This window comes from Sorex fumeus, unplaced genomic scaffold (genome assembly GCF_029834395.1).
Source record: "Sorex fumeus unplaced genomic scaffold, SorFum_2.1 ptg000063l, whole genome shotgun sequence".
NCBI lineage: Eukaryota > Metazoa > Chordata > Mammalia > Eulipotyphla > Soricidae > Sorex > Sorex fumeus.
In genome coordinates, this window is record NW_026606120.1 from 83,309,016 (window position 1) to 83,453,194 (window position 144,179).

The window sequence follows — 144,179 nt, forward strand, 5'->3', positions numbered from 1 at the left end:
GAGGGAGAGGGAGAAGGAGAGACATAGAATGATTGCACTCATTTGTGGGATATAAAAACATATATATAGCTGAAGACCTCCAGGACCAGCCACCACCATGCTGAGACCACTCTCCGCACACATGAAGGTACTGGCAGAGGGACAAAGCCACGCGGGTTCCGGGGCCGAGACCTCCAAGCCTACTCGATTTGGAGTCGAGCATCTTCCACCCAGATCCTCCAAATTCCAGTAGGCGGGGGTCACACCCACCACCTGGCCCCCTGGAGCCGTGTAATCCCATCAGCGGCCAAGACTCAGAGACTATAAAATCCAGATCCCGGACGAGAACAGTGCAGTCTCTGCCCCCGCGCCTGGGTGTTCCTTCCCGGAGTCCCTTGGAGGGGAGCGGGTTGAGCTTTCCTCCCCGCCCCGACCAGGGCTACGGCAGCCGAAGACCTCCAGGACCAGCCACCACCATGCTGAGACCACTCTCCGCACACATGAAGGTACTGGCAGAGGGACAAAGCCACGCGGGTTCCGGGGCCGAGATCTCCAAGCCTACTCGGATTGGAGTCGAGCATCTTCCACCCAGATCCTCCAAATAGTAGGCGGGGGTCACACCCACCACCTGGCCCCCTGGCACCGTGTAATCCCATCAACGGCCAAGACTCAGAGACTATAAAATCCAGCTCCCAGAACCGCGCGGCCGCATTCGCATCTTATCAGGACATCTTTTTTATGACATCTTATTATCTCATTCCTATTTTGGACAAACTTGCAGGCTATCGAATGTAGCCTGCCCACAGGGCAGAGTCTGGCAAACTCCCGGTGGTGTACCAAATATGCCAAATACCAGTAACAATGATGGGTCTCATTCTCCTAAAGAGCCTTGAATATAATCTCTGGGCTAGGATGAAAGAGACGTTACTGGGGCCTGCTCGAGGCAATCGACGAATAACAGGATGATGAAATGAAAATGAAAAAAGATATATGAGACTAATACCCAAGGATAGTAGATATGAGGACCAGGGACTGGTCCACAGTTGAAAGCTTGCCACAGTTGGATGGGGATGGGACAGAGGCAGTTAGGATGGAGAAGGGATTACTGTAACAGTGATAGCTGGAAATGGTCACTCTGGGCAAGAACTGAGTGCTGAAAGGAAGTAAAGGGACAAACACGGTAACCTTTCAGTACCTGCATTATAAGCCATAATGCCCAAAAGTGGGGAGAGAGAGAGAGAGAGAGAGAGAGAGAGAGAGAGAGAGAGAGAGAGAGAAGAAAAGTGTGTACATAGAAGCAGGCTTGGGGGTGGTGGGAGAGAAACTGGGGACATTGGTGATGGGGAATGCACACTGGTGAAGGCACAGGTATTGGAGCGTTATATGACTGAAACCCAATCATGAACAACTTTGGAACTGCATATCTCACAGTGATTCAATAAAAGGGGGGCAAGAGTAGAAGGTGACCCCCTGACCCCGGAGCACCCTCCCAGAGAAGCTGCAGCCCGATCAGAGAAAAATGAATTGCCTTTGCTTATCTTGACTCCACAGGAGCCTATAAAGGTCTCCCCCACCTCAACTTCACTACAGAAGAGGTGGCCTCTGTTTCCAGCTCACGAGGTATGTGTGTGTGTGTGTGTGTGGGGGGGGGGTGCCCCAGCAAGACCAGGAAATTCCCCGGAGCAAGAGAGGACAATGGCCGTGGTGCTGTCGAGGAGTGTCCCAAACTGGAGACCCGAGCCCAGGAGAGCAGGTGAGCCACCGTTCCCCCAAACTGTTTCCAGTGTCTTCTGATCATCCTCTGGGCAGGAGCGCCCCTGCCCTGGGGTTCAGGCAAGTTCAGAGCCGATGTCCACATCCACAGCGTGGGCAGAAGGACGTGGCAAGCCACAGAGGGCCACAAGCAAAGACGCGTGGCACTGAGAATTACTCCTAAGGCTGAGGGCAGCGGCAGATTTTACAGCAGCCAGAGAGGGGGCTGGGGGTGGTGCTGGCTTGTGGCTTGGATTGAATAACTCCAAGAAGGGCTCACCTGGACCTTTGTGAAAGGGTGCATGCTGGACTTGGGATTCTCGTTACGGCTGGAAGCAGGGTGGGCAGGGAGCCCCAGAGAGGCCATTCAGCGCTCACCCTGTCTCCCAGACGTCTAGGCCGGTGCACAGAGGGGCCTGGCGAGGGCTGCCTGCTCTGGCCTCTTTGCTGCCAAGGCTTCCTTGTCCCCAGAGAGAGGATTCTAGGTCATGTCTGTTGCCACATCTGGGGCGACTCTGGGGAAACTCGTCAATGGCCCTGGAATTCAGTGTTGGCTCTGGTCGCACTCGAACATCTTGACATGCCAAGAGGGTTTTGTGATGATGGGGAGTGTGGTAACTGCCCGCAAGGGCCCATCGCCACCACTGAAATCTGTCCATGGATTCGAAGTCTTCCTGCCCCCCTCTCATCTTCCCCTCCCTCCCTCCCTCCCTCTCTTTTTCTCCCTCTCCCTCTCTCTCCCTCCCTTCTCTCTCCTCTTTCTTTTCTCTCCCTCTCTCTGTCCCTCTCTCCCTCCCTGTCTCTCCCTCTCTCCCTCCCTCTCCTCCCTCCCTCTCTCTCCCTCCCTCTCTCCCTCTCTCTCCTCTCTCCCTCTCTCTTTCCTTCTCTCTCCCTCTCTCCCTCCCTCTCCCTCCCTCTCTCTCCCTCCCTCTCTCCCTCTCTCTCCTCTCTCCCTCTCTTTCCTTCTCTCTCCCTCTCTCCCTTCCTCTGTCTCCCTCTTTCCCTCCCTCTCCCACTCTCCCTCCCTCTCTGTCTCCCTCTTTCTTCCTTTCTTTTTCTCCCTCTCTCTCTCTCCTCCACAACTCTCTCTCTCTGTACAGTTGGCCCAGCTGGGTCACATGGCACAGAGGGGGCTTGCATGTCCCGCAGGGTGGTCAGACTCTGACCTTGGAGTGCACAGGTGTCTAAGTCACCCAGACTTGAGGTCTTTATTTTCTGTTCTGCCAGAGCTCAGGACCCTTCAGGGTTATGAGCTGGTGCTGAGGGAGAGGCTAAGGTCTCTCACTGGAGGCCACTTCTGGGTTGGTGACAACCCCGGTGGGGATGAAAGCATTCCTCAAGTCCCAAGTCCCAGAACTAGTCCTTAAGGGGGTCAAAAATCCCAACATTCCAGGTACAAGCCTCTAAAGGCAGAACAGGAGCAAGGTCAGGCGAGAGACAGCTTAGATCCCTCTGCTTCATCCTCGCCCCCCCCCCCCCCCCCCCCGCCCGTCTAAAATGGGACGAGGTCTTTGATCTTCCTTACGATTTAGTTTAGAGCCAAATAAATCCTTGGGAACCAGTCAGGCCCGCATGGGGCCCTGCTCGCAGAAAGGTGCAGTGTCTTCTGTGAAATCTTGCTGGAGGGATGCCGGGCTGTAATCCAGCCACCACTGAACAACAAAACATCAGCAACTGGTTGTTTCAGATGCTGCATTTTTGGGTGAGGCGGGTCCCACCGGGAGCCCCTGACAGCGCTCCGGGTGATGTCGCCTGGTGTCCCTGTGCAGGAGGTCATGAGCTGCTCGTGGGAAGGCACATGCACGAGAGGAACAGACAGTTCCCCAAAGAGGACATGTGGGAGGCCAGGAAGCCTCTAAAACAGTGCTCCTATCAGGGAAGTGCAGATCAGAACAGCAATGAGATATTATCTCACACCGAGGAGAAGATAGCAAAAGATAACCACAACCTTGACCCCTGCCCCCGTGGCTTCTCATCTACTCCCCTTCACCTTCACTCTAGTTCTTTTTATTTTAAAATTGTTTTATTTTATAAAGCCGTTCACAATATTCCATTTTATTTAATATTCAAGCACCAATCCCACCACCATGACACCTTTCCACCACCGTATTTTGGATGTTTCCATCCTGAACCCCAATCCCTGCCCCAAAGCAGAACCGAGATAATGTATTTTGTATTGTTTGTTATGGAAAAACCACTGAAAATGCTACCAAAAAAATATCCTTAGAGGAAAGAGTGTGGAGATTGTTGTATTTCGCCCAGGGGCCATTAAGCCCTTCTATAAGAGATCAACTAACATGTTGTTAAAGATTGAGCCTTGTGTGCTTTATAAACATATATATCTGTAGAAACAAATGCATATTTCCTTCTAAGATTGGTTGCTTCCAACTTTGAACCCTATCGAATATGGTGTGGTAATCTTGAAGTGTGGGTGGGGTGTGTGGTTTGAAGTATTCAAGGCCATGCGATCCAGGAATAGATTCACTCATAGGTGAGGCTCGGCCTGAGTGTGTGGAGAGTGGCCGTGAGCATGGCGGTGGCTGTGTTCTGGAGTTTTTGAGTCCTTTGGGGTGGGGAGGGGTCTCACCTGCACCCCTCCTGGGCACCCCATTCACTCCAGTTCTTTCTTTCTCCTCCCTTTACTCTGGGGCTAAGGGGGCCAAGGGGACTCAGATTCACGAGTGGTGTTAAGGAATGACAGAGCTAAATATCCAAGTCACAGGGTCAACAATACTGAAATCATGAGACCTGAACTTTAGTAACCAAACTTGAAAGATGCCAGTCAAGGTGGCAGACTGGGGCTAGGAGTGGGATTTCAGGGGTCTAAGAGCACAACTGGGAACACTGGTGGAGGAAAATTGTCACTGGTGGTGGGATTGGTGATGAGCATTGTATATCAGTGATTAAAAAATTTGCAACTCAAGGTGCTTTCATAGAATAACACTTAAACAAATAACTCAATAACAACCAGTTATGGAGGGTGTGAGGTGGAAAGGAACCCTGTTTTACTGCTGATGGGAAGGTCATATGGTTCAGTCTCTCTGGCAACAGTATTGGAACTTCAAGAGCTTCTGTATGACCCAGTGATTCACTTCTTGGCATCTAACCCAAGAAGGCAAGAGCATTAATTTGAAAAGATATATGTACACCTATGTTCATTGCAATATTTTGAGTGATAGTCAGGATATGGAAACAATCCAAATGTCTAACCACAGATGGATGGAGAAAGAAGATGAGGTTTATTTACACAATGGAATACTATGCAACTCTAAGAGATTATATCACACAGTGGATGAAACTGAAGAGTATCATATTTTAAGTGAAATAAGTTAGAGGGAATAGGACAAAGATGTTATCACTCCTCTGCGATATATGGAGAAAGAAAACAGGGGAGTAGGCTGTATTGAAAGATGACAAACCCTTGATCTTGGATTACAAAACTGATATTACCAAGCCCGAAGGTTGGGACCAGAAGTAACATACAGACAGTTGCAGAGAGTTTGGGAACTTTGGAGATGGTGAAGGTGCAGTAATTTGGTACACCAAAACCATGAAATGTAACACTATTGTGACCCTGTTATCCAAACTACAATTTTTAAATAGCAGAAGCTCCATGATTGATGAAATGGTCACAGAACCTACAAACACCATTTTTTTTTATCCTGAAAATACTTTATTTAAGAGAAGGGAAAGGAAGGCATAAAGCTTCCAGATTATGGGGGAAGATCTTCTGAAGAAGAATTCCTGCCACACCCCCCCCCCCCAAAAAAATCTTGGTCAGGATTTTGGCATATTTCATAGAGGCAATTTATATTTAGAGGTAAATGGAAAGTTTTTATGCATAAAGTAGAATACTAATAATCATCTTGTTCATTTGATAGTCAAAATTCAACCTGGGAAATTTTCTCTCTGGGATTGATTTATTGTACACAGGGACATCATATTTTGGAAAACTGTACCATTGGTTGTGATTTTTATAATATTTATGCTCGTTAATGCATTAAAAGGCATTAATGCTTTGAAAAGCTTTATTCTGCCTGATTTTCATGCTACATGTACATTTATTTTTGGATACTAAAACAATGAAAAAGAGAGCACGTTCATGTGGTTGGCCTGCTGGAGCATGGAGATCAGTGATTCAGCCAGAGTAGAGAATGAGGGCCTCAGTTTACCTTTCTCTGGGCCTCACCATGGGGTACGCATTTCATAACCTGGAGGCTGAGCTCTGTTGACAAACATTCGAAGAGCTGGAGTCCTGTGAGTATTTTATTACCTTGTATGACCTCCCATCAGAAACAACCAGGGCACAAGTACCATATTCCAACAGTTGAGGTGGGTTATCCAGGCTCAGCTCGTTTTTAGGGGAGGAAATGCTGTACCTCTCAATGGCATGGCTAGATTTTGAAAGTAAAGAAAAAGCGAACTTGCATTAGTCACATCTAAAAATGCACGGATGTGTGAAAGGACAGTGTGAAAGTGAAGCAAGTGACCTTTTCCTCTGGCCTCTTGCTCCACTTCTCTCAGACAGGCATTGTGTTCTGTTGCTCTTGGTCAATGAGCGTTCTCGATTATTCGGCCCCCAGACAGCTCCTGACAACTCCTACAAGTAGGAATGTTTTCTAGTGTCCCATTTCCTGAAGTAGCCACCTGCCCAATTTCTTTCCCAAGAGAGAGGAGTCTAGCTGGTCCAGGTCAGGTGAGGTGTTTATTTATGGACCAACCAATATGGCCAGTATCATCATCCTGCAACAGAAAGGAGGAGTCTGTTAAGAGTCTCTCCAGGAACATCTGCCACTGGTTTCTGTAGTGATGGCTTGTGAGCGGAACAGGGCAGCTGTCTCTTTGGGCCTTAATGCCCTTGAGTTTGCTAGGATGACAAGTGACTAATTGGCTTGATGTGGTAGAAGCCAAAATGTCAGAGTTGTTGGGTTGTTACAAGACTATATGGTTGTTTTCTGCTCTTGGAAGGTCCAGTCAGAAGAAGCAGGCTGTGGAGCAGGAGAGATAAAACAGTGGGTAAGGCGTTTGCTTTGCGCATGGCCAACCCTGGCATCCAATATGGTCTTCTGAGCACTGCCAGGAGTGATTCATGAGTGCAGAGTCAGAAGTAACCCCTGAGTATCATCTGGTTTGCCCCAAAAACACAAAGCAAAATTTTAAAAAGTGGGCTGAAATACAATAGTAGAACATCTGACTAGAACTCAGTAGATTTGAACAAGACTATCTGGTCTACCCTCTCTGCCAAAGTTGAGGGAAACACAAAAGGAGAGAGAGAACAAAAGGGAATGTCCTGCCACAGAGGCAGGGTGGGATGGGGTGGGGTGGGGGGGAGGGATACTGGGATCCATGGTGGTGGGAAATGGGCACTGGTGGAGGGATGGGTATTTGATCATTGTATGATTGAAACCCAAGCACAAAAATTTGTAAGTCTACAACTGTACCTCATGGTGTCTCACTAATAAAAATTAAAAAAAAAAAAAGAAAAATACAAAGTTGAGGGAAACAGTTCCATTCCCATCTATGCAGAAAGAACTGTTCTTAGCTAGTATATATGAGAAGGGGGATAGAAAATGATCTCTCTGGCTTTCTGATATAATTTTCTTGATATAACTTCCCCTTTCTGTAGACAAATCTCAGATGTCTTGAATGAACAATGTCATTCAAGAACGCTGACAGCTAAAAGACTGGACGTTTGCCGTGGGCAGGCTCTCTGAGGCAGTGATCATCAACTTTGCAGATGAGAGTTTAAACAAGCTGTCCAAGGTCACAGTTAATGAACATAGTCTGGCTCCTAGCCTGTGCCTTTCAACTGACACCACACACACTTTTCCAGGAGGCATGTAGAATGATTGCAGACGGCTGCAGTCTCTGCTCAGGGAGCTCACCTGTCCTTGTTCTGACACAGCTCCACTTCTTCCCATTTAACTGGATCAGAGGAGAGCTTGGCTGACCCAAGCTGGCACATGGCTTGCCAAGAGGAGAGGTCTGGAACATTCTAGGGGGCTAATGAGGACTAAATTAGGTCCCTTGGGTTCTTATTCCTTGGAATCTGGAGTGAAGACGCAGATCATGAGGAACAAATAGAATGGGCATGTTGTCACAAGCCTTGCAGAAGACATAAGAGGACTTGGTTGCCGGGGTCACCTTGGGTCCTGGCTCTCTCTCTCTCTCTCTCTCTCTCTCTCTCTCTCATTATTTCCAACCTCCAGAAAGTGTTCTTTGGTGGTAGTGTGTGTAGGGGGGGAGAGGGATGTGGTTTGTTCTACAGTTCTTGCGGGAATTCTCTTTCTCAATTCCTTCAAGCCTCTTAAAGTAAATCTGTCTTTTTTGGGGCAGTGTAAGACAGCCTAAGATACCTGACAATTTATTTTTTTGGTTGAGGGGTTTGGGGATGTGGTGGTGGTGCAAAGGGAAGAAAATGAATGTCAAAGGAAAATGAAGATGATTGAGGAAGAGAAAAGTGTGTGTCTGTATGTGAGAGAAAGAGAAAGACAGAGAGAGAGAGAAGGAGGAGGAGGAGGGGGAAAGTGGGAGAGGAAGGGAGATGAAAGAGGAGGAAAAGGAGGCTGGAAAGAGAGGAAAAGAAAGAAAGGGAAGGAAGTGGGAGAGAGGAGAAGAGGGGAAAGGAGAGGAGGCAGGGGAGGGGAGGGGAGGGGAGGGAAACAAGGGAAACAGTAGCTCACTACTGGACTTGAGGGTCCTAGTTAGATGTCAGCCCTCCTAGATCTGATATTTTGTGATTCACAGATGAGGATTTGTCTTACATTTACATTTATTTATTTTGGTTCTGGGGCCACATTTGGTGGTGCTCAGGGCTTACTCCTGGCTCTGTGCTCTGGGAGCATTCCTGGAAGATCATATGGGGTTCCAGAGATTAAACCCAGGTGAGCCATGTGTAAGGAAAATATCCTACTCACTGTATTATTTGTAGGCGTTAAACCCACCAACTGCCCCTGGTGCCGTGTAATCCCATCAACGGCCAAGACCCAGCTATAAAACCCAGCTCCCGGAAGAGAACAGTGCAGAGTCTCCTGCCTCCGGGCCTGGCTGTCCTCACCGGGGCCCCTTGGAGGAGAGTGGGTTGAGTTTCCCTCCCCACTCCAGCAGAGCCCCGGAAGCTGAAGACCTCTGATTCCTGCCACAGTCATGCCCAAGACCACTCTCCACATGTTAGGATGAGCCCCACGCATGAAGGAACCGGCAGAGGAACCCAGGTGTCCGGGACCTGGGGGGTAGATCTCCAAGCCTGCTCGGATTGGGACTGGGCCTCCTCCACTCAGATCCCCCATCTTCCAGTATGTAGGCATTACACCCACCAACTAACTGCCCCCGGCGCCGTGTAATCCCATCAACGGCCAAGACCCAGAGACTATAAAACCCAGCTCTGGGAAGTGTGCAGCCACATTTGTGGCTGTGTGACATCTTATTATCTAGTTCTTACTCTGGAGAACCTGGCAGGCTACCAAAAGTATCCTGCCCACATGACAGAGTCTGGCAAGCTCCCCATGGCGTATTCAATATGCCAAAAACCAGTAACAAAGATGGGTCTCATTCTCCTGACCCTGAAAGAGCCTCGAATGTGGCACTTTCTAAAATATCAGGGTTAGGACGAAGAAGACGTTACTGGTGCCTGCTCGAGGAAATCGACGAACAACAGTATGGCAGTGATACAGTGATACTGTATTATTGTTTTTATTTTCTTTTTGGGTCACACCTGGCGATGCCTGGGGCTTACTCCTGGCTCTGCATTCAGGAATCACTCCTGGCAGTGTTCAGGGGACCCTATGGGATGCTGGGAATCGAACCCAGGTCCACTGCATGCAAGACAAATGCCCTGCCTGCTGTGCTATCACTCCAGCCCCTGTATTATTATTATTAAAACACAGTAACAACAAGTCTCACAATGGTGATGTTACTCGGCCAGCTCGAGCAAATCGATGAACAATGGGAGGACAAGTGACAGTGATCATTATTATTATTATTATTATTATTTAAAAAAGGATTCTCAGAGGCTGGAGTGATCATACAGCAGGTACAATGCTTGCCTTGCATGTGGCAGGTCTGGGTTCGATTTCCAGCACCCATAGGTTCCCCTAAGCATTACCAGGAGTGATCTCTAAGCACAGAGCCAGGAGTAATCCCTCAGCACTGCTGGGTAGAACCCCACCCCCCCACACACACAAAAATAGAAAGTTGGATAAATATTCTCATGTGGATAAACTTGAATGCCTATGAGTGCTTGATGAATGAGAAGTCATCCTACCCGATATTGGTTGAGACCATTAAGGTCCTAAAGGACAATCAGCTCCAACAAATTTTGTCTTTTTTTCTTTTTGGGTCACACCCGGTGATGCTCCTGGGTCTGCACTCAGGAATTACTCCTGGTGGTGCTCAGGGAACCATATGGGATGCTGGGGACTGAACCCGTGTCGGCCACATGCAAGGCAAACACCCTACCTGCTGTGCTATCGCTCCAGCCCCCCCAGCTCCCACAAATTTAAGTCCCCTTTGCCCTCTCCCACAAACAAAAATAAAAGCAGAAAAAAATCTTTGGGGTGCTGGTGCTCTCATGACAGGAACCGACTATTTATTTGTACACTGGGCCTTTCCCTGACCCCAGGCAGTTCCATCCTGTGCCATGCCTGCAGATGCCGCTGGCCACAAGACCAAGTGGACACCTGAAATGTGGCAAGTGTAGCAGAGGAACCAGGCTTAGAGCTGATCTGCTTCCTGTGGACAGAGTCCTCATGGCATGGGACCACTGACCGGCTGGCGGGACTGCCCTGACACTCGGACCTCAGTACTCAGTATCTCCATGGCGATGGGGGTACTGGCCGGGTCTCCTTACCTGGTCCACTCCCCGCACTGTGCTCTGGCCCAAGCCACATGTAGACAGAGGATTTCTGCCTAGAGGAAGGGGACGGGGTTGTCAGCCACTGTGTCACCCCCCCCCAACCCCTGCCCCTCTGCCTACCCCCAGCTTCCTTGCAGAAGGACCGGGAACAAGGGCACACATGGGTAAGGGGAGACCGTGGCAGAGGTCTGGCGGGGGCGTCGGAGTGGATGTCAGGAGCATGTTCCAGAAAGAAGGGCTGCTTGCACCCCAGAGACCCAGCACCTCCTAGGGGACACGATTCTGTGATACCACACAACAGCGGGAACAGGAAAAGGAGTCCCCCGGCAGAGATGGAGGAATATGTGGTGAGCGGGACAAGAAACTTAATCTTCATTTAGAATGAACTCAGAGACCTGAAGGTTGCTACAGGCTGAGAAGAGGCATTTACTTTTCTCCCTGCCAAAGGGCGCATGAAGACCTTGCTTCCATTCTCTCTCTCCCTCTCTCCCTTCCTCCCTCCTTCCCTCTCTCTCCTTTTCTCTTGCCCTCCCTCTTGCCCTCCCTCTCTCTCCCATCCTCTCTCTTACTCTCTCTTCCTCCCTCTCCCTCTCTCCCTCTCTCTCCCTCTTTCTCCCTCCCACCCTCTCTCTCTTATCTTGGTCTTTCTCTCAGTCTCTCTATATCTATCTTGGTCTCTTGCGCGCTCTCTCTCTCTCTCTGGCGCTCTCTCTCTCTCTCTTAAAAGGTGGTTTAAAAAAATCAGAAGGCAAAGTCCAGTGCTGGAGAGAGGCCAGGATTTGGCCCGTGGCTAGGCTGGAGTCAACTAAAAATAGAGTGAGACTGATTAATGAAGGGCTTTAAAACAGAGATCAAACCCCGGGCTGTAATGAGACAGCCGCCCGGCTCCTTCGGGACACCTCGCTCCTCTGGAGAATTGCTCAAAAGCAAGTTGCCCAAGAGCTTGGCCCAGCTCACGGGGCCAGAGGGGAGGTATTGCTGGGGCAACCGGGCAGGGGTGCGGGCAGAGCTGGACCTGACCTCCAGTACCCCTTGGCGCTGCCCCCTTCTGGTTCTGTCTCGTGCCTGCCCGCCTCCTCCCCCTGACCATCTATGGGGGTCCCTTTCTGGGCATGTTGGTCTGTCAGCAGCATCTGTCTGCTCTGAGACTGGGGAGTGGGAAGCTTGTGGAGAGCCAGCTGCCTCGGGAGGGCTGACCCCTGGTTCTGTGACTGAGGGTGCATTTTCCTCTCTGCACCCACTGGATCTTCCCAGCAAGCCCCTGAGGTAGGTCTTTCTTCAACCCCATCCCCTCACCCCAGCCTTCCCCCCTATTTTTTTTCTTTTGGGGCCACACCTGGTGATGCTCAGGGGTTATTCCTGGCTCTGCACTCAGGAATTACTCCTGGTGGTGCTTGAGACTATATGGGATGTCAGGGATCGAACCGAAGTTGGCCATGTGCAAGATAAATGCCCTCCCCGCTGTACTATTGCTCCAGCCCCTTCCTCCTAGTTTTGGGGGTCACACCCAGCAACGCTTAGGGCTTACTCCTAACTCTGCACTCAGGGATCACTCCTGGCTGACTTGGGGGCTCATATGGGATGCTGGGGATTGAACTTGTGTTGGCCACGTGCAAGGCAACTGTCCTACCCCTATACTATCACTCAAGCCCCTGACATAAGCCATTCTTTAAGTTTTTGATTTTGGGGCCACACCGAGAGATGCTCAGGGTTACTCCTGGCTCTACACTCAGGAATCACTCCTGGTGGTGCTCAAGGGACCATATAGAATTACGGAGATTGAAATTGGGTCCACCACGTGCAAGGTCAGTGCCCTACCCCCTATACTATCTCTCTGGTCCTAGATCGATCATTCTTTTTTTTTTCTTTGCTTTTTGGGTCACACCTGGCACAGGGGTTACTCCTGGCTCTGCACTCAGGAATTACTCCTGGCGGTGCTCAGGGGACCATATGGGATGCTGGGAATCGAACCCAGATAGATCATTCTTAACTCTAGTATAAAGCCCACGGAACACATTAAAGTGTTAAATGTGGGGGGGCTGGAGTGATAGTACAGCTGGTAGGGCGTTTGCCTTGCATGTGACCAACCAGGGTTCGATTCTCGTCATTCCATATGGTCCCCGAGGACCCTCAGGAGTAATTCCTGAGTGCATGAGCCAGGAGTAACCCCTGTGCACCACTGGGTGTTACCCAAAAAGCAATAAATAAATAAAGCAATAAATAAATAAGTAAATAAATAATAGAAATAAAGTGTTGGGTGTGGCTGCTTCCTGCCACACCCTGGGCTGGGCTGGCTTCTTGCTCCAGTCGGGGTTAGGGACGGGAAGCAAAGGCCTGGTCCTGCCAGCTGAGACCTTGGGAAAACGCTCAGCTGAGGGCTCAGGGGGACGGGGCTGGGCCTGGTTGTGAACGAGTAACAATGACGCTCATGGCGGTTGGTACTCAAACCACTGAACAAGCAAGTGGACCCCAGGTCCAGCGGGCTGCTCAGGCCGGGGGTGGGGGTGGGGGTGGTAGGTAGCAGCCCCAGTCCAGCCCGCCCTCCTCCCCTTTCAGTGTCCCCAGAAACAAAGTGACCCTTTCTTCCTGGAGACAGCAATTCCCTGGGGGCCTCCCGAGGGCGGTAGGTCCCCCAGGCCTCTCCCCAGAAATGCCCCCTGGGAGACCGGGCCTCACTGTGACCTTTCACCTCTTGACCTCCGGGTGAAGGACCATTAACCAAACTGCCCACTCCCCAGTCTTTTGTGGACGAGGAGCCTTTGTCCAGCTGTCACCCAAGAAAAGAAACAGAGGGCCGGGCAACTTCCCTCCCCAGCGCCCTCTCTGTTCCTGGGGCCTCTCATTCATCGGAGTCTGTCGTGTGTGTGTGTGTGTGTGTGTGTGTGTGTGTGTGTGTGTGTGTGTGTGTGTGCGTGCCGTTTCATAAGGTCTCCAGCGGGGGTTGTGTCTGGCCAAGGTCACCCAGTCAGCAAGCGGCTAAGGCAGGATGGCAGGAAGGGCCCGCAGGGCCGCTGTTCCGGCTCGCAGTCATGCACCCCTCTCTGCCCTCACATTCCTTCCCTGGCGGGGTTTCTAGATAAGACCCAAGGGAGGACAGTTGCTATTTCTAGGTCCTGGCGCTATCTTGCCACACACCTTCCCTAAATTGTCATGTTGGTCCCATCCTGCCCTCCTGGGCAGCCCGAGAGGGCTGTGATCTGGCTGTTTATTGAGGAAGAAAGGAGACGGGGGGGGGGGGGGGGGGGGAGGGGCAAGGCATGGCTGAATGGGGGAGCAAGGCTTCACCTCTCTAGATTGAGGCCACAGGACAGAAGCCCACCCCCTCTAAATGAGGTTCAGGCCCAAGGAAAAAGACTCCAGGTTAGACAGACACTGAACACAAGCTTCTTTTATTTATTTATTAATTATTATTATTAATTAATTATTATTATTATATTGAATCACCATGAGACACAGTTACAAGCTTTCATGTTTGAGTTTCAGTCATACAGTGATCAAACACCCATCCCTTCACCAGTGCACGTTCTCTACCACCAATGTCCCCAGTATTCCACCCCCAATCCCAATCCCAACCCTCGCCCTGCCTCTATGGCAGGCAATTTCCCCCATACTCTCCCTCTACTTTGGGGCATTATGATTTGCAATACAGATACTGAGAGGTTATCGCGTTTGATCCTTTATCTACTTTCTGCACATGTCTCCCATCCCGAGCAATCCTACCAACCATCATTGACTTAGTGGTTCCCTTCTCTATCCCGGCTGCCTTCTCCCCCAGCTCATAGGCTTCCAAATACGAGGCAATATTCCTGGGTTAGTGAACACAAGCTTCTCTCTGCAGGCCCTGAGGGGGCCAGTGGCAACAGGGGGTGTCTCTAATGTCTCTCGGGATCTTGCTGAGCCCCCAAGCATCTGTCTTTCCCCAAGGTGGACCCCTGGGCTGCCAGGCAGGCTCAGAGGATGCCCAGACTCTTTCTCTTGCAGAAGATTCGAGAAGCTGCTGCCATCCAGATGCCCAGATGTGGTGGAACAGTGGTCATCTTCATTCTAACTCAGAATCGAGGTTCCCCTGTTTTGCCGTCTCTGTCTCAGAAACTCCTGTCAGTGTCTCTTTTGGGAAGGGCCACACACAGTGGTGCTCAGGGCTTGCTCCGGGCTCTGTGCTCAGGGGACCATCTGGGGTGCCAGGGACTGAATCTAGGCTGGCCACACACAGCAAGTGCCCTCCCCATCATCCAAGCACTCTGGGCTCTCCTGCTGGGTTCTCTTCGCCCCTTTTACAGACACAAGGAAATGGTTCAGCTCAGGGAGGTCGTGTCGGGTTCTGGGTCACCGAGAAGAAAATGGGGATGTGGAACTTACAGAAAGTTCCATCTTGCTCTTCAGACTCTACAGAAGGTCTGTGCTAAGGGTGGGCACTCTCAGATGAGATACCGCCCTCCCTCGCCCCATTGCCAGAGCAATAACACCTTGGCACTCTGGTGGTCTTTCTTCATGCAAGGAAGGGGTTGCTGGAGCTGGGAGGCCTGGTTCTGACTTGTGTGTATGCATGTGCGTGTGTGTGTGCATCTGTATGTGTGTATCTGTGTGTGTATGTGTGTATGTGCATGTGTGTGTATCTGTGCATGTGTGTGCGTGTATGCATGTATCTGTGCGTGTGTGTGCTTGTGCATGTGTCTCTGTGTTTGCATGTGTGTATATCTGTGCATGTGTGTAGTGTGTGCTGTGTGCATGTGTACATGTGTGTGCATACGTGCATATCTGTGTGTGTATCTGTGCATGTGTGTATGTGTGTGTGCATGTATGCATGTGTATGTGTGTATGTGTGTGTGCATGCGTGCGCATCTGTTTGTGTGTGCATGTTAGTGTGTGTGTGCGTGTGTGAGTGTGTTGGAACCTGGGCCTCATCCATACAAGGCCGCCGAGCACCACTGCCACACAACTTTGATCAACTCAAATGTCTCAGTCCCGGCTAGAGGCATGACCCGTTGGAACTAGATGAGAATGAGAAGAAATTAGGCAGCTAGCAGCAACAAATGAACGCTCGGCGGGCACTGGGCCTCTCTATTTTAAGCTCCACATTCTTCGCTGCTGGCTCCCTCTGCACCACGGCCTTGGGGGGAGCAGGGCAGATCCCGGCCGCATGGTTCTCTGCCAAATGAGGCCAGCGAGCCAGGGTGGAGCTGGTGTGAAGACCCCCTCCCCCTCCTGCAGGCGAGCCGAGCTGAAGGCTCATGAGTGCCTTCATCTGTGGCCACTTGCCCCCTGGTCAGAGCACGCTGCTGGCAGGAAATCTGTGTCCCAACATGCTCCGGGTTGGCTGGGCCTCCGTGCCCGACCCAGCACATGGATTTCCAGGCAGATTTGTGCATGGCTGTGACATTCGCTTTGTGCTTCAGAAATCTCTTCCGTCAACCTGATTCTGTCTCATGGCCTGGAGTGAGTATGTGTGAGAGGGAGTGTATATGAAAATATGCGTGTGTGTGTGTGTGTGTGTGTGTGTGCAGGAGAGAGAGAGAGAGAGAGAGAGAGAGAGAGAGAGAGAGAGAGAGAGACAAGGAGAGAAGGAGGAGGAGGAGGAAGGGAAGCAAAGACAGCAAAGTACTCCTCCTTTCTTCCGTTACGACACTGACCATTGCATAGATCAATGATTTACTAGTCTTGGGGCTGGAGAGATAGTACAGCTGGTAGGGCGCTTGCCTGTCTTGCAATTGGCATGGGTTCAATCCCTGGTACTCTATATAGGCCCCTGAGCTCTGCCAGGAGTGATAGTGCAGAGCCAGGAGGAAGTCCTGAGCACTGCTGGGTGTGGCACCCCCCCAAAAAGCAAAATAAAATGATATCTAGAAAAAGAACAATGATTTACTAGCCTTGGGGCTGGAGAGATAATACAGCTGGTGGGGCGCTTGCTTTGCTTGCAGTTGGCCAGGGTTCAATCCCTGGTACCCTATATAGCCCCCTGAGCCCTGCCAGGAGTGATTGATCCCTGAGAGCAGAGCCAGGAGGAAATCCTGAGCACTGCTGGGTGTGGCGTCTCCAAAAAACAAAATAAAATAATAGCTAAAAAAATAACAATGATTTACTAGTCTTGACTAGAGAGATAGTACAGCTGGTAGGGTACTTGCCCTGTTTGCGGCTGACCTGGGTTCAATTCCTGGTATCCCATATAATCCCCTGAACTCTGCCAAGAGTCATTGATCCCTAAGCCAAGAGCCAAGAATAAGTCCTGAGCATTTTCAGGTGTGGCCCCCAAACCAAATGAAATAATAAAAGAGAACAATGATTTACTAGCCCTACAGGAGGAGGAGGAGAATCCTAGAAGGATAGGGAGGGTAGAATGGGTGTGTGGGAATTAGTAACAGAGGCTGAAGTACAGGTGGCCATGGGAAGGCTGGTGCGGGGAAGGGCTTTAATAGGTTAGGATCAGAGCAGGTGGTTGTCCTGTGGGGCATGCCACGGTCACCTCTAGGGCCAGCCCTTTAGCCAGACAGGAAATCCCAGCATTGCGGCAACAAACATCACAGGCCAATTATCGATTTCCACTAAGTTAACATCCAGAGTCTGGGTCATTTGTTTTGTTTTATTTCGTGGCCACAGCTGGCAGTGCTCAGGGCTTACTCCTGGCTCTTCAGTCAGGAATAATTCCTGGAGGTGCTCAGGGGACCATATGGGATGCCAGGAATCGAACCCAGGTTGGCCAAGTGCAAGGCAAGTCCTCTATTTGCTGTACTATTGCTCCAGCCCTGAGTGTGGGTCTTTTGTAATTAGTCAATAAGGCAAGTGTTCTCTCACTGAGTGCTCCTCTAGGACCCCCTAGAGGTGTCATCAGGGTCCAGCATGACCACCTTCCCCCAACACCCAGCCCCAAAGCTCACAGCTCTGGCCCTCTGTGAGAGTTACCTGCGATGGAAAGAAGAAGGACCCTTCTGTCCCAACCCAGCGAAATCTCACAGTAGGGCCCAAGGCTGCTCCTCTCTCCTCTCGCCTCCCATTGGGGCAACATGGAAGGAACCCCAACCCCACACAGCTGAGAGATTCCTGCGGGGCTGAGGCGACCCCACAGCCAGTTTGCTTCTTCTCGCAGGATTCTTCCTTCCTCTGACCCTACAGAGGCCCCCGAGAGCAGCCTCAGTTCCCCGCGCAAGCACACTCAACCCAGCTCTCTGCTCTGGGAGGCAGGTCCAACCACCGTCTGCCGGGCGCCCTTCCAAGTCCCTGGAGCCTTTCATGGTGGAGGGCAGGGGGGTTGACATCCCAGGCAGTGTTTAGCCCTCTGGCGCCTGTGACTTTCAGCCAATCAGGTCTTTATTTGAAAAAGTCTATTTATTAAAAAAAAAATTAAAAAAAATTGAATCACAGTGAGATACACTGTTACAAAATTGTTCATGAATGGGTTTCACGGTTTCAATCATGTAATATTCTAACACCCGTCTCTTCACCAGTGTCCATTTCCCACCACCAGTGGTCCGCGATTCCCTCCTGCCCCCCCACTGCCTCTAAGGCAGGCACTTTTCTCTTCTCTCTCTCTCTCTCTCTCTCTCTCTCTCTCTCTCTCTCTCTCTCTCCCTCCCTCCTTCTCTCCCTTTCTCTCCTCCCCTTTCCTTTTGGACCTTATCAACAAGACACTTTTTATATAATTTTTAAAAATTTTATAAAGTCGGGGCTGGAGAGATAGCACAGCGGGTAGGGCGTTTGCCTTGCACGCGGCCGACCCGGGTTCGATTCCCAGCTTCTCATATGGTCCCCTGAGCCAGGTGTAACTCCTGAGTGTATAGCCAGGAGTAACCCCTGTGCATCGCTGGGTGTGACCCAAAAAGCAAAAAAAAAAAATTATAAAGTAGTTCACAATATTTCATTCCATTTAATATTTAAACATCAATTCCACCACTATTTTACGTTCCCACCACCATATTTCAGATGTTTCCATCCAGAACCACAATCCCTGCCCCAAAGGAGAACCTAAATAATAGATTTTGTTTTGTTTGAAATGAAAAACCACTGAGGATGTTACAAAAAAGTATCCTTAGAGGAAAGAGTGTGGAGATTGTTGTATTTCACCTAAGGGCCATTAAGCCCTTCTATAAGAGATCACTTACATGTTGTTAAAGGTTGAGCCTTGTGTGCTTATTTGATATATATACATAGATATGTAAAAGTAAATGTATATTTCCCTCTAAGATTGGTTGCCTCCTGCTTTGAGCCCTATCAAATGAGGCGTGGTAATCTTGGTAGAGTAGGATGTATGGTTTGAAGTATTATCTTGCGGCTGCAAATGTGGCCACACAAAAACATGTTGCTTTTTATTTTTTTGGGTTACACCCAGTGATGCTCAGGGGTTGCTCCTGACTCTGCACTCGGGAATTAATCGTGGCGGTGCTCAGGGGACCATATAAGATGCTGGGGATCGAACTCAGGTTAGCTGCATGCAAGGCAGACGCCCTCCTCGCTCTGTCCTCTCAACCAGGCCTTTTGATGGGTTGCCAGGACCCGAGGATTTGGTGCCATCTGAACTCTATGTTGCTGGGGACCACCAGGGACCCCCTAGCTGAACCCCCACTGATCCTTCATGTGTGGGGGAGGCACGTGCCGGGATCAAGCCGGGTCTGGGAGCATGCAGTGTCCCTTATTCCTGGTACCTCCATCTGGCATTCAGATTAGGAGTGTCTACAGCAGGCAGGGTGCAGAGATGGGGGAACAAAGACCCCCGGGGAAGCCTCCCCACACCTGCAACAACAACCAGGGCACGTGGATCACTGGGTTGAAGCAGCTGACCAAGGGTCAGCAGCGGCGGGGGGGGGGGGGGGGGGGAGAGGGGGTCGGGGGCCCAGGCCCTGCATTCTGCAAGGTGCTGGGAGTTGGGAGGTGTGAAATCTGCACCACAGCAGATGAGGGAAGAGTGGGAAGGTGTCTGTGGGGGAGGGGTGCTGGTGTTTGAAGCTGCTTGTGCCCCTCTGTGGGAGCCCTACACCCCAGGGTCAGACACCACTGGCTCCTCACTCCCTTGCTTCCTTCCAGAGACAAAAGTCAGGGTGTGGGAAGTGGGACTTAAGACAGACGTTTTATGAAAGATTCATTCCAGAGCCAGAAAGTTCAGAAGCATGAAATCTGCACTCGGCTCCCATCTGGCTTCCACGCCAAGTATTCTGCCGTGATTATTTTAAACATCCCGCCCCGCCCCCTTTGGCACATTGCAATTATGGGAGAGCAAGAGAGATGAGGAAGGATGGGGCCCTAGGATTTTTTAGCAGGAGCAGGGGGCAGTGGGGAATGGTTGATGGGGCAGTGGGTGGAGGGGAGACAGTTATAAGGTTTAGGGCCTGATCTAAGGAGTTTTGGAGAATTACATGAGTATTTAATGGCTTTAGTTCTTAAAACAATGCCTGGAGCCGTTTGCAGAAAATGCTTGATAAAGCAAAGTTTCCAAAGGATCCATAAATGAACTCCTGGAGAAGCCCAGGGAGCCTTTAGGGGTCCCCTGTGGGAAAGGACAGGAATGTGCTGTGCTGCGGACAGGTCTGCTGGGTGGTGGCTGGGACTGGGGATGAATCTGCGTCTGAAAACTGGTTCCAGGACAACTTTTCTAAGCAGGGTCTCAGAGGGAGCAAACAAGTTTTCTCTAAGGGAGTGGGGGGAAGGGGAAGGAGTGAGTGAGTAGTGAGGGAGGGAGGATAGAGAGGGAGGGAGAGAGAGGGATGGAGAGAGAAAGAGAGGGGGAGGGAGGGAGAGATAGAGAGGGAGAGAGAAAGAGAGAGGGAGGGAGAGATAAAAAGGGAGGGAGAGAGGAAGAGAGAGGAAGAGAGGGAGAAAGAGAGGGAGAGAGGGAAAGATAGAGAGGGAAGGAGAGAAAGAGAGAGGGAGGGAGAGAGAGGGTGAGAGAGAGGAAGGAAGGGAGGGAGAGAGGGAGGGAGGGAGAGAAGGAGGGAGGGAGAGAGGGAGGGAGAGGGAGGGAGGGGGGAGAGAGAGAGAGAGAGAGAGAGAGAGATTAGGGTGCTTTCTTTGCAATGCAGCTGATCCTGGCTTAATTCTCAGCACCACATATGGTCCCCCAAGCATCCAAGGATCACTCCTGAACACAGAGTCAGAAATAGTCCCCTGGGTGTGGCCCCCAAATGCAAAACCAATAAGATTTGCTGTGTGTCCAGTCTACATTCACCAGCAAACAGATACAAGAGGACAAAAGCAGGGCTTCCTGGGCAGCCCGGCCCTCTGCCATACCGCCCTTTGGCCCTGAGTTTCCTTCCGGGTCATTTTCAGCATGTTGGCCAGCCAGGATAGGCCAAAGACGGGGTCCTACTCTCTCCCTCTCCTCAGGGTGGCCTGGTGCAGCATCTTCCAGCAGTATCTGGTCAACTTCTAGACTCAGCACTGTCTCCGCAGAAAAGCCTGGCCCTCATTTCCCACAGCCTAGGGTATGACGTGGGGACACCCCATCTGTCTTCCTGGCTTGGGTCCTGGGCTCCACTTCAGACCCTTTGATCTGCATCTTCTGCTGAACTCACCAGGCTGGGCTGAAAGGTTTGACCTGCAGACGAAAGAACCACCGAGCCCAGAAAGCCAATAAGCGGACCTCGGAGTGCCAAAGGAGGTCAGCTCAGGGGAAGCATTCTGAGTGTGACGGTGACCTGTCTACCCTCCTGGTGATGAGATGACAGCAAATAATGGGGAGTCCACCTCTGGGTGCGGGAGTCTTCAGAATTCCAGCTGGGCTTCCTAAAGGCCCTTGGCCACAGAGCCTTCTGCATGTAGAGGTTTCAATGACCAAAAAAGTCCATCAGCCATAACACATGTTTTCAAGTCAAAGGCAATTTCCCACTTGAAAGAAAGAAAGAAAGGATGCTTAGAGTTGAAAATTCTAGTATGGGGAGCTGGAGCAATAGAACAGCAGGGAGGGCATCTGCCTTGCATGCAGTCGACCTGGGTTTGATCCATGGCATCCCATATGGTCTCCAGCATCCAACCAGGGGTAATTCCTGAGTGCAGAGGCAGGAGTAACCCTTGAGTATCACCAGGTGTGACCTAAAAAAGCAAAACCAAACAAAACCAACCGAACAAGACCCCACTACTTCCCTGGGGAAGGCCAGGGGACATCACACCTACACATTCTTGGGACCCTCCTTGTCTCCTATGGGGGGTTAGTGGGAGGTGATGACTGTGTTCTTGCCAAGGTCCCCCCAAACCTAAAACAGATCTGTGGTGAGCAATGGAGATGGGGGATGCTTACCTCGGGCCAGGGTGTGTTTGTTGGGGGAGTGGGGTGGTGTCCATCTTCTCAGCTTTGAAATGGTCATTTCTGTGCGGGTAGTGAGGGGGTGTGGCAAAGACCCCTGAAAAGACCATGTCCTCTGAGAAGATTTTCTCCTTGGGGATGATTCTTTATTTTTTTCCAATTTTTTATTTTAATGAATCAATTGCACAGCAGTAGGGCATTTGCCTTGCACGTGGCTGACTTGACCGACCCGGGTTCAATTCCTCCGCCCCTCTCAGAGAGCCTGGCAAACTTTTGAGAGTATCTCGCCCACATGGCAAAGCCTGGCAAACTTCCCGTGACGTATTCTATATGCCAAACACAGAAACAACAAATCTCACAATGGAGACATTACTGGGGGGCCGCTCAAGCAAATCAATGAACTACAGGAGGACAGTGACAGTGACAGTGATTTTAATGAATCATTGTGAAATACATTTACAGACTCACAGACTTTTATGATTGCATTTCAGTCAAGCAATGTTCAAGTACCCACCCCTCCAGCAGTGCCCATTCCCCACCCCCAGTGTTCCCAGTATCCCTCCCGCCACCCCCATTCCTTCCCACCTCCTGCCTTTGTGGCAGGCACAATCCCTTTTACTGTCTCTGTCCTTTTGGGTGTTATGGCTTGCAATACAGGTAACAAGTAGCCATCATGTTTGGTCTATAGTCTACTTTCAACGTACATCTACTATCCCTAGTGATCCCGCCAACCATCATTTATTTAGTGTTCCTCTCTCCATCCCAGCTACCTTTTTGGGGGGATGATTCTTATGGGCGGGTCCCTCTAATCTGACATGGTACCAAAGGCTTTCCCTGGTCTTCTCGGGTGGCTCCCAATACCCTGGTCATTGTTCTCATTATTTCCCTCCCTACTGTATAGATGAGGAGGAGACCCAGGGAGGTGTCCTCGCCCCCACCCCCACTGGCTTGGGCCAGAGTCAGGGGAGAAGCCCAGAGTCTAACCCTCGGTTGGCTCGTCTCTCTGCTCTCCCCCTTCCCATCCCACCTGCACTCCCAGCTGTCCACATTTCGGCCCCTCACAGCCCAGCACCATGCCCACTCCTTTGACACACAAGGATGGAGAGGAAGCACCCCCAGGGTTCCCTTGGTGACAGGAATGTTCAAAGGAAGGGCATTGGTTCCATCCCCAGTGGTTGCATACCTTCGAGTCGTCAGGGGAGAATGAAGCTATGGGGCATAAACGTGAGGAAGGGACGCAGTCTTGCCGGAAGGAAGTTGAGCAACGATTTCCTGTGCCCCCCGTGCCTGCCCAGGGTCCAAAGTGAATGTCAGCGAATGACCCTTACGTACAACAAAGATGTCTGGGTACCAAATAGTCGTGCTGTTGTTTCCTGTCCTGTCCCCAAGGAATGCAATGGTGAATGGGAGGACAGAGCTGGACGAGGGACAGTGGGGACATTCATTCCCTTGAGATCCAATATCCCTCACCTTTGAATGAGAGGACCTCGATTCCCAGGGAGCCTCATCTCCTACTCGTTCTTTCTGGGCAAGAACACAGCCATCACCCCCCACCAATCCCCCATGGAAGGCAAGGACGGTCCCAACAGTGTGTAGGTGTGACGGCCTTCCCCACATGTAGTGGGGTTTTATTTGTTTTTGTTTTTTTTTTTTGGTTTTGCTTTTTTGGGTCACACCTGGCAATCAATGTTCAGGGGTTATTCCTGCCTCTGCACTCAGGAATCACTCCTGGGGGGGTGCTGGAGACCATATAGGATGCTGGGGATCTAACCCAGGTTGGCTGCATGCAAGGCAAATGCCCTGTCTGGGTTCGATGTTGTGGCCTGCTCAAAATATGGGCTTGTGATCCAGGCCTGACCAGTCAGGGAATCGTCTTTCTCTGTCCCTCAGAGAAGATGCAGAAAAGCAGTGGGTCTTGATTCATCTTTTACTGCAACATTTTGGGAGAGAGGTTTCTGGGACAATAGTTTATTGGAGCCAAAGCTCAGGTGGGTATAGGTTGGAGAGGTGCCATCATGCCTTCACACGAAACTTGAGAATAAAGTGTAAATATGCAGGGGATCAGAGAGGTTGAGTGCTGGTCACACTTTTTGAACATACCATACCTGAGGTAAATGCTTTCTTAACTTTCGATTGCCTGAGTCAATGCAGTTCCTCTTCAGTTCACCATGATTTAAAAGAAGGTGTGATGCTAAGAAACTGTCAAGGCACACTTAACTCTGATATTCCAGAATTCTACAAGATGGTAATTTTATACCTCCCATAATGCTAAAAAAAAAAAAAACCCAAACCTCCTCTGGTTTTGGGTCAACTGCCAGCAAAACCTTAAAACACCTCTTCTTTGGTGTCAAATTGTAATTCTCTGCTTTCATCTTCCCCTGCAGTTCCTTCTGTTTTTCATTTCTCCCGATTTCTTTCTTGGGGCTTTTGATCTGTTTTCTATTGTTATCATTCAGGCATTTCATGCCCGAACTTTCCGAGTTGGCGTAATCCAACCATAACAACATCTGGGCTCTGTGGTCGTGTCCTCATGTCAGCTGCTCTTGATGCATCGGGACTGGGTGCTTTGCTGGATTATTCCGTACCTTTGTTCCCTGGAGCTGATTTCCCTCCCAGCCTTAGCCCCAGGATTTTCCCAGCAGCTTTGCAAGGTGGGCAGGATGTCAGGAGAGCTCTCGGGGAATTTGCTCTGCTATCTCGTCAGACTTCTTTGCACACCCGGTGGTCTTCCTGCCTCAATGCTTCTGTTAGGATCTTGGGGATCGTGCTTGCAGAGACCTGGGCAGATCTGTTCAAAGCAGGGGGACTTTGGAGTGGGGAGGGGAACCTTAGGGGCCTCAATGAATTGTGAGCAAGTCACATGACCTCTGAACCCCTGTTTTTCTGGAACAAAATGGGGCTGGATGATTTTAAAGTATAGAATTATCCTGGGGCTCTTATTCCATGCCATAATTTATATAAAACACCAGTACAATACAGTTTAATTGTTACCCTCTGTCGGGTGAGGACACTTCATTAGAAGGTTGCTTGTGTCCTGCCGGTTGCCCCCAGGATGACCCTGCTGAGGACCCAGAAGTCCCATTTGACAAAAGAGAAAACTGAGGCCCAGAGAAGTCAGTACCTACGTTGACCTCTTTTTTCTGCACATGCAGCTGACTTCTAGCACCTCCTGCAGCAGTCCTGTCATTACCAGGTCCCTCCTTCCCCTCTGCCACCATCTACATGGCCCTTTGAATGACACTGTCACCACCTGCTACCACAAAGTGCAGGCTGGTCACTAAGTTCCAAGACCCATGGCCTCCCCTGGAGGTTTTAAAGTTCCACCAGGGGTGGAAAAAAGCAAATTCAAATGAGGGTCAGTAGGAGACCCAGAGATGGACATGCCTTGGAGGGAAGGACCATGTTGGCTAGAACTGTCCTGATCCAGGACAGGGGCCAGGTCAGTGGCCAGTCTGTGGGTGTCAGAAGGTCCAACACTGGCCTAGACCACATCACGGCTCTCGTCAAAGTCCATTCTCTCTTCTGCCAGACCACTGACACCCCCTTTCCTTGGTTACTCCTCTCCTTCTTCCTTCTGATAACCACCACTTGGGCTGTAGAGTCTAGAAGTGTGTGCGTGTCTCCCTGAGAGCTCATGCATGTGTTGTTTCTTTATGGACCACCTTTGGGTAAGCTCATACCACCTTTAGCTTCCCTTGTCGGGTGGATGTCCTTGAGAACGCACCCTCTCTCCACCGAGGTCGAGTTGCATTTTCTTCTCCGTTCTCTTTTTGAATAGCCGAACAGTATTCTGTTGTGTCTCTATCCTCATCCTCACCCTGTCAACCTTGGAAGGGTGTAGGCTGTGCTTCTCTTCTCTTCTCTTCTCTTCTCTTCTCTTCTCTTCTCTTCTCTTCTCTTCTCTTCTCTTCTCTTCTCTTCTCTTCTCTTCTCTTCCCTTTTCTTATTGAATCACCGTGAGATGGAGCATTATAAAACTGTTCATGATTGTGTTTCAGTCACACAGTGCTCCAACACCTATCTCTCCACCAGTGTCATTTCCCAGCATCAGTGTTCCCAGTTTTCCTCCTACCCCTTCAAGCGACCCCCCACCCCAACCTGCCTCTATGGCAGGCACTTCTCTTATCTCGCTTTCTCTTTCTCTCTCTCATTTTAGGAATTATGGTTTGCGATACAGATACTGAGTGGTTGTTATATCTATTCCTTTACCTACTTTCAACATGCAGTTCTTGTCCCTGGTGATCATTTCCAACCAGTCTTGTCATAATGGATCCTCCTCTATCTTAACTACTCTCCATCCCCCATCCGTTTGTGGTAATTCCCAACCATTGACCAGTCCTCCTGACCCATTTTTCCTGGCCTTGGATATTAGTTTCATTTTGGGACTGGAGTGATAGGACAGCAGGTAAAGTTTGCCTTACACACTGCCGAATGGGCTGACCTAGGTTTGATTCCTCCGCCCCTCTTGGAGAGCCCGGCAAGCTACTGAGAGTCTCTCGCCCGCATGGCAAAGCCTGGCAAGCTACCTGTGAAGTATTCGATATGCCCAAAACAGCAACAACAAGTCTCACAATGGAGACGTTACTGGGCCTGCTCAAGCAAATGGATGAACAACGGGAGGACAGTGCTACAGTGCTACTATTTTTTAAAATATACTGCAAATAAATGGAGTCATTCTATATCTGTCCCTCTCCTTCTGACTCATGCCTCTGTGCATGACAAAGCTACAACAAAGCCATGGCAAGGCTGGGACCCGGATGTATGTGTGACCTCTGTGAGCTATGGGCAATCTTCCTCCTTTCCAGGGTATATCTTCCAGAGCTGTGTTCTCCCTTGAAGCAGCCCAATTCCCTCCACAACCACTTTGCTTTAGCACGGTCACCAAGGCAGGATCTGAGCAGAGTCTGAGAATGAACAAACTTCCCTGTCCGAAATCCATGATTCTCTAAGTGGGTAACTTGGCTTCCTAGGGGGAATTTGATAATGTCTGAAGACACTTTTTTTTAAAAAAATGTTTTTAATTGAATCACCGTGAGATACAGTTATAAAGATTTCATGATTGAGTTTCAGTCATACAATGATCGAACATCCATCCCTCCACCAGTGCGCATTTTGCAGCACCAATGTCCCCAGTATCCCTCCCGCCACCCCTACCCCATCCCATTCCCTGCCTCTGTGGCAGGCACCTTCCTTCTTATTCTCTCTCTCCTTTTAAATATCATGGTTTCTGATACAGGTACTGAGAGGCCATCATGTTTGGTCCTGAGTCTACTTTCAGCACACACCTCCCATCCTGAGCAATCCCTCCAACCATCCTTGACTTAGTGGTCCCTTCTCCATCCCAGCTGCCTTTTCCCCCAGCACATGAGGCCAGCTTCCAAATGCGGAGAAATCCTTCTGGCCCTTGTCTCTACTGTGCTTAGGTGTCAGTCTCATATTATGTTATTTTATATTGTCTGGAGATACTTTGCCTGGCACTGCAGAGGTCATGTAGCTGGCACCGTGTGTGTGTGTGTGTGTGTGTGTGTGTGTGTGTGTGTGTGTCTGAGGAAGCAGCTGTTTAGCCCAAAGGAGAATCTCCCCAAATGCCAACAGTCCCCAGCTGGAGACACCCCTCCCCGAACTGCCCAGCAACCAAAGGATGACAAATGACAGAGCGGTGCCAAAGAGAGGGAGAGTGTCCGTGGAATATTGACAATTGCGTTTCTGTTTCCGAATGCCCTCGGGACTGGAGGTGGACTTAGATGCTTGAGTTATCTGCAGAAACGCACGCAGTCCTGTCTTCCTGGAAGCCACTTGGCAGCGTCTATCCGGGATTAGCCGCTTTGATTTACCTTAGGGCTCCACGGTAACGACGGCACCTCAGAAGAAAAACTCTTCCTCCCACCACCCCTTCCTGCAAATGCATGCTGGCTTCCCTTCCACGAGCTGTTTTGTAAGTGGGTTCTGCTCCTCTTCTGGGGGCCACACAATGGGCCCCTGCCCACAGAGGGAAGCTGCAGCCCCTGGGCATTATGAGGCTGAGCTACCTCGTTTCCAATCCTTTGAGTCCAGTGCCAGCCTTGGCAAGAACCACTGTCCCCGGAACAAACGCTCTTCAAAGATCCAAGGCAGCTGCTTGGGAAGGATGCCCGGGGTGGCAGAGATGGGCCGCTCCGGCTGGCTTCCTGCCGTGCCGTGCTCCGGTGAACCAGAGCTCTGGTCCTGGGGCTCTGCCCTGTGCGGTCCCGTGAAAGCCAGGTCACGGGCTTCCTGAGTGAAGACGGGAGCTCGACACACAGCACGGCACCGTGGAGGCCTTGCTCAGGCCTCTGGCCCAGGCTCAATCTGCATTGTTCAGTACAAGACCTGTAATCCAACGCTGGGTCTGCCAGGACCCACCCTCATGAGCTTGCATTGCCTCTGGGGTCCCACTGAAAAATCTGATCTGTGACTTTGAGGGTCCTTGACTGGTCCAGGGCTAGGAGGAGGAAAAGGGGGAAGGGGGGCAAAAGGGGAAAGAAAGCACCTTGCTCTGGGGGCTGGAGGTGTGGGCAGGTATGGGTGGACCCTGGATCACTGAGGTAAGAGGTGCTGAGCTTGGGGATGCAGTTCCCACCACTGGGAACCATGAGCAGCCACGAATCCATGTTAGCCCTTGCTGCAGTCTTGCCTTGGCCAGATATTTGGTTTGTTTTTGTTTCTTGCCTTTTGGGTCATACCCAGTGATGCTTAGGGCTTAGTCCTGTCTCTACACTCAGGAGTTACTCCTGATGGTGCTTGAGGGACCATATGGGATGCCGGGAATCGAAAACAGGTCGGCTGCATGCAAAGCAAATGCCCTACCTTGGCAAGATATTTGGACTTTGGGCAAGGTCTATGCTTGGGAGAGGGTCAGAACCCTCCCCATGACCCCGGCTGCTGTCAGGGACCCAGACCCCAGGGCTCCTTGGCGAGGTGACAAAGAACTGGCTGTGGGGTTTGTTAGTGACAAAGAGTCGGCTGATTCCTCCACAGGCGGGGGTGGGGATCCCCTCTCTCTCCCAGTCACTCCCTTTCAGAAACGCCTGAGAACATTTTTATCTAACTTTAAAGCATCAGCGTTGCCTTGTCCCTAGTTCTACTCGTCAATCCCATCCTAATCAACTCGATCCATGACTTACCTTTCTCCAAGGCTCCTTCTGGTTTTCACCTGTGAAGTGTGCTTTGATGTTGTTGTGGTGGTGTCACATGTACATTTCACTCGGCTTTAATTCCTGTATTCCTTCCAAGGTTCTCTCTGGCTCTCATATTTATTACTGAGCCACTCACTGCTTAAAATACCACTGAGTTCATTACACCAACCTTTACCTCACTACCCACTATAATTTGACATTCTTTTGCTTTTTGAGACTCTTGTCATTACAAAGAAGTAATATATGACAAGTCCTTTTTATTTTTTTCTTCTGTTGTTTTGAATTATTTCCCTCGGGTAAATTCCAGGGAGTCGGATTACTTGGGTCAAAGGAGATGAACATTTTTTATGACTCTTGATATATATATGGGCAAATTATTTCCCACCACGGCCATATCAATTTTCATAGCCCTAAGAGATGTATGCGTTTGTTTCACTGGGGGTAGGAGACAAACGTTTTCAAAGTGGAATTTATGAGTTCTCTTCTGTTTTTTTCCCCCTTCCTCCTGAGTTAAAGGGGGATGAAAGACCGTCCAGAAGTTGCTTGTTTTCAAATGTTGCTTTACTATCTCAAACCTACTGTTGTCTTCATATCTCTCATGGTTATTAGAGCTTCCAAACTGAGGTTTTGAGGATAAGGAAGTATGGATGCATCTGCAAGAAGGGAAACAACCTATTAGGAAAGATGAAGTCATGAAAGTTGTTATAAGTGGATGGTCATGGAGAGTATCATGCTAAGTGAAATGAGTCAGAAAGAGAGGGAGAGACATACAATGACTGCACTCATTTGTGGAATATAAAATAACATAATATGGAACTGACACCCAAGGATAGTAGAGACAGGGCCAGGAATATTGCTCCAAGTTTGGAAGCCTGCCTCATGAGCTGGGAGAGAAGGCAGCTGGGATAGAGAAGGGATCACTAAGTCAGTGATGGTTGGAGGGATCGCTGGGGATGGGAGATGTGTGGAAAATAGATAAGGGACCAAACGTAATGGCTTCTCAGTATCTGTACTGCAAACTATACTGACCAAAAGTAGAGAGAGAGTAAGAGAGAAACTGTCAGCCATAGAGATAGGGGTGGGATTGTGAGGGAGAGATACTGGGGACATTGGTGGTGGAGAATGTGCACTGGTGGAGGGATGGGTGTTTGATCATTGTATGACTGAAACCCAAACATGAAAGCTTTGTAAGTGTAGCTCACAGCGATTCGATTAAAAAAAATGTGTGTGTGTGGGAGCTGGGGTAGATGTTAGTGCTAAACATGCTGAGAAGTCAAGAAGAGCTCTCAGTTCCGGGGGCGGGATTCCTGGCTGGCGGGCGACTCGCCAAGAACAAGACTGGCAAAAGATCCTATGGGTGTACAAGGTGGGGTGGGGCATGGGAACTACAGGCAAAGAGCAAAGTGACATGTAGCGTGTGACTCAGAATGAGAGGCCCAAAACCTAGCAATGGTGAGGCACCATTCTCTTCTCTGAGAAATGGGAGGAGTGGAGGACATCCCTTGTGGGCCATTAGGAACTGTTGATGAGATGACATTTGTGCGAGGGTTGGCCCAGGGTCTCTCCTTTGGCAAGAACACAGTGTGCGAAGCTCCAGAGTGAGCCCTGCCTCACAGGTGGCACGAGGATTTGTACTGCCTGGCTCAGAGGGCAGCACAAGGCCACATGGGGAACGGCTGATATTAAAATGTGAAGTCCACTTGCCACTCAGTGAGAAATGATTCCCACTCCCCAGAATTATTCCACGGGAGATGGACCACCCTAAGAGGGAAGGTGAACTGACTTATATTTTAGGGAAGTGGGGTCTACCCCCTCTAAAATCATATTCCAGTTCTCTTCACCAGACGGGTGATGAGAATCTCTAATGCTGGGAACTTGGTTACCTCCTAGGAGAGGATGCTCCCCGTGCCTCAGGGTCCAGACTAAGGTGGGCTGGGGAGGAGGGAATTTGACAGACCAGGATTCCCACCTCGACTCTGTCATCTGGTTGAGCGATTATGCACTGTGATTTCCTTTCCCAGAATCCTGGCTTCCTCGTGAATAATACGGGGATAAGAAACGCTTGATTTATGGGGCTGCTGGAAGGCCTAAGTGGCCAATTGTGCAATGCGCCCAGAGTACAGGGCTGAGCTCATTCGCAGCTGAGCAAGCTCCAGCTACTGTCAGCCTGGCTAAGTCCACAAAGGAGGAGGCGAAGCAACACAGATAAGTTCTACCTCAAACTATGCTCTTCATCGTTTAGGAATTAATTTTCCTTCCTGGTTACATCCAAATGACTCGACGACTAAAATCCTCTGGTATTTGCGGAATCTTCTTCAATGGAGTGCCAGAAGGGGCTTGCATGAGCCCTGATTTCCATCGGCAACGTCCAGTTGAGGCTGGATGAGGCTGAGGGAGCTATCCGGCTTTTTGCCCTTGACCTAAGCGTGCCCCTTCTTTGCTATTCGGTGCAGATCACCAGCAATCAATTCAGCGACCATTGATTGCGCTCCCAGGGACCACCTGGGATGTATTTTCCCGAAAGTTTGCCACCTGCCGTGCCACACCTGCCCAACGGCTTAATCACCAGATACTCAGGTGCTGGGTGAAGAGTGGGGGAGGAGGAGGACAGAAATCCCCTGGAATGCCATGAAAAAAAATAAGGGTCTCCCCATTGGTAGTTTGGCAGCCCGGAAGACATTCCTGGCAATATGCAATCTGGTGGTGCAGTGCTTGGACCTAGGATGCCAGGGAATACCCAGTCCACCTTGGAGGTCCTTGGGGATGACCTGGTGTTGCGTCCGGGAGCTACAGCATGCAGAGCTGGGAAGCTGCATTAACTGCTGGGGTTCTTGTACACACACGGCAAGTCCTCACCCCTTTGAGCTATATTCCTTGCTTCTAGAATCTAATTTTTTTTTGGCGGGGGGAAGGGCTACACCTGGCTGTGTGCTCAGGGGTCACTCTTGGTGGGGTTCACCCTATGCAGTACTGGGAATGGAACCTGGTCCGGCCTAATGCCAGGCAAGCACCTTGTTTGCTGTGTTATCTCCCGGCAATTTATCTAAATTAAAAAATTTATCTAGTTTCTATAATTTAAATTTTCCCTTAATACCATAAAATGTGGGCTGGAGCGATAGCACAGTGGGTAGGGTATTTGCCTTGCATGCAACTGACTGGGGTTTGATTCCTCTGCCCCTCTAGGAGAGCCTGGCAACAAGCTACCGAGAGTATCCCGCCCCCACAGCAGAGCCTGGCCAGCTCCCCATGGCGTATTTGATATGCCAAAAACGGTAACAAGTCTCACAATTGGAGATGTTACTGGTGCCTGCTCAAGCAAATCGATGAACAACGGGAGGACAGTGCTACAGTGCTACCATGAAATGTATTTGACTCCTTGGGGCTGGAGCAATAGCACAGTGGGTTTGCCTTGCATGCAGCCAACCTGGGTTCAATTCCCAGCATCCCATATGGTCCCATGAGCACTGCCAGGGGTTACTCCTGAGTGCAGAGCCAGGAGTAACTGCTGTGCATCACCGAGTATGACCCCAAAAAGGCAAAAAAAAAATGTATTTGACTCCTTAACTTGCTGTGGAATTTGTAACTCCATTTTTCGCAGTCTGTCACCCAGGCTTGGGGCCAGTGAAGTTTTCAGAGCAGCGTCTTGTGCCATGCATGAGTGGAAGCACCTTCTCTGCACGTCACTGCTTTGGATGGTGCTGGCACTGCAGCCTTGAAGGATGTGCAGAGGGAAACAGCCGAGGCCTATTAGCCACACTCCTAATGAACGCTCTGGGGTCCCAGGCATCTTCCCTTTCGTCCTGGGCTCAGCTGGAGGTGTGCTCACCACCCCTCGCCTCTGAGCTCCTAAATGAGCCCTCCCCCCCAACCCCCTCTGCCCAGACTGCTCTAATTTTATCGAAATGGGACCCGTTCCCTTTGATCCCCCCGGGTTCTTAAATCCAGCGGTTGTGTGCGTTGGAACATCAATAGGAATTGGGGTTTCAAGCTTCCTCTTTCATTATCTTTCTGAAAGATAAAAAAGAGCAAAGGGGAAAGAAAGTGTCCTGAGCTTTGAGGATGAGGCAATATATATTTTTTTATCATCCATTTTCTTTATCTCATTTCATCCCGTCCACACAGTCAGTGTGGAAGCGTCTCTGGCCACACGGGTCTCTCCCCGTGTTAAAGGTGGCTTTGCTTAAAAATAAATACGAGTCTTTTATCCCTGGTAGCATTGTCCCCCTCCTCTCCCCACTCCTGCCCTGACAACCTGGGGCCTCCTTGGGGGTGGGGAGTGAGTACGTCTGTGTGTTCTCAAGCTTTGCAGTTCTTTCTTGAGGTAAGCCTGAGTGCTTCAGGGATCAAGGCGGGGAGATGCACCCCTTCTGAGGAATGACCCTATTTTTCAAAAGAGGGACTTTCTGTTCTTGGCAGGGTGAGGAGAATAGGCTTGGTGATTAGAGTAATGAAGTATCTGACCCACGACTCCCGCATGCCTGTGGCACCCGGCCCTTTGATGTGGGCAGCCCACAGCAGAACGGAAAAGTACAGTGTCTTCTCCCGCCAGCATCCCGGGAGGAGGAGGCTTCCCAGAGAAGAACTCCAGGCTCTTGGCTCAAAAGCAAAACATCCTGGAGACCTGCCAAGGGACCGGGGCAAGGGGACTGGGAGTGAGCACAGGTCCTGCAGGCCCAACTTTGTCCCTCGACCAGGTATGACTTGTTCAGCCCAACCTCTGCCAGTCTTCCTTGTCCTAAACCCCATGTCTTCACCCTTGGACCAACCTGCTAGGATGGGCCTGTTCCTCTATGTCCTGTTCTCTCTAGAATTCCTCCAACCTCCTCTTTCCTTCCCTAGGAGGGACCAGGGCATCTCCCAGCAGCTGTGTATCAGTGAGGGCAAGTGGTTCAGCTGCAGAGCAAGTGCCCCAGGATGGCTGACCCCATCCTCTGCTTCCCATAGGTAGGATACGTTGCCAACTGTGATGGATGGGGAGTCCTGGAAGCTGCCCCTCCAGGAACCAGGACCTCCTGATGGTCTGGCTCTGCCATGTGGAATTGGGAAGGGAGGGTGTAAGACTTCATGGGGATATCGGAGGGTTGGCTCTGCTGTTGCCTTTACCCCAGTGGCCCAAACCTAGCCATGTGGGCCTACGAGAGCAAGGAAGGCTGGAAAATGTGGTCTTCTCAGGGGGAAACGGAAAGTTAGGTGATTCTCTTTCTCCATCTCCCCCTCCCCCCGCTTCTCCTTCTCCTTCTCCTCCTCCTCCTTCTCCTCCTGCCCCCTCTCCACCTTCTCCATCTCCTCTTCCTTTTCCATATTCATCTCCATTTTCTTCTCCTTCTCTATGCCCTTCTTCTTCTCTATCTTCTTCTTCTTTTTTTTTTTTTATTTATTTATTGAATCACTGTGGGAAAGGTTACAAAGCTTTCAGGTTTATGTCTCAGTCATGCAAATATCAAACACATTTCCCTTTACCAATACTTATTTTTTACCATGAAGAACCCCAATAAAACCCCACCCCCCACCCCTCCCCGTCCCTGTGAGGCAGATGAATTCTAGTTAACACTCTATCTGCTTTGATTAGATTCATTGTTTCAATAAAAGATTCACCACTATTATTTAGAGTTTACCCCCCCCCCCCCAAATCAGACATGCTGAAAAAGCATTGTGGAGTGATTTGCTTTCTACAGCTGGGTTCAAGAATTAAATGTTGGTTTTGGATTTCTGCTATTTTACCTATTGACCCTGGAAGTATTTCTACTGAAAGTCAGATAGTTAAGAAATTGGTTTCTGTGTTCTGGAGTCGTGGCCGTGCTGGTGAGCCGCTCGCGGGGGGACCGGTGGCCTCGGTAGGGCGTGAAGGGCGGAGCGAAACGCCCCCCTTCCCATGAGGTTTTAGTCGCCCCCACACTCCCGGCTCATACCTGCTGTCCACAAGGCTCCCATGTGGCCGCCATCTTTCTTTCCAGAGAGGAGAGGGCGAATGGGGCAACACCCTTTCCCCTCCGGCAGACTTGATGGCCTGGATCAACGCATAGTCCATTCACTTTTCTGCTCCAAGCTGCTGGGCTCTGCATTAAGTCCTTGTGCTTCTGGGGCCATGGCCGTGCTGGAGAGCCGCTCGCGGGGGGCGACTGGTGACCTCGGTAGGGCGTGAAGGACGGACCGGAACGCCCCCCGACCCATGAGGTTCCAGTCGCCCCCACTCCCCCGGCTCATACCTGCTGTCCACAAGGCTCCCATGTGGCCGCCATCTTTCTTTCCAGAGGGAGGAGGGCGGAAGGGAGCAACACCCTTTCCCCTCTGGGCAGAAATGATTGCCTGGATTAACGCATAGTCCTTTCACTTTTCTGCTCCAAGCTGCTGGGTTCTGCATCAGGTCATTGTGCTTCTGGGGCTGTGGCCATGCTGGAGAGCCGCTCGTGGGGGCAACTGGTGGCCTTGGTAGGGCGTGAAGGGCGGACCGAAACGCCCCCCTTCCCATGAGGTTTTAGTCGCCCCCACATTCCCGGCTCATACCTGCTGTCCACAAGGCTCCCATGTGGCCGCCATCTTTCTTTCCAGAGAGGAGAGGGCGAATGGGGCAACACCCTTTCCCCTCTGGCAGACTTGATGGCCTGGATCAACGCATAGTCTGTTCACTTTTCTGCTCCAAGCTGCTGGGTTCTGCATTAAGTCCTTGTGCTTCTGGGGCTGTGGCTGTGCTGGAGAGCCGCTCGTGGGGGGCAACTGGTGACCTCGGTAGGGCGTGAAGGACGGACTGGAACGCCCCCCTTCCCATGAGGTTTTAGTCGCCCCCACACCCCCGGCTCATACCTGCTGTCCACAAGGCTCCCATGCGGCCGCCATCCTTCTTTCCAGAGAAGAGAGGGCGAATGGGGCAACACCCTTTCCCCTCCAGCAGACTTGATGGCCTGGATTAACGCATAGTCCTTTCACTTTTCTGCTCCAAGCTGCCGGGTTCTGCATTGAGTCCTTGTGCTTCTGGGACTGTGGCCGTGCTGGGGAGCCGCTCGTGGGGGGCAACTGTTGACCTCGGTAGGGCGTGAAGGACGGACCGGAACGCCCCCCTTCTCGTGAGGTTTTAGTCGCCCCCACACCCCCGGCTCATACCTGCTGTCCACAAGGCTCCCATGCGGCCGCCATCCTTCTTTCCAGAGAAGAGAGGGCGAATGGGGCAACACCCTTTCCCCTCTGGGCAGATATGATGGCCTGGGTTAACTCATCATCCGTTCACTTTTCTGCTCTAAGCTGCTGGGTTCTGCATTAAGTCCTTGTGTTTCTGGGGCTGTGGCCGTGCTCCAAACTTAACTCTGATTTTCAGGGAGAAAGATTGGGTCGTTTACTTCTCATTGATCACTTTGTATATGGAGAGATGTCGCGCGGCCGCATAAGCGGCCGCGCAGTTTTGAGAAAAAGTCCTCGTTCCCGCATACTCGAGCTGTGTTTGTAGAGGCTTCTGGTCACCGGGGTTCCATCTGGGGGAGGCGGGATGCGGCACCTACTCCATCTGGAACTTGCCGGTGATCTCAGCTCTTTTTGGAACCTGTTTTTTTTTTTTTTTCCTCCGGGATCTGTGGTTCCCGCACCCTCCATGTGGTCCTTAGGCTGAACACTTCAAAGATGGCGCTGGGGGGCGGGCTGTGGGCGTGACTTCCGGAATCAGAGGTTACCTGGGAGGTGTAGTCCGGCAGATTTGAGAAAAAGTCCTCGTTCCCGCATACTCGAGCTGTGTTTGTAGAGGCTTCTGGTCACCGGGGTTCCATCTGGGGGAGGCGGGATGCGGCACCTACTCCATCTGGAACTTGCCGGTGATCTCGGCTCTTTTTGGAACCTGTTTTTTTTTTTTTCCTCCGGGATCTGTGGTTCCCGCACCCTCCATGTGGTCCTTAGGCTGAACGCTTCTCCTCCTCCTCTTCTTCTTCTTCTTCTTCTTCTTCTTCTTCTTCTTCTTCTTCTTCTTCTTCTTCTTCTTCTTCTTCTTCTTCTTCTTCATTTCCTTTTCCTTCTCCCCCTCCTCCTTCACCTTCCCTCCTCCTCCTCCTTCACCTTCCCTACTCCTCTTCCTTCACCTTCCCTCCTCCTCCTTCACCTTCCCTCCTCCTCCTCCTTTCCCCTCTTTTCCTTTCCTTCTCTTCCTCCTCCTCTTCCTTCTCTTCCTTCCTCTTCTTCCCCTTTTCTCACCCCCTGTCTTCTCCACCTTCTTTTTCCTTTTGAGTCATATCCAGCCATGTTTGGAGGCTACTCCCAGCTCAGGGTTCAGGAACCATGTGGCACAGGGGGTTGAACTGGGGCTCCTACATTTAAAGCATGTGCTTGAGCCCTTGGAGCAATCTCCCTGGCCCCCAGTTTGATGAGATCAGGCATCCCCAGATGAGGCACCTGTTCACTCTGGTTTCCTGTCCTTTCCTTCACTTTCCATTGGTTTGTGTGATCATTTGGCAAAAGTCTGTCCTTGTAATGATTCTGTGAAGCCAGGGAGAGCTGGTGGCTGCCATGTCCTGCCTGGAACACAGCAGGCCAGGCACTCAACCAAGAGACTTGAAGGAAGGAACTTCCCTCAACAGTTTCCCAAACTCCCAAACTCAGAGGCTTTCTGGAACAGAACAGAGGGGAGGGCCACAGATTCTTGGCAGATTGTCTTTCTTGCACTATAAGGAATCATACATTTCAGATGGTGGAGTCCTATAATCTTCAGTGACAGTCATCACAGCCAATAGCAGACCTCCGTGCGGAGACTTGAACAAAAAAGAATTTGCTAAAAGTAATTTATAAAACCGAGGGAAGTCCTAGGACCCAGACTGGAGATTCATGCAGCCTGATTCAGTGCTCCAATCACCCTTAGCACCACTGTAGAAGGAAAGTGTGGCCCCTCAGGACAATGCTGGGCAGAGCTCAGGTCCTTCTGCATTGTAGCCCCTGCCTATGGCATCTGAGCCAGGCTGGAACATCCTTTACTGTGTGCAGTGCCAGATGCCCAGAGCATCCTTTACTGTGTGCAATGGCAGATTCTTGGATTCTCCTGACTGAATGTCACAGGCAGGGACTCTGATGGACTGAGTCTGCCTGAGGTGCACATTCTTGCTGCAAAGAAGGAATGGAAGACTGAAAAGGGGACTGCTAAGATGGATCCCCCACCCCGATATAGGAAGCATGCTCAAAGGCAGTGGGTAGCTAAGAGGAAAGGGGTGCTACTGTCTATACAAGAAGCTTCAGGTCTGTTTTGGTCCTGAGATGGGCTTTGGAATGAAGTTAAGAAAATCTACAAGAACTGAACAGAGACCCCTAGAGGAACCCCGAAATGCACTAGAGGTAGGCCTTGATCTTGCATCTCTTTCAAAGATTAAAAGCATAGGATCACAGAGTTAAAGAGGGTGAAAATAAAAATTTATAATTTGGGGCGGGAGGTCTTCCAAGCAAGCGGGTTCAGGGGACCCAGAGCCACACCTGGAGATGCTTGTTGCTGTTGTGTGGGCCTGATGGTCAGTGTTGGGCTTGTGGTATCAGAGACCACCAAGACACAGTCATGCTTAACGCTCATGTGGAGACCATGGGTGCCAGGGACCAAACCAGGATGTCGAGCATCCAAGGCATATGATCCAGCCCTCTGAACTTTCTCCTCCACCCTTATTTGTTTTTTTCCTTTTTTTTTAAATGAATCACGGTGAGATACAGTTACAGACTTACAAACTTCTGTGATTATGTTTTAGTCATACAATAATCAAGTACTCATCTCTCCACCAGTTCCCACTCTCCACCACCAGTGTTCCCAGTACCCCTTCCGCCACCCCCACCCCCATCCCCCACCTCTGCCTCTGTAGCAGTAACACTTCTTTTTATTCTCTCTCTCTCTCTCTCTCTCTCCCCTTTTATCACCCTTATTTTTAAAAGATAAATAAAATGCTGGGCTTGAGTGATAGTACAGTGGGTAGGGCATTTGCCTTACACACAGCCGACTTGGGTTCGATCCCCAGTATCCCATATGGTCCCCCAGCACTGCCAGGAATAATTCCTGACTGCAGAGCCAGGAGTGACCCCTGAGAATCACTGGGTGTGACCCAAAAAGCAAAAAAAAAAAAGTGGTGGTGATTTACCATTGTTCTGAAATACTATTAGTTTGGGAGATAGAGCATCACTGTGGAACTTCTTTCAGAAGTCAGACTAGGGAGGGCTGAGTGGCAGCTTTGCAAAGAGGTGACCTGGGCTTGGCACTGCATGATCCCCTGAGTACCACTCCTGTAACACAGAGTCTGGAGTATCCCCTGAACACTACCAGGTGTGGCCTAAAACAAAGACGGAAACACCAACCCAACAACCCAGTCATCGGGCTCCAATGGTGAGGATCTCAGCCCTGAACACTGGTTTTCACAAGCCCATTTCGCTTTGCCTGGGGGTATCTGTCTTTAAAGCAGACAGCAGGAGCCGAAGACAGTCCAGGGGTTCGGTACTGCCTTGCAGTATGAGCCCAGTGGGATTCCAGGCACTGCATTTTCCAGGAGTTCTTTGATCCCAAGCACTGTCAGGAGTGATCCCTGAGCAAAGAACCAGGTTTACACCCTGAGTACCTCCAGGTGTGTCTCAAAAACCAGAAAATGAAAAAAACAAACCAAATCCAGCCAGCCCCAGCCCAGAAAGCATCTGCAGCATACCAGCTTATGCTGCTTCTGCCAGAAATCAGGTTGGCCAAGCCTTTGGTCATTGGAGAGGGGCTGGGGAGCAGGAGACCACCTGCTGCACAAAGCTGCCCTTCCCTACCCCCATAACTCCCTCTCTCCCTGCCTGGCAGGACACAGTTTCAGGAAAGGCATATAGCCCAGCTACAGACAGCCCCGGGGGATCTTCTGAACAGTGCTCAGGGAGCAGACAAACAGGGAGTACTGATAGCCTGACACTGGTGAGCCCTTGGTACCTCCACCCCAGCGTGCGGGGTCATTGAGATTGCCGATCCAGGGGAGACGCAGCATTTCAGGGGCCCAGTGACAGCTAAAGCAGAGATAAGGGTGGCGCGTGACAGCAGGGGGTGTGAGCCTCTGAGAAGGTGTCAGCCTGGAACCCCAAGAGTCTCATCCCCGGCGGGTCCCAAACATCAGAGTCTGGAGATGAATACAAACAAGGTGTCTATTGATTTTTCAGGCTTGTCTGGGCCTATGCAGCCTGCTCCTGGGAGAGACGGATGGGCCTATCCTTCTCTCTCTTCTCTGGAGACACCAGCTTACGCCGCTCGAACAAACATTCCCTCCATAGGATGTGGCTACCCCAGTCTGCGGTCAGTGTTGTTCTCTCTCTCTTTCTCTCTCTCTCTGTTTCTCTCTCTGTCTCTGTCTGTCTGTCTGTCTGTCTGTCTGTCTGTCTGTCTCTCTCTCTCTCTCTCTCCCTCCCTCTCTCTCTCTCTCTCTCACTCTATCCGTGAGGGCAGGGCCATCCACACTGAAGAAGAGTCTTGTTGGAAATGCTCCATTCCAGCTAGAAAACCACACCCTTTCCTGCTTCTTGGGTGAATTAATCAGGATTGGCTGCCCCCGGTCCCACCCAGTAATAGTGGGACCAAAAATGGCAGGGCGAGATGTTTGGGGACAGGAAGCAGGGGTCACCAAGTTCCAGAGACTCTGGCCTGCCTTTGATCTTCTCTTCCCAGGTTTTCTCCTCTCTTCCAGGCCTTCTGGCCACTGCATGGGGTCCTCCCTTACTCCATGGATGCTCCCGGCAGCCAGGTCCTTTAGGGGTTAAGAACATCTCTCTCTTTCCAGCTGTGACACTTGAGGTAAGAGAGCCCCCAAAGCATCTCCAAGTAGACACAATGCCTCTTTACTGTCACTGACCCCACTCCTGTGTGTCCCTAGGAGGGGATTTCACTGTGCACTTCATGCTCTTGGTACTGCTTTGTGTCTCCAAAGAGAGAGGGGCAGGCAGCAACTCCTAAAGGATAAAGAAAATCTCATCTTGGGGCTGGAGAGATATATACACAGTGGGGCAGGATCTTGCCATGCAAGATCAAATCATATTTGGCCAGCCCAGATTTGATCCCCAGCACCCCACAAGGTCCTGTGAGCTTCACCAGGAGTGATCCCTAGAGTTCAGAGCCAGGAGCAAGCCCTGAGAACCAATGTTTGTGGCCCCCAAACAAAAACCCCAACCAAACAACACAAAAATCTGATCTGATGTGATCAGATGTGAATTCACATTGATGTGAATGTTTTCTCTTTGGGGGAGTGGGGGTCGACACCCCACCTGGCTACTCCTCGCTCTGCATTCAAGGGTCATTCATGGAGGATCTCAGGGACCACTTCCGGTGATGCTCAGGGCTTGCTCCTGGTTCTGTGCTCAGGAATCATTCCTGACAGTGCTTGGGGACCATATGGGGTGGCAGGGATCAAACAAAGGTCAACAACATGTCCAGGCAAGAGCCTAAAGCCTGCTCTGCCTCTCCAATCCCGCGAATGTTTTCTTAAGGATGAAAGATGAAACATTAGAAGCCATCCTGCATGAGGAATGCCACCACTCTCAAAGACAAGGTATAATCTCGTCATCAGCCACGATCCAGAGTCACATGTTCTTCTCTCTCAAGAAGGAGCATAACATGACATTCGCTATAACCATACCGCTGGACCCCATGCCAGGTTGTTTCATTCAGGGCGCCACAGAGAGGGGCGGGTGAGACCCCTCCCCTCCCCAAGGACCCAGACCCAGCAGCCAAAAACTTGCAGAACTCAATCACTGCATTCTCACAGCTGCTCTCCACACATTTTGGCTGAACCTCGCCCACGAGGGAACCTATTCCTGTACATCTCATACCTTACACCACACGTACTCCAAGAGTGCCACACCACATTTGATTTGATGGGGTTTAAAGTAAGAGGCAACCAATCTTAAAGGGAAACTTTTTTTTGCAGGTATATATAAGCACACAAGGCTCAATCTTTAACAGCATGTTAGTGATCTCTTATAGAAGGGCTTAATGACCCCTGGGTGAAATACAACAATCTTCACACTCTTTCCTCTAAGGAAACTTTTTGGTAGCCTTTTCAGAGGTTTCCATAAGAAACAATACAAAATAAGTTATTTCAGTTGTGCTTTGGGGTAGGGGTTGGGGTCTAGGATGGAAACATCTGAAATATGATGTTGGGATTGGTGTTTGAATATTAAATGTAATCAAATATTGTGAACTACTTTATTAAATTTTTTTTAAAGACAAGTACAAATTCACATGGAAGTGAGTCCACAAACTATAAGACAATAGTTCTCAAACTGGGGCCCCTGACCCAGTCTCATCAGAGCTATCTAGAAATTTGTGAGAGAAACAAATTCTTGGATTCCACCCCAGTTCCACTGAATCAACCTCTGGGACAGTGTCCAGTAATGGCCCTGAAGTTTGAATGAATGCCATCACTTCTTGCATGGCCTCTGGTACTTACCTTTTCAGAGCCTTAGATTTCTTATCTAAAACATCAGAGAGAAGTGGGAGAGATAGTACAGTAGGTAGGGTGTTTATCCTATGTGTGGCCGACCTGGGTTCTATCCCCGACATCCCATATGGTTCACCGAGTCTTTCCAGGAATGATCCCTGAGCACAGAACCATAAGTCAGCTCTGAGCACAGCCAGAATGGCCCCAAAACAAACAAAAAAATCAGAAGAATTCCTGCTCCTCCCACCCCAGTATGGTAAGGTCCATGTGTTCTTGGTACCAAGAGTCTGATTGATACAGAGGAAGATCTTTCTGTTTGATCTTCTTTTCCTCCTGGGGCAAATGGCTCTTCCCCAGAATGACCTCCACATTCCGTCCTACCACATATATTCTTCCTACACATTATGATTCTTCTATGGAGAGGCGGGTTCATAGCCTCCCCCCCTTAAGCTTTTGTGACAAACTCAACCAATTGACTCCACCCGCTTGGAATCCTGACTGTCATCCCCACAATATGCCCCCGGGCACCATCTCAGTGCACCAGTGGCCCTGGCCCAGGGACTCCCAATTGAATCCCAAAATGGATTAGTGCCCCACAGAAATGTTTCTGGACCCCAACCATTTACAATCTTAGAATTCCAGAATGCAACTGTGCAACCTCTCATGATATTCAAAGTGAGCAATAGAAAATAAATGATCTAGCATCTGCCCCTGGCAGGCAGGCTTGAATGGTGGTGGGAAAATTTGAGCAAACTATAATGCCCAAAAGTAGAAAGAGAGTATTGGGGAAATTGTCTGCCATAGAGGCAGAGTGAGGACTGAAATGTGTGGGGAGGGGGATACTGGGGACATTGGTGGTGGAAAATGTGCACTGATGGAGGGATGGGTGTTTGATTATTGTATGGCTGAATGTCAAACATGAAAGCTTTGTAACTATCTCACGGTGATTCAATAAAAATAATAAAACCAATTGACTCCATCAAAACTGGTTCCATGTGACTGACAGGAAAGCATCAACATACCCCACCTAGTTTTCTTGGGATGTTGACACATGAGGCTCTGGAAACCCAGCCTCCATACCAGGAGGAAGCCCAAACTAGACCAGGTGGAAAGACGAATAGAGAGGCCACGTGTGGGGCTTCAGACCAACTGCAGAGTCACACCTCCAGATGATAACATTGAATCACCCCAAGCCCTCGTGGGCGAGTCACTTCCAGCTTCTCCAAGTCCTCCCACTCCAGACAACAGACATGGGGGTGGTGGAGGGGGAGTGCAGGGTGTACAGCCAAACTCACCTCAGTGGGTCACATCCAAATAGGCTGTCAGAAGACTAGGACAGTTGCTTTCTGCCACTCTGTTCTGTGGGTGGTTTGTTTGGTAGCTATAGAAGATGAATATGTTCCTCACCTGTTGACCTGGGAGTTCGACCCTAAAGGGGTTAAAGACAGTGGGATGGAAATGCTGACCAGGAAGCATAGCGCCTCCCATAGGAAATTAGGGGCAATAGAAATCTGAAGAAATAATAGGCACAGAGATGGAAAGGAATGTTTAGCTGTTGTTTCCCCAAGAAATATTGCCTTCTGGACGTTTTCACCAGACTTACTCGGAGCATTTGCAATGCCCAGGGCAAGAGAACAGCTCGGAGCCCACATTCTGCTTGTCTAAGTAATTAGAACTTCAAAGTAGAGAAGCGAGCAAATTATTAAGAATGTTTCATCCACCTTTCATGACATATATAAATTTGGAAGGTTCTGGAAGTTCAGAATTTTGTACTCCTGGGAATTCTTTGCTGGAAGGTGGTGATATATGTCAACTGAATCTCTTGTCCCAGACCCAACTACTTTCATTTGTTTCCTCTCTTTAGTAGCACCCTGCACTCTCTCAGGGACCCCTTTAAAAAATGAGACTCTGGAGGCCATCACCTTCTCAGCATTGAGAATCAAAAGCAATAATCGTGTACTAGCATGTAGTAATTGCTCAATAAATGGGAATAATCATAATAGCACTTTGGCGTTAAGTGTTTCAAGTGCTATCATGTGGAAGAAGGCTTTGATCTATTTTGTATGGCTCCAGGGTATATAATTAAGGCCAGAGGTTGGAAGTAACAGGAAAGCAGATTTTGATTCAACTTAGAAAGATCTTTTTGTAGAAAGAATGCTCTGAAAACCTGCCGAAATCCATTGGGAAGGGAAAATGTATTGGATGGATGTTGGATGAGGTGGATTTAAAAGTTTACTTCTGAATCCAACTCCATGTGACATTGTCCTTTTCCTTTGGGTTTCTCCTTGGGCTTTAACCAATTGCTTATCTTTGGCATACACACTTCACCCTGCTCTGTATCTTAGTCCTCAGTGTTCATGGAAACACGTGTCTGTGATTTATACCCCACCTGGTTTAGGTAGAAATTGAGTCCGTGCCTTTCCTAGTAGGTTGAACTATTCTAACTCAAGCTACGAAAACCCAACTAGCTTAGCCTCCCAAAAGAAATTTATTGGAAGAAGATTGTAGAATAGTATTGACTCCAGGGGAGTGCTGAATGCCATCAGGCAGCAATGAAGACAGGAAATGGAACCCAAATTCAAGGACATACACTTCAGGGCTGGAGCGATAGCACAGCAGGTAGGGCGTTTGCCTTGCATGCAGCCAACATGGCCGACCCGAGTTCGATTCCTCTGCCCCTCTCGGAGAGCCTGGCAAGCTACCGAGAGTATCTCGCCCGCACGGCAGAGCCTGGCAAGCTACCTGTGATGTATTTGATATGCCAAACATAGTAACAACAAAGTCTTCAATGGAGATGTTACTGGGCCCGCTCGAGCAAATCGATGAACAACGGGAGGACAGTCTCCAGTGTGACACTTCATGGAGACAGTACAAACCTAAGTCTTTATTATTCCTTCTCTCTCCTCACTGGCTGACCCACTGGCTCTCGCCACATCGGGGCAACCGCAGGTAGACTTGCCACCCTGGTTCCAGAGGCTGACCCCAGACAGCTATGACCACCAGAAAGCCTGACTGTCTTTCTCAACTAGTCTCGCCTTTCCCTGAAGTGGGTCGTGAGGGGCCCAATCTGGAGAGACACCAAGTTACGTTTCTGTCATGACTGTGGGGAGGGCTGGTGGCAGGGCTGAGGAAGGGGAGCAGGATTGGGCTGACACAGCTACTATTCAGTCCTTGGGCCTCTCTGGCCTTGACTTTGTGAGAAGGACAGCACTAGACTTGCTGTGGACCAAACCCTCACTTTTTCTCAGCTGAGGGGGAAATATTCTCCTACGTAGGTTTTCTCCCAAAGCTTCTTCCAGAACCTTCTGAGCTCCTCCAGGTGCTTGCTAGGCCTGCCCCCTGACCAATGAGCAGGTGTCCGAGAGTTCAAGAGCCCCAAGACTGGCCCAGAATCTTCCCAGTGGTCTCCTGGGCAAGCCCGACTTATGGGCTGAGGGATGCTGAGGCCCTGGTGACAGGAGAGGCCGAGTGCCAGGTGCTGCCTGAAGTGCTGTCTTGCTCTCAGGGGTCAGGGTGAGGAGCAAGAGTTTCCCCAAAGAGCAGCCAGTGAGGCTTTACTCTCAAAAGTTTGGAACTCGCTCCTTCCCTCTGAAGGTCAAATTCTCTGGAAAGTCTTTAAAGGGAATCTTGGGGATGACGCTAAGCCTCACCAGAGCTGGCCAGGATGGGGAGTTGTACTTAACTGGTTGGAACCTGAAATTTGTCTCCCTCTTCACAATAGAAGAAACAGTTCACAGAATTCTGTGTGTGCTTGTGTCTGTATATATATGTCACTGTCACTGTCCTCCCGTTGTTCATCGATTTGCTCGAGCGGGCCCAGTAACGTCTCCATTGGAGACTTTGTTGTTACTGTGTCTGGCATATCGAATACGTCACGGGTGGCTTGCCAGGCTCTGCTGTGCGGGCGAGATACTCTCGGTAGCTTGCCGGGCTCTCCGAGAGGGGCGGAGGAATCGAACTCGGGCCGGCCATGTTGGCTGCGTGCAAGGCAAACGCCCTACCTGCTGTGCTATCGCTCTAGCCTATATATATATATTTTTTTTTTTTCAGATCTAGATACAAAAATGTACCAATATACAAATGTAACTCACACACCTATACCCATATGATATATACATATTTACATTCAATGCACACATGTGCACAGTATATATGTATGTGTGCATGCATATGTATACATATATACTGTATCACTGTATCACTATCATTCCATTGTTCGTCAATTTACTGGAGTGGGTGCCAGTAACGTCTCTATTCCTCCCAGCCCTGAGATTTTAGGAGCACCTCCTTACTCATTTTCCCCAATGATTGAATATCTATCTATCTACCTGTTTTCAATGCAGGTCTAGGGCAAACACCTTTATTTTTTAAGTTTACTTGCTTGTTTGTTCTTAGGCTACACCTGGTGGTGTTCAGAGCTCAAGGGATCACTCTTGGGGCTGGAGCGATAGCACAGCGGGTAGGATGTTTGCCTTGCATGTGGCCTATCCAGGTTCGATTCCCAGCATCCCATATGGTTCCCTGAGCACTTCCAGGAGTAATTCCTGAGTTCAGAGCCAGGAGTAACCCCTGTGCATCATTGGGTGTGACCCAAAAAGAAAAAAAAAGGGATCGCTCTTGGTAGGACTCGGGGGCCATATCGGGTGCAGGGGATCTTGCATGCAAGCCTTACCCACTGAACTATCTCTCTGGCCCTGAATTTCCCTCTCTTTCGATTTGGCTCTAGGGACAAGCAGGACAAAGGGACACTCTGCTGTCTGACTTCTCCCAGGATTCCAGCTATTACACCGTGGGAGAGCAGCCTGGGCTGGCTTCTATGTACCCCAGGCCATGTAAGCTCCTTTGCTCTTGTCTCACTGCATGAAGTTCTTTGTTTGTTTCGTTTTATTTTTTTGTTTTTGTTTTTGTTTTTGGCTTTTTGGGTCATGCCCAGCAATGCTCAGGGCTTACTCCTGGCTTTTCACTCAGTAATTACTCCTTGGCGGTGCTCCAGGGACCACATAGAATGCCGGGGATGGAACTCAGGTTGGCTTCATGCAAGGCAAATGCATTACCCGCCTCCATTTGAAGTTCTTGAGTTCACACCTCTCCTCACTGCCCCCTGCATCCTTTCCCTTGTCCTGGGAGGATCTTGTGTTTCTCATGCTGTGAAGCCTTGCAGTCACGGTGTCCTTAACGGACAGGTGGAATGGATGCCACAAGGCATGGCCAGTGCTGACCACACAGAGGCTGACTTTTCCATCATGACATTCGTTTCTAAATCACGCTGCTCAGGCCCCACTCTTGGCCTCCCCTGAGAGCCTGTGATCCTTCCATCCCCCCAGCATGCTACTTTCCTAGTGCAGGACCCAGGACCTGATAGTGGTACCAAGAGAGCTGGTGGGTGTCTCAGAGTGTGGTTGATGTGGCCACTTTCCCTTGCCATTCGGCACTCACCGTATTCTTCAGTAGAGGCAGAGGAGCTGGCATCACCCTTGGGATCTGGGCTGGAGCTGGAGGAGAGTTGCAGAGCCAGGCCACCCCCTCCAAGAAGGCTGCGGGAAGTGGAGGTGAAGAAAGCTGCAGGGATGGAGGAGACCTGGTTGGGCAATTTGCCTCTGCTGGCCTCATCCCACCCATCAAGTGACCCAGGTAGGTGGCCAAGTTCCTACGAAGGGCACCCCACATCCCCCTCCACACTCTTAGAACATCCCTACATCCAACCTGGAAGGCAGTTCCATCAGCTTTGTGGGATATGAAATTTGTACAAATTTGGGGAGTCCCCCCACCAATTTCCCATGTTGCCCAGGACCTCACACACGCAAGGAAAGCGCTGTAATGCTGAGCTACCTCCCAGGCCCCTGGGAGAGCTTTCAGAAGAAAAAGTCCAACATATGAATATAAGAATTGGTGTACAACTGAATTGACTTATTTAGGATTAAATAAATCCTCAAAAATTATGTATCCCCCCACAAAGCTAACTGATAGTACTGATTTTTAAAATTAACTGACTCCTTAACCTGCCTCTATTATGTATTTTTCCTACATTTGGGACCACAGACTTTGATTTCCTCACCATAGTATACTAATTTTGTAATGGACCCATCTATGGGGAAATTTAAAAGACAATTTAGTCTTTCCTGTTTGTGGGTTGGTGGGAACATGGTCGTTGCTTAACATTGGAACCTGCCAAAGTTGGAGCCTCTCAGATTGGCTGTAGGCTGATGTGTATGGGCATACAACCCATACGCAAGATTCTGATCGAAGTGGAAACAAAGACATGTGCATTTGTAATTGTAGGGACACATTCTTGAATGCTTCTCTTAAGGGTGATGGGTTTCTCTTTGAAGCAGACACTAATGAGAATCAGGGCCTCCAGTGAAAATAGACATGGCTTGAAATAGGAAGGATTTCCCGAGATTGACCGTATTTTCCATATTTCACACCTTGTTTCTCCTTTCCTCCATACCCATAACTGGATGCTGGTCTGGCACAGCAGGAGCCCGGGAGGGGGGAGGAGACTTCTTACTGGAGATCTTTGCTCTACTCTAATGGCTAGTATAAACTCCACTCAATGGAGGTCTTTGCAAACTATATCTCCATCCCCAGGGACCCAAACATGATGCATCCCCAATTCAGATTCTTGGCTGGATCCTCAAAACCCCCAGGCCATTCCAATACTCATCACATGAGATTATGTAAAGGAGAGATGATGGTCACGTAATCAGTGTTTAGTGGTGGAACCTATCAAATCTGCACATAGTGGATTAGAAAGTCAGAGTAGAAAGAGGCAGTGATCTTATACTCACTATTCAAATACTTGGCACATTTTCAAAACATTTGGCCATGTGAAAACATTATGGGGTTGCCTCCAAGTATGTGATGGGTCTAGAAGCTTAACAAAGCTTGACAAATTTTACACCCAAGTTGACTCCGACTTCATAATAGTCTTTCTCATTAAAGATGTCCAATGAGTTTCACACCAGCAGAACCTGGGCCTTGCTAAGGCTCTGTCTATCCATGGAGAGCCCAGCCAGGAGCGTGTAAATACTTAACAACAGGTTCTCCAGCAAAAAAAAGAATACATAACCACCCACTGCACTGATGCAAAGTATATGCAGTGAACTATTTTCAAATATAACACATATCCTCTATATTATAAATTCTGTGAAAAGGCCTGATTTTCAGAGTGTGTTTGTTGATTTTTGTCTAGCCCTTCCAGCTATCAACCTATAGCTGTGATTATAGAAAGTCGGGCTCTGATGGGCAAGGAAGTGGATGGATGTTTTTTCTTATGTCACAAGACAAAAAGTGAAATGGTGATCTCTGGAGGGGATATTTGCAAGATCTGACTGCTGAATTAAATAGTGGTTTCCAGATATTGGAAGAGCATGTGTGTGTGTGTGTGTGTGTGTGTGTGTGTGTACACTGTTACAGCCCCATAAAAGGCACACGTTTAACTTTAACCTGGGTTATCAACATTTTCCTATCACCTCTCTTTGTTCTAAATAGTCAATAAAACAATAAGCAAAGCCTTGGTCTGGTACATTTGCCAATTCCCCTGGTGTAAATACTCCCACAATGGTGAATTTCAAGTGCCAGGCTGGAGAGTGGAACATTGCAGCAAGCCATAATCTCCTCATCCCTCCTTACAGATGCAAATAACTTCAAGGGCACAGATAACAGTAAAAGGTAGTAAAATAATTAGGAGAGCTATGTTTTGAATTTTTATTACCTTTGTTTCCAGTGTAATTTATTTAATTACAAGTTTATATAATTTAATTTTAAATAATGGCTTTGTTTCACAACCGGTCTGCAAAATTCCCAAAAACTCAACAACAGGTATTTGCGTGCCGGGACCAGCTGGGGATGTCCCCAACACTTAGCGTGAGACTGGACCAATGGAAACACAAAAACACATGTTGGTGTCATGAATGGATGCTTTCAGAATGACTGGCCTCGGATTCTCTGAGGGCCTGAGCAAGTCACTTACCTTCCTCTGTCTTGCATCTAAGGCAAGAGGCTATTAATGTCTACTTCATAGAGGTGCTACAAAGATAATTAAGGCTCCCTGAGTGCTTTGAAATCCACAGATGAAAGGCCCAATGGGGAAGAACTTTATTATTACTCCATGCATCATCTTAAGAAGTGCACAGTGATGATTCCCACCTGGTACTTTTCATCTTCAAAGTGTTCCCCAGACATTCTCCAATTAAACGTCACAGGTCCCCGCCCAGTTAGTGGGTGTCAGCTAGAGAGGGAACCAGGACATGAGTGGGTGACTCCTTCTCCCTGGGCTGCCAGGAATTGGAGGTCAGAGCCAGGACCCCGAGTCTGCTACAGGCACACCTGCCCCTAACTATGCTTCTTTTTCCCAGCACTGGGTCCTCTGAATAATGAAGGGTTCTACACAGCAACCCCGACTTAGAAACTCCTTGTTTTCCTTAATGCAGGTGATGGTCCCCTTTAAGAACTAAATTTTAGCTCTCAAATGTCATGTGTCCCTCCTTGCCCCCTTCCTCACTCTGCAGACACCTCTGAATTCTGCAAGCATTGTTTAGCAGAGGAAAGGTCAGAGTCCATTGAAAAGTGTTCATCTTTCAGGCATGTAAAATGAGAGTTAGTGTGTCTTGCATTTGTGACATGTCACCCAACACTGAAACAGGGTCTTGCCACTTATTTTAGAATGTACCACTTTATTTGAGAGGCACACCCAGCAATGCTCAAGTTTCTCCTGGCTCTGCACTCAGGAATCACTCTTGGTGGGGCTCAAGGGATCATATGGGGTGCTGGAGGTCGAACCCAGGTCAGTGGTGTGCAAGGCAAGCGTCCTACCTGCTGTACTATCTCTCCATTTCCTAGAATGTACATCTTCGTGGTTGATTTTCTGATGATTTTTTTCTTTTTCTTTTTTGCTTTTTGGGTCACACCCAGTGATGCACAGGGGTTACTCCTGGCTCTGCACTCAGGAATTACTCCTGGCAGTGCTCAGGGGACCATATGGGATGCTGGGAATTGAACCCGGTCGGCTGCGTGCAAGGCAAACGCCCTACCCACTGTGCTATGGCTCCAGCCCCTGATTTTTTTTTCTTCAAAGAACCTCTCTGACTGTGATAATCACTACATTATGTGAAATACAGGTGATAAATGGCAACAGTAATCTTCCTTCCTTCCTTCCTTCCTTCCTTCCTTCCTTCCTTCCTTCCTTCCTTCCTTCTTCCCTCCCTCCCTCCCTCCCTCCCTCCCTCCCTCCCTCCCTCCCTTCCTTCCTTCTATTGAATCACCATGAGATACACAGTTTCAAAGCTGTTCATGGTCGGGTTTCAGTCATACAATGTTTCATCGCCCATCCTTCCACCACAGTACATTTCCCACCACCAATGTCCCCAGTTTTCCTCCCATCACCCCCTCTCCCCGCAAGCCTGTCTCTATGGCAGGCACTTCCCCCTGCCCCCTCTCCTTTTGGACATTATGGTGTGTAATACAGTGTATTCGATATGCCAAACACAGTAACAACAAAGTCTCACAATGGAGATATTACTGGGCCCGCTCGAGAAAATCGATGAACAACGGGAGGACAGTGACAGTGACAGCGAGGAATGCCCATATTTCCAAAAAGGCTGAACCAGTTGTCATTCCCACCAACAGTGAAGGAGAGTCCCTTTCTCCACACATCCAGGCCAGCACTGGTGTTTTTTTCTTTTTGGGGGGGGTGGGGGGTTGATGCATGCCCTCCCTTCCTTCCTTCCTTCCTTCCTTCCTTCCTTCCTTCCTTCCTTCCTTCCTTCCTTCCTTCCTCCATCCCTCCCTCCCTCCCTTCCTTCCATCCTCCCTCCCGCCCTCCCTCCCTTCTTTCTTTCTTTCTTTCTTTCTTTCTTTCTTTCTTTCTTCTATTTGAAACATAATGGCTATTAAAAAGAATACAATCAATTTTATATTTGTGAAGCCATACTCAGCTGTGCTCAGAGCTTACTTTGTTTGTGCTCAGGGGTCACTCCTGGCAGTGCTTGGGGGCCATGTGTGGTGCTGTGGATAGAAACTGGGTCAGTAAGCACAGCACCGACTACACAATGTTTTCAGCCCCAGACTTAATTTTTAATCCATGCTATTAACATGTTTTTCATAAGAAATCAATGAATTATTTGTCACTTCTGTGGTGCAAATGCTCAGGGATTGATGACAATGCATTTTCCCGAATTTCTTTCCAGTGTTTTCTCTTATTATTGTGGAGAGCATTTGTCTCCTCTAATTATCAATTATTTGTATCTACTAAAATAAAAACAGAAAGTGCCAGTGTGAGAATCTCATTGCCTGGAATAATCACTTGTAAAGGGTTTAAACCATTATATTTCTATACTACACAGGGAAGTCATGTGAAATTTTAAAAAATAGGTGGAAGGGGGCTGAAGGGATAGGACAATGGGTAGGGGCATTTGCCTTGCATGTGACCAACCTGGGTTTGATCCCTAACATCCCATATGGTCCCCTGAGCTCTTCCAGGAGCAATTCCTGAGTGAAGAAACAGAAATAACCCCTGAGCATCACTGAGGTGTGACCCAAAAAAGCAAAAAAAATAGGTGGAAAGAAGAAAAAAATCGGTGGTGAACATTCTGATGGGTCACCTTTTATTATATATTTATTCTAGTATTTGCGTCTGGAAATATCTACATTTATTATATATCACATGATAAAATGTAATATATACAGGTATTTATGTTACATTTTCCACAAAATTAGGAACCTAAAGTGTGCATAATTGTTCCTGATTTGAAATGTTACTTGTGGAGTTGGAGAGACAATATCAGTTTAGACAATCTCCTTGCACACAGCAGACCCTGGTTCATTCCTTGACATCCCATATGATTCCTGAGGCTGCCAAGAGTGATCCCTGAGTGCAGAGCCAGGAGTCAACCCTGAGCACTGCTTGCTGTGGCTCTAAATAAAACAAAAAATAAAACGTAACTTATGTGCTGTTTGGGCTGGAGCCATCGCACAGTGGGTAGGGCGTTTGCCTTGCATGCAGCCAACATGGCTGACCTGAGTTTGATTCCTCTGCCCCTCTCAGAGAGCCCGGCAAGCTACCGAGAGTATCTCACCCGCACGGCAAAGCCTGGCAAGCTACCAGTGACATATTCGATATGCCAAACACAGTAACAAGTCTCACAATGTTACGGGGCCCGCTCGAGCAAATTGATGAACAACGGAGTGACAGTGACAGTGACAGTGATGTGCTGTTTGGAAGGAATAAGAGAGCAAGTCATCCCCGTGTCTATTACCACACCCAGCTGTTTCATTCTGAGGCATATGCCTGTATGAAGGTGACAAAGGTGGCCTTATAGAAAAGTCCCACCGTGCGGTGGCCTCAAGGACAGAAAGTCATTTTTTCTTGCCTTGCTAGGGGAGAGGGGGTCAGAAGTCTGAGGTCAAGGTCACCTGGTTAAGTTATTTCTGTGTGTAAGGACGACATGCAGGGCTTTCTTGGTTGGTTTGCAGTTGGCCGTGATACGGCCCCACTGTCATCCTATGTCCATTTCTGTACCCACCTTTCCTCTTCTTATAAAGGTGCCCATCATACTAGAATAGAGCTCACCCCATTTGATTTAATTACCTCTGTAAACACCCCACCTTCAAATACAAGCATATTCTGAGATACTCATGGTTATAAAGCTTCAACCTAAAGGGTTAAGCCAGGAGTTGAGTCAAGTGACAGCACCCATGCCTAGCGCATGTGAGGTCCTGGGTTTGCTCCCCAGCCTGGGCAGCACCATGAGTCTCTTTGAATGTAGCCTTGCCCCTTCCATCCAGCCTGCCCCGCCATCCGCAGTGCTCAATGAGCATCATCCCTCCAGGCCCAAAAACCGCATTGTTGGGTCTACCTCAGGCCTAAGCATCCCTAGGAGTGGCCTCCCATAAAAATTTGGAAAAGGGCTGGAGAGATAGTTCAGTGGGTGGGGCTCTTGCCTTAGCATGTGACTAACTCTTGTTTGATTCCCAGCATCCCATAGGGTGTCTGGAGCCCACCAGGTGTAATCCCTGGGTACAGAACAGGGGTAAGCCCTGAGCATCACTGGTGTGGCCCCTTAAAATAAAAATAAAAACTGGGAGGGGGAGAAACAGTTTATCCCCCCTCACCTCTATCCAAAAGCCTGTCTACCCACCAAATGTGCAGCAAAGCAGTCATTTATCACCATTCATTGGAATAACCCAAATGACCATTGACAGTAGAAAGAAGTTTAAAGTGGGCTACAGTTGGGGCTGGAAAAGGAGTACAGTGGGTAAAGCCCTTAATCCCCTGTCACCCTATTTGGTTCCCCGATCCTGCCAGAAACAATCTCTAAATGCAGAGCATAAAGTAAGCCCTGAGCATAAAGAATGGCTTGAAAGAGGAGCCAAAAAATGGGCTATATTTATACAAGCATATCGGAAAACAATAGAAAACATAGTACACAGAACAACACAAGTCTCTGAGACAGGAAGAAGCTGAATGCAACTTACATACTGTTTGAGTCAGCATTTATGGGACTCAGGAACAGCTCAAATCAATGCATAGTGACAGAGGTCAAAAAAAGGTTACTTTAGGGTGAGGTGAGAAGGGGAGGCTATGGAACTTGGAGTGAGGTGAGAAGGGGAGGATATGGAACTTGGAATGTCTAAAAATATTCTTTTTTTGTTTTATTTTCCTGGTGTGCTCAGGAACCATATCGAGTGCTGGGGATTGAACTTGGGTAAGCTACGCATAAGACAAGTGTCCTATCTGCTGTACTCTTTCTAGGCCCCTGAAAATATTCTTTCTCTGAGTGGGGATTACGAGGCACCATACATAACCATCTGCCCCAAAGCTGTGTGTTTGCCTTGCATGAGACCGACCCAGGTTCGATCCCCAGCATTCCATATGGTCCCCCAAGCACAGCCAGGAGTAATTCTTTAGCTCAGAGCCAGGAGTAACGCTTGAGCGTCACTGGGTGTGACCCCAAAAGTAAAAAAAAAGTATAGGCTTTATATAAGTTCTATCTCAAATAAATAAAATAAATAAACTAAAATTTTTTTTAAAAAATCTGGGTTCACTTTTCCCCAAAAACCTGCCATTTAAGGACTGCAAACTGTTCCACATTTATAAAATTGACCAACAAACATTTCAAGGATAGCTCAAAGACTTTCCCTCACAAAACCCTGAGAGTCCCATCACAGACTTTATCCATCTTTATAAGTGAGCAAAGGAGACAGGAAAAGTCAGTTTCCTCAGGTAACACCGGGAGTAGCTGCTAATACCAGTGTTCAAACCCTGGCAGTTTGATAAGAAACCTGCCCACCACATACCCATATGTCCAGAAGCCCATACATCTCTCTGTGTGACATATGTAGCTGCCTTTCTCTCGGAACTATGGTAGGACATGTAGATCAGTCTTTTTTCAATTTTATTTTAAATAATGCAGCCACAAAAGTTTTGCATATACATTTTTTTATTTTGTGTTTCACCCAAACAACAAAATATAGGTAGGACCAGATATAGCCTTTAACATATTAAGTCTTCTTGATATGGACTGCTGATTTGTTCTCCTGATAGATTAAACTAAATTATATCCCTACAATTAGTCCATAATTTATGTAACTCCATAACACTTCCTACCTTTCTTTTAGCTCATCCAGAAAAGGCCCATTTATCATCCTTTCTTGTCTGTTCATTTGTGCTCAGGAAATTAAAGTTGAAACGCTATCTGTGGACCACGTAGGCATCTATGGATTTACCAGCCTACTATCTTCTCATCTGTATATTTATCTATGCTACCTACTTATTATGTAAACAAGGGGCATTTTCTTTGTGATACTAATCGCATTTAAGATATATCCCTCCCAAAGATCTGTGTGTGTGTGTGTGTGTGTGTGTGTGTGTGTGTGTGTGTGTGTTCCAGTCACTGCCATCACCAATATTATAGCATTTATTCAGCTGTGCTAGGGGGTCACCAGGTCTACGGAATCTCTGGGGGATGGGGGTGGGGACATGCAGTACTGGCAAACAAACTCCAGTGTTATAGGCCCTTGAAGCATCTCCCTGGCCTGTACAATTTTGTTTTTATCTCAACAACTTCTGTATGTGTTGGCCTCTTCCGTTCCATTTAATTCTATGCATTTAGGACTACTTCCCATCAACAAGGAGTCTTCAATGGAGGTGTAGTTGGTAGTAGTGATGGGAGCAGATGTTTTTCTTTTTCTTTTTCTATTTTTCTTCTTTTGCCTTTTGAGTTCAGGCAGTGCTCAGGGCTTACTCCTCGCTCTGGACTCAGGGATAATGCCTGGTGGTACTCAGGAGGACATTATCTGGTGTTGATGATGGAACCCGGGTTGGCCGCTTACAAGGCTTACATGTTGTACTAGCTCTCCAGCCTTCTTTTTACTGTTTTTTTTTTTCTCATAATTTCCTGGGAATAGTTGCCCTGGGATGCAATTAGCTTCCACTGCTGGGTTCCTTCACTACCCCCTTGTATACCCAAACCTGCCTCACTGCAAGCAGGGATTCAGATGTGTTACTGAAGAATCCTTCTCGGACCCATGGGATAACTCATGAAGAGTTGAAACAAGAAAAATAACATCTGTCCAGTATCTAGAGCAGGGATTGGCATTCCTTTTTCTCTACAGGATCAGACAGTAAATCTTTTCAGCTCTGTGTTCCATATGTCTCTGTCCCAATGACTCAGCGCTGCCTTTGTAGTGGGAAGGCAGCCATAGACCATCTGCAAACACATGCACTTGGCTGTGTCTCAATAAAACTTTATTTAAAACCAGCAGCTGGGCAGACTTGCTCCAGGAATGGGAATTTTCCCATGAGGGCATGGAGGATCTTTCAAGTCGGGGTCCAGTGCATCAGAAAATACAACCACAGTGGCGAGATAGGGTTCCTGTCCCAGTACGACTGGTGACCAGCTGTGTGACATTAGGAAAGACGTTAACCGTCTCTGGAATGGATATGTTTATCCTTCTATAAAATTCAGGGTGGATCCACAACCAGAGGTTGCAAACTGGCACTCCCAGGTCATGTCTGGCCCACAGCTGTGTATTATTTGGCCCATGCAGTAGCCAAAACATTTTGAATTTGTTTGCAACATTTTCGGACAGAGAGACTTCATATGAGCATCCAGATTTCTTCCTGCTCTTGAAGGCACAAAAAGTCTGGCATGCCTGGACCCACCATCTCCTGTGCCACCTCTTGCCCAGAGCAAGAGCTGGTTGCTCTGACTGAGCTTGTGCCCTCTGAATTCCGTAGCTTCCCACAGGCCTGGCTGCCATATGTCTTATTGGTTGGCACCCAAGTATTTTGGCTGATGGTTCCTGTAGGTGAACTCTGGAGTCTTTGAGTTGAATAATCTAGTGTTGGCTGATGAGTGAAAATGGTGATGTCATGGTTGTCATGACTGTGAGTGCTGGCAGCCTCGATTTCCCCACCTCCTGCCCCAAAGCTCTCGGTCTGTGTCTGAAATCCATGCAGCTGAGTAAAGTGCCCAGTCCCAAACAAGGCTGAGGAACTAGCTCCGCTGTCCGCAGGGCCCTATAACTGGTTCAGAGTGAGGTGTACCAGGTCCATCAGGGTATCTGAGGGACTCGCGACTCGGTTGGAATGTTGGACTGGAGATGTGCCTCTCCTGGGTGGTAGTGGTAGGGGGACTAGGGCCAAAGAAGAGGCCTTGGATGATCTTGGCCTTGCTCTTCCTTGAGGTTCTGTTTGTTGGCAGCACTGTATGAAGTTCCAGAAGTACAGTATCACTCCTCCACAAATTGTGGCCGCCTCCTCGTCACAGCTACCACTGGTCTAATTACCACCCACTACCAACCAGTAACCCCTCTACTCATTTCTTACCCCCAGCCCCTTCCCCCTCTTCAAATCTTTCTGTTGTCAGCCTCAAAGGGAGGATTTTTGCTTTTGTTTTGTTTTGTTCCTTTGCTTTGATGTTTTGTTCCTTTGTTTGTCTTTTATTTATTTATTTATTTTTGGTGGGAGGAGGCATACCTGCAGTGCTCAGTGGTTATTCCTGATTCTGTGTCTAGGAGTGAATCCTGGTGGTGTTTGGGGGTTGCAGGGGTGGGGGGGGGACCAGATGTGTCAGGATTCGAACTGGGGTTGGCAGGATGCAAGACAAGCACCTTAACCCTGGTGTTATCTCTCCAGCCCACTGCTTTGATTCTTTATATCCCACATAAGAGTGAAATCAAATGGTATCTGTCTTTGTCTGACATATCTCACTTATCATGGCTCTCTCAAGTCTATTCATGATGCCACAGTGGCAAACTTGTCTTTGTCACAGTTGAGTATTATTTCCATTGTGCGTAGAAACTACCTCTTCTTTGTCTACTTATCTGTCATTGGCTGGATTCTTAGGCTGTTTCCACTTCTTCCTCTTGTAAATAGTGCTGCAATGAATGTGAGGGACTTCTATAATCTATCATTTAGAATTTATCATCTTCAGATAGATACTTGGAAGTGTAATTGCTGGATCTTATGGAATATATATATATATTAAACCATATATATATATATATATATATATATATACGGTTTAAGGTCATACCCAGTTGGGACTTTGCTAAAGGATCACTCCTGACAGGACTCAGGGGAATGAAACCATATAGGATGACAGGGATCAAACACATGCAAGCTTGGTCACATGCAAGGCAAGCACCCTATCTCCTGTACTATCGCTCTGGCTCCTGGAAGGTATATTTTTATTGATTGATTGATTGATTGATTGATTTGGAAGGGTAGGGATTGGACTCCACTCAACAGAACTCAGGCTTCACTTCTGGCTCTGTCTTCAGGGATCACTCTGGGTGGTACTCAGGGGACCAGATATGGTGTTGGGCATCAAACCTGGTAAGGTAAGTGCTTTACCCCCTGTACTGTCTCTCTGACCCTGGGGGATTTATCTTGACACTTGTGGCTTCTCCATTCTTTTTTATGTAGTGGCTCCCCGTGGAATCTTGGTTACTGGGAGAGACCAAACCTGAGTTGGTTTGGGCTACTACACCCACAGGCCACCGGCCAGGTGCCTGACTCACATTCTGAAGGTCAATGCTCGACATCAGTAGGCTGGTCAGGCTACATGGTTGCATGGTTGCAGCTAATCCACTTATTGTCATATTCTCACAAAGGGAACGGGGGAGTGCAGAGAGCTCCTTGGAGTTCTGTTTGTAAGAGCTCCGGACTCATAATCCGACTCCTTCCCCATGGCTCTACCTCTTCACACTGTAACGCTGGAGGTGGGGTTGGCATCTAGAACTGGGAGGGGCCACTGACATTCATCTCACAGTCACTTGTCACAGGAACAGCAGGATTCAAGCTCACCCTCTTGCCCCTGAGGCAGAGTGATTGGAGGAATCGAATGTCCTTGTGCTAGATGGTATCCCCAAGTTCTTGGGGTTAGGGGGGATGGGCTCCAGCTACCCCGAGTGACATACAGTTGACTTTTCTGTCTCATTTTCCATCAGGAGTTCATAAATCACTTTCCCAATAACCCCTCACATTTGAATCCTCCTTTCAGTGTCTACGTCTCAGGGAACTCAAACTAAGACAGCAACACATTGACCCAGTCCAGACCATAGCAATGGAAGCCTCATGGTGTATTGGTTATCTGGATCAGGCCACTCCTGAAGCCCAAAATACCTTTGAACTTTGCATAACAAGAACCAACAAACACCCTTGGTGTTTAGGCCAACTTGACATGCCTATATCCCAAATCATCCTATCCAAAAGATGGAGATTTCTCTACTTGCCCAAATGAAGCAAGTTCCCCTCCCCCATTCTATTCCAGATTAACGAAATAATTAATGCAGGCAAATGTCAAGCACTAAAGTGCCCTTTTCTTATGGAATTATTTCAGGCTCTCAAAACTAAAATGACCCTGAGATTACTGAGCTGAGATATTGTGGGTTTAGAATGTTCTATAGGGATCTCATGGTGGCCATCTGCAGTCTTTATTCACATAATCCCTATTATAAAGATAAGTTTTTTAAAAGAGTGTTTCCGTAAAATGCCTTAAAAACTTCCTGATCCAGATTTTAAAGGAGTTCAAACATCAAAACATAATATCTCTGAGAGACAAAATGAGCAAAGATATAGCCTCTTTCATTCCCTGTCAGGACCAGGGTTAAACATGGTGACCTTGGGGCTGTAGAGATAGCACAGCAGGTAGGTGTTTGCCTTTCATGCAGCCGACCCGGGTTTGATTCCCAGCATCCCATATGGTCCCCTGAGCACCGCCAGGAGTGACTCCTGAGTGCAGAGCCAGGAGTAACCCCTGTGCATCACCAGGTGTGACCCAAAAAGCAAAAAAAAAAAAACACCAAAAAAACCCCCACGTGTTGTCAACCTTCCCCACTCAGGAACCTCACAATGAGGGAGCAGGAGGGGGAGTGGGAAGGGAGCGACACCCTTCCTGACCCAGCCCCTGTGTTCACAGGGACACGAGGAGCCAGGCCTCCTGTGAGCCCTCAACTCAGAGTTCCCTGGCCCCAGGGTTTGCCAGCCCAGGGAGAATCCTCCAAATCTGAATGCTGTAGAGAAACTAGCCCTTCACTGTTTTGAAAACTAATTTTATTATCACCATCATTAGTATTCTTTGGTTTGGGGGCCATACCCAGTCGAGTTCAGGGTTACTCCTGGATCACAGGGTTGCTACCAGTGGTTCTGGGGGGTGGAATCCCGGCCTCCGGCATGCCAAGCATGTTCTTAGCCTGCTGAGCAATCGCTCTCGATTCCCTTTTTTTTGAAGAGCCAGAGGCCAGAGCCAGAGTTGACGTGCTAACCTGCTCTTTCTGATCTTGCCGAGCCTTTGGACCTGCTTCCCCCAGCATTTCTACTTCTCTCTTAGGGATCTCCACTGCCTCTCCAGTTAGGAGCAAACCTCAATTTTATAAAGCCTGAAGCTTTTCAAGCTTGGGGATTTCCTCAATGAAAGAAAGAATTTTTAAAAAAAAATCATTGAAAAACAACTTAAGATCAGAAATCCTTACAGAGAGCAGCTTTTTCTCCGATTACAACTGACTTCGCTTCTGGAACATTCTGGAACTCGAGCACCTGTCAGCACTTGGAGGGGCCCACTTGAGTGACAGCCTTGTTTCATTAGGGTTGCTAAGCCCTCCTCTCCTCACAAGAGGGAAATCTGGGCGGGGAGTGCAGGGGGGGGTTGGTGGGAGGCCAGCCTGATCCCCAGACCTCATTCTTTCAGATCCCCTGTACCCCAAGCCCGTCAATAGCATCTCCCGTGGAGGCTCCAGCTGCCAGTGATTGAGAAGGGGGAGCCAGCCTCCAGCATCCCAGAGCGCTGCTGACAGGTTGCCTTGGTTACCTGGAGCCTTTGATCTCTTCCTTGCCACTGGAACTTTAGCTTTAGCAGGGGGAGCTTTCAAGAGAAGTGGGGAGAGGGGATGGTGTTGGGTCAGCTCCCTGGAAGGCCAACTGTGGGACCCACAGACACCTACCCTGCGGTTCTGCCCCCTCAAGTAGGGAGGGGGTTCTGCTCTCAGTGCTCAGAGGCCCGAAGGTGCTGATGGAACTTTCACTGAGCACTGGCTTGGGCTGGGAGCTTGGTGCAGTGAGCTATTTAATCCTCTGTGCCATCCCTCCAGGTCCTTGCAGCTGCATACAAGGGCAACTCTCAGACTGCTAGGAAGGGTGATGGGGCTTCTCAGAGGGAGGGGAAGTCCCTGAGCCTTGGTGCCTGTGCTCACATCTCCATGCCCCCATCCCCAATGTTAGGGACGTATGTGTGGGAACATTTTCAGTGGTAAAGGAATGTCGTATCAACAGCCCAGACTCTTATAAAGAGACTCTGGCTCTTTTTGACTCTCATTCCAGCCTTCAGATCTGGGCAAGGGAACAGACTCAGCCCCAGCTGAGGGGGAATGCTCCTACCTCTGTAATTTGCTCATTTCTCTCTCCCAGCAGCAGGGAGAGAAGAAGCAAGGCCATGAGTGCAGACCTAAGAGGGTCTCATTTAAGGTGGGCTTGTTTTAGTTACAGCCATCATTCTGTGCTCCCTCTTAGGGGGCGGGGGCTGGTCCTCTGCTGGATGCTGAAAAGTTTCCTTAAAATAATATTTTATTCACCTTAGTCATGTCAATCGAATCATAGAAATAAGGCTTTAAGTCAAACTCTTGCGTCTCAGGCATGGTTGGAACTGGGCAGATAGTGCAATGATATCAGGCTTCATGGCCTCTGGAAGACCCCAGGAAAACGGGAACTGGTCGGGGAGGCAACGTGGAGATCTATGTTCTCTTGCCAGTTGCAACCAGTTCTTACCCAGTACCAGTAGGGCCTCCAAAATCCATTTCCAGGAGACACAGTGCCGCAGACCATCTGTGGCAAAGGTACAGGGCCCCTGAAGGTGGGCTGGTGGAGTTGGCGGAAGGACACGAACACTCAGATGTTGAAGGAGGTCTGGAGGTCTCTCTGCTATATTCAATTTTTGTGTCCATATTTATATGTTTATTTTCTTGATATGCATCTAACTTATGACTTCATTACAGCAGGAAATTGAGCAAGAAGCTTCTATCTTGCTTAATCATCATCCCAAACTTGGCCCCGACAGTTGTGGCCATACGGTATTTTAAAAACACAAACTGCACAAATACAATATGCAAGGTTCGAAACATACAGCTCATGAATTGCATCAGAGTAGGACAATACTTTCATCATATCTGATCATGGTTTCATTGACCTTTTCCATTCCAAATCGCTACGGCCTTTTATTAGGTCAGTTAAGGCTATCAGGATATCGGGTCCCTTCGATCTTTCCCGTTAAACTGTGACCAGCTCTTTCCCCAACGAGGATTTCCAGGTTCTAATCTGTCTTATGAGATTATTTAACAAATATTTATATTTAACTTATTTATATTTAACAAATACCACATTGGCCTACTGCCTTATTCTTTGCCAAAGGTTCAATGTGTCATATTTTATATGCTTTTCATTTATTTCAACACACCTATTTCCTGGGGCATATGCCCCAGTTAAGGGTAGAGGCTCGTCAGGGGCTCTTTGTCCTTTTCCTCTGGGTGGGTACCATATTTTGTTATTAATCATATGAGCAGGGCCATATTTAGTCATCGTGGTGGGTACAGCACTTCTCCTAACTTGGGGCCCATGTAGGGCTTTTCCTGTTTCCACGTTATCTTTTGTATTTAAATTGCTTAATATATTTGGGGGTCTCTGTGTATCTGTTAGTTCCCATTTCTGTAAGCAATTCATAAATATCTTTACTAACCTTACTGGTTATCTCCTGCTGCGAGTTTTACGTTGGCTGAGTCTCCAGTCATTATTCTCCTAGAATTTCCAAGATTAAACGTACAGATTAACCACAGTGCACATGTTATGAGGAGACTGATTTAGAGAATTTGGGAGAGGGGGCGTGAGATGTTGTTGTCTAATTCCAGGAAGAAGCATTCCTTGAATGTCTTTCCACCATGCATGGACCTTGTCACACTGCAGGGCTGGTAGATGTGGCAACATGGTGTGCGTATTGAGGAGGCATTGGGAGGTGCTGGAGGAGGAGGGCTGGGTCCTTCCTTTGAGAGAGAATTGTCGGGAAGGAGAATGGAAAGAGGAAGATGGGGAGCATGCAGAGACGTACAAGATGGTTTCAAGAAGATGGAGAATCATTGTAAACCCATCCCTCCCTGCATCCATCTTATACCCAGGCTCAAGCCCAGAGCACACTTGCTCAGTCTCTTTAAATGCAGGTACCATAGCCAAAACTCTGCTGGATTTCACTCTGTGGACTGTGTTAGGACATCAAAGTCTACTTCTCCCATCTGGCAAGTCAGGTCCTCCTACAGCTCTGCACTTTGGGAGAACTCCTGCCAGTAGCTTTACCAACTAATCCCAACTCTTTCCTGAATCACTGGAACTCTCTAATAAGGTATATGCGCATGTCACTAGTTCAATTGCAAATTTTAAAAGAATAAAATAAAATAGAACTGGAGTCCAAGGAATAGTAAAGCAGGCAGTTTGCCTTGCAGGCTGCCGACCCAGGTTCAATCTCCATCACCACATATAGCTCTGTGAGTACTGCCAGGAGAAATCCCTGAGCACAGAGCCAGGAGTAAGCCCTGAGCACAGCTGGAGGTGACTCACCCCCCCACCCAACAAATGCCTTTCCCCATAGAACTCCTAAAAACTAATCAAAACCAACTTGGGGTCAGGGAGATAGTAAGGTATTTACCTTTCAGTAACCAAACCTGGTTTTATCCCTGGCACCACATATGGTCCTTTGAGCCTGGCACAAGAGATTCCTTGGTGCAGAGCCAGGAGTAAGCCCTAAGTACAACTGGATGTGGCCCTGAAACAAACAAAAAAATTTAAAAAACAACAAGTTAAAGACCAACAGGCCTACTTATGGGTTATATCTACTAAGGAGTAAGCTACTAGAAACCATCAATGTCTTCACTTACTGTCTTAGGATCAAGACTTGAACTTCTTGTGAATGTATCATTGACTAGACAGGACAAAATGGTCTTCAAATTCAGGCCAGGCATGTCTATGCAAGGAAAACTGTGCACAAGTGGAGCGAATGCAGGTAGAAGGCGGGCCCATTGACTCTGAGCTTGTGCCTGCATCAGATTCATGTCCAGCTGTCCAATAACAAGCAAGGTATAGCATGTCACCTGACAGTGCTATATTTTAGACTGGGATGGAGGGTATTTATTCTAAGCAAATAGTGCTTCCCCTCTTATTATTGTGTCTCTGATAAAGAATGTCAATTATGCTTAAGCGATGTCCACGTTTCAATCTGAAAATGAGACTGGCTCCCTCTCCTTTGAGTCTTCAGATTAGTATAATTGAGGGTTAATCTGAAAAGGCCAGGTGAGGTGTGTACCATCAAATCACGGCAGACACTTGTCTGTGTGGCTCGGACATGACTGTAGACCCAAGACAACAGATAGAAATCGTTCACAAATCCAAGGGGACAGCTGCTTGAAGAAGGAATTAACATGTAGAACAAAGAGCAGCTGCCATTCTTGTGGGTAGAGGGGGTCAGGGAGTTTTTGGTTTTCTGAGATGGTCAGTCTCTACCATGATGGTTCAGTCCCCACTTGGAGCCACAAAGTGGACACAAACTATAGGTAAAGTGAGGTAAGAGAGTTTGCTCTCACAAGGCTTTCTTTGGGACCTTGTACTTCAAATTCCATCTTTTTAAATGAGTCCCCAAATATTTTACTATTTCTCTCAACTCTCACCTGCTACTTAATCCAAAGACTGAAACAGCATCCTAAGGGAAATGTAAGGAGAGGAGATGAGGGAAAATGGTGCAGGGGGACAAGGAGTGAAGCCTGAATCCCAACAGGGTCCATTGCTTGCCTGGCTGATGGGGTCGTGAATATCTTTTTCATTAATATCTACTTTCATGTCCTGTGCTTTGTATATATATAATATTTCATGGGGAAATGTTGGAAAATGAATGACATCTGAACACATAGGCAACTAGCAAATGTGACTGACTAATTGGGCTTTTTCTTTACATTAAATGACATCTCTCTGGGCTGGAGCGATAGCACAGTGGGTAGAGTGTTTGCCTTGCACGGAGCCAACATGGCCGACTCGAGTTCGATTTCTCTGCCCCTCTTGGAGAGCCCGGCAAGCTACCAAGAATATCTCGCCTGCATGGCAAAGCCTGGCAAGCTACCTGTGACATATTCGATATGCCAAACACAGTAACAAGTTTCGCAATGTTACTGGGCCCACTCGAGCAAGTCGATGAACAACGGGAGGACAGTGACAGTGACAGTGACATCTCTCTATCTGACACACCAAGGGAGCAAGTAATATTTTACTGGGAAAATAATTCCACAGCTCAAAACACTGCACTACCTTCATTCAGCCTAGGAGGTCTGAGTAGAACCAACTTCCAGCTGTCCACGGGGCTTATGGCTCCCTTGTGGGACCATTCAGGTGGATATGGTTCGAGTCATCTATCCACACAATAATTCTATATTTACTCATGTTGGTCTGGGTTCAATCTCAGGCACCGTTAGGCATCTGTGAGACTGGACCACTGTCAAATAGAAATAACGACAGAACTTACCTTCTATTGAATTTACGTGTCTGGTTCCATGCCATGTCTATGTTAAATACTCAACTACATTTGCTGTTGTTATCATTAACAACAGGCACTCCTATGAAGTTTGTTGGAAGTGAAAATCAAGGTTCCCCCCAGCCAATAAACAGCATCATTGGGTATCATGCTTGCTCCTTCCATGTTTGCCTGAGTCACATGACTGCTCTGAGGAACTCAACATGGTTCACTAATATAGAGAACTGTGAATGGCCAGAACCACTCTCTTAAGGGTGGAAGGTGGAATCATAGAATGAGTTGGGTTCTGAATTCTATTAAGTGTCACTCTGTGCTGGTGGAGAAGGAAACCCTGCACAAACTCTTCTGGGCTCAAGAGAATGAAAAATCATGGCGGTTCTTTGGCCTCAGAGTTCACCCACTGACCAGGAAGCCACCTTTTGGGCTCCAAGTTAAGTGACAAGGAAGGTAAGAAACAAGACAATGGCAAGCCAGTCTTTGAACAACGGACTTTGACAAGCTCGTTTTTCCCTTGGACTTTTCCCAGGGCTGGATTTCACAGCTGGGAATGACACTGGCTCTGAGATTCATCCCTGATTCCCAGCCTGTCTCTTGCTACGTGCCCTCGCCTGGGCGGGGTGGGGTTCAGATCAGGGAGAAAGGTCTTGGGGGTTGAGATGGATGTTTATGACTCTGTCCTTGGTGCCTTTGATCTGCTATCCTGAATGGATGGGGCAGCCTGCATTGTTTGTGGGAGTGATTGAGTTTTTGTTTTATCAGATTCCTGCACACAGAATGGAAGCGGGGAGAGATTACAGGGTCGGGTTGGAATTCGGATGGGTTGGGTTGCTTATGCAGTGGGAATTTGTCAAATTGGAGTTTGGCTGGGTGGGGGGTGAGGCGGGGGTAGATTCTGGCATTGGGAGGGGACCGGAACAGGGGAGGGGTGCGGGGTCCATCTCGGGGATGGGAGTCAATGATTGCTGAGTCAGTTCATTGTCATCACTGCCACGGAGTCCAGCTCTTGGCCTCGTGGTGCGCTTGGGCTGGGTAGAGTTGAGGCCTCTGTTGGAACCAGAGAATTCAGAAGAAAGAGGGAGTGCAGAACCTCTCTCCAGATAGCACAAAACACCCCTGACTCTCATCTCAGTGGCATCCACAAGGAGCTGGAAGAGTCTTAAAGGGTCAGATGTGATGTCTGTCTGTGCCACAGACCTGGGCCTCAGGCACCTGCCAGCTCAACTACCAGCTGCTGGTTGACCTGGTCCCTCTGCAGAGCCAGTTGTCATGGCAACAGTGGGGGACAGTGGTTGGGGGGGGGGGCGGTTCAGGGTCCAGTGATGACCGAGATGGGTGGGTTGTAGTCTTTGTGCCTGGTGATCCCCTCCCCACATCTTCCTTGGAGGGACAAGTCATGGCTGGGAGAAGCAAGACTAGATGGGCTGAGAGGAAGGAATATTGGCGATAGGAGGGGAAGAGAACTAGCCAAAACAGTGGGTGTCATCAGCTAGAAACTCCTCTGCCTCTCCCACCCCTACCCCTAATTCCCTCATGGAGAAGAAATGGGCCACTGCTACTGGACTTCGCTGGAATGGAAGAACCAGCAAAGTGACTCACTGGGTCTGTGGCTGAGCCACGGGGGACCCCTGGGCAGATGATTGTTGACTCCCACCCACGTGGACTCGGTGGCAGTGATGACAATGGACTGATTCAGCATCCATTGACTCTCATCCCCAAGATGGACCCTGCACCCCTTCCCTGCCGCATTCCCCTTCCCAAGGCCAGAATTTAACTCCTTACACCCAACCCAGCCAAAGTCCAATTTGACAAATTCACAAGTAGAAGGAACCACAAAAGATACTGTTGGTGGATGCTTCATCCCTCTGCCACCTCCCTGAACAGGCAGGCCAACAGGTCAGGGTAGGGATGCGGTAGAGTTGGGTGTCCTGAGTCAATGGCATGGATGCCCACAGAGGCCTGGGCATGCCCTTACAGAACAGGGGCATGTTCTTACCCTATGCCTACCTCCCTCCAGAGTTAAGGTGATGATGGTTAGGGGAAGGAGGGCAAAGACAAAATTTGATTGATACCAAAACACCAAGAGCCATTTTGGTATTTAAGTCAGGAGACAGCAAGGTCATGCCACTCCAGAGCCAGCAGAAAGAGGACTTTATTTATTCTTTGTCATGTTTAAGTGTCTCTTGCTTTCCCCTTCCCACCAGGGCTCACACACTTGTCATGGTGCTCAGAGACACTTGACTGAGTCCTGAGGTTCGCATGCTCTGTGGCTGTGCTGGGAGCTGTGCTTAGTGCATGTGGACAGCACTGGTGATCGAACTCAGGGCCTCGCATTTGCAAAGTAGATTGTTTCCTGCCACTCAACCATTTTCCAGGATCTGAGGTTTGTTCCTTGTACTTGCTCCCAAGTTCAGGCTGTGCCGACCAGCTTGGATGGATGCCTGTCTAGATGTAGATGGGGCATCCATGACGGAAGGGGGCTCCCAGTATTTATCAAGACTGCCTGACCCCCTGACTTGACCGTGGAGCCAGAGGTAATGCTGATTGCCCCTTCAGAGCGCCTGACTCCGTGAAAACCTCTCCCATCTATGAATCTTGCACTCCCATGCTTAGATTTGAAATCAAGATTTGCATCAAAGTAGGCCAACTTCTGATAAGCTGATCACCTCAAAATTAGAAAGCCACCAGGAAAGGAGAACATCAAACCAGCCCTGAAACCAATGAAGGGAATTGGGGGTGGGGGGGTATGTGAGGAGCAGAAAAGGCTGAGAGGCAGCAGGAGCCCTAAGACATTGCTGGGATCTCTTTGATAAGGAACCTTAAATGGGAATTATCAAATGGCTCCTTAGAACATGCACCCTTTTGTTTGATTAGCCTGCCGTAGATAACCTTTATTAAACCTGATCTGAAATTACGCCATGGCCGGGGCCGCTTTGATGCCACGGCTGTTTCATTTCCTGTTTATACTATGGGGCACGTTGCACTAGGAGATAAAGCACTTCTGAAGGATATTAAGACATAAAAGTCCCTTGGCTATTTGCTGGCACTGTTTTGATGTTTTCTTGCTCCCTAGAAATTAGCATATCCTTTTCAAAGACTGCCTCTGATGAGAGTAATCCTTTGCCGTGATGTATTTGCTAAAAGTCATCAATGATGGTATATTGTGTAAAGAAATGACACATAAAAGGCATGATGCTAGATTATTGATAATGAGGCAACTGGTGTAACGGTTGCTTTTGGCTTTTCTGAAACCTGTTTTGACACCATAAATATACTGAGCTTACATTAATGAGGATTTAAGGCTTCTTCAATTTTAAAGGAACTCATGCAGAACAACTTTGCAAAGGAAAGTGCTAGTTAAAAGAAAATTGAGCATTTTTACTATTTTTCATAAACTCTATCATAACGTTTTATTTCCTTGGAAGCAAGAAACTATTATAAACTTTTCCTTTGTTTTCAGAGCTTGGAGTTAGTTAATAGATGCTGTATGGGTCCCAATTTGGGGAAAAAGTCTTAGCTACATACATAGAATTTTTAAAAAATTAAGTAAAAGAGGAATGAAAGAAAACTATGAAGGAAGAAAGAAAAAATAGAAACACATATGAAGGAAAAGTGAGAATGGAAAAATGTCAAAGGGAAGGCAGAAAGGAGAGAAAGAAAAAAGAGGAATTGAAAGAAAAGAAAAAAACAAAGACAGAAGGGAAAGAAAATGGAGGAAAGCAGGCAGAAGAGGAAGGATGGAGGGTAGGAAAGAGAGGAGGAAGGAAGGAAAGAAGGGAGGAAAGGAGAGAATTAGGAAGGAAGGGAAGAGGGTGGGAGGGAAGGAAATAAGGAGGAAGAGATGGAAGGGTTGGAGGAAAGTAAGTAAGGAATGGTGAAAGGGAGGAAGAGAGAAAGGAAAAGAGGAGAGATGGAAGGGAGGAAGGAGGGAAAATTTTATTGACTTATATGTTGATAAGTTAGTTATTCAAGGGAAGGGTTCTGGCAAAACTTAACTTGGGTTCAAAGGACATTTCTAAAAACCATTTTCAGGCTTATCTGAATAAATCAATAGCTTTATTCTTCATCTGCAGTTATTTCAGGACCTTAAAGTTTGAAGGAAACTGAACTATCCTCCAACCACTCTTTTGGGACAGATCTGAATCCAAACAGATCTTAAGACAATGCTTGAATATTGATTGTTTTCCATTCTGAATCAACACTAAGATATTTATCTGTTCTTTCTGGATTTCTGGAAAGGATTAAAGAACAACACTGCGGTTGCCAGAGAGGTAATACAACAGGTATTGTATATTGCTTGCCTTGTATATGGTCAACAAAGTTTGGATCCATGGCACACAGTGTGGTTCCCCAAACCCCACCAGGAGCGATCCCTCAGCGCAGAGCCAGAACTAATCCCCTAGCACTACCATGTGTGGCGCACAAAGAAAAAGAAAGAAAAGGAAAGAAAAGGAAAGGGAAAAGGAAAAGGAAAAGGAAAGGAAAGGAAAGGAAAGGAAAGGAAAGGAAAGGAAAGGAAAGGAAAGGAACAAGAGGAGAGGAGAGGAGAGGAGAGGAGAGGAGAGGAGAGGAGAGGAGAGGAGAGGAAGGGGGAGGGGAGAGGAGAGGAGAGGAGAGGAGAGGAGAGGAGGGGAGGGGAGGGGAGGGGAGGGGAGGGGAGAGGTGGGGAGGGAAGGGAAGAGAAGAGAAGAGAAGAGAAGAGAAGAGAAGAGAAGAGAAGAGAAGAGAAGAGAAGAGAAGAGAAGAGAAGAGAAGAGAAGAGAAGAGAAGAGAAGAGAAGAGAAGAAAGCTGAGTGTGACAATCTGGCCGAATAAACAGTCCTCAGATAGTTATTCTCATTCTGATGTGACTGTCAGTTCATATTAAATAAAAATTTAAGAGAAACACAGCAGGGACATTTTCTTAGAAAGCTGAACATTTTTTTAAAGAGACCTTTTTTTCAAGTTCATTCTTCTGTGTATTTATCTGGGCTGGGGTTTTAGTTAAAGAATCAAAATTTTTTTTTAATTACGGACCACTGTTCTTGAACTGATGTTTGGAATATTTTTCTCTGGGATATTTGATTCCTACATCTAACACTTGACTATAACAAGACATGGAGGTAAAAGACAGAGCTAAGGAGAGGGAGGACGTTGGAGGTTGACAATCATACAGGTTCTAGCAACTAAAAGTTTCTGGTACTCTTTGGTAGTATTCCACCTAAAAGACTATATTGGAACAAACTCACTATAAAACATTTAAACCTTGGAATAGTTTTTAAATCTAGTGACTAACATGGGTACCAGACAGAGCTATTTCTCTGATCACCACAAGCACACATCACAATCATGCTGAAGCACCTCTGATACTTGTTCTAGAAGAACAAACCAGTTCTAAATATTCTTGAATAGCTCAATGACAAGAGAATGGTCCCAATTTCACTCATCACATACTGGAACTTAAATATTATAAAGGACATTAAGATAGATATCTGGAATTGGGGAGTTGGGGATCTGGATGCAACCAAAGAATGGGCAGGTCTAATGGCCCTTCAACAAGTCCATTCTCACGATGAACTCCATTACTGCTCTGTTTACTCACCTGGCAAAGCTAGAGAAAGAGTCATAACTCTACTTCAAACTAACTCTAATTGTTGGGGATGGCGAGAGTACAGCTGTAAGGCACTTGCATTTCCTGTGGCTGGATGACCCGGGTTTGATCTCAGCACCACAAAAAGTGCCCCAAGTCTTCCAGGAGTAATCACTAAGCACAGAGTCAGGAAACAAACAAAAAGTAAAAGCAAACTAACCCTAATTCTCTCCCAATGCATCCTTTCCAGCTGGGAGGAGAGGATCACCCAAGGAAGTGCTCATGAGGAATTCAAATGCACTCATTTCTGTCTGACCACAGATTATTCAACTCTTGAGAAGATAAATGGCTGGCACTAATCCCACTATGGAAAGGGGGAGCTAACATGGAACTTCCCTTGCTTTCCCTTCCCTTCCCTTCCCTTCCCTTCCCTCCCCTCCCCTCCCCTCCCCTCCTCTTCCCTTCCCTTCCCTTCCCTTCCCTTCCCTTCCCTTCCCTTCCCTTCCCTTCCCTTCCCTTCCCTTCCCTTCCCTTCCCTTCCCTTCCCTTCCCTCTACTATTTTTTACCACAACCAGTGGTGCTCAGGGCTTACTCCTGGCTTTGTGCTCAAGGATCACTCCTGATAGGGCACAGAGGACCGTATGGGGTGCCAGGTATCGAACCTAGGTCAAACTCATATATGTCAAGCCCCATACCCACTATATTATACCTCCAGTCCCCAAGGGACCTCTTTTTGGTGTTGTGTTTTGTTGGGGGGCCACACCCAGCGGTGTTTAACCTTTCTCCTGGTGTTTCACCCAGGAATTACTTCTAGTGGTACTCGGGGGACCATATGGATATGCCAGAGATCAAATCCGGGTCAGCTGCATGCAAGGCAAATGCCCTACCCACTTTGCTATTGCTCCAGCTCCAAAGAACTTCAGTTATGTTCCTTAGTTACTTTTTAAAAATTTGAATGTATTTTATTTTTACTTTCATTTTGTCACAGATCAATGCACGATCCTATTGCACAAGATTTGTTGGCAACTGTCACGAGGGTAACTCAGCACTGTAGCCGGACAGCTCCAGGGCATATGGTTAAGTGGAGAGACAGATGCATGGATCATGGGTGCAGATGTCCTGACACAGTCAACTCACTCTGTAAGTTTCCAAATGCTCCTCTCAGTGTTTCTGCTCACCTCATCAGGTCAAAGGCTATACTTGGAGTGCTCTGGTGAGGAGCAGACCTTCTCAACAGAAAGTCTAATAACAACCTTGAGAGTCACGGTTACTTTGCTACTTATAAAAGTGGCTATTAGGCCACTGGAAAGATTGTATAGCAGGGAGGTGCTTGCCTTGCACTCAGCTGACCTGGGTTTGATCCTAAACCCCACCAGGAGCGATTCATTAGCACAGAGCCCTGAGCACCACCAGGTGTGTCCCCCCAAAAGAGTGGGTGTTTAATATTGATGATGGAGGCTATGGAAGTGGTTGTGATGATGGCATCCCATGTGCCCCCAGTCTTATCCCACTAGTGAGGTGGCAGCTCTCTCTCCATCAAAATGTCGTGTCAATTGTCAACTGCAACTGATGTCTCCTGGAGAGTTGTGGCAATCATAAACTTTATACTGTTTGTGGGTGGCGATTTTGATAGGTCAAGCTGTTGCTTTATTTTACCTATGAATAATTTTTTTTTAGTGGAAGAGGCAACAGAAAGGCAAAAAAAAAGTCAACAAAAGTGGCGTTATTTGCATTACTATTACACCAAAAATGAATAAGTTCTATGTATGATTAAACCAAATGTAGCCTTGAGAGTAAAAAATAAGCACCCCTTAAAATATATATTATTCTGAAAAATGATGCTATTTACATTATTTATTTTACTTTGAAATAATGATCAATTCTGATATATTTAGTTGGGCTACTTCATTACTTAAAAACTTAAAAACTGTAAGAATCCCATGCCTAGCTCCCAAAAGGCTGCCCTATTTTTCTTTCTTTCCCCCAGCACTTATTAAGAAAAAATTTCATGCAAGGATATCAATACTTGAACACCTCCAGCTCTAAATGCAATGTGGCAGTGGCTGGAGCAATAGTACAGCGGGTAAGGCATTTGCCTTGCACGTGGCTGACCCGGGTTCAATTCCCAGCATCCTATATGGTCCCCCGAGCGGATTAATTCCTGAGTGCAGAGCCAGGAGTAACCCCTGAGCATTGCCGGGTGTGACCTAAAAAGCAAAATAAATAAATAAATGAATAAATAAATAAATAAATAAATAAATGCCATGTGGCAGAAGGCACCACTGAATTCAAAGATACATTTCATCTTAAAGAGTCATAGTAGGGCTTTTTCCTTGCCCGAAACCATCTTGGGTTCAATTCCCATCACCCCATATGGTCCCCCAAACCCACTAGGAGTGATCCCTGAACTCAGAGCCAGCAGTAAGCTCTCGCGGATGACAGAAAATAAGAAACAAACAAAAGAGTCTAGTTCAGGGGCTGGAGAGAGGACAGTGAGTGGGAAGCTCACCTGGCATGTGGTCAACCACAGTTTGATCCCCAAACCACTTATGGTCTTCTACCCACCTCCTAAGCACAGAGTGATTCCTATGCACAGAGCCCCCAAATAGTCCCTGAGCACCATAGGGTGTGGTCCAAAAGCAAAATCAAAACAAAACAAAAAGTGTAGTAGAGTTTATCTCTGGTGAGAAGATGCAATGATCTTAGGTTTTGGTCATAACAGATATTCCTGCAGGGACACAGAGCAAAGCTGGACACTCACTGGGTCTGGTCAGATGCTTCAAGGACCTTTCTAGAAGATGTGTCCTAGATGAGGTTGTTGCTAAAGATTCTGCTCCGAATGTAATTGGTATCAGACTGTGAGAGATCACCACCAGAGTGGGGAGGAAGGGACCCGCTGGACATTCTAATTTAAGGGAAGTGTCTCTCCCCTCCACACCCTTATTCTTCTCTCTTCCTCCAATTCAACACGCTTCAGGGGCAGTTGGAAGAATATTAATGGAGTTCAGAATCCATAAAGGGCTTGGGGGATGCTTGGATGTGAGTACAAAGGGCAGTTACCTACCTCCTAGGCTTATTGAGTGACTGAGCTAATTAATGAACAGGGATGCTTTGAAAATGAAAAACACTATATTATCATAATTGGCAAGCTCCTTCATGTTTTCAGCTTCCTCATCCACAGAATGGGGATAATAACATGCAACCCCCCAGGGATGTTGGGAGGATCCGTGTTAACTCTGACCTGCTTTGTGCTTTCATATTCCAGAAGAAATTTTACAGTGTGGGGCCGTGGCACATCCAGTCGAATCCTGTGGTCGGGTTCCTTGTGGTGGAGGCTGAAGTGAAGAGGGCATTAGCTCACGATCACAGGAGAACGATGGATGCCTGGTTAAAGACTTCCGTCTTGCTTTCAAGAGTTCCTCAAGTTGTCAAAGAGGTCCTGTGCTGTTTTTCATCCTCAAGAGAGAGGAAAGTGAGAGGACAAAAGCCACAAACCCAGAACATATCCTATGACACCATCATGAAGAGGGTCCCATTTAGGATGAGGTGGTCCCAAGAACAAAAGAGCCTCCAAGATCAGCTTCTTCAACAGGAAAGGTTCAATTTCATTTTTCTCCCATTATGAGTCTATAGCAGTTTTTCTCTCTTTTTCCTGACCTTCCAACCTTGTCTCCTTCCTGGGGGTCCCTGTCCTATGGGTTGAACCCCTAGTCTCATAAGTAGCACTCCACGTTCATCTATGGCTCCTTGGAATATCCTGGGGACCCACATGGCCCCTGGTTGAGAAACACTGTCTACAGGTCTATAGTCTGGATCAGATATGGACAGTTTGCCCCACAAATTCCTCCAAGACGTAGACATCTTCAAGTTCATTACTCCGCCATCCCTAAGGAACCTCGTGTCTGAGGTTCTTTCAGAATCTGTAAGATCAAAACTGTGTTTTATAGAATAAGACAAAGATGTTCCTGGCCTTCTCACGCCCTTCAGCTGAATGGCAAGGGAACAGTGGACTGCTTTAAGGCTGTGTCATAAGATGATGTGGTTCCTCTGAAGGTCAGTGGGAAAGAAGCTTGTGCATGCTTGTATTTCCAACTTTTGTTTTGATTCCTGCCTGTGAATATCAAAAATGTAGTGTGTATCAGTAAAATTCTTTTGTTGATCTTTAGGAATGCTTACGAATATAGGGGGTCCAGAGACCAAAAAGTCTGAGGATCCTTACCCTTACTTTATAGTCTTTGTTCTCATGGACCAAAAGTGTTGCTCTGCATCCCCACTAGCAGGAAGGAGGGAAGACAGAGGTAAGAACCTTCCAAAAGGTCTCGGCACTTGAATGTCATTTCCTTTATCTCACTGGCTAGTGCTTAGTCATATGAAAGGAATGTTGATCAATATTGTTTCTAGGCTGCCTGTCCATCTGAAGGGAAGAACCCATTTCCTGAGAAATTAGGTTTTTTGCAATCTGTTTACCAGGTGAAATGTGCAAAAGACAGTTTTGTAGGTCTTGAGATGGGGTCATGCCACTTGCAAAGCACAGATGGCTCCCTCCTCCCCACTTCTCTGCAGATAGCCCTGAAGATGTCCCTAACCCTTCATTTGTCTGTTCTTATGATCACTCACCCCCTTAAATTGCTTGAAAGTTGAGCCCAAGGGTCCTTTATGATTTAATACAGATCTCCCCCGCAAAGCCAGAGCTGCAGAGGAGTTGGTGTTTTCCAAACCAACTGATGGGACTTAGTGAGCAAGAAGGGGAGGTGAGAATCCTTTCATGTGGTCAGAAACCTAGAAGAAAAAAGCTGTGCGGTAACTAGCACCTGAACAAATTAACAAGTGAGAACGGTGTTAATGAGGCCAAAATTGAGGGGTTGCCTGGACCCAGGTAGACCAGATAGCTTTCCTCAGCCTCTATCTTTGACCTGGATCACCCATTATTCCAATAGTTCTTTAACACCAAACTGGACACGGCTGGGAAGGGTTCACACAATGCTCTCCAAAATTGGAAAGTCACATCATACACTGGACAGCTATTGTACTGCTGCTCTACGAACAGTGCGTCCGTTGAATGCTCCAGTGAATTGGAGAGCCCATTCCAGAAGTCACTTGGGGTCACAGGCTGCCCGTATCAGATGGGTCAGAAACTTAGGTGAGCCTATCTCTGTCTCTCTATCTCTAACAGCTCCCACTCAAAGCCTTGGGTCCTTTGACTGGACAGAGACTCTGCATGCATTTGTTTTCATGCTTGTTGCTTCTTGAGGTTCTCATGACCAGTGGCTGGAGTGGATTTGGTTCTTTGCATTTTTAAAAAAATTGTTTATGAGTAGTACACACCCAACAGTGCTCAGGGCCTTCTCCTGTGCTCAGTGATCACTGTGGTGGAGCTCAGGGGATGAGATGTAGTGCTGGGTACTGAATTAAGTTAACCACATGCAAGGCAAGCACTCTGTCCACTATACTATTCTTCGGCTCACTTCTTGTCACGATCTAGAAACTAGACATTAGAAGAGTATTTTTATATGTAAATACCACATTTCCCTCCCCCCATTCATTGAATTATTGTTGAATACTGCCTCCTGAACCACTGCACCAGTCTCTCCTGGGGGTTGGGGGGTGGAAACACATCTTCCAGGTCCAGAGTGGGACCCCTTTCAGCCTACCTGCAGGACTTGTGGATTACTTTCCACCCACCCACCACAGCAATGAGAAAAAAAACTGTCTGTGGTGACTCTGAGTTAAGTCTTACTCAGTTTGAAGCTTTAGCATCAATGAAGTTAGAGTGTGGGCAGGGTGGAACTTAGCATCTGAGAAACAGGAGCCCCAGGCTTTTTTTTTCTTTTCAAATATTCATTTCTTTATTTATTTAGTATGGAATCACCATGAGACACAGAATTACAAAGCTCATCATGGTCGGGTTTCAGTGATACAGTGTTCCAACACCTGTCCCTCTCCCGGTGTACATTTTCCCACCACCAATGTCCCCAGTTTCCCTCCTGCCACCCTCCCACTCCCCCCTCAACCCCCACTCCCCATAGGTTTTTAGGAAGTCCAGACTCAAAGTCACACAGCAGATGCCAACTACAGAAAATGTCAAGGCAGACAAAGCCCAGTGACTTCTCTGGGCTTCTGGAAAGAGGGAGTGATCCTGTCACCCCTGTCGCTGCACATCCTGCAAGCAACTTGGGCCAGTCATGTTTCACTCCACAACACCCTTCCTGGGAGTCTTCTCACCGGTGTTGAAATTTGCTTCCAACCCTCACCATTCGATTTCATCTCTTCTCCCCTTGCAGAAGGCTTTTTGGAAGAAGAGGGGCAATGGTCTGTGGCCAGCCATCCACATGGCTTTCCTCCTCTCCTCTAACAACTACTTGACTTCTCCTAAAAGAGAACGTACTCGGGCACCACAGCATGAAGGGGACCTATGTATCAGAACATTCTCAGAATCAGCATGGAGTCCTGGAAGGCACCACAGCACCAGAGAGTTCTCCAAGCCCCATACTGAGCCAATTTCACTGGGGCATCCCATATGGAATAGATGCAATCTCCCCGCTTACTCCAGATGGAATCCCGGTGACCAAGAGCTTCCACAAGCAAAGCCCAGGTATGTGGGTTCCAGGACTAAATCTCCAAGTCGCATGGTAGTAAAGGCTCTGGGCTGCCCCTCCCCGGCTCCCCGCTCACTCATCGGCCTGGCTGTCACACCCACAACCTTCCTCCAGGGATGCCATCTTAGCACACCAACAGTCCTGGTTCAAAGACTCCCAACTGAATCGCCTAATGGATTAGTGCCCTACAGAGATGTTTCTGGAACCCAACCATTTACAATCTAGGATTCCAGAAGTGCGTGATTGCTTTGTGACTGTGCGAACTCTCATGATATTCAGAATAAGCAATGGAAAATAAATGATCTAGCATCTGTACCTGGCAGACAGGCTTGAATGGTGGTGGGGAAAATTCAGGCAAAACATAATGCCCAAAAAGTAGAGAAAGAGTATTGGGGAAACTGTCTTCCATAGAGGCAGGGTAGGGACTGAGATAGTGGAAGGTGGAGGGGATACTGGGGACATTGGTGGTGGAAAATGCACACCGGTGGAGGGATGGATGTTCGATTATTGTATGGCTGGATATCAAACATGAAAGCTTTGTAATTGTATCTCACAGTGATTCAATAAAATTTAAAAAGGCAGCTCAGATAGAGAAGGGAGCACCAAATAAAGGGTGTTGGGAGGATCGTCCCAGGATGGGAGATGCATGCTTATAGTAGACTATAGACGGAACTTGATTGCCACTCAATGCCTCTTTTGCAAACCACAGCGCCCAAAAGGAGAGAGAGAACAAGGGGGAATGCCCTGCCACAGAGGCAGGGTGGAATGGGGGAGGGGGGGTGGGAGCGATACTGGGATCAGTGGTGGTGGAGGATGGGTACTGGTGGAGGGATGGGTATTTGATCATTGTATAACTGAAACCCAAGCACAAAAATTTGTAAATCTACAACTGTACCTCATGGTGTTTCACTAATAAAAATCTAAATAAAAATAAATAAATAAATAAATTCCTTGTCAGAGAAAAAAAATTTTTACTAAAAAAAAAATTAAAAAAAAAGAACATTCTTGGGGGTTCCGGGGTGGTGGGAAATGTATTCCCTGGGTCCTGGGGGTTGGCCTCCGGGAGAGAAGAGCCAAATCTAATTTTTGGAGTGGAATCACGAGACCTAAGCTTGTGGGCCTGCCTCAGGTAGTAAGAGGAACGCTCTGCCTGAAGGGTCTGTGAGGGTCTGTGTGGTCGGTATTGGTGCTTACGAACAGCATCACCTCTGGCTTAGGCTCGGCCCATTCAAATGTCCTGTCCCTGACACATGGTCATGGTCAGAGCCCAGGCTGAGGTGCCTGAGCTGTATGATGTGATGACCCCTCAGAAAGCACTTTTGGGTCATCCATCCTTTACTTCCCATGCGGGCACAGGGGAAGTGTTGACCCCCAGCCTGCCTGCCTGACTGGTTCGTGGAAAGATCCCGAGGCTTCCGTGGATCGGACTGGGATTCCGGGACCCTCCTCACTTTTTCTCTTCCCAGAGATGTCTTACTGGGAGGCCCCAGCCCTCCTATGACTTCCTCTCTTTTCTCCACCCAACACTGTGAACTTCAACTCACGCAGGCAGCTGGGCTCTTCCGAAGGGAAATCCTTGCAGGCCCTTCTCAAGGCCACTGGGCAGACAGCTCTGGGCCATCTGGGAAGCTCACCTCCTCCGCTCCTTCCCCTGCACCCAATGCCCTCCCCACTCCGCACCCCAAATCTGCTCCTAAGGCTACTGTTAGGTCATTTTTCTGAGGCGACAGCATTCCCTTCCATCAGGAGGTCCAGAATGCCCACTTCTCCAGGCAGCCTGCTTTGATTGCCCCCTAGTTTCCACTTGTCTACCAGACAGAAGGGCATGTCCTTCTGTCACCACTCTGCTTCACACTACTAGCTCTTTGTTTCTGTGTGACCCCCCTGGAATGGTGGCCTTTGTGTTCAGGTTGGGAGGGCAGGATCTGGGCCCTGTAATTTCTGGGGGAGCCTTTGGCTATGCTGATAAGACAGCCTGACGAAAAGGAGGCTTGGGCTTCTGATGAGTCACGTGGAAAAGCTCTGACTAGGTCAGTAGCGGGTGGGGGTCCCAGGCCTCTCTCTCTTCCAGTGGGAGCACCTCTACTCTGCTGTAACAACATCCTCACCCCCCCATCTCCCAGGGTGCGCAGCTGTGCTCAGTCCCCTTGCTTGTTTATGTGACCCTCTCTCCTAGAGAAGCACCCATTTCAGTGTCCTCTATTTTTTTTTTTTTTGCTTTTAGGGTCACACTCAGCGTTGCACAAGGGTTACTACTGGTTCATTCACTCAGGAATCACTCCTGGCGGTGCCATATGGAATACTGGGAATCGAACCTAGTTGACCGAGTGCAAGGCAAACGCCCTACCCACTGTGCTATCGCTCCAGCCCCTCAGGGTACTCTTAATTACGACTGATCACTGGTGCCCCAGCTGGGCTCTGGAAAGAGAAACCCCATTCTTGTATGTGGGGTTTTGGAGTTCCACTGTGCTGGTTATCCACCCACCTGACCGGAGAGGTGGTTTGCACGGGGAAAGTGGGGTGAAGGCATTGAAGGGGGTGCAGGTCGAGGAGGGTCTCCCTCTGGCATCTGGTGCTGCCTCTGTCCTGTTGCCTAGGAAGAAGGCTCGGTTCTTTCCCAGGTACAGCTCACTGCCTGTTGTGACCTGGCACGGGAGGGTCCTGCTTTCTCCCCTTGGTTTGGATGAGGCTGCTCTTCTGGCTTAGGCCCGTGAGTGTGAGTGAATGTGAGGACATTTAGAATTGGCCCACGCGGTTGGACTGATCTTTACAGGCCTCTGCTCTCAACATGACCAATGTGTCCAGCTTGTCCCCTGACTGTCTGGGGACTCTGCAGCCCAGGTCTGGGATGGGCAGGAGGTGGAGGTTTTGGAGAAGCCAAAGCTGTCTGGATCACCGCAAGAAGCAGGTTCCGTTCACCCCCAGGCATGCGCCTGAGCTGTCTCTGAGGGAATCAAGAGTGGAATATAAAGTAACAAAACGGGAGATGAACACCCAAGTATAATAGAGATAAGGGCCAGGAGGTTTGGAAGCTGGCCTCACATGCTGGGGGAAAAGGCAGCTGGGATAGACAAGGGACCACTAAGTGAATGATGCTTGAAGGGCTCGCTTGGGATGGGAGATGCGTGCTGAAAGTAGACTATAGACCAAACATGATGGCCAGTTACTACCTGTATTGCAAACTATAACACCCAAAAGGAGAGAGAGAGGAAGAGACAGAGACAGAGAGAGAGTAAAAGGTAATGTGCCTGCCACAGAGGTGGGACGGGATGGGTTGGGGATGGCAAGAGGGATAAGGGGAACATTCGTGGTGGAAGATGGGCACTGGTGGAGGGTGGGTACTTGATCATTTTATGACTGAAACATAATCACAAAAGTTTGTAAACATGTAACTGTATCTAACAATGATTCATTAGCAAATATATAGTTAAAAAAAGAGTGAATGATTCTCTAAATTGCTAATTTGGGGGGACGGCGCATTACACAGCAATGCAGCAGAAATGACTTGCTAGTCCAGAGGTCAGATGGGTTGCCCTGTCAGCTCCTGTCAACGCATCAAGACAGAAGGGAGTGTGTAGTGGGGCAGAGGATTAGGAGATCAGCCTGGGCGCTGGGAGAGAGACTGCCAGGATCGCCACTGAAGTTGGCTGAAGGAGGAAGAATGGTGCTCTGCCATGGGACTTCTATCTTCGGTCTAAAGTCTCTCCTGGTTAATCTTGGGTCCTCCTGGGGATAGGATAGAAATGTGCCTGATGCAAAAGTGCTCACCAATACAGGTGAAAAAAATTCTAGCATTTGCACGTTCATTTGGGGCTATTCCTATGTTAAGAGCCACTAGTACAGAAGAACCTTTGAATAATGCACCTCTTGTCAGCAGACATAACCCCAGAAATGCTGATACAGTGAGCAGTTGGCCCATTTGTAGAAAAAAGTGGGGTTCTCCCGCTTTATTTAAACACTGTGGTTTACAAAGTTGTTCATAATGATTTTTTTGATTCAATATTTCAACCCCAATCCCACCACCATTGTCACCTTCCCTCCACCGTTGTCTCCATTTTCCCAACCACTCCTCAAGTCTGCCACCATAACAGGCACACAGTAATTTATTTTGGTATTGCTTGTTACCACTAAATGGTTAATGGAGTGATCAAAAAATATTTCCATAGATCAAAATTTGTGAAAATTGTTATATTTCATCATGTGGACATTCAGTCCTTGTCTGAGTCTACTAAGCCTTTGTTGCAAGTTAATTCTCTCTGGGTTAATGTTTTGGTCAAGAATGGCTGTCCTCAGCTGCACATGCTGGGGGAAAAGGCAGCTCAGATAGAGAAGGGAGCACCAAATAAAGGGTGTTGGGAGGATCGTCCCAGGATGGGAGATGCATGCTGAAAGTAGACTATAGACCGAACATGATTGCCACTCAATGCCTCTTTTGCAAACCACAGCACTCAAAAGGAGAGAGAGAACAAAAGGGAATGCCTTGCCACAGAGGCAGAGTGGGATGGGGGAGATGGGGGGTGGGAGGGATACTGGGATCAGCGGTGGTGGAGAATGGGCACTGGTGGAGGGATGGGTATTCGATCATTGTATAACTTAAACCCAAGCACAAAAATTTGTAAGTCTACAACTGTACCTCATGGTGTTTCACTAATAAAAATAAATTTTAAAAAAGGATGGTTGGCCTCTACATTATATCCTATCCAATATGGGGTGCTATTATTGGAATGTCAGTGTTGCAAAATTTGGAGATGCCACTCCAGAAAATCCAGAATATTTAACTGAGTGGTCTGATTGGAAGCATGATAGTGACTTTGGGGGCTGAGTGAGGCTGCTGGGGGTATGTCAGGGCTGGAGCTTCCCTCCCTCCCTCTCCTGAGATCACCCCGGAGGTCTCAGCTGGGAACAGGTATCTGAGAAGTTTTTGCAGCTAGTTGATCTCTTTTGAGATTTATTGATGAGTCTTTGGAACAAGGCTGATAGGTGAGCTTCCATGGTGGTGGTGGTGGGATGTGGCATGGAAAAACTATTTTTAGGAAGGTGTCTCTTCCTCCAGTTAGGAAAACCCCAGATTGGAGTATACGACTTCATCAGCAAGGGCTGAATCTCACTTCCCATCTGATGCCTTGGCCTAGCAATTTTGTTTAGTGTGCAGACTGTACCACCATTCTTGTTAGGCATAGTGGACAAAGTTTAGGATAGAAATGCAAGCAAAAAGAAATTAAGATGAAAACAGAGAATAACCCTCTCCACAAAGGGTCAGTTCTGTTTGCTTTGGAGTCATCTTTGCACTATTTGACCTTGAGTTTCAAGCCTCAGGTGCTAGTAACTTTTGAGTAGTTGGAAGGATTTAATTGAAGTTGATGAGCCTCCAACAAGCCAGGCAGGTTTTCTCCCGAAAGCGGAAACTTCTCTTCTACCAAATCTCTAACCCGGAAATGCTGCAGTGCTAAACTGAAAGCCAACTCCCTGCACTTGTCTGCACATTCCCGTTTGTCAGATACCTCAGACAAGCAAACACTGTGGGGTACAAAAGATCTTCTTCTGTAGGGTGGCAAAACACCCCAGCAAAGACTGACCCTGGGAATTCGATTGCTTGAGTTTGAAGAGCCAAATAAAAAAGGAGTCACATCTGGTTCCATTTTTCTAGTGAAATTATCTCACACTGACCAAGTAGGTCCTTTCCTGAGTATATAAATACAGAAGACACACACATGGTTGTTATCAAACAGTATTGTGCAAAATTAAATGGGCTACTTTATGATGAAATGGAGAAGAATGGCAGGCATTTCAAATACATGAGTTTCTTTTCACGGGGTCTGGAAGCAATCACTCATGAAGACAGCTACTTTATCTCTTAGAGTGTGGACCATTCTAGAAGGGACATCAGATTAGGTTAAAATCAGTGGCATGGTCTAACTGGCAATGGACCAGGGAGACACGGAGCCTGCCTGCCCCGTGAGTTGGGGGAAGGTCATCTGTGTTAATGACAGATAACTCCCCTGCTTTGGGTCACAAGCTGGTCTTTTGGACAAGGTCTCAAATGTGCTGACCATATGTGAACTCAGAGCCAATGGGAAGGACTTACTAGAATTTTTATATTATCTTTTGGTCTCAGACAATTACTGTATTGTTGCTACCTGGCTTCCATCCTCACATTGTTCTGGCAGTGCTCAGTAGATGAGAAGCAGAGATCAGGGAAAGACCCCCACGCCTTAGCCGGGGTGGGCCTTTAAATGGCTTCAGACTGAGCCAGGAGTGAATGTGAAAAGGGTGAGCAGGGGGTGATATTCCCAGCCGGGCAGTTGGTGGATGCTAACATTGTCCAGCAGTTACTCCAAAAGAACGCCACACCCTCCCCAGATAAAATGTCCCCCAGGACCTGTGTGAGCAAAAGGATGTTGATGGAAGGAGAGTGAGACGATGAACTGCGAAGTAATAAAAGGTTACGAGGTTGGGAGAGGGAGCAGGGTCATGAAATCGTTTCCCGTACCACCCGGCCTTGGAATTCCCAGATGCTCTCATTTTTATAGGCTGAGCCGGAGCAGAAGAAACGTGGTCTGAACTGGAATTCATGAATTGTGTGTGAATGGTGCATGAGTGGACCAAAAGAAAGGACCTTTTGAATAGTACCAGGGAGAGGAGTTGCGTCTTTGTCCAGCTATGAAGACAGCTACTTTATCTCTTAGCGTGTGCACCATTCAAGAAGGGACATCAGATTAGGTTAAAAATCAGTGGCTTGAGTCAAACTGGCAATGGACTAGAGAGGCACAGAGCCTTGGCTGCCCACTGAGTAGGGGGAAGGTCATCTGAGCTCATGAAAAAAAAAACAGAGAAGAAGGTAGTCAGTGCCCCATTTTCTCACTGCATACATGAAAGGGAATTGGAAATGTTTAGAAAAATCAAAGATCTTCTTAGACACCTGCAGTTCTAGCAAATGAGTCTTCTCTAGTCTGTTGAGATCCTACGCTTTACAATACTATTCATATTGGTTTACCATGCACAGAATTCCAACACTGCACTCATCACCAGTGCACCCACCTCCCTCTCCAAAGGACCCCAAAACCCTTCTCTCTCAATGCCCCTCACCTAGCTCAATTGTGGGGATCAGTTCTCTCATCATTTGCCTTTGGCCCTTTGTTGCTACCTTGCTCTGGAACTTTAAGTCACACGCATGAGAAAAACCATTCTGTATCTGTCCCTTTCTTCCTGACTTCTTAATTGCTCTTAAAGTACCATTCGGGGGCTGGAGCAATAGCAATAGTGTGTAGGGTTTTTGCCTTGCACACGGCCAACCCAGGTTCGATTCCCAGCATCCCATATGGTCCCCCGAGCACTGCCAGGAGTAATTCCTGAGTGCAGAGCCAGGAGTAATCCCTGTGCATCACCAGGTGTGACCCAAAAAGCAAAAAATAAAAAAAAACAAAAAATAAAGTACCGATCAGCAGAGACCATTGCTGGAAGCTTCTTAGTGAAATCAGGGTTCAAATGCAACCTCGAGAAGGCATTCCCATCCTTGAGATCCTTAATAGCATTCAAGGAAACTATGTTTAGTATGGAGAAGAATTGGAGAGATGGACCTCTTCTTCTATGCCTGAACCAGGGATTTAGATGGCTAAATAAGACACTTGCTATAGAAGATGAAAAATAGATTGTGTGGTATAAATTCTAGGGAAATCATAATGTTGCCTACCACTCATAATTGGATGGTGGGCGATGTGGAAAATGTCGATTCATTATAGTTCAGGCTTCTCTAAAAGGGCCCAGGTGAGGCATTAGTGAGAAGGAGCCCACTTTATGACTTGGAGTTTCCATTTCCAATGGAAAGTGGTAGGTGTGGTAATGGGAACAGTGTGGGTTTCTGGAGAAAAGTGACGTGAACTTGAAACCTAATAGCGCCACTCTTTTAGCACTCTGGCTAGAAGTGGCTTCAAAGTCTGTGACTGAAGAACTTATGGAAAATTGGGCAATCAACGGGAGTGAACCTTTTGGTCCACTATGGCTCACAGACAAGTAACACCCACCTGGAAGCTCCTTGATCACTTCCCAATTTCCTTTCACACAGATTGAAGAGTCTGCATCTGACCGACCTGATTTGGGAGAATAAAGTGCATTCAATATCCACAGGGATGACCTTGCATGAGCCTTTTACCATTTTGAGAAACAAAAAAGGAAAAGACAAAGAAACTCATGTTTCCCAGAGTGTAAATTCACACTAAAACGTTCCTGTGTATCAAGAGCAGGAGGCTTCCTCAGCTCCAGAAGTTCTTTGCATCTCCTGTCAACTCTAAAGGAAATAATTGAGCAGGCAGAGAAGAATGGTAGATTCACTGATGAATTTAGATCATGGGTCCTGGTGGTGAGGAGAAGACTGAAAGGAATGTCTAGTTGGCTGGTCCAGACATAGGTCCTACTTGGCCTCACAGGGACCACTGTTTTCACCCTTTTATCCCCAACACTCATCTCCAGGAGGTAAGCCCAGTCTGAGTTTCCCATTCCTCCTCAGCTTAAGGAAACGATACCTGACAAGCTTCCAACTTGCCCTGAGAATTTGAAGCTGCTCCAAGAGCGAGAGGAAATAAAGTTTGGAAATAAAGTTCAGCTAGAAAACCGCCAGGTTATCCCACCTCATTTCTGCTCGGCTTTCTGGCATGGACTGGAGAAGACTTATTTGCTAGAACTGCAGGTGTCTAAGAAGATCTTTGATTTTTCCAAACATTTACAATTCCCTTTCATGTGTGCCGTCAGAAAAATATGGGCACCGAAATCGAAAATGTAAATATTTCAGCAAATGTGAATCAAGTGAGATGCCAGACTCTTCTCAGAGGAGCAGAGCATCAAGAGAGGCATACAGAGAAGAAAGGTGGAAGAGTATTCAAAGGGCACAGCCCTCCCACAGGAAGTGGAGGAGTCATCCGGAAGGGGCGGAGTCTTGCCCTGATAGCCAATCGAATGCGTGGACTGGCTGGGTCAAAGGTGAAGAGCGTTGCTCAAACCCCAGGCAAAGATGGAGGTGGTTGCCCCAGACTGAGGATGATCCTTAAGATCCTTAAGATCCCTGGATGAAATACAACCATCTTCACACACTTTCCTGTAAGGAAGCGTTTTTGGAGCATTTTCAATGGTTTTTTCATAACAAACACTGTCTGGAGCACTGTCCTCCATTGTTCATCGATTTGCTCCAGCGGGCACCAGTAACATCTCCATTGTGAGACTTGTTATTACTATTTTTGGCATATTGAATAGCCATGAGTAGCTTTCCAGGTTCTGCCCTGTGGGCGAGATATTCTCTGTAGCATACCAGGCTCTCAAAAGGGACAGAGGAATCAAACCCGGGTTGGCCGTATGCAAGGCAACCACCCTACCTGCTGTGCTATCGCTCCAGCGATAACAAACAATAAAAATTAAATTATTTCAGTACTGGTTTGGGGCAGGGGTTGGGGTTTGGGATGGAAACATCCAAAATATAGAGGTGGGAAGGTGTAACGATGGTGGGATTGGTGTTCAAATACTAATTGCAATCAAATATTGTGAACTTCTTTACAAAAATAAAATAAAACAAAAACAAAATGAAACAAAACAAAAAAGATCATTTTGCTCCAGGTCTTAAGGTATCTGAAAAGATGAATTTTAGACAGGTGCAGGAGGGAGTTATACTTCTTTAGCCCCTTCAGGTGGAGACCCAGTACACCTAAGTGTTGATTTTTCCTTTAGAAACTTTTTTCTATTGAATGAACTCTGAATGTGTCTCTGGATTCTTAGGAAAACATACTAGAAAACTGACAAGCATCTTAATAGTCCTCTTTCCCTTCTATACTGACCTTTCCTTTTTAATCAAACAGCTCAGACATGCAAACCGTAGCCAACATAGAAATGATAATGAGTAGAGGTGGAACAGAATATGGACAAGGATTGGGGAGAGTGCTTATCCTTTCCTGGAAAACTCTTTACAGAAGATTGGCTAAACAGAGACTTACTTTAGCTCCGGGGTAAGCAGAAACAGTAAATGCTCATTTAATCTGGGGAGAGGTACTGGGAAACTGTGATTTTTAAGTAGAACAAGTCTGATGATGCAGACTGGTATTTGCCTGGCACTTAACTTTTCTCTTCACGTCTTCCAGCAAGTGAGACATATGGACATTTGCTTTACAGTATTGTTCAGAGGCCCATTATCACTAACATATTCTGACAATGTAACCCAAAATTGATTAAAATTGCAACAAGAGCTTGGAATACTTGATAAAACAATTCTAAAATGCTTTAGGAAGAATATAAAGGGTAATAAGAGAATTAACTCTCTTAGAATATAAATTATAATAATTTTGTAGTATCATACAATTGAGGGTTATTTATTTTAGGGCAATAGATTAGAAGTTTCCAGAAAAATAACCACACAAATCTCAAGATTCAGTTTATGATAAAGGGCATTTTTAAATAAGTGGGAAAAATTATTGACTGTTATTGGAACAACTAGGTAGCCATCACCTCTTGTCCCCCAGATAAATTCCAGATGCTCTATATCTAAAAGTAATAAATCCGTGAAAGTATTGGAAGAATGGATATTCATATAATCTTTGATTAGAAATTTCTACTCCTGGTACAAATGCTATAAGCTATAAAGAAAAAGACTGGAACATATAAAAGCATTTTAAAAGTCTTCTATACAACAAACACCATAAACACAGTGAAAAATGAGACAGAAATAGGAAAAATATTTAGGATGCATGTAAGAGGCAAATATGCCTAAGACAGAAAAAACCTGCTCATAAGTCAAGTAAGAGAATAAAACAGTAATTACACCCAGGTTTCATGGCGATAAAATGTTTTCAAACTTGTATTATCAGAACAGTATTTGAGACCTAATTACATTTTAAGGCGTCCACTGCTTAATTAAAATTAAAATGGAAGGGGCTGGATCAATAGTATAGAAGGTAGGTATTTGCCTTGCTATTGTTCCATATGTTCCCCCCCCCCCCCAGTATCACAGTCAGTGATCCCTGAGTGAAGAGCCAGAAGTAATCCCTGAGGACCACCTGTCATGGCCCCCAAAACAAAAATAAAATTTAATTAAGCATCCTATAGTTTTCTTTGTTAAATCTGGGAGCCCTATTTCACACATGACCTCGTTTTGACCAGGGAGTAACTTCCATGAGGTTGAGAAGTTACTCCCTGGTCAAATGGCTGTTTCCCAGCCATTTTATCATCTTCCCAGTACAAATAGAAGACTGAAATTGGAAAAGGTGTGTTAGAGGACCTGCCACCTGGGAGTATTCAATATACATGAGTTTCCCTCCCTTCCCTTTACCTGGGCCCATTGATGGGGAAACTGAGCTTCAGAAGGGAGTCACTAAATCAAGTCCACCCAGTTTATGGGGTGGAATTGGTCCTTGTCCTCTGGATCAAACTTACCCACCTAGACAAACTAGCCCCTGGTCTGGGTTCTCCTGTACCCTGTAGCTCTCTGAATTGTTGTTCATGCTTCTCTATCCCAGGTTTCAAACTTTGGCCCTTTATTTGCTCTATCAACAGGATCGGTAGTGCTAGAAAAAAGCATTCCAAAGGTTGACGATTACAATTCCTTGACAGCTCTTAAAAATAGGAGTTCTCAGGCCACATGAGACCATCAAAATTCAGGCTAGAACCCAGGCATTCGTAAATTTCTAAAATTCCCAGATTTCGTTGTGCAGGGCAGATCTCATAGGTCTGGAGTATCCACGGCTGGTCTTAACATTGTAAACACTTGACCTATGCATGGAGCCCGTCCAACTGTCTGGGAAGGAAACAGGCAGGGAGAGACCAAAGTGATGAGTATAGGAGGTCTGGCAGATTAGAGGGGCGTTAGGATGGACATGAGAACCCAGTGTGGAGTGGCTTCCACTCTATCATGTTTGGGAAACCTTGGCTCTTCCCTGAGCATACACAACCTATTTCCTCAGACACCTTCTGCCACAGGAAAGAAGTAGGACTTGGGTTTCAGTAGCAGAGCTACATGATGCCAGCCCTTAGCCCTCACCTCCAGGTTCTGCTCCAGGAAATAAATTCCTCTCCTTTCCCTCCTCATTTTTGCACTTCTCGTTCATCAGTTTAATCCTAGGGATGATCATTTTGGACTATCCCTGCCAATGGCCAGGGCAGGCATCTCTCTTTGCTTTGGTAGCCCTTCCTGGGGGCAGGGGTGGGGGTGGGGCTCTCTCTCCTCTCTCTCCTCTCTCAGGCTGTTTCATTTGAGGGGACTTGGGCTCCTTCTTCTGAGTCAATGCAAAACCGACTCCTCACGCTTCTGCTCAGGATGTACTTAGGTAAGAATCACTATGCCTATAAGCTAATTTGCCCTGGGTGACCATCATTGGTCATTGCTTCAGCTTAGAATAATAAAGCACTTAGTTGATTTCCTGGCCAGAAAATCTGCTTGGATTTTGTCTGGAGTCCCATGATCACAGACTCACAACTTGTGATCCAGGCATCATAAGAGGTCAGTGAATTGAAGAGATCCATCAACATGGCTGGGGGAAATGTGTTTTTTGTTTCTGGAGAAATTAAACATGTCCTTTTTTTTTCATTCACCTGTAATGGAAATTGGCATGTCTTTCAGATATATGTAGGCCACTAACCAAAGTCATATCTGACTTTTTCCCCCTATAGACTGAGGAGTTACATATCATATGATAGCTGTTGAAATTCTCTTTCAGTCTTATTTATGCTCATTCCTACTTGGAAAGTATGGTAAGTATTAAACTTGCCCCCAAGAATTTCTTAATGTACTAATAACAAGCACACGGAGTATTATGTTTCCATTTACAAATATTTTGATAATGGGTTCTTTTGATGTAATTGGTTGCCTTTCATTCCTTTGCATTGAAAAATAGTTAAATCACGACAAACAAGTTGATAGAATAAATCGGAAAATGAGGTGCCTGCACATTTGATTAATATGTTTATTTTTTTTAATTTAAGAAGAAAATGACTCCAGCCATTTGAGGAATTATGGTGAGGAGCCTTGTAGGGCACCCGGGCTGTTCGGAACCCCTGCATCAGCATCTTGGGATGGGGGCCCATGAGAAGGGTCCTTACTAGTCTTTATCTGCAGTGCCTATCTGCTCGCCCAGCCTGCATCTTTGACTTTGCAAGGACCAGAATGATGGAGAGTGGGGTTCGTCCCAACAAAATCCCCCCTTTGTCACCTGGTGAGCTGCTCTGTTGCATGGTGCAGCCTTCACAGGGAGTTTGGGCTCACCTGTGAGCAGGAGCCCGAGCCTTTGGGCTGCAAGGGAATGACAAGAGACACTTCTGGCGGTTTAGAACCAGGCTGGGATGGACAGACCTGGCATGCTCGTGAAAATGGTGTAGCCGCCAACCAGGGTGTGGGCAAACTGCCCAGAGCAGGCAGCTATTGTTTGGGTCCCCCTGAGCCTCCTGCTCTCGCCTGCTCTCTGCACCCCACCCGCCTCCCTCTGTTGGCTCCCAGCTCTGTGCTCCCGTATCTGGAGCTCTGGCTCCTTCTAGTGAGCACTGAGCCCTGCAGCCGCCTCCAGAGAATAGACTGACCTGGAGACTTAGGTAAGGTCCTGGGGTCAATGGCTCTAAGAGGAAGGAGAAGGAATCATGTTACAGTTCATCTGGAAACCAGGGTGAGCCCCTTCTGGTATTCCTTACTTTTTTTTAAAAAACTTTTTTATTGAATCACTGTGAGACAGACCATTATAAAGCTGTTCATGATTGGGTTTCAGTCATACAGTGTTCCAACACCCATCTCTCCACCAGTGTACATCTCCCAGCACCAGTGTTCCCAGTTTCCCTCCCATCACCCCCACCCCCTACTGCCTGCTGCCTCTATGACAGGTGGTTTTCTTCTCTCTCTCTCTCTCTCTCTCTCTCTCTCTCTCTCTCTCTCTCTCTCTCTCCTTTTGGGCATTGTGGTTGGCAATATGGATACTGAAAGGTTATCAAGAATATCCTTTACCTACTTTTAACCCTCACATCTTGTCCAGCAGGATCCTGGTCTTTTTTTTTGGGGGGGGGTGTTCACATCCGGAAATGCACAGGGGTTACTCCTGGCTCATGCACTCAGGAATCACTCCTGGTGGTGCTCAGGAGACCATATGGGATGATGGGAATCGAACGTGTGTTAGACGCATACAAGGCAAATGCCCTACCTGCTGTGCTATTGCTCCAGCCCCCCAGCATGATCCTGAAGAAGATTCCTTCCTTGGCTGAAGGGAAGAGGCTCCCGGCTTGGATAGGGTGCTTTCTCCAGCTCTGATCCAGTAAGATGTAGATGGCTACACACCTGCCTCATCCCTTTAGAAGGGAGAGTGTGTAGAGGACAACTTTAGTAAGAAAGAGGAGACGTTCCAGACCATTAGTGGGAAGGTCAGGCATAGCTTACGGAAGAGGCAGTACCCAGCTGAGAGTGGGCTGATCCCACACAATGAAGTTGTCAGTGATATAGCTGGTGCTCAGGATCTCACCACAGTGGGAAGCCTTGCTCACCGCTCTTGATCCAATATATACCACCGCCATCCCACCCCACAATCATGGGGGGAAAAAAGGAAAGTCTCCATGGCCAATTTTTCCCGGTAAAATGGATCCCCAGTTGAATTTGTCCTCTACCACCTTATGACTCCTGAAACAAATGTTACACTCAAGTCCCTTAGATACCCTGCATTCTCCTTACTTGTAAGGTCACACATTCTCATTTAAGGTGTAGAAACTCATCATATTTACAATGTTTACTTGTCTTAGGAAAGAACTCAATTTGTTTTTTTGGTCTCCATTGGGAGGAAAATGCGTTGGGCCACATTGGTAGTGACCAGGGGCTATACCTGGCTCTGTGCTCAGGAGTGACCCATAACTGTGCTCGGGGGACCCTAATGGTACCAGGAATTAAACTGGGGGTGGCCACAGGCAAGGGTAATTAATACCTTACCGCCTATACTATCTTTCTTTTTTTTTGTTTTCTGTCTTTTTGTAGTATTTTGTTTACTAATTCTCTCTATTGCTTTTTCTTCTCTGGTTTTGGGGCAGGAGCTGGGAATAGAAGTTGGAGTCCTGCATTCAAAATATGCGCCCTAGCCCCAGAGGGCTATCACATCGGCTTTGTCTTGTTGCTTTCTTTCTAAGTTCTATTGAAGGTCTGAAACTTTATTATTAACAGTATTATAAATCACCACGCCTAAATTAAAAACATTTTTTTCAAAGCCCTGTTTAGTCAAATGACCCTGCCATCTTTCTATTTTTTTTTTCCTTTTTGGGTCACATCCAGTGACTCACAGGGGTTACTCCTGGCTCTGCACTCAGGAATTACTCCTGGTGGTGCTTACGGGACCATATGGGATGCTGGGAATCAAACCAGGGTCGGTCGCATGCAAGGCAAATGCCGTACCCGCTGTACTATCCCTCCAGCCCCCCTCCTATATTTCTGATCCCCAGCTGCCACTCCAAGCTGCTTTCCTGAACAGGAGTAGATAAGTTTCTGAGCCTGCACTGTGCTCCAGAGGAGCACTGTGACTGAGCCCAAATGGGTTGTTCGTTTAACATTTGTACTAGAAACAAATCAGTGGGCCACCCTCTTGCTATGTATGCACAATGTCTCCGACACCAGTTTTTCCTTGGAATGAAGAACTGCAATTGGCCTGGGGGTCTCTAGGAGTCCTGTCCTTGGGGTCCTCTTCCTCCATTCTCTTGTCACTGCTTGTGTCACGAACATGTCATGTGAGAATGGGACTCTTTAGCCAAAGCACACACAGTGGGCACCTTAAGAACACGGTTCCTTAGGCCAAGTTCCTAAGGGGCTTCTGAGTGTGACCCACTCAAAGTGACTTTGCCATCCAGTACCTTGAGCAAGGAAGGGTCAGCCAGTGAAGTGCCCAGGGAATCATGGGGAAGAAGCTTCTTTGACAGAGGGGTACGAACCTTTCCCAGAGGGACCCCACCTCCTGGAATTGTGCTCAGAGCTGCAGAAAGGTGGATTCTGGCCGGAAGTCCTGGAGGTGGTGCACCCACACACCCTCTCACAGCCCTGCACAGGACCTGGTTCCTTCCCTTTTTTCTATAGGAAAAAGTCTGCTGACCTTGGTCATTTCCTCCCCATCAAATGCTGAAGCCATGAACAGGATGCAATCTGGCTTTTCAAGTAGGGAGAGCTTTGAAAAGATGGAAAATTAGCAACATGTGGGCCGAAGAACCCAAAAGAAGACCTCAAAGGGATGGAAATGCTTGAGAGACGTTTCAGATGTCATTGGGACCCAGGGAAAACGCGGGGAAGCAGGGGCGGCTCCCTGTGGTTGGGGGAAGGCCGCTGGGGCCTCTACACCCACCCCAGTCTGGCTCTGTCTGAGTTTCTTCTTTTTCTCTTCTCCTGCCTCTGCCAAACAGGGACGCACATTCTCCTTCTTAGAAAGAGTCTCTTGGTCATTATGACCATGAAGATCAAGGGATAATCATTTTTCTCTTCAACACTTAACTGCCAGCCCTTGATCTTGTCCTCAGCCTTTCCCCCAAATGGAAGAAATTCCAACATGACAGTACAAACAGATCCCAGAGGCCCATTGCACTGCCTGGGGGAAAAGGCACTGTCTCTATGTTTCTTGCATCTCTTCTATTAACCAGAGCTCTGTCTGTGGTAAGGGAGCTAGCCTGGGAAGAAACATTAAGTCTCACCTCACAAACCATAAGCATAATGGAACTGGCTCCAGCATCTCCTGGATTCAGAAACGTGGTCTCTCTTAGACCACCTCATTCTCACACTTGACCTCTTGCTTCTATTTCTGTTCACACGTTGGTGGATTTTCTCCACCCATCAGGCCCTAGATTCCTCCTGTCCCAATTTACCAGACCCTTCTGCTCAATAATACAAAAGTCTGGGGAGGACTCCGATTGGGTAGTCCTTCTGGACAAATCACTGAGAAGATGGGGCTCTCTGATTGGCCAAGTCAGAATGACGCCTGGGCTGGGCTGGGCTGGGCTGGGCTGGGCTGGGCTGGGCTGTCTGAAGCATGAAGCACGTAGCAGGAAGTTGGAGAGGAGTTTCATGGAAGCGAGGAAGTGGGGCGGAGGGGGAAAAGGGGTGCTGGGAAGACCCAAATAACAATGGAGTTAAAATCAATCATCAATTTATGGTGAGTCATTTCCTAGGGTACTGTAGCAAATGATCACCTGTTTCTTGGCTTATGACAGTAGCAATGGATGCTTACACCAATCAGGAAGGCAGAAGTCCAATCAAGGTGTGGTAGGACCAGAGGCTCCAAAAGAGAGATTGCTTGTCTGGCTTCTCTCAGGCTGGCGCCATCATTCCTTGACTCAGTGGCTGCTCCCCAATACCTGTCAGTGTCTCGTAGGCTCAGCTTCCTCTCTCTTCCTGTACCTCCCCCTCTACTCCCAAAGACACGTGTCTGTGGTTCTAGAGCCCACCTGCATGGTCCAGAAGCTTCTCAGGAAGGTCCTTCATTCCTCCTTTGTTCTTTGTTTGTTTTTTGGGTCACACCTGGCAATGTTCAGGGCTCAGAAATTACTGGTTTCTGCACTCAGAAATTACTCTTTGCAGTATTCTGGGGACCACATGGGGTGCGGGGGATGGAACCTAGGTGGGCCACATGCAAGGCACCCTACCACCTGTACTATCACTCCGCTCCCCACCCCCCAAACCATTCCTTTTTGTAAAGACTCAATTCACATTCACAGGTCCCAAAAGTTAGGACACAGACCTATCATTTGGGGTTCCCCATTCAGCCCAGTAGACCCCACTTGAGAAGGTCTCTCAAGGGGAAGAGGAATATTTGGTCCTGCTTTGTTCCACCCAGAGAACTTCCTTCTGGGTGTTCAAGTGCCCCAGATGCAGTTGGATACCCCACACAGCTCCGGGTGATGTCAGCTCTCCATGGGGGGCCCCTTTTCACTGTCCTTTTTCCTTTCTGGTCTCTCCCCCTCTCTACAGCCACAATCTGCTGGTTCAGATTCTCTCCAGGCTGTCTTTACTGGCTGTGTAAAGAATGACTATTTAATTATTCCTAATTAATTAACAAATCAAATGAAAACTTTCCTTTGGGGAAATTAATGGATTGGACCTCAGTCCCCTCATTTGTAAAATGGGAATAATGACAGCACCTCCCCTGTGGGGTGGTTCTGAGACTCAAATAAAACCGTGGGGAGCAGAGGGAACACTTGCCACACACTGTGCAGTGAGCTGTAATTATAACCTGGATGCAGGTGTGTTTCCTAGCTTCTTCCTCCTCTCATTTCTCGCGGGACTTCTCTCGCTTTCTGTCTCTCATTTTCCCTCTCTAGTTTGTTGGCTTGCTCCCCTTGGCATATTCGATATGCCAAAAGCAGTAAAAATAACGAGTCTCATTCCCCTGACCCTGAAAGAGCCTCCAATACATTTGGAAAGACGATTAAGGAGAGGCTGCTAAAATCTCAGGGCTGGGACTAATGGAGATGTTACTGGATCCCGCTCGAGTAAATAGATGAACAATGGGATGACAGTGACAGTGACAGATTGTTGGCTTAGTGCAGACTCCACACACTCTGTCCTCTGCCCCCTAATCACCCACAGGACCCTGGAGAAAGTGCTCAGCCATGGCCCATCCTGGGACATTGGACTTCATGGGCTCTGGACTGGGTCTGTGTCTCCAATTTTCACTAGGGCTGGAGTGGTCCAGATGCAAATGGACTTGAATACCAATGGGAATGGAAGGGACACAAGAGTGTGTGTGTGTGTGGGGGGGGGGTTATTAACTTCCTGTACAGTAATTGCAGGGCACTTGACCTCAGTTTCCTCATCTGTAAAATGGGATGCTGAGACTTACTCTTCTCCCTTGCTTGCCTCTGCATCTTTGCTCGAGAGAAGTCCAGGTTTTCTCTTGAATATGCCCTTTCTCTCTTTCTCTCCCCTCACAGGAACAAATAAGTTTCAATCAATAAAAATTATCTCTTACAGGAAGATAATAAAATAGAAGGTGATACAAGTAGGAAGGCAAAATAGGTGTGTGTTGCCATGACAACACTGTGTTACCAAGCAATCTTCAGGAACTAAGGCCCAGGACTGTTTCAGGAGTTTACAAATATATTCCGTCCCTTCATGCTCTCAAACAGTTTGTGGCATTGGGGGTCTTGTTTCCATTAAAGGCTGGAGCGATAGCACAGAGGGTAGGGCGTTTGCCTTGCACAAGTCCAACCTGGGTTCAATTCCTCCGTCCCTCTCGGAGAGCCTGGCAAGCTACCGAGAGTATCCCGCCCTCACGGCAGAGACTAGCAAGCTCCCCTGTGGCATATTAGATATGCCAAAAACAGTAACAGCAAGTCTCACAATGGAGACATTACTGGGCCTACTTGAGCAAATCGATGAACAATAGAAGGACAGTGCAATGCAGTTTCCATTAAGCAGGTGAGTAAACTGAGACTCATGGACCATCTGAAAGCTTGGGTAAGTTACTGTCCCTGAAGAAGACAGTATGTGGGAGTTGCCTTTATTGGGATACTGGACGTTTTAGCCCTATAGCTGCTCCCTGCCTGCAAAAGGTTTGGTGGAGGCAGGAGCCCAGGGCCAACATTCTCAGCCTCCTGTGCTTCATCTTCTTTAAAGGAAAATCATAAATCCCAACATTAGTTCCTCCTCCAGTCCGAAGGACTTCCTGCCCTGGCTTCCAGCTTAGCTCTAGGCCTAAAAGATTCCAAGAGCAAGGACTCGCTCGGGATGTGAGATACATGCTGAAAGTAGACTATAGACTGAACACGATGGCCACTCAATACCTCTATTACAAACCACAACACCCTAAAGGAACGAGAGAGCAAAAGGGAATGCCCTGCCACAGAGGCAGGATGGGGTGGGGGAGGAAATGGGGGTGGGGAAGGGCCACTTGGTTCATTGGTGGTGGAGAATGGGCACTGGTGGAGGGATGGATGAAAAATAGGAGAGCAGTGCAGTGGATGGATTGTATAACTGAAACCCAAGCACGAAAGTTTGTAAGTCTACAACTGTACCCCATGGTGTTTCACTAATAAAAAAATAATAATAAAACTTAATAAATGAATGAATAAAATAAATGAATAAATGAATGAATAAAAATTCAACAGAACAGAAAAAACTAAAAAGATTCCAGGAGCAAACTGCAGATTCCAGAAAGCAAATCTTGACTTATGAGACTCTATTCAGGTTTCCGGAGGACTTCTGGGTCAGCAAGCCAGGGGTACAGGAGTGTCCTGGGGCCACCACGGGGCCAAGGAAAGACCAGTGTGGGTCAGCCACAGGGTGAAACAGGCTGAGAGGAGAGGCTGGGTCGGCCATACCCCAGGAACTGAGGAAGCTTTCTGGATTGAAGAGTCCAGCTCAAGGTACCACCTCTGGCTTCATGGGAACTCCCCACCCCTTCCTCTCCACCTCCCCTCCCCACCAACTCCCCCGTCTACCTGCCCATGCCCCATCTTGCCCACACCCAGGAGGGCCGTGGTGGGCGGGGCGGGGGGGCTGTTGAGCAGAGCTGCCTGCAGTGACTTCTGCTTTCTTGGCTTGCCTCTCCCAGCGGGCTCCTGGACTCCTGACCCGGATGTTTGCTCTCCAACTGGGCCCCCAGCCCAGCTAGCTGCCTGCGTGCTGAGTTCACCGCAGCGGCCTCCGATCTTCAGTCTAGCATCAAGAGCTGCTAGCTGACCTACCTATTCATGATTGTGTACATATGCGAGTCATGGATGTATCTAGGGGAAAAGTTTCCAGGGCTTTAAAAAAAAGTGCCGTGCAGCAGTAATCCTGAGACCCTACCTATCACCCACTTCAAGAGGGTGCGTGCACACTGTTTCCTGGGTGCAGAAGGAAATTCCTTGAAAGTGAATTGACGGGCTGGAGTGATAGTACAGTGGGTAGGGTATTTGCCTGGCACACAGCCAGCCCGGGTTTGATTCCCGGCATCCCATATGGTTCCCCAAGCACCGGCAGGAGTAATTCTTGAGTGCAGAGCCAGGAGTAACCCATGTGCATCGCTGGGTGTGACCCAATAAGCAAAAAAAAAAAAAGTGAATTAAAGTATATTGTTTGTCATCCCCTGGAAAAGAAACCACAGGAGCTATGAGCCCCCACTCACACTCACCCCCAGATCTTAGTGACCACTGCTTGTCTCTATCCACCTTTATATCTGACCATGTCATGGAATGTCATCACTGGCTCTGTGGGTGTCTGTGTTTGACTTCTTTCGTTTAGCACCACGTAGTCCCAGACTAGCCAGCCTGTGTAGCACACATCAGCAATGACTCCTTTTCCCGTGGCTGAATAATATTCCACTGGGGGGGCCACCCCTGTTTGATTTCCCCACCACAGAGCCCCTCACGCATCACCAGGTTCAGCTTGGGGGCTCCTACGCTCACCGGGATAGGCCAGGTAACCTCTATTACTGCAGGACAGAACAGCTCACATCCAGGTGAACCGAGAACTGCCAAGAGGGAACCCCGAATTTACTCCATACTTCTTGGAGGACCCCCTTTCTCCCACAACCAAACAAAAACAAACGTGTGATTCTTGGTGGGACAATAATTTGAGTAGCCTTTGGGTAGAGCTTCTGGGGATTGGTTAGGGGGAGAGAGATGTCAGCTTCGCTCTGCTTATCCAAGAGGAGGTTCAGCAATTCTCAAACCCCTGTTTCCATGAAGCCACGATTTCCAGGTCAGAAGTGAGATACCCACTTTCTCTCAGGAATCCTAAGCCAGTTGCAGTATTGTTCCAGATGAATGGGGCCCTCCTCCCTCCCAAGACCCCCCGCTTTAGGGAGGACTCCAGACTCTCACTGTAGAACCAATGAGCCCATGAGCAGCTGCTTCCAAGTCCAACTGCCCTTAGAACCTTCTGGCACCAGGACTGCTCAGGGCTCACACAGGCCCTATGGTTCTGGGGTTTGACCTAACATTCATCATCAAATGTGGAAAGAGCCACTCACAGAACTAGAGTTTTGTTTCCAACAGGGATCATTACAAATCCCTCCTACGCCTGACACTTGGGCTAAAATGTCTTGACCTGGCAGGCAGGAAATGGGTAACTGCCCACAGAGAATACCACATGGTCCAAGGCCCACTGGATGTGGGGACATTCTTGGTGCCATCTTGATGAGATGTCTCATCAGCATCCTTGAGTAGTTTCCTGAGGTCCTGCTATTGGAAGTGTGTGTGGTGGGGGGTGGGATGTGTGCTTGCCTCTTCCCTCCCACCCGCATGGCCTTCTGATGCGGCTGCATCTCTCATCCTGCCCCGCAGCCTGGGCCAAGAGCCTACGTAGACAGGCAGGAGTGAAATTTGGAGAAGGGACATTGAATCCCAGATGCAGGGATCTGGAGAACAGAGTAAGGGTCCGGGCTAAAGCCCACAGGGGGCCAGACCAGACAGCACTTCCAAATGGACTCCCTCTCGCTGCAGGACCCTGGAAGCGGCATCTCTACCAGGGGCCTGTGGGGTGTACATACTTCATCCAGTCTCCTCAGCTTTAAGAATCTTGAGTGTGAATTGCAAAACAGAGTCAGATCAGCTTGACCAGGAACTGCAAGATGATGACAGAGGGCTGGTGAGATGAGAACAGAATAGGAAAAACCCTAGGGAAAGAAGTAGTTGTGGTGGTGGTGGTGGGGGGGGGGGGGTTGGGGAGGCATGTCATACCTAAAACTGTCCTCATCAGCGAGAACTCTGAAGGGAGGGAACCCCAGGAAGACCATCAGAGATGTGGTTGTAGGGTTTGACAGGGATTCCTGGTGAGATGACCAGAATGGTATGAGTGGATTCAGGATCTTGGGGGCTCAGGCAGGGCACAGGGAGATAAAGCCACCTCCTCCTGATCTCAGGGTCCCAGTAGTCAGGGGTCCACCTGGAATAGGTCGATCTCTAGGAAGAAGTAGGGAGGTGAGAGGCAAGTGGTGACATGATTGGCATCCTCACTGGCCCAGAGCAGGGAGGGGGTGCCCAGACCTGGATGACACAAGTCATTCTTGTTCATAGCACTAGGAACACTCCAAGAATAAAGAGGCAAAGTGAGGTCACCCAAGTCAGCCAAGAGTTGAAATAAGCAAGAGAGGAAGCGAGGAAGGCCACAGGCCAGCAAGTACAACTGGTCTACCAGGACTGCCTGACCCCTGGGCACCAGGCCAGGCCCCGAGACCCTGGGGTTCCCAGGGCTGTGCTAATTCAGCTCAGCCTCACAGACGGTCATTGTTCTCCACACCTCTTTGTTGTCCTTTCCCAGGCGCCAGGCGGGTGGAGACTGGGGAGGCAGGGGTTACCCAGAGATAAAGTCTTTTTATGAGCTTCCTGATTTAGCTGAATGAGAAACTGGGCCAGCTGGCACAGAGAGTGAACAAGGCCCTGTACCTGGCAGTTCCCAGTTTGGACAGTTCAGACACATGCCCTCTCACGGACACAGAGGCTCAGCCCTGGGGGATGTCACCTGTCCATGAAGAAAACCTGTGTCCAGCCCACTGGACCTACCCGTACCCATTGAGCTAGCACTTAGAGAAACAAGCCCAGCTCTCACTTTGGGAGGTGTATGGTTCTGCAGCTCATACCATAAGACTCTTCTGGAAGGTTCTCTAGAGTCTTCCAGGGAAAGGGAAGGTGAAAACAATGAAAAGAAAAGCCAAGGAAATATCCTTGTATTTTATATAAATTCTAAGTGCACAGGAAAAGCTTGGGGAGGAAGCCTGGAATATCACTATCCAGGTCTAGGGGACTTTAAATAGTCATTTGAAATGCTTCTCGGGGAAAATAAGATTGAAAAAGATAAAGAGAGGAAGATGCGGGTGGGCAAAGATAGAGATCTTAAATAAACTTAAATAAAACTTAATTAAAATCTACTTTCAATATAGAAAATACATGAGTAGGTGAACTATTTATATAGTACAAAAATAGACCAAAAAATATGCACTTTTTTTTCATCAATATCACTCGAGTTCAATATTTTGTTTTTGATTACCACACCAGCAGCTACTCCTGGCATGGTGCTCTACATGCAAAGCATGTGCTCCAGCCCTTAGGAATCCTCAGCCCCTCTGCTTCTTAGTTATCCTTCTGCAAATCTATGAAGGTTACTGATGTTCTTAGGTCTATTTTTGAAGTAACTGAGACAGTCCTTCCTTCTGGGTCATTGTGCGACTGAGTCCTGAAAGCTCACAGGAACCCTAATGGAGGGAACCTTCAGATTCGTTCAGATTCTGATCCTAAAAGAACTCAGGCTACAACCACAGACAGGAGCACAAGTGCAGGGCATGGGGACAGGAACGCCTGGTCTAAATATCCTAAAATCATGAGACACTCCTATGTGCCATGTGGGGTCTGCTCCCCATCTCTCTCTGAGGAAGTCCCTGTTGTATGAAGAGCCTGTGGGACTCCTACAACTTCGGCCCCTCAGTGATGACTGAGATTTCCTTTAGCTGTATCACCTGAGGCCAGGTGGGTTTCTTTTCTCACTCACAACCACCTATTGGCTCTTCACAAGGAGAGAGAAGCTCACTTTGGCCTAGTGACCCTTCCCATCCCTTCCTGAGTCAAAACTTGAAACTCCACCATCATCACCAGCACGAGTCCCCAGGAGTCTCTCCTTCCATCTGGGGAGCTGGTGAGCAGCTTGTGGGTGCCCACAAAGTGAGGCCAGGTGGGGATCAGGAAGGTGGAGGTGATCCCTCCCAGGACTCCTGTCAGTCTCAGACCCTCTTCTTTATTTTGGGGGAAATTTTATTTTATTTTTTAAGGAATTTTTTTGCTGAATCAGTATTCCATTGTGTATATATACCATATCTTCATAATCCATTCATCTGTTGTTGGACACCTAGGTTGATTCCATATCTTAGTTATTGTACTGTGTGCAGCAATGAATATTGATGTGCATACATCTTTTTGAGAGAGTGCTTTTATGTTCTGGGGGTAGATGCACAAAAGTGGAATTGCTGGGTCATATGACAGTTCAATTTTAAGTTTACTGAGAACTCTCCAAACTTTACTAAACAACACTTCCACTAGTTCTGGATGAGTTCCTTTTTCATCATATACCCACCAATACAGATTGTTCCTCCTATTTTTCATATGTGCCATTCTCACTGGTTCACGTGAGATGATATCTCATTGTTCATCAGACTATCTGCTTTTTTAAAACAATTTTTTAATTGAATCACCATGAGATACGCAGTTATAAAGTTGTTCATGAATGGGTTTCAGTCAGTTTCCGTCATACAAAGTTCAACACCCATCTTTTTACCAGTGTATTTTTCCCACTACCAATGTCCTCAGTTTTCCTCTACCCCCTCATCCTATGGCCAGCACTTTCTCTCTCTCTCTCTCTCTCTCTCTCTCTCTCTCTCTCTCTATCTCTATCTCCCATTTTGGACATTATGGTTTGTAATACAGAGACTGAAAGGTTATTTTGTTTGTCTCTTTATCTACTTTCAGCACTCAGTTCTTGTCCAGAGTGATCATCTCCAACTATCATTGTCATAGTGGTCCCTTCTCTAACCTAGCTGCCCTCCCCCTGACTGGTCCCCCCACTTGTGACAAGCTTCCAACCATGGACAGTACTCCTAGCCCTTGTCTCTACTATCCTTTGGTTTCAGTCCCATACTATGTTTTTTATATCTCACAAATGAGTGGAATCCTTCGATGTCTGCCCCTCTCCTTCTGATGAGTCAGTATTTCCCTTGGTGTTTCTTGATGCACATGGTTCTAAATACAAATGCCCACCATAAGCCACCTTGGTTTCTCCAGTTCAGCCACATGTCAGCATTCTGGCAGCTAAATGCTGGCTATTCATACTCACCATTTAGCTAAATTCCATTTGATCCTGCCATAAAGGAGTTGCAGATCCTGGGTCATGTGTTTATCCCCTACCTGAAATTCTAACTGACATTTCTCCTATAGAGAGCAGGACCTCTCCTTCCTTCCATGGCCCCTCTCCCCACTCCACCCACTTCCTTCCTCTATCCCTTCCTTTTCTTTGTAGTTATAAATTAAGGGATGCTTCTGTGTCTATTTCCTAATCAACATGCCATTTATTATTGCCTGTTTTTGTGTACTCTACATTGACAAATTGTCTATGGTTTTAACCTTATCTGACTTTCATATCTTAGTTCTTTTGGATGTTTTGTGTTTTTTCCACAATGCCAGGGGATAGAATTAAGTTTTTCACAGGTGAGGTATGCTCACTGCCACCGACAGATTCCTTGGTCTGTTCATTAATGTTTAATGTTTTTGTTTGCTTTGTCTTTTTTGTGCCTCCCAGCTGGTACAAGGAGTTCCTGGGGTCCCACCAGACATTCTTGGCCAATGAGGACATTGGTTCAGCAAGAACCCAGAGATGTGATGCCACTGGTTCCCTGCAGTGTTGGGGATACCTGGGCCACTCCAGCCATGCTGGGGCCTCTGGGGCCACATCTATTGGTACTCGGGGGGAGGGGGATGGTGTGGTTCAGAGTACGTGTCAGGCTAATACCAGACAGATACTCTAACTGCTGTACCATCTCCTTCCTCCATTTAATGGTTTTGAAAATCACTCAAGTCTATCCTTGGCCATAGTCCAGCCTTGCCTCTTAAACAATGGCACTTTGTTTGATGTGAGGGCCACCTCCAGCACTGCTTGGAAACTTGCTCCTGACCATACTCAGTGAACCATGCAGTGCCAGGGTGCCAGGGCTCACACCTGGGTCTCCCACTTCCGAAGTGCATAAACACAAGAAGACTGCAGCAACTCTATCTCTCCCCGCTGCCTGTGTTAGGAAGTCTCAGTCCATTTCCCCCACCTCAGGGAGGTTGATGGCGATGGGCAGGTGAAGGAAGGAAACTAGGTCCAGGCAGGTTGGTGTCAGTTGCAGTTTATTCCATTCCCATCTCCATTTTCCTCTGATTCTCCTCCTGCTTCTACCTCCCCTATGCTACTTCATTCTCCTCCTCGATCCTCCTTCATTCTCCTTCTGGCTCTGGAATCTGTATCGGGATCCCCCAGCCCACTCTTACAGTCTAGTTAAATCCCAAAGCCATGTGGGGTTGGGGCTTACACATAGGTGTGGTCACAATCAATAGTGGTAAAGTTCTTTCCCTCAGGGGGTATTTCTTTTAGGACAGATACCCTCTCAGCAGGACGACTCACCCAAGAGCGGAGTCCCATGGGTGTGTCTCTCCTCTCCTTGTCCAACAAACATACAAGGATTCATAATACTAATCATTTTGTATGGACACAGTAAGAGCTACATTAAGCTTATAGAATTTCTCTCCTGGGATCATCTCAATCTCAGACTACAATGCTCAGGCCAGATTAGTCTTTCCTATCCCTAGCAGGGTCCTAGTCTCGTTGTTACTTTTGGATCATGACAGCATTTGTCTATGACCAAGCTCTTAACTTGTAGCTAATAATTGTGGCACTTTGCCTGGCCCATTTTGATACCAGGGTAACTCACAGCATGCCCTGGGTCCATTCAGTCCCTCATTGGGACCCTGCTGTCGGGGTGCTAGGAATTAAGGGCAACTGAGGCTTAAGTTGAGAAAGCAGATGCCCGGGAGTGAATAATATTCAAAGCCAATTAAATCCTAAGTTAATCACTTAATCACTTAATCACTTAACTTCCCGTTAGTCGTCGATTTGCTCGAGCGGGCGCCAGTAACGTCTCCATTTGTCCCTGTCGCGTGCTAGTGTAGCCCAATTGCATCTGTTCGCTCCGGGAACATGAAGGGCCTCAAACCGATCGTTCATGATCTTGACGAAGAAGTCTGACCATCTGGTAGGTGGGCGGCCACGCGGTCTTTTGACATCCCGTGGAATCCAATCAGTAACAGCTCTAGTCCAACGGTCATCTTTAAATCTCATTACGTGACCAGCCCATCTGATTTTCGACACCTTGGCAAATGAGACAGCGTCCCTGATCCTTGATCGTCGACGGATGTCAGAACTCCGGATTCGTTCTCTCATTTGAGTGAAACGTGATATTCCAAGCATAGCTCTTTCTATTCTTCTTTGGGAGACCTGAATGGCGTTCTCATCTTGTTTGCGTAGGGCCCAGGTCTCTGAGGCATATGTTAATGCAGGAAGAACAGTGGAATCAAAGAGATGTGCCCGGAGCCGGAGGTTCTTCGTCCTCTTAGCTATTTCTTCAATGTTCTTGAAGGCGTTCCAAGCCGCTCTCTTCCTCCTGCGCAGCTCGGGTGCCAGGTCATTTGTCATGTTGACCTCTCGACCTAGGTACACATAGCTGTTGCATTCGGAGATGATCGTTCCATTGAGAGCGAATGGGGCGTCAGGAACAAGGCTGTTTCTCATAAACATTGTCTTCGTAAGATTCAGCTGTAGTCCTACCTTTCCACACTCACGGTCAAAGTCGGCCAGCATTTGTGCCGCTTGGCTGATGTTTGGTGTTATTAAAACAATGTCATCAGCAAAGCAGAGGTGGTGTAGTTGCCGACCATCTATCTTCACTCCCATTCCTTCCCATTCCAGTCGTCGCATGATGTTCTCGAGGGTGGCACTGAAGAGTTTCGGTGAAATGGTATCACCCTGCCGCACCCCTCTCTTGACATCAACGATCACTTCTTTGTAGAATGGTGAGATCCTGGTAGTGAATCCGCAATACAGCTCACGGAGGATCCTGATGTATTGGGCTTGAATGCCCTGATTGGCTAGGGCTTCAATGACTGCTTCTGTCTCAACAGAATCAAAGGCCTTCTTTAAATCAATGAACGTTAAACAGAGCGGCAACTTGAACTCCCGAGAAACCTCAATGAGCTTGGTTATTGTGTGGATATGGTCGATGGTGCTGAATCCTTTGCGGAACCCTGCTTGCTCGCATGGTTGTCCTTCATCTAGTGTTCTGCCAATCCTATTTAGGATGACTCGAGTGAACAACTTGTAGATGACAGACAATAGGCAGATCGGGCGATAGTTGCCAATGTCATGGATGTCTCCCTTCTTGAACAGTAGTACGGTCCTGCTGGTTTTCCATTGGGACGGAACCTTGCATTCAGACAGGTAGCGAGTGAAGAGCCGAGCCAGTGTATTGATGAGTACTGACGGCAGGTTCTTCAGGTGTTCAGGTCTGACCTTGTCTGGGCCGGGTGCTGTTTGTTTCTTTACCGACAAAATGGCGTGTCGGATTTCGGAAGGGAGAACGTTGGGAACGACATATCCATCCTGTGGAATTTGGTATGTCGGCAAGTGGACATGGCTATCGAAGAGATTTGAGTAGAAGTCATGGATAATCTTCTCCATTGCCGTTCTGGAGGATGTGATGGATCCATCAGGACGTCGGAGGGCAGTCATCTTGGTCTTATAGTTGGCGAAGGACAGGCGGGCGTTACGAATACTTTTCCCGGCTTCTGCCGCATCTACCAGTACTTCTGCTCTTCTCTCTTTGAGATCTTCCTTGATCGCATCTCTGCACTGCTTTGCGAGCTCGGACTCCAGGCTCGGCGGACCCAGGGACAGAGCTTGTTTGCCTGCTCCCACCACCACAGGTGACAAATGGATTCTAATCAGGAGCCCCACCCTACCCTGCCCTGTCTGCTTCCATCAACCACCCAGGGATCGAATTGTACACAGGAGACCCACCCTACCCAGATAAATACCCCAGTGGCAGACTTCCACTCTCGACACTACTTCCACTACCCAGCCGTCGCCACACTCCAGGATGCTTTCCGGACCAGCGCGGCTGCAAGCGGCCGTGCGACACATCATAAGACACTAAATACCCATCTTCTGGAATTGTCGTACCATATTTGATAGGGTTCAAATATGGTAACACCTACAAGGGTGATTAGAGGTCACCCCAAAAGCCTCTATCCCTCTCGGAAAGACTGGCAAGCTACCGAGAGTATTCCGCCCGCACGGAAGAGCCTGGCAAGCTATCCGCTGTGTATTCGATATGCCAAAACCAGTAACTACAACTGGTCTCATTCACCTGACCCTGAAGGCTTCACCGACATGGCAGCACTGAGAAGGATGAGAAAGGAGAGGCCGACAAAATCTCAAGGCCGACCTAGGCTGCCACTACGAAGGAAGACAAAAATGATCGTCTGTACTTTCAATGCACGTACCCTAGGATCAGATGCATCCATCGAGGACCTGATGGTACAAGCGTGAATGATCAAGTACGACATCATTGGTCTGACCGAGACAAGAAGGCACGAATCTCACCATGCCGTTTTTGACACTGGAGAAGAATTGTTCCTCGGAACATGCGATAAAAGAGGTGTTGGAGGCGTCGGTGTCCTTGTCAACACAAACTTGGCCAAGAGCATTGATTCATTCGAATGCCTAACAACCCGAATCGGACGTTTACATTTGAATAGATGTGGCTCACTGCCTGCAGTTTCTGTCTTCATTGTCTACGCACCAACATCTCATTATGATGAAAGAGAAATCGAGAAGTTCTACATGGAGCTAGAGAAGTTCTATAAAGAAGACCACACCTTCTACAAGATCATTGTGGGTGATTTTAATGCCAAGATAGGACCGAGAAGAGCAGCTGAAGAACTTCACATCGGGACCCATGGCCTAGAATGGAACGAACAGGGTGAGAGACTGTCTGAGTTCATCATGTCAACCAAGACCATCCATGGTAACTCACAGTTCCAGAAGGCAGAATCTAAACGTTGGACATGGGAGTCTCCCAGTGGACAATTCCACAACGAAATAGACCACATCATATTCAATCGCCGGTTTTACCTGACCGATGTCGCTGTTGTCCCAAAATTTCGAACGGGATCGGACCACCGTCTTCTTCGTGCAAAATTCTACTTCACAGAGCAGGGAGAAAGGGCTGCAAAGTTCAAAAAGAGAACTCCCAGAATGACCACCAACTGGGAACTCTTTGGTATTATTGCGGCAACATGGGAAGATGCCATTGTTGACAACATTGACAAGGAATACGATCGACTGGTTCAGCACCTCCATGAATGTGCGAGGAACGCCAAGAGAGAGATAGCCACAAAAAATCGCCTATCTTCGAAAACTCTTGAGCTAATTCACCAGCGTGGTTTGGCGCATGCCTCAGGCAACCGCAAGCTAAATCCTAAGTTACAAAAGCATAATATTAACTGTCTTCCTGTATCTATACAAAAAGAACATTGCTTTAAAGTAAACTGTTCAAAAGACATAAGGAGAGGAGAAAAAAATATATATAACTTACAATACAAGTTCAGTGTCCTAGAAGGATCTGACCTTACAAATTAACAGAGTCTGATTAGGGGGAAAAGCTGATTAACTGGTTGGGGAAGAGAGCATGGAGAAGTGGTTACAGATAAACAAAGGAATGGGAGTGACTCAGGAGCACTGTGATGGGTGTAACCTGATAAACCTAAGCTCCCTGTGGCAAGGGAGAAAGGACAAATCAATTGTTATCCTACACAAAGCATGCACACTGCTCTTTTGGGCTCTCTACCTGACTCCATGCCATTCATTGACATTCTAGCTATTAAAATTTCATAGTTTTCACCTTTCTTGAGGCCAAGGGACAGTTAGGCATATTTTTTTTGTACTGTCATGAGTCAGGATGTCATAGCCTTCTTTCTTGTCTAGAACATACTCGGGAAAGCAGTGTCACGTGCCCTGATTGATATTCCTGAATTCAGATTGATGTGATGGGGGGCATAGCAGAGCTCCCTTTCTGCAGGAGATCTCCTTGGAGGATGAGTGAAAAAGCCAGAGGAAACCCAGGCTCAGTGGGGCTCCAAGGTAGAGTTTTGGGGAGCAGGGTACAGGAATTTCTCATTTTTTAAAAGGGAATTCTGCAGCTTTAGCAAGTGGATCAATACGATGGGACATACTTGGTTGGTATGGAAGGAGTTTCCTCTACTGGTGTCTTTATTAATACGTGAGTGGGCCTCTTTCATGGGCCAGAACAGGACATCTGGGTGTTGGCTAAACAGAGTGCTCCCTTGCTACATGTGAGAGATCAATCCCAGAGGAAAAGGAGAGGATGGCCTCAGATAGAGAGAGTAGGGAACACTGGCTCCTGGGGCTCCGACATGCATGGCTCCCTGGCTCCCTGGGCAGCATGGATAGATTTGAGGGACCAAACCCCATTCCTCCAAGCTGACCAACCAAAGGTCTGGGCTGAGGGGTCAGGTATGGCAGGCAAGTGCTCCAGATACCCATCCCACCGTGGTAGGACCTATCTGCTGCCGTATTATCACAGAATCATGAACATGGCATCTCTTACTGCATGGTTTCTTTCTTGGTTTTTGTTCTGAAGGATGCTAGTCAAAATGGATAAACTCACACAGACACACAAAGGGGAAAAAATCAAGTTCCTGGGGCCAGAAAGATGGTACAATGGGTAGGACACTTACCTAACACCTCCAGCAAGGTCCTGGGGCCAGAAAGATGGTACAATGGGTAGGGCACTTGCCTAACCATCTCCAGCACCCCATATGGGGTGCCAGGAGTGATCTCCAGCCCTTCCAGGAGTGATCACTGAGCATAGAACCAAGAGTTAGCCCAGAGCACTGCCACGTGTGACCCAAAAACAAAAAGCAAAGAAAATCAGGACCCTTGTGTCTCTCGAGTGGATTTTATTGGCAATCCAAACCAAAGCAAATCTGAATGAAAGTGCTTCTGTAAATTCAAATCTGTCCAGGGTTTCTACAGGGATGATTCCAAATAACCCCCTCCCCTCCCCCATTATCAAGTCTACATGTGGGGAGACAGCTTCTGTCCATGCTCTCATTGTCTTGTGGACTTGCAGGATGCTCAGGAACTTGTATGAGATCCCCAGGAACGTGTCTTTTGTGAGTGTTCACAGCCCAACTCGAGAGGAAGGAAGCAACTCTTCTAGCTTGACTGGATGAGAAAGAAGGCTCAGAGAGATCGACAGCCTTGCCCCAAGTCACACAGCAGAGCTATGCCTTTTCTCCGCTCCCATGGGGCCTCTTAGTATTCACAGAGACGGATGGTACTCAGGCATCCAGGGGGGAGACCATCATTCTCCTGTCTAGGGCACTCCACTAGGGAGGAACCAGAGCATCCCTTGTCAGGTACCCCCTGCTGGAGAGGAACCAGCATCCCCTGGTCATTTCCAAGAGCCAACTGGGTCCTTTCCTCCCTGAAGCTCAGGGCTCTCCCTTACAGATGCCACCAGCCTCCCAATGACCCTGACGGCATGACACTGGGAATGACTCCTTCTGATCTTGAGGTCTCTGTGGCTGGAGGGAAACTCTTGGGAGAAGCACATGTGTGAGGCCAAGATAAGGTGCACTGCCTGGTGAGGATTCTAATGGTGGGGGGCAGGATATTCTTCCCCTAAACCCAAGCGTGACCCCCTTTGCCTCCTTCCAGGCTGACAAAAATGAAGCTGTGTGCTTTCGAAGAGCTCCTCCACCCCCAACCTTCCAGACTGATAGCTTTGAAAGTCTTCATTCCCCTCTCAGAAACCCAACTCCCAGGCCCCCACCGTACCTCCCCCACTAACAGGTTTCTGTGGAGCTTGAACAAATAATGAAAATAAAAAATGCCCCCAACAAGCCCCCAAAGACCTTGCCTGAGAGGGACTCTTTCATTTCCTTTTCTCTTTGGTTTTATTTGATTCCTGGAATCCAAGGAGTGCATCTGGGCTGGGATTTGTTTATTTTCCTTCCTCTCCACGCCAACACCTTCAGTAAGACGCAAAGTCCTTCTCCACTGTAAGCTACTCCCCGACTTAACTACTTATTAAAAACACTAATATGCTCGGTGACTTTGATGTCTGCCGAGCAACAAAAGGAGAGAGTGACTCGGGGCCACTGTAATCCTTGATTTGTCACCAAGTTATGACACCCAGCCGAGCCGCGTGACACTGCAAATCAATCATCCGGGCGGGCGCACGGCGGGCCTTTCCCTACCTCCTGCCGAGCTTCTGCAGTTTAATTAGCTTTTTCCACACTCCCAGAAAGCTCATCTGCAGCTTCAGCAAGAAAAGAGGATGCACGCGGGTTTGTTGCAAGTCTAAAAAAAAAAAAAAACAAAAAAAAAAAACTTTGGGTTGTTGGGGAAAAGCGTCTCAAAGAGAAGCAGCAAAGACCTTTGTAGTGTTTGCTTCCTGAGACGCATACACAGGCCTTGAGTCCTCTTGCCTTTGGAAAGAGGTTTTCCAAAGGGCTGAGCTGGTGGCATTTTTAAAGGACATTTTCTGCCTGGGGGAAGATCTCGGGGCTCTGATTGCTCCCTTCGACTTGGTGAATGATGCAGAGATATCTATGACCGCCCCGCCCCCCTCCACCAGCAAGCCCACCGAGATTCAGGAGGCAGGAAGGAGCTCCAGGGTGGCCAAGTTTTGTAAAACTTTGCATGGAGGCTGGAGCAATAGCACAGCGGGTAGGGCATTTGCCTTGCACACGGCCGACCTGGGTTTAATTCCCAGCATCTCAAATGGTCCCCCGAGCACCGCCAGGAGTAATTCCTGAGTGCAGCGCCAGGAGTAACCCCTGTCCATCGCTGGGTGTGACCCAAAATGCAAACAAAACAAAAACAAACAAACAAAGCACTTTGCATGAATTCTAAGGAGAAGTGGTGAGTTTGATGCAGGAGCCCCCAGACCCAGACCCAGGTTCTTCCACATGTCAAGAATGAAAGCGTTGAAAATACAGACGCTCAGGCTCGGAGTTGGGGATAGAAAGTTTTATTGAAAAGACAGAAGAGCAACCAATTTTAGAGAGAAATATATTTTTACAGATATATATGTATATAAATACATATATAAGCACACAAGACTAAACCTTTAACAACATGTTATTAGTCTCTTTTAGTAGGGCTTAATGGCCCCTGGGTGAAATACCATCATCTTCACACACTTTCCTCTAAGGAAACTTTTTTGGATCATTTTCAGCAGTTTATTTATAACAAACAATGCAAAATAAGTTATTTCGGTTCTGCTTTGGTGGAAGTGATTGGAATTCAGGATGGAAACATCAGAAATAAGGTGGTGTGAAGGTGAAACATTGGTGACATTGGTGTTTGAATATTAAATGAAATCAAATATTGTAAAAGTTTGTATAGCACAAAAGTTTGTAAGTCTGTAACTGTACCTTATGGTGATTCATTTAAAAATTTTTAAAAAAAAGAAAGAAAAATAAGAAAAAACAAATATTGTGAACTACTTTATAAAATAAAATAAAAATAAATATTAAATTTAAAATAAATAAGAAAAAGGGGAAGAGAAAGAAAGTCCCCCAACTGGGGGGCAACTTAGTATAGGATTGAGTCAAGTCTGGCTTGTTTTGTGGGGTGTAGGGAAAATAAGTGGATCTTGTGTTAATGATAAAGGATCAGAATGTTACATGGGGTGCGGGTCTGGCATGTGGTAGGGCCTGGTTCAATCCTCCCTCACACTGCATAGTTCTCTGAGCATTGCAGGGTGCAAAGTGGAGCCCCTGAGCCTGGCTGGTGGGACTGTGGGTCTCTGGGCAGACCCTCCAGGCCCAAACAGCAGCGTATCTTCAGGCCCTACATGGTATCATAAGAGCGACCCTGGCACCCCTGAGAAATGTTTGGGGACACCCCTCAGTGGAAAATCACAAAAGAGAATTATTTGTGGGACATGAGCAATAGCACAGTGGCAAGGGCACTTGCTCTGAATGTAGTCAACCTGGGTTTGATCCTTATGGTCCCCTGAGCACTGCCAGGAGTAATTCCTGAATGCGGAGCCAGGAGTAACTCTTGTCCATCACTGGGTATGACCACCAAGAACCCCCCAACACACACACAAAAAGAGAGAGAGAGATTATGATGATGATTTTTTAAAAAATTCTTGGGGGCTGGAGAGATGGCACAGAGGGTAGGATATTTACCTTGTACGCAGCCAACCTGGGTTCGATTCCCAGCATCCCATAGGGTCCCCTGAGCACCGCCAGGAGTAATTCCTGAGTGTAGAGCCAGGAGTAACCCCTGTGCATCACCGGGTGTGACCCCCCAAAAAATAAAAATAAAATATTCTTGTTTATTTATAATTTGGGACTGGACCTGCCAGTAACTAGACAGTTACACCCACCAACTGCCGTGTAACTCCAACAACGGCCAGGATCCAGAGATCATCACACTCAGCTCCTGGGAGAGAACAAGGCAGAGTCTCCTACCCTATGCCTGACTGTCTCCACCAGGGCCCAACAGCTGAAGACCACCGAGGCCCAGCCAAGGCCATGCTGGGACCACTCTCCACACACTTGGATGAGCCTCACGCATAAAAGAACTGACAGAGGAACCCAGGTGTGTGGGACCCGGGGCTGAGATCTCCAAGCCTGCACAGTTTGGGACTGGACCTGCCAGTAACTAGACAGTTACACCCACCAACTGCCGTGTAACTCCAACAACGGCCAGGATCCAGAGATCATCACACTCAGCTCCTGGGAGAGAACAAGGCAGAGTCTCCTACCCTATGCCTGACTGTCTCCACCAGGGCCCAACAGCTGAAGACCACCGAGGCCCAGCCAAGGCCATGCTGGGACCACTCTCCACACACTTGGATGAGCCTCACGCATAAAAGAACTGACAGAGGAACCCAGGTGTGTGGGACCCGGGGCTGAGATCTCCAAGCCTGCACAGTTTGGGACTGGACCTGCCAGTAACTAGACAGTTACACCCACCAACTGCCGTGTAACTCCAACAACGGCCAGGATCCAGAGATTATCACACTCAGCTCCCGGAAGCGCGCGGCCGCATTAGCGGCCGCGCGACATCTTATCATCTCATTCCTAATTTGGTCAAACTGGCAGGCTACCAAATGTAACATGCCCACACGGCAGAGTCTGGCAAACTCCCCGTGGTATACCCAATATGCCAAATACCAGTAACAATGATGGGTCTCATTCTCCTAACCCTGAAAAAGCCTTGAATATGGCACTTAAAAAAAAAAAATCTCAGGGCTAGGACGAAGAAGACGTTACTGGCACCTGCTCGAGGCAATCGACGAACAACAGGGTGGTTGTGATCGTGATCGTGATTTATAATAAACACGTTGGCTCTGTAACCCCATTTTCTGCATCTCTATACCCAGGGCCATGTAAAACAAAGACAAGATTGTGAGTGGCGAATGTCAGGAAGCTCATACTAGTGACAGCTCCGGGGGGAGCCTGCTGTGAGACCCAGGCTCCAATTCCTGGGGGTGTCTCAGGACCAGCCCACCGATGGCCACCAAGATCCTAAGATGAATAACAGTAATTAGAATGGAAACGTCAGGGAAGTTCTTTTATAGCTCCCATTCAGTTGTTGGTAAAATGAATACCTCTCCAGAGAAGAACGTTCAGGTATGTTTCATTTCAGAGGAGACAAAAAAGCAAGCAGGACACAAACACAAAAGTCACGGGGACAGGAGGGAGAGGAGAGGGGAGGAGGGGTGAGGCATGGACACATTTGGGGGAGCCCTGACAGGGTCCCCTTCCTTCAGCACTGGCTCCCTCTGGATAGCGGCACTTTGCTCTGACATCTCCGGAAGGGACCCGGATCTCCCCAGAAGAACCAGTCCCTCCCAGCAGAGCTGATCTCCACAGGGAAGTTAGTAGCATGCAGATCATCAAATCATCTCCCCAGATCGTAGATTGTCTCCGGGGATTGTCTACTGGTTTCTTCTGGAACAGAAAGAGACTCCAGGATGAGCCCCCCACTCCCCAAGGCCAGCCAGCCCCAGGCCACACAGCCCAGCCCGGCAGGAACCAGAGGTTCCTTCAACTGGATCAGGCTGCTAAAGGGGGCATGAAGCAGATTAACCCCAGGAACAGGGGTTTTGGCCTGCCCTGCTAGCCTATACTTGCCTAGCATATGGCAGGGCCTGGTCCAATCCTCCCAGAGGACTGGGTTGGGTGTGGCTCATGATTGCCCCATACCTAGAGTACCCATCTGCAAAACTCTCTGTCCACAGGCCCCAGTGAAATCGTTCCTCTCCTCTCCAGCTACAGAATGAATGAGACTCTTGGGGACCCCTGAGAGGCTGGAGGGAACCCCAGTGTGTGTCCTGCGACCATCGGGACATGTGGGATGAATGTCTCTTGTGAGTCAGTATTAGTCTAGAGGGTGTATGTGTGTGCGTGTGTGTGTGCAGTGTGTGCTTGAGTGCATGTGTGCGGCGTGCATGTGTGTCATGTGTGTACATGCATATGTGTGTGTGTGTGCATATATGTGTGCATGCAGGCATGTGCATGTGTGTATGTGTGTATGAGCGTATTATGTATGTATGTAGGTATGGGAATATGTGTGTATGCACGTGTATGTGTGTATGTGTATATGTGTGCATATGTGCATGCGTGTGGGGGAGTGCATGTCTGTGTGCGTGTGCATGCCTGTGTACATGTGTGCATGTGTGTGCACATGCATGTATGTGTGTATGCGTGTGTGTGTGTGTGTGTGTGTGTGTGTGTGCGCTCTTCCAGGAAAGAGGCCCCGGGGTGGGGGTTTCTACTGGTTGCCTGTTGGTTATCTATCCCCATGTTCCCAGGGGCTCAAACTTCTGTCTGCACCCCATCTTGCTATGACTTGCTATGATGCCTAGGGCTTACAGGGCCGGAAGGGGACCCCAAGTGTAGGCTAGCAGGGCAGGCCAGGACCCTTGTTCCTGGGGCTAATCTGCTCTTTCATCTTCAAGAGGGATGTTTGCTGTCTGCCCAGACTTGGCAGAGTGGGGGTGGGGGACGGTGACGGGGGGGTGGTAAGCAGCAGTGACAGAAATGGCAGGGCCACCCCCCTACCCCTCCCCTGCCTTTGTGGATCAGCTTCTGGACATGCAGCCCCAGGCCAGGACAGTGTGGCAGAGGACTGGGGCGTAGGTGGGGGTGGAGGGGAGCGCCCCGCTGGCCCCCAGCCCCGCATGTGCCCACCGTGCCTGACACGGCCCTTCAGTGGCTCAGCTCAGCCTCACCAGACACTTCAAAGACTCCCACCGACGTCCCCGCGAAGGCCACTCAGCACTAGGGGGTCAGCTTCAAAGACGGAGCATAAGCGGGGCTGCCCCTTCGGAGAGGCCGCTGCTCCAGGCTGAGTGTCTGCAGCAAGGCACCCCCTTTGAAGTGCGGGTCCTTGTTCCTCCGCCTGCAGCTCTGCCCCACCCCTGGCTGAGAGTGGGGTTCAGTGTGCACCCCGAAAAGAAAAGGCTGGCCCTGGGCGACAGGAGGCCACCGTGCTGTGATTTCCACTCCCCAGCCTGGAGGATGCTCCAAAGCCCAGCTGGGGGCACTGAGACACTGAACCCCTCCCCACTCCTAGCCCCCACCCCTGCCCCCGGCTCCTCTGGCCCTTGCCAGATCAAGCTTGCTCGGGCAGGGACACTGCGTGTCCTTAATCTCTCTCCACCAAATGTCACAGCTCCTCCTCTGAAGGCAAGTGACAGTCCAAACGCCACCCCCCACCTTGCAAACGCTCCCCCCTGGGGATTCACACCAGCAGGTGACAAGCACTGGTGGCCCCGGAGTGACTCCAAGCAGGTGGGAACCCCTTCTCCAGAGCCCGCCACGCGCCCTGTTTGTCTTGGGGCAATGCTGGGAACCATGGTCACAGCTGGAGCAAACGTGGTTCCCTTCTGGTGGTTGGGGGTGTGACGAACGTTCCCACTGGACCCCAGGACACAGGCTCCTCCTGCTTCTCTCATTCCTTGCAGTGACTCCTGGCCCCAACACAAACACATAAATAATCCCACACTCATGTGTACTAACACACCCACACACGCTCGCACAGACACACACATGCGCACAGACACACATGTGCACACACAGATGCATACACATGCATGAAGATGCAGTCCCTTCCACATAGCCATCCACAACCTGTGTACTTCTGGACAAACACAGCCTTCCACTCTCACGCGTGCACACACTCACACACAAACACAGACACACACTTATTTGCACAGGGATCAGGCTGCAAAAAACATGGCAGACTGGCGGGGAGATCTGGCCAGGTAGCAAGCAGCTCTGCCTTTCGGAGTGTAGAGACAAGAGAGATGAGAGCAGAGAGGTGTCTGGGTGAAGAGAGGACCCGAGGAGTCTGGACGACCTCCTTCCAGGGACTTTTTATGAGGAGACGCATGCAGGAGTGGGAAAAGTGAGGCTCAGTGAGACCTGGCCAGGACCGGAAACAGATGTGGTGAGCGGGTCCACGGAGCCAGCACAAAGCCAGACCCGCAAGCTCCTCTTTCAGAGGTTCTAGTGTGGATAGATCATTTCCCCAGTGCCTGGAAGATGTGCATGCAACTTTCCTGCCAAGATTAGAGAGGGTCAGGGAAAGGGAAGTCCTTACATACAGGCTGTTGATTTAGCATGAGCAAAGGACTCCTGCAAGGCAGAGAAAGGCCATGGTCGATAAATGCACACAGAGACAGTCAAGAGCAGACCACAGCACCTTGACCAATGTGCAGACGGCAGCTCACTTACCTCTAATAAGGAGGAAGACTCCATATAAACAGACATGCCACATCACCCATTGTTAGAGAGATGCAAAGCAGGAGACCTCCATGTATCCCAGATGTTGACTGCTTGTTAGAAAAAGCATTTGCAAATAGGTTATTCCACTTGTAGATTTCCCCCTTTCTTCTATTCATTGCTTCTTTCGAGGCATAACTTGGTTTTTTGTTTGTTCGTTTGTTTGTTTTTAACTTAGCATGGTATCCTCAACCTCCCCCCACCCCAAGGGCATGGCTTTTTGAAAAAAAAAATTTTTTTTTTGTTTGCTTAATTGTTCTAGTTTAGGTCACATGTTTCTAATAATGCTAATGTTTGTGGTTTTGAGGTACACAGTCGCCACACCTCAGCACCAGCCCTGTGTCCAAGACCCTCCCCTGTGTCCTTATGTTACTTCCCGTCCACCTCTTCGTTCTTCTACCTCCTCCCCTCCTCGCTTTGTCATCCAAAGCCAAGCGTTTGTCATCATCTGATGCTGTCTCTTCCCTTGTTTTGTTTTTGTTTTTCTACATACCACAGATGAATGAGATCATCTGGTATTTGTTCTTCTTCCTCTGACTTATTTCACTTAACCTGATGCTCTCCAGCTTCATCCAAGATGCAGTGAACTGCAAGATTTCATCTTTTCTAACAACTGCGGCATGCCACGATGTCTTCATCCTCTTACCTGTCGTCATACGTTTGGGTTGTTTTCAGACCATAAAGCTCAACTTAGTTTTGGAGTCTGTCCCTGCTTTTGTTCCTTATGTGCCTGGTGTCATAATCAAGAATTTATGATCAAACCCAATGTCATGAAGTCTTCTCTATGATTTCCTAAGAGTTTTAATCATTTGGGGGCTTATATTTTTAAATCAAGCTTAATTTTTGTATAAGGTAAGGGCCAAGCCTCAAGGAATTTATTTTTGTATATCCTATAAGTAAGAATTCATATCAATTAATTAATCTTTTTTGATTTAACATTTAACATTACTCTATACTAAATTATGTTTACAATACATCAATACATTTTAATGTATACAGGCTTCTGTGTCACTGTATACAGGCTTCTGTGTCACTTTCCAGAGTGTTGTGTTAGTTTGACTAGAGTGTTCTGTTAGTGAGATATCTAGTATCTCACCACTACCACTGTAGCACTGTAGCACTGTCCTCCTGTTGTTCATTGATTTGCTCGAGCGGGCCCAGTAATGTCTCCATTGTGAGACTTGTTACTGTGTTTGGCATTTCAAATACGTCACAGGGAGCTCGCCAGGCTTTGCCATGGAGGCGGGATACTCTTGGTTGCTTGCTGGGCTCTCCAAGAGGGATGGAGGAATCAAACCTGGGTCGGCCGGGCCAGCTGCGTGCAAGGCAAATGCCCTACTGCTGTGCTATTGCTATAGTGGAGTGAAAAACTGTATATGTAGCTGCATTCACTCTGCCTTGCTGTTTCACTGCCATGAGTGCATTGATGCTGACTTTTAACTTTATTTATTTATTATTGAATCATTGTGAGACCCACAGTGACAAGGCTGTTTGTTATTGGGTTTCAGTCATACAGTGTTCCAACACCCATCCACCCACCAGTGGGATTTCCCAGCACCAGTGTCCCCAGTTTCCCTCCCACCATCAAATCTCCCCCTCTCCCCTCCCCTACCCCAGTCTGCCTCTATCCTCTATGACAGGTCCCCCCCCCCTCTCTGCACAGTCTCCATTAACTAGGATCCTAAGATGCCTCATCCACACCAGCGGGGCTGGCAGATTACATGCTCACTCTCTGAGGGGGACCTTGACCGTCTCAGGACCAAGATTTAGCCAGAGATATATACAGTCTTTCACCAGTACCACCTGTCATAATTATGGCAATTAGTATTTTCATGTCTGGTCACTTGATCACTTGATACCACATTACTCATCGATTTACTCGAGCTGGTGCCAGTAACGTCTCCATTCATCCCTGTTGTGTGCTAGGTAGCCCAATGGCATCTGCTCATTCTAGGAACATGCAGAGCCTCAAACCAATCATTCAAGGTCTTGATGAAGAAGTCTGACCATCTTGTAGGTGGGCGTCCACACGATCTTTTGACATCCCATGGAATTCAGTCAGTAATGGCTCTAGTCCAGCGGTCGTCTTTAAACCTCATTACATGTCCAGCCCATCTGATTTTTGATGCCTTGGCAAATGAGACAGCGTTCATATCTGGTAGAACAAGTAATTTCACTATGTCATTCTTTAACCAAAAAAATGTATACTTTTAGGATCATGGAAGATGAATATCTGCTGAAGTCTTGGTTCGGGCTGCAATGAGCCTTGGAATCAGTGTGCAGAGAATTGACATCTCCATCTAATATTGAATTTTCAACATAACAATATAAATCTTTTCTTCATACTATGATTTTTAACTTATTTTAACAATCGTTGATTAATTAATGACAAAAATCCTGTATACCTTTAATTTGTTTTTACTACCTAGATATTTAATGATTTTTGTATATTATTATCTTTGCTATTTTCAAAGTTGTCTAGGGTCCAAAGAGATAATACAGGGGTTAAGGTTCTTACCTTGCATGTAGTTAACCTTAGGCCGATTACTGATACTGCATACAGTCCCTCAAAGCACTACCAGGTCTACCCCCTGAGCACAAAGTCAGAGGTAAGATTTTTTCTTTTTTTCCCTTAAATTTATATTAGTGAAACACCATGAGATGCAGTTGTAGACTTACAAATTTTTGTGCTTGTTGGTTTCAGTTATACACTGATTGAATACCCATCCCTCCACCAGTGCCCATTCTCCACCACCACTGATCCCAGTATCCCTCCCACCCCCTCACCCCCCATCCCACCCTACCTCTGTGGCAGGGCATTCCCTTTTGTTATATCTCTCCTTTTGAGTGCTGGGTTGGGGAGGAGACCGGCCTCTCCAAGTTTTTCTAATTGTTAATTGTTCTTACACAGACACACTGTAGGCATTGCATATTAAATCTACATAGTAAGATAATTTTCTAAAGTTTCTTACTATTTATTTTATTTAAAAAATTTTGTTAGGGTTCAGAGCAATAGTACAGAGGGTAGGGAGTTTGCCTTGCACACAACCAGCCAGAGTTTGATCCTTGGCTTTCCATATGGTCCCCAGAGGCGCATCAGGAATGACCCTGAAGCACAGAACCAGGAGTAACCCCTTGAGTGCCACCAGATGTGGCCCCAAAACAACAAAAAATAAAATAGAATACATTTTTTAGGTTTTATAGATACAATTTAGTTGCAATTTTGTTAGCTATTAATACTAACATCTTTTTTTCTTGTCTTGTTGCATGGGCTATGTATTCTAACATAATACTGAGTGCAAGTGTTGAGAATGCATCTTTTATGACCTCAGAGAGAATTTTTAATATTTATTCCATTTTATATGTAGTTTGTTGGGCAAGCTATATGTTTAGGTTTTATAATAAGGAGCATGAAAACTTTTCCTTTTGATTACAACATTAAGTTCATTTATAGTAGATGCAATTCCTGATGTATTTGGATTAAAATCTTTTATCTTACTTAGAGCTTTCTACTTGTTCCCCATTCTGAATCATTTTTCCTTTCTTTATTTTTTGGGAGATGTGGGGAGAGTAAAGGGCTTAACTTAAATCATTTTGCATTAATTTAACTTTGAAGTACTTTTCATAATTCCATTTTTCCTATTAATTGAGAGTTACACATTCTTTTGTTCTTCTTTAATGCACTCTGGAACAATGCTTTTCAATAGAGTATGCCTAAAATAAAAATAAAACAAAATAGCCTATAAAAGTTAAAAATATTTTTTTAATCTGCTTTAAAGCAGTTAGACTTTTAAAATATTTGGCTTGACTTGGGAGCCACACCTATCTCCTGGCAGTGCACTCAGGGATCACAACTTCAGAGCTCAAGGGACCATCTAGGGTATCAGGGATCAAACCCAGGTGAGTGAGTGCAAGGCAAGTGCCTTACCCATTGTACTATTGCTCTGGACCCTTAGCAGTTTAATTTAATTGGCCTAAATGTTGAGGTGTTCTTAGTTAATTAAGATCAGGCATAAATTCCATAAGTATTACTATTCATTTCCAAAAGTTCATTTCCATCATTTCCTCAGATATTGTTTCTGATTTGTTTTCTCCTTCTGGAGCCCCAGATGCTTGGATTTCTTTGGAGATATCACTTGTTACCCCCATCTTCTACACTATTTTGTATCCTCTTCTTTCCACACTTTTCTGTCATTCTATTTATTTCTTAAAGTTATGTTTCATTTTACTAATTCTCTCTTTGGTTTTGTCTAATGTTCAAAATGATTTAACCATGGAATTATTTAGGTTTATATTGTATGTGTTAGTTACATATATCCTTTCCAGTTGCTTTTTTAAAATGCTATATTTTGTCTTTTCTTGAAAGGGGCCTTCCAAGCAATGCTCAAGGGACCCAAAGACCACTCCTGCTGATACTTTGCCAACCCTGTCAAACGTCTCAATATGAGGGCTGACAACTTAGTGCTATTAGAGCCCAGTAGTGCAAGGGGCCACCGGGGCCAAACCTGGTGGTGCATGGGGATCATGTGGTCCTATGGATAGAATTTGAAACTTCACACAGGTGGAGCATGTGATCTTGGCCCATAAGCTATGCCTCTGGCCCTGAATTTTCTCTTTGGAAAATAGGGATCAGAGCTACATTCTGATCTCAACACCCTTTGTTTGGTGCTCCTTTCTCTATCTGATCTGCCTTTTCCCCTAGCATGTGGGGCTGGCCTCTAAGCCATGGAGTAATCCTCCTGGTACTGATCTCGGCTATTCTTGAGTATTAATCTTCTATTTTGTTACTTTATGTCGCCCAGATGAATGCAATCTTTTTAAGTCTATCCCTCTCTTTCTGACTCATTTCGCTTAGCATGATACTTTCCATGTAGTACCACTTGTATGTAAATTTCATGACTTCATCTTTTCTGACAGCTACATAGTACTCCATTGTGTAGATGTACCAAAGTTTCTTTAACCAGTCATCAATACAGCTTGATCTTAATCCTGTTCTATTAATATTATCAATGTCTGACTAATTTTCTTCCTGAGCACAGAAGTTTCACCAAGCACCATTGAGCCTTGGCAAATGCCACCTGACATATCTCTCGAACACAATGAATTTGCCAGGAGAATGACCCAGCTTTTCAGTTAAATTTTCAGTATCTTCTGGAATTAAATGCCCATGAAACAAAAGCATTTATAAAGTCCAGGCTGGGTTATTGGGTTGTTATCCTCTTCCTTAGGTCTTGACTCAACAATTCTCATCTATTATTCCTTTAAATCTACTCAATTTACATGATTTTAAGAGTATTTTGTCTGACTTTTCTCATTGTATATCATTGCAAGTATGATTTTGGTCCAATTTACCCTATTCTCAATTCCTGAAAGTGAGAACCTTCTACCACATTTTAATTGATAAATGGTTCTTACTTTAATTGCAAATTTTAATTATCTCACATTTAACATATAAATTAGATTATCTTGAATGCTTAGGTCAGAGTGATAATACCGTGGGTAGGGCATTTTCCTGGCATGCGGTGGACCCAAGTGTGATCCTCAACACCTGTATGGTCCCCTGAGCCTGTCAGGAGTGATCCCTGAGTACAGAGTCAGGAGTAAGCCCTGAGCACTGCCAAGTGTTCCCCCCCCTAAAAATATATAAAATAAAATGTTGTTGTGTGTGTTACCTCTCAAGATATGGTCCAAACTATGAGAGTTGGTAGATGAAAGTAGAAATAGCAAGAGTCCCAGCTGATCACAGGACCCTCTGTTTGCACATAAGTTCTTTTCTGTCTCAATAGCTGAGTGTTCATGGATAATTCTGCAGAAGTCTCCAATTCATTCCATTGCAGTTTAGCCCTCACCCCCAAATCCCCTATCTCTTACTTAGTGTAAATCTCAGGAATGCCTAAGACTAAAGTTAGTGACAGAAAAACACTGTGCTTTGAAGAACGCTCAGCTTCCTGCATATGAATGATGGAGGAAGACTCTCTTTGAGGAAGGAAACAAAGGTGCATGTTACACTGAAGGGTCACCCAAATCACCTCAGATATTCAACCCTCCTGTTTGGACTGCAAAGAAAAAGAGAAATGGCATCTAGGTTAGAACAAGTCAATAGAGATGGGTCATGTGAGTACACGGTCCAATACCTTCTGTACTTGACATTTGCTAAATTTTTCATCTTGAAATTTTTGCATTAACATATATTTATGTATTTCTAAAATATTCAGGCATTTGAAGACTGAGTAATTTGGTACAATCTGAAATCTGCACCCTAGGTTATTATAGCACCCTAGATATGACAAATACACACACACACGCACACTCACTCACTCACTTGCACATGCAGTTTGTAGTCCTTACTCTATCCCTACAAAACACATCACCTGGAGCATCCTTTGGTCATGCCAAGTGCCTCCTCAAATTAAATTAAATACTGAAAACCAAATTAAATCCTATAAGGCCATTTAATTTTTTTTATAATTTATTTATTTGAATAACTGTGGGAAAAGTTACAAAGCTTTCAGGTTTAGGTCTCGGTCATGCAAATATCAAACACATTTCCCTTTACCAATACTTATTTTTCACCACGAAGAACCCCAATAAACCCCCACCCACCCAATGCCTGTGAGGCAGATGATTTCTAGTTAGCATTCTATCTACTTTGACTAGCTTCATTGTTTCGATAAAAGATGCACCATTATTAATTAGAGTTTACCGCCCCCCAAATCAGACATGCTGAAAAAGCATTGTGAAATGATTTGCTTTCTACAGTTGGGTTCAAGAATTAAATGATGTTGCGAGGCTGCAATAGCGGCTGCGCGGTTTTGGATTTCTGCTATTTTACTTATTAACCCTGGAAGTATTTCTACTGAGAGTCAGATAATTAAGAGATTGGTTTCTGTGCTCTGGAGTCATGGCCGTGCCAGAGAGCCGCTCATGGGGGGCAACTGGTGACCTCGGTAGGGCATGAAGGATGGGCCGGAATGCCCCCCTTCCCATGAGATTTTAGTCGCCCCACCACCCCTGGCTCATACCTGCTCTCCACAAGGCTCCCATGCGGCCGCCATCTTTCTTTCCAGAGGGGAGAGGGCGGAGGGAAGCAACACCCTTTCCCCTCCGGGCAGGCATGGTGGCGTGGATTAACACATAGTCCATTCACTTTTCTGCTCCAAGCTGCTGGATTCTGCATTAAGTCCTTGTGCTTCTGGGGCCCTGGCCGTGCCGGAGAGCCGCTCGTGGGGGGCAACTGGTGACCTCGGTAGGGCGTGAAGGATGAAGGCCATTTAATTTTCATCCTAATCTTACTAGCAAACTCCTGAGTCTTTATTATATGATAGGGGGTATATCTGTTGGGTAACAACCCAGTGATACTCAAGGGTTACTTCCAGCTTGGTGCTGAGGAATTTTCCCTAGGAGTGCTCAGGAACCATGTGGATGTGATTCCAGGGATTGAACTTGGGGTTCTCACACGCTATGCATGCAGTCCAGCCTTCAAAACCAGCTTTCCACCACCCCCCTCATACATTATTCTTTTAATAGGGTCTTCCCTAGAGAGCAGTAATCACCACTCCCTTATGAGTGCCTCTCTTCCCCTCACAAAGCTCCAGCACTCTCTCCACAGAGCACTGTTCCCCCACTTCGTTGCCCTACAGAGTAAGTGTCTTGGTAAACAAGGCAAGCATCTTGTCATTGTGGCTTCTGTCTGTTTCCAATGTTCAGAACCAAGTAACTGTTCAAGAAAAAAAAAAAAACTTGCATTCAATGCTAAACGAGGATCAGGTCTTCTCTCCATTTTGCAAGGTAAAGGTAAAGGTAAAGGCCCTCCCGTTGATCGTCGATTTGCTCGAGCGGGCCCAGTAACGTCTCCATTGGAGACTTTGTTGTTACTGTGTCTGGCATATCGAATACTCTCGGTAGCTTGCCGGGCTCTCCGAGGTAGCTTGCCGGGCTCTCCGAATAGCTTGCCGGGCTCTCCGAATAGCTTGCCGGGCTCTCCGAGTAGCTTGCCGGGTTCTCCATTTTGCAAAGGAGAAAATAAAGCTCAGAGGTTAGCACAGCTGCCCTGATCCTATCGACTTATTTGGACTGCAGGCCAGTCTTGCTTGCCTCACCCCAAAAGAGCAATGCTCCTCCTACCAAGGACCAGACCCCATGAGCTTGAAAAGGAGTAGCCCCCGTAAACACTGCTATCATTGCACTCTGTGGAACTCTGCCAGGCCCCTTGCACCCTCACTCAGCCTCCCTTTTTCCTGCCTCCAAGAGGTTGACCCATGTGGCCCTTGTTCCAGAAGGAGCCAAGCACCTCCCACGCTCTGAGGTCCACGACAGAGCCAGCTGGATGGGAACCATCCCTCCACTCCACCATGTTTAGCCAACAAGCCTGGGACCAAATGCCCGATGTTCCCGTCCCTAAGGGGCTGCCCTCAGAGGGAAGATTCTGCAGCATGAAACGCTCTCCGCTTCACAGGACGTTTTTCTGGAAAGCCTCAGTTCCTGAAAGGGAGCCACTTAGGCAGTCAAAAAGGCTTTTGTGCAATTTTTTTTTTGCTCTGCTTTTTCTTTTTTAACCTTCTGCTTCTGACTCTGCCCGTCTCTGTGTTTCTATCTCACCCTTGGAGCTCTCTCTTCAATACTGGTCATTCTCCGAGTCGGCTCTGCCCTCTCCGTTGGTGGCTGCTGGGCGAGCGGGGCTGCCTCCCTCTAATGAGGGGCCCCCCAGGCCCTGATGCCCTCAGTTTTGATACCTGGGGAGAGGAGGTTCAGGCAAGGGGCAACTGGATCAGAAAGGCCCGACTGAACAGACATCACAGTCGAGCTCAAAGAGCGGAGGGAGTCGGATCAAGAACAAAAACATAGCAGAAGTGCTTCAGTGCAAGGAGGAAAGGGACTAGCAACTCCAACAAGGTCAATGGCGAGGGGGGGGGGAATTTTTTTTTGAAAGGAATTACTGAAGGGGGGAATGAAAAAGAGAGAAACCTCAAAAGGGAGTGAGGACTCAGAGTCGGGTCGACCAGAGGACGCGTGCTGTCGGGGCCTTTTCCTTGATACCTTCCCACCAAACAGTCTCTCACCGAGACCTTGTAATAGTGGGTGTGATGGGCAAGGAGGAGGGAGGGAAGGAGGGTTGGGAGAAGGGGGAGGAGGAGGGAAGGGAGGAGCCAGTTGCCCATGTTAGTTCTTTCCACACAAGTTTTTGTGGGTCTCTGCACAGAGACTTGGGGGTTCTTTGGTGTCTGAAAGATGAAGCACGGGGTGCCTGGCCCAAACTGTTTCAAGGGAGCATAGGGGTGTTGGGTCTCTGTGGCTGCACTAAGCAAAAAGAATTCAACCCACACTGCATTGGGGCTCTGGGTCCTTGTGTTGAAAAGCAGCAGGAAGTATGTGGGGCCTAGGGAGGCTAAGTGCTCTGACTTCTGGTTGTTTTTTTCAGCAGGTGGGGCCTAGGTTTTCTGCCTGAATAATGGGTACATGCTGTCCTGTCCTACAGAGGGTTATTTGGAGGACAGCTCCCTGCCTGCGTGTCCAGAGGCTCCACAGGGAGTTGTGACGCTGTGTTTCTTGTGATTCTGTCCCTGACAATGGGGACTTTCATAGAGCATTCTCCACATCTTGGACGTTCTGCCAGGGACCAGGATGCTCTTCCTGGGAAAGTCCCAGGTAAATATTCCAACCTGACTTCATCTCATCACCCATGGAGCTTGAGAATTGTTTCTCCATAGCACAGGGCCTCATCATATGCCATGGACCTCATCATATAAGAGCGAAGGAGAGGGGGTCCACGTTTCAGGTGTGTCCTGTGCCAAATCCTCATGCACTCACTCTTGGTTATGGACTTAACCTCTTATCTGGGCCCCTGACTCCCCTGCTCTTTTTTCAAGACATTGTTTTCTCCCAAACATCACTTACTTGGGGACTAGTACCATGGTTTGGGCACTTACCTAGCAATACCCAGCCCAGGTTTGATTTCCCACACCAAACAGACCCCCAGTCATCAGTGGGTGGAGCCCTAGAAGTCCCCCACACTGCTGGGGGGACCCAGATATCCCAGACACTGCAGAACTCAAACAGCTTAACATCCTCTGGCCCTTGTGTGGAACCACCTGTTCGGTTGACCAAGGATCACAAGTGGAATCCATCTTTATTTCTCTTTCGGGGGGTGGAGATGGGTTCCCATAGCTTATGGTGCTGGGGGCTACTTGCAACCTAGTGCTCAGGGGGTCATTCCCGGCAGTGTAATGGCATGTGAGGACTCATGAGGTGGGGGTAGAACTCAGGGCTCACCTCATGGCCTGCACCCAGCCCTCATTGCCTTAGTTGTTATTGGTAGTCCTCTTTCCTAATCTCCAACTAGAACATCAGCCCATAAGAGCAAGATATAAATATATATATATTTAAGTTTTTCATTCTTAAATAATGTTAGAGTTACAGAGACGTGGCAAAGAGTTCTGAGAGTTCCTCTGCATGCCCCGCCCTGCGCCCTTCTCCTGTCAAAGCCTCGCGTGGTCACGGAAACAATGATGGTTGCTGCTGTGAACAGCAGGGCAGGCTTTATTTGGATCTCACTGATTCTTCCCAAATGTTCCAAAGAGCCATCCAGGATTCCACGTTGCTCTTCATTGATGGCTGTCCTTAGCCTCGCCCCGTCTAGATCTGTGTCACAGATACACATGGTCATGAACCTACTCTCACACACATACACATACTCACATACACACACTCACAACCACATATACTGTCACACATGCTCACATACTCACACGCTCACATATATATACACATTCACACTCACACACACACTCACATGATCACACACTCATGCTCACACACTCACACTCACACAATCACATACGTGCTCACCCTCACACACTCACACTCACAGTCAAACACACACTCACTCTCACATGCACACTCTCATGCATACACACTCATACTCACATACACACACACTCTCATGTCTACATACAAAATCACACAGTCACATTTATGTGCATACACTTTCATGCGTACACATTCATAGTGATACACACATATATACTCACACACTCTCCTGCTCACACACTCACATGCTCATACACTTTCTCAATTTCACATTCACACACTCACACACTAACATGTTCCCACACACACACTCTCATGCTCACACACTCACACACTGTCACACTCATGGACATTCTCATGCTCACACACTCACAGTCGTGTGCATACACCCTCACACACTCATGTATATGCATGCTCACACACATCATATATACTCATATCCTAGGCTCATGATGGTTCTCCTCAACTCTATCAAGGGTATTGAAATTAGAGAAGTATCAGAATCTGTCAGATGGGAAGCCAAAGAGAAAATGATGTTTTAGGGAGATGTACTTTGTGTCAAAGCTTGTGTAAAGACATGCCTTGGGGAGATGAAGTGTGGTGGACTACACCGTGTGTGCATGCGTGAGAAAGAGGCAGCATGTATTGAGTGTATACGAGAGAGCAAGTGAGGGTATGTGCGCACATGAGAGTGTGAGAGAATGTGTATGAGGGTGAATGTGTGTGAGCATGAGAATATGCATGAGTGTGAGCTTGTGTGCATGTAAGCTTGTGTATCGTTTGTGTAAGTGTATGTATGTAGGTGTGTATGAGTTTATGAAAATGTGAGTATATGTGAGAGTGTGTCTATAAGTGTGCATGAATATCTATATCTGAGTGGGGATGCTGATGGATGTTTGAGTAGGGTGACTTGGAGGTCAAAGGTCATTCTCACCATCAATGGACATGCCTTGGTGCCCTGATGTGATGAAGGGGAGTACCAGGCTTTGCCACTATGAAATCCTATCACCTCATTTCCTAGAGTCTATTCTTTGGATGCAAGTCACTGTATATTGCTTTTGTGGCATGAATGTGTCCCACCTTCAGCCCCCAATTTGTATTTTAGAGTACTAACCCTCGGTATCTTGGAGTATAACCAGCTTTGGAGAGAAAGTCTTTAAGGAGGTGATGAAGGTGAAATCGGCCCTCAGGATAGAACTAGTAGCAGGGTGTCCTCAAGAGAAGACAAAGTCTAGGCATGAGGTATGTACAAAGAAGTAGCATGTGAGCACTGAACAAGGAAGAGAGACCTCAAAGGATGAAGTTCTCCCAACATCCTCTCCTTGGACTTCCAGGGTCCAGAATCATGATAAATGGAACTCCAGTGGGAGAAGTCACCCAGTGCGCATTTTTTTGTGGCCACCTAGCAACTTAGTAGAACAGCTTACCCTCCCTAACAAACAAGGACCTACAGAAACTCTCAGGAATCATCCTCTTGGTTCGACTCTACTTCCTCCTCCCTCATTAAGTTATTTGCTTTTTATATGAGAATGAACTTGTGGGTATTTATTTTACACCTTCGATTGTAACCCAATGCTATTATGACTCTTGTTGCCCAAGCTGTTCTAACTTTGGGCACTGTGGACTCACAACTCGGCTCCTCTAGCCCCCCTGAAAACTCCCATTTCTCCCACCCTCCATGGCTTTCCAAGCCTTTCTCCAAGTGCCAGCATTAAATGCTCCTCCATCTTGTCCAGCCCTACTCAATTCCAAGAAACAGCTCCTTGCACCTGGTGCCCTGTTCCTTTTGTGAGCCTGGGATTATAAACCAAGATCTGGGTGCTGGTGAACGCATTGCTTTCATTGATTCTAAGAACATGATGACAAGAGTTTCATCTGTTCTGTTCTTAGCTGAACCCCTCACCTTAGACTATGGTGGTACTCACTAAGCATTTTTTTTTAATTTATTTATTGGATCACTGTGGAAAAAGTTACAAAGCTTTCAGGTTTAAGTCTCGGTCATATAATGATCAAACACATTTCCCTTCACCAGTACTTATTTTTCACCACCAAGAACCCTAACATAACCCCCTCCCACCCCTCCCAATGGCTGTGAGGCAGATGATTTCTATTTAACTTTCTCTCTACTTTGATTAAATTCATTATTTCAACAAGAGATGCACCATTATTGTTTAGAATTTCCCCCCAACAATCAGAATTGCTGAAAAGGCATTGTGAAATAATTTGATTTCTATAGCTGGTTATGAGAACCATATGATGTCACGCAGCCACTTTGTGGCCACGCGATTTTGGATTTCTGATATTTTACTAGGTAAGTCTGGAGGGATTTCTGCAAAGAGCCAAAATAATTACAAGATTGGTTTCTGTGCGTCTGGTGTTATGGCCATGCCAGAGAGCTGCTTGTGGGGGGCAACTTGTGACCTGGTAGGGCATGAAGGATGAGCCGGTACCACCCCTCTTCCCATGAGACTGAAGTTGCCCCGTCACTGCCAGCTCATACCTGGCTTTCCAATAAGCTCTGAGGTGGGGGGTGGGGGCAGGGGAAAGAGGCGGAAGGGAGCAACACCCTTTCCCTTCCGAAAAGGCATGGCGCCATAGGTTAATGCATGGTCCATTCACTTTTCTGCTGCAAGATGCCGAGCTCTGGATTAAGTCCTTTTGCCTCTGGAACCATGGCCCTGCTGGAGAGTCGCTTATGGGGGGCAACTCGTGACCTCGATAGGGGTGAAGGACAAGCCGGTACCGCCCCTCTTCCCATGAGATGAAATTCCGAAGTTTTAACACTTAAATCTGGAGGGATTTCTGCCAAAACCTGCTGGGTTCTGAGATTTGTTCCTGAGTCTCTGAGTTCATGGCCATTAAGCAGCTTGATCAGGAGCCAGAGAGGCCATTCATGGGCAATGACTCGGGGTCTCATTGGGATGGGGAGGAAAGGGCCAGCTCCACCCCCATCCCGTGAGGCCCCACATGTCTCATCATTGTGGGTCCAAACCTGACTATCCAGTGGCCTCTGGAGGATGGTAGCCACCAGGCCGCCAGGGGGAACAGGCCAAGGCATGAAACCTATTCCCACCAGGGTTGGCCCAGCACTGGTAACCTACTACAGGGACCAGATGCATTTCTGCCAAAAGCCGTTGGGTTTCGAGATTTGTTTCTGAGTCCCTGGGATCATGGCTGTTAAGCAGTTCAATCAGGAAACAGAGAGGCCATGCCTCCAATTATATAACTGAGCCGGAGTTGGTTTGTGGGTGTGTCTCCCACATACCTAACTTTTGGCCGTTTACTTTCTTGGTAAACTTTGCCCCAAGGTTTTGGGGTCTGGCCAAAGGCACAGCAGCAATTTGGGGGTTTCTGGAAGTCTGATGCACCATCAAGCTGCTGATGCACTCGCCTCACAGGTACAGATTGACCTGCTGGCGGCACCATACCCCCCTCACTAAGCATTTGCTGAGTATATTAATGAGCCTTTAGAACGGCTCTATATATTGGCATTGTTGTTTTTTTTTATCACTTTAAAGGCGCCAGGGAGGCTATGAAACTTGCTGAAGTCATGTAAGTAGAAAATGGCAGAGCAATTGCTCTTCTAACTCAAAAGTCACTGAGCCTTTTTTTTTTTTTTACGATGTACCCATTGGAATTATCTGCCTGACTGTTCTCTTTGTTTTGTATGGTAATCTGAAGATCTATTCAAAACAACAGAACTCTTCATCTTTTTGTAGTCATGCAGGATAAGTGGATGAAAGAGCTTGAATAACAGGATCAAACAGGACTGTGTTAAGTTTGGCCTTCATCTCTCAGGGCTGTGTGACCTTGGGCAGGTTGACGTCCCCTCTCTGTGCCAGTTTCCTTCATTGTAAGGTACAGGTAATATAGAACCTGACTGCAAAATAAGCATGTGCATGTTAAAAATTATATCTGTGACCTAAAGACTTTATATTTCCTCGCCTAAAAAAATTGCTACCCACCAAAGACCTCATCAAAAAGATAAACAGGGTGATTTTCTTGGGCCTAAAGAAAAGATTTAATTCCTCACTATTTAGATGCAAGGAAAGAAGACATAAACCTTACACAGAAAAAACTATGCAAAGGAGCAATGTTGAGTTTAATTAGCAACAAAGGTTATAATCCTCTGTGGCAAACTGCTAGCTGCCAAAAGTTATGGGTAGTAGAATTATTTCCACATTTGCATGAACTCTAGGCTCTATTCCATACTTTTTTTAAATTGAAGGTTACTGATAACATGATTAATTAAATGTGTTTAACTTAAGAATATTAAGTGCAGAAGTTTTGGTGTGGTAGATCCTTAGTGAATAAGCAGCTATAACTATTATTCATTTTTGAAGTGGCAGGAATATTAACTCATTTTATTTCTCAGAGGTCTTTGTAGTCTGAGATGCCCGGTTCTGGCTCACCAAGTAATTTGTACCCAAATAATAATCTTGCTAAACGTCTCTCAGGAGTTCAAATGGCTTTTGCATTATTTTTTGGTTTGGGGGCCATACATGATTGTGCTTAGGGCTTACTCTAGATTCTGTGCTCAGGTCCTGAAATATTTGAAGGACCATATGTGGTGCTGGAAATTGAACTCACCTCAGAATCACACGAGGCTAGTGTCTTACTAGTTCTCTGACTCCTGGTGTGGAAGAATATCTTTACCAGTATAGTTTACCTTCAAACTTTTAATTTTGTTAATTTTTAATTTTTTTAATTAAAAAATTAAAAATTTTTGGAGCGATAGCACAGCGGTAGGCGTTCGCCTTACAAGCGGCCAACGTGGCTGACCCGAGTTCAATTCCTCTGCCCCTCTCGGAGAGCCCGGCAAGCTACCAAGAGTATTCAATATGCCAAACACAGTAACAACAAAGTCTCCGATGGAGACGTTACTGGGCCCGCTCAAGCAATTTTTCTTGTCTTATTTCATTGCCTCTGAAATGCCAGATATGAAGGAATTATATTTCTGATTTTTAAAGTGAAGCTTGTATTGTTTATACTTTAGATACAGAAATGTTAAAGTTCTTTGATGAGAGTCTCTCTCTCTCTTTCTTTTTTTTTATTCACTTTTTGGGTCACAACCAGTGATGCTCAGGGGTTATTCCTGGCTCTGCACTCAGGAATTATTCCTGGCGGTTCTTGGGGGACCATATGGGATGCCAGGGATTGAACCCAGGTCAGCCGCGTGCGAGGCAAACGCCCTACCCGCTGTGCTATCGCTCTGGCTCTGAGAGCCTCTTGATATTGCTGGTTTGTTAAATTGTTTACTGAACATTTTACTTTCATATACTGAGATTATTATATTTTATATTTATTATATCAGCGTGTTGGATCACATACTTGGGTTTTCTTAATTAGAAACACATTCCTAGGAAACTATGCTTTAGTACAACACCAGGTCCTTACTATTATTTGGAATGTATTTCCAGATTTTATATGCTATTTTCAATCATATTTTTAATATTCATAGAAATCCTTTGTTTGTAACTATAATGAAATATTTCTGGAAACACACTGATGAGAAACAATGAATTGCAATGAATTGTATATACTTAAAGAATATAATTTAATGAGTGTTGGTAGGTATAACCCATGTTAAATCATCACTATAATGAAGATATGTTATCTTTGAGTTTTCTCCTTTGCATTTTATCCTTCTCTCCTTTTTTTTAATCTCCCTTCACTGGCAGTCTCTAAGCAAGACTGATTGGCTTTCTTTTACTATACATCATTTTGTATTTTTACAGAATTTTAGACATGTAAAAACACATAGTGCTCTTTTCCTTAATCTAAATTCTTTCACTCAGTTCAATTATTATGATTTTCATGTATCGCTGTGTTTATCAGCGATAGCACAGCGGTAGGGCGTTCGCCTTACAAGCGGCCAACATGGCCGACCCGAGTTCGATTCCTCCGCCCCTCTCGGAGAGCCCGGCAAGCTACCGAGAGTATCTTGCCCGCACGGCAGAACCTGGCAAGCTCCCCGTGACATATTCGATATGCCAGACACAGTAACAACAAAGTCTCCAATGGAGACGTTACTGGGCCCCCTCGAGCAAATCGACGATCAACGGGAGGGCCTTTACCTTTACCTTTATCAGAAGTTCATTCCTTTGTAGAATGGTTTTCTATTATGTAACTTTATTATAGTTCAGGGGCATTTATGCTGTTTCCAGTTACGGGCTATACAAACAAAGTTATTGTAAACATTCTTGCAAAAGTTTTTGTAGGAAATTCACAGTCACTTTCCTCTGATATTTACATAATACTGAAATGACTGAATCATATGGTAACTCTTTAAAACACTTCAAACCATTTTCCAAGGTGTACCTAGCTGTACAGGTTTACAATTCCACTAGAAATATATGAGATTTTCAGTTGCTCCCTACACGTATCAATATATAATATGATCCCTATTTTTTTCTTTTTTGCTATTTTATTGCTTTACTTTTTAATTGAGGGAACATTACAGCATTAGTAGTTTCAGATACGTAATTGAAAATGAAAAATGTGTATATGTTACATTAACTTCATCACTGAAAATCCACACCTATTTTTCACAATACATTTGTCCTCTTCATCCTTGTCCAAATCACACTGTGTTTGGTCTTTTCTTATCATTTGTTTCTCATAGCATCTGAATGTCTAGTACATCTATTTGGCAAATGGCAGGCTTTTCGTTTTTTATGGCTAAGTAGTATTCCATTGTGCCCATGTACCATTTCTACTTCATTTGTTCGTTGGTTGATTGGAAGATCATTTCAAGGTCTTGGCAACTGTACATAATGCTGGATGAGTGTTCTTAAAATGTGGCCATTTTAATAAATGTGTAGTTATTCCTCACTGATTTTAATTTGTATTTACCTATTAATTAACTAGCATGGAGGGATTTATATATCTTCCTTAGTAAAATATCTCTTCAAATATTTTGCTTAGTTTTATTTGACTTTTTATCATTTTAATTTTGAACATTATTGACATACTCTAGATTTAAGTCCTTTATCAGATATATACTTTATATATAAAAAGTATTTTTTTAAAAAAAACTGTTCTTTTGGGGCCAGGGAGATAGTACAGTGTGTAAGCCACTGCTTTGCATGTCGTTGGCCTGAGTTTGATCCCTGGCACAACATATAGTCTCCTGAGCACTGCCAGGAATGATTCCTGATAACAGAGCATGTGACCAAATGTCCACCCTCCAAATTTTTCTTTTATGGACTTTATTGTCATTACTAAGAAATGTTTCGGAGAGCCCGGCAAGCTACCGGGAGTATTCGATATGCCAGACACAGTAACAACAAAGTCTCCAATGGAGACGTTACTGGGCCCGCTCGAGCAAAATCGACGATCAACGGGAGGGGAAAAGAAATGTTTGCCTAATCTGTGATCACAACAGCTTTATCCTGTATTTTTTTTTCCTAAAAATTTGATAGTATTTGGTTTTTGTTTGGTTAGTTCGTTTGGGGAGAGCGATAGCACAGCGGTAGGGCGTTTGCCTTGCACGCAGCCAACATGGCCAACCCAAGTTCGATTCCTCCGCCCCTCTCGGAGAGCCCGGCAAGCTACCGAGAGTATCTCGCCTGCACGGCAGAGCCTGGCAAGCTCCCCGTGCCGTATTCGATATGCCAGACACAGTAACAACAAAGTCTCCAATGGAGACGTTACTGGGCCCGCTCGAGCAAACTGATGATCAACGGGAGGGCCTTTTTTAAGTTGGTTTGGGGTCAAACCCAGCATGCTCAGGGCTTACACTCCAGGATTACTCTCATATGGGTGCCGAAGACCTAACTAGTTCTGCTATGTGCAAAGCAAGTACCCTACCAGCTGTAGTCTATCTCCAGCCCCTAAAGTGTTAGGTTTTGATTTTAGATTAACGATCCAGTTTGCACTCATCTTTTTGCATGGTATAAGCATGAAATAATTTAATGTTCTCTCTCTCTCTCTCTCTCTCTCTCTTTCTCTCTCTGTCTGTCTCTCAGCATACCAATGTCTGATTGTTCTAGCACCATTTATTGAAAAGATTGTTTTTCTCCACTGCATTGCATTTTTCACTTTTGTAAAGAATGACTGTAAAGAATGAGCTGCCTGGATAACATCATCTATTTTTGGCTTGTCTCTTCTGTTCTCTTGATCTGCTTGTCTTTTTGTACACTGGTACCTCACTGCCTTGTTGCTGCATCCTTATACTTGGCCTATGGGTGAGATGGAAAGAATGTGCAAGCCTGAAACTTTCTGTGAAGGAGAACTTCAAGTGCTAACTTAGAGAAATGTTAGAGGAATCTATTCGGGTTAATGTCAACACCCCCACATGGCCTAGAAGTTAGAACTGCCCAAGGGGGATCTTTGATGAAGTTGATCCCAATGCTGATTCCCACCCCACCCCCGACACACACACACACACACACACACACACACACACGTTCGCAAGCACACACGCACGCACGCACACATCTGTGAGACCCAACCAGGGATCACAGAGCACTCTGCAACACCCTAACCCCAAAATAAACCATCCCAGAGTATACCAGGGAAAGGGAGGTCAAGTTACAAAGCAAAAGGGGGATACTTGGGCTTCTCCACATGCATGGATACTTGAGGGGAATGGTCCTCTGTGCCTGCTTGCAGCTCTGCCTTATGTGAAAAGATCCTGTATGTTAGCATGACTCAAATCCCTGAGAACCAGCTGCTCAGAGGGGCTGGAGGGACAAGTCAAGGGTCAGACACTTTTGTATGCAGCTGACCCCACCTTGAGTCCTGGCACTGCATGCAATCCCCTGACCCTCCCCTCCCCACCCTGCCTCACCAGGGGTGATCCCTGAGCATAGCTGGGTATGGTCCTAAACAAAAACAAACAACAATGAAACCAAGCCACCTAGAGTTACTAAGGATTGGGTTGGGGGTGGACATGAGCTTGGTGTTCCCTTTCTGGGGTTATTCATTCACACAGCTGCAGGCTCTGATCATCAACAGCCTTGGTATAGGGAGATGAGGACAAAAGCGGAAGCTCCCATGTGGGGGTACCTCTTAGAAAATCGAGGTCTGCAAGCTTTGCAGGAGGGTTGGAGGCCAGATTATAGCATATTCAGAGGGTTCCCATGAAACTTGCTTATCACCTCCAGGTTTGCTCCAACTCCGTCAGTGAGAAGGTGTGTGTCTGACCCTGTGAAACAAACCCGGGGACTCTGCTGAGACCAGGGGAGCAGAGTCAGGCCAAACTTGCTGCTGGGGTACAGCTCACAGCACCTCACCCTGCCATCACATCCCCAATGGGAGTGAGTTTTCTGCTATCACCTTCCTTCCCTTTCTGGTCATTGTCAAATTCAAGTCTCCAGCTTAGTGAAGCCTGTGCCTTTGGCTAAGGCTCTGGGCACCCTACATGGCAGTACTGCTGGTATCTTATTTGGTATCTAGCGCAGTGCTTGGGATCAACCCAAGGGCCCCCGAGAGGAGCCAAAGCACAGAGCTACCCCAGCATCCCAGAAAGATGGGCCTGTAAGCAAGCATCCTTGTTATAGAATACCTAGCAAGGAAATCTGCCTCTGGCTTGGCATATGGACAAGAGCCAGGAGTGATTCCTGCAGAGGACGGAGGTCTATAGGGTCAGTTCTGCTGGACTGGATTTATTCCAGCCCATAAGCACTATGATCACTTGAATCAGGATTCACATCCCGGAACTGGCTGGTTTATGACTCATGACTACCCCTGACTTCTCACATGATGGAGGGAAAAAATTGAAGCAAAGGCTGGAGAGATAGTACAGTGAGTATGGCACTTGTCTTGCATGTGGCCAACCTAGATTCAATCCCTAACACCACATATGGTCCCTTGAGTCTACTGAATAATTAATCTCTGAGCACAGGGCCAGGAGTATGCCCTGAGCGCTCTGGGTGGGACCTAAACACCTCCACGCTCCCAAATAAGCATTTGTCATAGAGGGAGAGATAGTAAAATAGTTTAGGCACAATGATTTCTATGTGGCATCACAAAATCTCCTGAGCACCACAGGGTGCAACCTCAAGGCCCCCCAAATATTGCTGAGAGTGGCCCTCAATGCCCCTGGGCACCACCAGAGTGTCTATGTAATCTCTGCTACTGCCTGACCCAAGCAATACTGCATTCTCAGTCCCTTGAATGGAGCCATCAGCCTGGTTGGCCAAATATTGTTGGGAGTTGGCATGCCAACAGGGGGCCAATGCAGAACACTGACTTTAGTTAATTGGCGATGAAGATGCTGGGTGTTGGCAGCCACTGGTAAGATCTGCTGTGATGGGGCTGGAGCAATGGTACAACGGGTAGGGAGTTTACCTTGCACATGGCTGACCTGGGTTCGATTCCCAGCATCTCACATGGTCCCCTGAGCACAGCCAGGAGTAATTCATGAGTGCGTGAGCCAGGAGTAACCCCTGTGCATTGCCAGGTGTGACCTGAATATTAAAAAAAAGTCTGCTGTGGTCAAAATAGCTTGAGTGTGAACCCCTGTAAACAGAAGCTCTGCTCAGAAAGTACAAGGTGGAAGCAACCAAGGGCCCATAGAGAGAATAGAAAAATGAAATGTCTAAACATTCCATGTGTTACCATTCTGCCATATGCAGGATGAACATTCTGAAATGTCCATGATGGAGATGAACACAGACAGCATCAAACAAAAGAGGGAAAAAGTCAGACCCCAGGGCCAGAGCGATAGTGCAGCGGTAGGGCGTTTGCCCTGCACATGGCCACCCTGGATTCAATCCTCAGCATCCCATATGGTCCCCTCAGCACCACCAGGTGTGATTCCTGAGTGCAGAGTCAGGAGTATTCCCTGAGCATCACCGGGTGTGACCCAAAACAAAACAAAAAGTCAGACACCCCCCCGCCCCCGCAAGCGACAAACCCAGTGTGACACCACACCCATGAAAACTCTAGAGCAGTCAGCAGTTTTGCATGAGAACTCAGAGGAGTTGTTGGAAGGGACCCAAGTCTGCTCGACCCCACAATGACACCGTGGACCTCGACAGCGGTGACTGCTGCACAGCAAAGGGTATGTCTGCAAAGGAGCTGAGCTCTACTCTTTAAATCAGAGAAGATGACAAAGATTTATGCAAAAAAATATATGAAAGCAATGAAACATAGGCTGCTACTGGAAAATATTGTGTTGAGGGATGTAAGCCAGAAGAAGAAAGGCAAACACAGGGTCATCTCACTTACCTGTGGGATCTAGAGTACTGGATGAGGAAATGTATTATAGAAAATGGGGATGCCTAGATCACCCTTGACTGCAGTATTTAGAGAAGAGGATAGAGAAGAAAAGAAATCAAGGGGGTGAGAAGAGAACTGGAAGTCACGAGTGAACAGGCACCCGGGCTCAGTTCTACTGGTGATATGGGTGAGGGGTAGAGCTATAGACCCGATACACAGACCCAACAACACTGAAGACACGAGATCTAAGCCACAACCACTGGAACTTTATCATATGCCTGCCAAGTTGACAGGCGGTGGGATGGGGCAGCAGTTGGGGGTGGGAAGGACACTGATGGATGGAAGTTGGTACCGGTATTCAGATTGGTGTTGAAATATTATATGCCTAAAACTCAACTCTCAATAACTTTGTAAGCCACAGCTCTTTAATTAATATTTTAAAATAGCGCTGCACTGTAGCACTGTCCATTGTTCATTGATTTGCTTGAGCTGGCACCAATAATGTCTCACAACAAATTGTGAGACTTGTTGTTACTGTTTTTGGCATATTGAATACATCATGGGTAGCTTGCCATGCTTTGCTGTGCGGGCGAGATACTCTTGGTAGCTTGCCAGGCTCTCCGAGAGGGGCGGAGGAATCAAACCAGGGCCCGTCGTGTGCAAGGCAAATGCCCTACCCACTGTGCTATTGCTCCAGCCCTCAATTCCCAGTATTTCTTGTAACACATTATTATTGAGACATGAGTGAGTGGGGAGGAGGGGAGAGAGAGAATAAAAATTACTTGGAGGGCAGGAGAGAGAGCAGGGGTGAAAGTGCAGGGCCCGCATGGAGCTGACCCTGGCTGAGTCCCAGGACAACACAGGGTAAAAAAAAAAAAAGAAGAAAAGAAAAAAGAAAAGAAAAGAAAAGAAATAGAGAGTGCTTCTGCTTTGGAGGATGGCGCTGAACTAACTCTCAAATCTAGGCGCACCCAGCAGGCACCTCTCCCAAGGGGGAGAGGATTGTGGGCAGAGGGAGACGGAGAGGATCCCGTGGTGAGTGGGATATAGGAGCAGAAGGCAGTGGGAGACGGAGCGGCTATACCCCCATTCAGGACAATGACTGGGGATCTGATCAGATGATGGTGGTTATGAGGAGTCTGTTGGGTTGACTTCTGGAAACTTTTCCTTGTTCTAAGTCTTTTGCATTGACTGCCACGTGTGTGTGTGTGTGTGTGTGTGTGTGTGTGTGTGTGTGTGTGTGTGTGTTGGGGGGGGGACAGTGTGGGTGTTTGAGGATGTCACAGAAACTTGGATCCTCTTCCCAGAGTTGGTGCTTCTCATTCCCAGTCCAGGATCAAAGCCAGCCTCCCCTTCACAGGAACTCTTTGTTTATGTCCTTGATTTCCTGGCGACCTACTTTCTGGTCCCCAAGCTCTACTCCTGCTTTCCCCACCGCCCCTTCCTCCCTCTCCTGCTGGGTAACCAGGGGAAGGAGGCCCGACAGCCCCATCCAGATGGTGGCTTCTGTCTCCACATGCTGCTGGGAGCCTGGCCTGCCCCATGGCCCCTGGACCTCTCTACCGACCGTGGGCGCTGGGGACCCTTTGTTCTTCCCACCCTGCCAAAAGGAGGGAACTTCTTGGCTGGAGGAGTCAATCCCAAGCCAGGTGTGCCCTCGCGTCTTCTGGGTCATGTTTTTTTTTTTTTATTAGAAGCAGAGACACATATGGTCACTGAAGAAGTGTAGAGAGCAGTGAACATTACAAACTTAAAATGACGCCCCACCCAACGAGAGCATCTTAGGCATGGTTTCTCATCTTCAATATGTTTACATCTAAATTTAATGTATTTAAATATGCACGTAGATACATGGTCCTGAATCTCTTTGCATTGTCAAAGCTTCATGTTCAATGCAGCTCCCCACGCCCCCTGCACACAGGCTCTGCCATGTGGCTTGAGAATGTCACAGGCTCTGGCCTCTAGCTTTGTGTCTGACTCTCAGCCATGATCACACAATGACAAGATTGCCAAAGGAACCCTTTCTCGGAGCTGCATGAAGACACAACTGCCTCATCCATGCAAAGCACGCCTAAATAATGGTAGTGAACACGGCATGATGAGGTTGCAAGCTGTTCATGATTTCCTTTTTCGGGTTCAAGGAAAATTATAAACCTCTCTCCTGGCCATGAAGCACTCTTCCCCACATCCCATTTAAAAAAGTGCCTAATATTCAGCTGGAATAGAGAAAAGATCACTAAGTCAGTGATGGTTGGAGGAATAGTTCTGGATGGGAGATGTGTGCTGAAAGTAGATAAAGGAGCAAGTGTGATAACCTCTAAGTATCTGTATTGTAAACCATAACGCCCAGAGAGAGAGTATGGGGTAAATTGCCTGCCACAGAGACCGTGGGAGGGTTAGGATGGAGTGGGGGATACTGGGGACATTGGTGGTGGAAAATGTGCACTGGTGGAGGAGTAGGTGTTCGATCATTGTATGACTGAAACTTAAATATGAAAGCTTTATAACTGTATCTCACAGTGATTCAATAAAAATATTTTTTTAAATTGCCTAATATTCTAGCCTGAATATTTCATGTCTCTGGGTTACTTCATCTGGGGTCCACCAGGAGGACTTCCAGTGCACCAGAGATAGACTGAAGAAAATTTTAGTTTTTGTATTCTTCTCTTATAAAATATGAGCCTGAGTTTTCAGGAAGAGATGGGGAGGGAGTGCTTCCCAAATAAGGAGAAAGAGGACAGGAAATGAGGGGAAGAACAGGTTCCAAGTATCTGAGATCATCTTTGGGGTCCAATACAGAACTCGCATGATGAGACTTGGAGGGAAGTTAGTTTCTTTTGGGAGAGTCGTAGCTGTCACCATCCTTCTTTCAGTGGGAGGCATGGGGGCAATAATGTGACAAGACATGGGCACTTGGCTTGTCTTTCACAGAATGAGCAGCAATGACCATTGGGAGTGCATAGACTCTGTCAGAGAGAATTCTAACACTGTTCCCTCACCCATTCATTTACTGAGGCTTTACAGTGGTATATCAATACACTTCTGTACACTTCTGCTATAAAGTAGCACTATAGCACTGTCCTCCCATTGTTCATCAATTTGCTCGAGCAGGCCCAGTAACGTCTCCATTGTGAGACTTGTTACTGTAGTTGGCATATCAAATACGCCACAGGGAGCTTGCCAGGCTTTGCTGTGTGGACAAGATACTCTCGGTAGCTTTGCCGGGCTCTCTGAGAGGGGCGGAGAAATCAAACCCGGGTCAGCCATGTGCAAGG